General features: G+C 40.9%; 6 protein-coding genes across 9 annotated transcripts in view; 3 read left to right on the top strand and 3 right to left on the bottom strand.

Moving 5' to 3' along the window:
- Nucleotides 1-21,133, top strand: part of LOC142159859 (uncharacterized) — a 40,898-nt gene extending 19,765 nt beyond the window's left edge. Inside the window, exons 7-10 of one of the 2 annotated variants that reach the window (XM_075214684.1) lie at nt 1-193; nt 6,142-6,776; nt 7,054-7,057; nt 19,576-21,133. The exon at nt 1-193 is cut by the window's left edge and continues 365 nt beyond it. In XM_075214684.1, coding sequence (XP_075070785.1) covers nt 1-193; nt 6,142-6,776; nt 7,054-7,057; nt 19,576-20,498 — 1,755 coding nt within the window. In that variant the 3' untranslated portion in view covers nt 20,499-21,133. Of the gene's footprint in view, nt 194-6,141; nt 6,777-7,053; nt 7,058-11,196; nt 11,324-14,278; nt 14,397-18,828 lie in introns of those variants that run through there. The other variant, XM_075214683.1, reaches the window with a different exon arrangement.
- Nucleotides 21,134-27,460: 6,327 nt separating this feature from the next.
- LOC142159851 (uncharacterized) lies at nt 27,461-35,285 on the bottom strand. Its single transcript, XM_075214656.1, has 5 exons — nt 35,198-35,285; nt 29,802-29,954; nt 29,397-29,579; nt 29,199-29,274; nt 27,461-28,909 (listed from the first exon to the last, which is right to left on the bottom strand). The coding sequence occupies exons 2-5, from the start codon at nt 29,874-29,876 to the stop codon at nt 27,489-27,491; spliced, it is 1,755 nt and encodes a 584-aa protein (XP_075070757.1). The 5' UTR covers nt 29,877-29,954; nt 35,198-35,285; the 3' UTR covers nt 27,461-27,488.
- A 71-nt stretch (nt 35,286-35,356) lies between these two features.
- Nucleotides 35,357-43,037, top strand: LOC142159886 (uncharacterized). 2 transcript variants are annotated; one of them, XM_075214738.1, is made up of 5 exons: nt 35,357-35,449; nt 35,917-36,059; nt 36,378-36,572; nt 36,687-36,765; nt 41,684-43,037. In XM_075214738.1, exons 2-5 carry the CDS (start codon nt 35,979-35,981, stop codon nt 42,904-42,906), a joined length of 1,578 nt encoding a protein of 525 aa, XP_075070839.1. In that variant the 5' UTR covers nt 35,357-35,449; nt 35,917-35,978; the 3' UTR covers nt 42,907-43,037. The 2 variants fall into 2 exon arrangements, with proteins under 2 accessions (XP_075070839.1, XP_075070838.1); XM_075214737.1 differs by having other exon boundaries at nt 35,375-36,059.
- Nucleotides 43,038-53,772: 10,735 nt separating this feature from the next.
- On the top strand, nt 53,773-64,265 carry LOC142159893 (uncharacterized). Its single transcript, XM_075214748.1, has 4 exons — nt 53,773-53,888; nt 58,370-58,510; nt 58,638-58,884; nt 61,245-64,265. The coding sequence occupies exons 2-4, from the start codon at nt 58,433-58,435 to the stop codon at nt 62,462-62,464; spliced, it is 1,545 nt and encodes a 514-aa protein (XP_075070849.1). The 5' UTR covers nt 53,773-53,888; nt 58,370-58,432; the 3' UTR covers nt 62,465-64,265.
- Nucleotides 64,266-77,537: 13,272 nt separating this feature from the next.
- On the bottom strand, nt 77,538-124,299 carry LOC142095455 (uncharacterized). The gene is made up of 9 exons (XM_075178401.1): nt 124,226-124,299; nt 123,235-123,383; nt 117,979-118,373; nt 100,017-101,623; nt 90,494-90,646; nt 90,171-90,362; nt 89,968-90,091; nt 85,665-85,784; nt 77,538-82,499 (listed from the first exon to the last, which is right to left on the bottom strand). The coding sequence occupies exons 3-9, from the start codon at nt 118,061-118,063 to the stop codon at nt 80,557-80,559; spliced, it is 4,224 nt and encodes a 1,407-aa protein (XP_075034502.1). The 5' UTR covers nt 118,064-118,373; nt 123,235-123,383; nt 124,226-124,299; the 3' UTR covers nt 77,538-80,556.
- Nucleotides 124,300-136,788: 12,489 nt separating this feature from the next.
- Nucleotides 136,789-144,179, bottom strand: part of LOC142159803 (uncharacterized) — a 17,686-nt gene continuing 10,295 nt past the window's right edge. The window contains exons 4-5 of one of the 2 annotated variants that reach the window (XM_075214550.1): nt 140,929-141,102; nt 136,789-139,360 (exon numbers count right to left, since the gene is read on the bottom strand). In XM_075214550.1, coding sequence (XP_075070651.1) covers nt 137,508-139,360; nt 140,929-141,102 — 2,027 coding nt within the window. In that variant the 3' untranslated portion in view covers nt 136,789-137,507. Of the gene's footprint in view, nt 139,361-140,148; nt 140,899-140,928; nt 141,103-144,179 lie in introns of those variants that run through there. The other variant, XM_075214549.1, reaches the window with a different exon arrangement.

Raw genomic sequence — 144,179 nt, 5'->3', positions numbered from 1 at the left:
GTTCAACATCAAAAAGGTCATACAGATGACAAGCCATTTTCCTGTTCTGATTGTGGGAAACGTTTCGCATATAACTCATTTCTTACTAAACATCTAAGAACTCATACAGGTGAGAAGCCATTTCCATGTTCTGATTGTGGGAAATGTTTTGCACGGAAATCATATCTCCTTCAACATCAAAGAATGCACACAGGTGAGAAGCCATTTCCATGTTCAGATTGTGGGAAATGTTTTACACAGAAATCAAATCTTCTTGTACATCAGAGAAGTCACAAAGCTTTACATATGTGAATAGATGATGGTATATTTGTAAAGTGTTCTAAGTAAATATCTCATTAAACCTAGAGTATTTCCCCAAATCTGTCAGTCACTGCACTGATCTGTCTTCTGAACTAATTTCCTTGAGATGAGCTGTAAGCTGGGATGTTAACATGTAATCTCTAAGTATTACACACAATAACCACAGTTCCACTAGAGGCATAAGGTAATCGTTATTAAAAGGACACAATTCTCCATTTCCATATGTAAAATGCTCCCTAAGTACTTAGAAATAGAAAAAAAGGAAATGCATAATTACGCTTTGGTTAATCATACATGATTAGACCTTTTTTTTGTTTTTTAATTAATTAATTTTCTCAAGAAAACTTTTAACTGTGTAAGGATATAGAGCTATCCCAAGAACTTAATTGAAATGTATTTGAGGTTCAATGGAGTATAGCGATACCTAGATTGTGTATATTACCAGGGCCGGATTAAGGGAATAGAGGCCCCTGGGCTAAGGGGCCCTCCATTCCCCACGAGGCCCCCAATGTGAACCGTCCGCCCCCGCGAGGACCCCCCCAAGCACTTACCTGTCAGTGCAGTCCTCCGTCCCGACGCGCTGTAAGCTCCTTACTGAGGAGATCTCGCGAGAGTTCATGAACTCTAGCGAGATCTCCTCAGTAAGCAGACTACAGAGCGCCGGGACGGAGGACTGTACTGACCGTGCTCAGCAGCATTGATCGGGCCGGGAGCGCCCCCGCCCCCGACCGATCAATAATGCTGCTGAGGAGTTTGAAGGGCCCCCTGGATGCCCGAGGCCCCTGGGCTATAGCCCAGTTAGACCTCGGGTTAATCCGGCCCTGTATATTACTGAAGGTCTGATGGTAGATAGTGGTAGAAGTACATACAGGAGCTCACTGTAAGCACTAAGAACATACTACGTATAATAGGAAATGTTATATTACATCTAATAGCACCGCTGCTATGTAATATAATTCTTCCCTCTCTGTGGCATTAGCATACATGCTGCAGATCATGCTAGTAGGACCCTGGTTTATATGCTGCACTAGTTTAAATACCTCTGGAGAGAAGGATGGGTGCTGGGCCAATCTGATAAGGGTTACAACCCTCAGAGGGATCTGGTCTGTACAACCTTATTTCATCAAGTGTATGGAAAAGTGCTCCTCTGCTGTAAATGGCTTTATCAAACCCTAGATATTATTAAATAGGGATGTTGCTTGTTTTCTTTATACATCTATTTCCTGTTGTGATCAGTATGTTTTTAGTACTTAGAGTGCTGTGGCATCTTGGTTTACTATATAATAAACCATGTCACAGCATATGTGTAATGCAGCTAGGGTAATATGGACTAAACCCCTATTGCTGGACGCTAAAGAGGTAGAAACATCCATGAATTTTATTTCATTTTTTAAAAATTTTATTTAATTTCCATATATTCATCCGAAGGCAGCCGCTACTATAGGATGATACTTTCTGAAGGCTAGACGGGAAAGAAGTTTGCATCGGAAACATAAGGCCACCTCCTCTTTCTCTCCAATGACTTCTTTCCTGCTTAGCTGGAGGCATGCAGCTCCTGGCTCAGCTTTGTTTCCGACTTAGGACTTATGCAGAGGTGGGAGTCCCTGCCTGGTAAGGATGGCGGCTGGTCCCAGTACAAGACAGAGGTGAAATGGCTCTGCATCCACGTACAGTCCCATGGAGGGTCCAGAAGGCTGGGTCTGCTGGAATTAAAATTGGCATCTCTTTGCTGGGCTACAGGGACATCGGCATGCTCTATGGAGGGGCTTGATTTTCTGAATTTTCTGATTTTCCTTTTTAGCTTATCTTCCCTTTTTTTTTTTTTTTTTTTGGTCCTGGGTCCGATCTTTGGAAATCGGATAAAAAAAAATTGCCAAAGTTAAAAAGTGGTAATACAATTCTGCACTGCCTGTGGACTATTCACAAAAACCAGGCCCAACCGTGTGAACAGTGTACAGAAGTCTGAAAACAAATGAAAAAGTAATGGAGAGGACATTTAATACTAAGGAGGATTTAAAAACCCTCCAATTGTTAAAACGTTCTAAATATCAGCTAAATCTTGATCTTGAGGACCGTGGGGAAGGAGCTTCTTCCAGTTCTTCTGGTTCACCTGAGTATATCTACCTCTAATACTGTTGTTATTTACACCCTGATCAAGGATATGAGGAATACTATGAATATTGTGGAAAAGTCTGACACTCCTGCTATCACAGGACAATTTTTGGAGGCTAAAATTAAAAACACTTCATGTTCACCAGGTAAGTGAAGACCGGATTAGTAAACCGTGGGAACTAACAGACTTCAGGCAAGGTAGCTTTAAGTGCCTTCATAAGATGTATTCTTCTCGAGCAAGTAGCAGATACCTGGAACACAGTTCCAAAAATTGACTCTTCAATAGAACTATATTCCACAAGAGAAGAGGGGTCCTCTCGTACCCTATCATTAGGAAAATGGAGAATGGTCTAATGTGCATATTATTTAAGGAGCGGCATTTTCAGTGGCTTGAACACTCAGAGTATGGAGGGGTAGCCTGTAGAATGAAATTTGGAAAGGTGATAAGCTCTACTGTTAAGAACAAAAGAAAAGACGCAGAGGGCTGTAGACTTCTCTGAGGTCTGTTTAGATTTTGTTCTTCAGCCACAACCTTATCTCAGGCAGTAGTTTTAAGAGTTTATTGGCTAAAGTATATTCCCAATCTAAGAATTGCATAACTATCCTTCCTTTTCACAGGGATTTTCTTTTACTGAAAAGAAGGAGCAGTTTTCATGAGGTGGAGTTCTTGTCTAATACAAAAACGTCTAACAAAAATCAAGCAGGAAAAATACGGATGTGGTTGCAATGTTAACGTTTTGTCCAAGAAAAGGAAGGTTCTCCCAGGCGCTAAATAAAGCATTTGAAGAGCCTGTCCGTTGCCTGTTGGGTCAAATGTCCTATCACAAGGGACAATCAGTCATCCCCACCTCCCAGAATATGGGACTCAGCATGTGCAGGTTAAACGGCTAAATGTGCAAAGCAATCTTCTCAGAGGGGATTATTCATACTGCCCTGAATAAACCAATAGTCTGTAAGAAGTTTTCCTTTTGGCGCCTTGAGAAAAGCAAATTTCCAATATTAGCACAGAAAGCAAGGATTCTGGATTTCTTACAAGACAATTAGTTGTCTCTCTATTCTCTTCAAGTCTCAGCACTGAGATCCTTCTTACAGAACAGGTTTATAGCACGGTGTCTGCAGGCAGCTAAGCATTTTGGACCCGGGTAACCACCTGGTAGCTTCCTAGGGTATGAATCTTGTCTTAGAGGATTCGTTTGAACCCCGACAGGAGGTTTACCTTAGGTGGGTAACCCATAAAGTAGTGGCAGTCACTAGCTAGGAAAATTGGGGAGTTTCATGCTGTATAGAGCCTTATTTAAACATATCCTAGGATAGCATGATTTTAGAACTTATTCTCATTTATTTCCAAAAATGGTTTCTAAGTTTGATATTAATCGGGAATTGGCTGTTGCCTTGTCCCCAATCCTATAAGGAAAGGGTTTTGCACACCTTAGTGAGAGCACTAACTACTAATGGTATTGTCAAAGCATACGTGGTCAAGGGGAAACAGTATTCCGCTATTCTGAAAACCTACTCTACTATGGCCATAGCTTCTTTGTGGGCAGAGAAAGCTCAGGCCACAACAGAGGAGCTATGTATTGCAGCAGGATGGAGCTCCTGCCATACCTTTTGTAAAACAATATGGACTTTAATGTAGAGGCTTCAGCAGAGGCCGAATTTGGCAAACAAGCATTGCAAGCTGTAGTTACCCAACCGAGGAGTGAATTTAACTGCTTGGGTACAGACTCCATGGTAGTGTCTGCCATGGAGGGATAAAATGGAAATCTGAAAATGATTAGCTGTTAATTGTGTTTCCTAATGTCCCCTCCATGGTAGCCTGCTTCCTGATCTTTGTTTTTTATCATTATTCTTTGGTGTCATTATACTCTGTTTGGTATTTTCTTATTATATGTGGTGTGTAATGCTGCGGAAAAGACTCCAAAGTTATTTTCAATCTAGCCTTCAGCAAGTAGTATGATTATACCTATAGTAGCAGCTGCCCTGGAAAGACTGAAGGAAACACGATTAACAGGTTAATAATTTAATGCATTTTTCACTGTTTGTTGTTTTTTATATTTTTTTTTACTACAGGTGTCCCCTATATTAGATTCAGCATGAAACTATTAGTAACACCTTGCATGGCATATCTGATTCAGTTATCCCAAGCAAGGACCTAGGCCTAAACCAGGAGGTAGTCCCCTGTGAAGTCATTGTACTGACAATACGGCCAACGAGATAGGAATGTGGGTCTCACACGTGGCTGTCTTTGAATATTATGGCTGTTCTTCACACTACGAGTTTTACCAGAACTTAATGTTTGGCTGATACATTCACTATAAGTATTTATTTTACTTAAACCGCTCCCACCACAAGATTTGTACTTTCATGGAGTTCTCTCCTTTGAGACCCCCACCATTCGCTGTTTGCAGAAGGTTCCTAACATTCATATATAGCCAGGACATTTGTCTATCACCATTGATGCTGTGCAGCTCTCTACATAGCAGGGGGGGATTAAACATATTGGCTCTAAGGCTTTTGGTTCGAGGCTCTATGATGAATTCTCCCTGCTACGGGCAGTGCTGAAGTGCCAGGACCCTACTAAATATTGTGAATGAATGGTTGGGTGCCTCTTCTGCAACCACCATCAAAGTACTAATATTGGGATGGGAGAGGGTTTAGTAAAATTTATATTGAAAGCCCCTTTCAATTTTTTTTTTCCAATTATTATCTTTTATATGCCTACTCAATTGCTTCACTAGCATGATTTCAATTGTTGAGGCAAGAAAAAAGAAAGCTACATTGTGCTAACAATTGATGTTGTTACTAAATGTCATTGTGTAGCTTTCAACAGTTTTAAGGTTGGTTCTGGTCACAATCTAAGTTGCATAATTTAATAATATCATAATAGCAGCTCCCTGTTTATAAGGAGGGGTCACAGGACTGCTAAAGAAATTCTAAATGTAGCCCAATCCCATGATTGCAGTTTCACTCCTGATCATGTGATGCTCTCTTGACCTAAACTTTGTGGTGTTAATACTTTTTTGTTTATTGTACTTATTGCCCTTGAGAATGTGGTGGTATGAATCCAGGAAACGCTGCGCTTTAATAAATAATGTGCTATACTCTTGGTTAGGAGTCGCTTTACAAAGTTTAGCACATACACCTTGAGTCTCACTAACTGTCTGTGTGGGATCAGTTGTGTACAATTATTGGACCCACCTTAAAGCAGAGTAAAGGTGCGCAGTGATGCCATTCAATGACAACAGCTGGGAAAGCATTTGCTATGTTATCCCTTGGTTCTTCTAACAGATGCTGTCCTATGTATGTAAGTTTGAACTGTTTAATGGTAACTAGTTTTTTTTTTTTGCTTACTGAGCATTAAAATATAATAAGTTATTTGGATCATCAGAGTTCTGTGTTTGACATTCTAATCAAGGGACCCCCCCCCCCCACCTGCTTCTGTGATACCACCCCCTTGTAGACGTCCTGCTAATTGTCACAGCTTCTATATGGTTGACAAGGGTATATGTGCAGTGTGGCAGCCTGTTGGGTCTGGTAATTTCCACAGTGACACGGACAATGAGATCTGTGCAATGTGACCGCAAATCTTGTCTGTGGGGACCAACTAAGTTGTGGCAGTAAGGTCTGCATTGTAGCTGCCAAGGGGGACTGTCAATGGTTTTTATTGTGTTTTTTTTTCCTTTCTATTTGCAACATTTAAATCGCCTAAAATTATTTTATACTTAACAGATAAACAGAACAGAAGTAATATCTCGGAAGGGCAGCCAGTTTTATCTCCAGAATTAGAAGACAACAATCAAGATTCTCAAGGAGAAAACATCATTTCCAAAAATATTCATATTGTACATCACAATGCAGACAAATCAACTGATCACACTACGCATGGAGATGGTTTTCTGAATAACTCGGATATTGTTATACATAATAGAGTTATACTGGCTAAAGATTATAAAAGGCTTCCATGTCCTGAATGTGGGAAAGGATTTGCATGTAAGACAGATCTTATGCGACATCAGAGAACCCACACAGGTGAGAAGCCATTTTCCTGTTCTGAATGTGGGAAATGTTTTGCAGTGAAATCAAATCTTTTTCAACATCAAAAACATCACACAGGTGACAAGCCATTTTCCTGTTCTTATTGTGAAAAAAGTTTTGCATATAAATCGTTTCTTGTTAAACATCTAAGAACTCACACAGGTGAGAAGCCGTTTGCATGTTCTAATTGTGGGAAATGTTTTGCACGGAAATCGCATCTCCTTCAACATCAAAGAATGCATACAGGTGAGAAGCCGTTTCAATGTTCCAACTGTGGGAAATGTTTTACACAAAAATCAAATCTTCGTGTACATCAGAGAATTCACAAAGCTTTACATATGTGAAAAGCTAGTTGTATCTTGGTCAAATGTTTTATCTTGGGTAAATTGTAATAAACAGTATTTCTCCAAACCTGTCATCGGCACTGCATTGATCTGTCTTCTCTGCTATTTTCCATGTTATATGAAGAGCTGTGAACTCGGATGTTAAGATTAAATCTTTTGGCCTGATTGCTGAGTGACTGGATCTGTGTACAATTTGGCCATATACATGATAGCCACAGTTCCAGTAGGGGCACACTACTATATGATAGGAGTTATTAGGAAGAGAAGTCTCAATTTCCACATGTAAAGCTAGTCAAAGAAAGATTTGTCATGGCTTCCCTTTAAGGTACACTATTAAATTCCTTATACACTGCAAAGTATATAGGAAGAAATAAGGAAACATCTTATTGTAAATCCTACATGAACAGATCTTTTTTCATTTCTACATATTCATAAGTAAATTGCTACTAGAGACATCCCAGAAAAAGTCCCTGAAAAGTATTTATCTGGGTCATCTGTGTATAGTGATACTTTAATAACAGAACATATAAAGTACAATAGGATTTTTGAATAAAGATGATGTGCAAAGTTTGATGAATTTATGAATTCCCATCTTTCACAACAAAGTGACCTCAAAGATGGGTAACTACACTAACAGTCTATTGCTGGAACAGTGAACTTACCTATCTCTGGGCATTTGCATACATGATGATCACAACCCTGGGACTACATTGAATACACAGAAACAGAGGGAGCAGCTCTGTGTAACCTTATTTCATCAGATGTATGGAAAGGTGCTCCATTGTTACGGCTCGCTATATCAAATCCTAGATTTTCTTGCATAGGGATTTTGCATAGTTTGTAATACATGTATTTCCTATTGTGTTTAGCATGTTATTGGTGCTTAAGGTGTGCTACTACACCTTGGTTTGCATTTTAAAAAAACATATCACCACAGAGTAACACTGTTCCATATATTTGATGCAATTATGGTAAGGTGGACTAAACCCCTTTTTTCTGGGAGATCTAGGGGCAGAAACATTTGCGTTTTTTATTTAGTTTAGATTTATCTTTTTTTTTTTTTTTAATTTATCATTATATTTTTTTTGTTTTTTTTTTAAATTTAACTAAGGAGGGAGAACTAAGGGAGAACATCATACACTCAAATACAAGTAGCGGGGAACTAAAATCCCTGTATATTTCTTAATAGGGCACTGGGCCACCACATGTGGCCTGAACAATCTGTATGACCCCATGGCAATAAGTCTAAGAAAGTCACTTAACAGATTGATTGGTGGTGGTGGTGAAAAATGTGCAGTACCACCAATTAGCATTGGTCTTGCCTTCTAAGGGACAGACTACACCCAAACCAGGGCAAAAAAATGCACCCCACAACATTACGGACTCACCAGAATTCCTCACTGTTGGAAACATGCACTTATGGCTGTAGAGTTCTTTTGGTTGGCGCCATATGTGCACTTGTACATTTGTCGAGAAGATGGGGAAGGATGATTCATCAGACCATGTCACCTTCCTCCACAGCTCCATTGCCTTATGCACTAGCTTGGGATACCTGTTGCCTCAGTCAGTACAGAATCATTAGGCGAATGCAACTGGAAACATACCTTCATTTTATATTGAAAATACAGTTAATGGCCACTAAGCCACACTGTTTGCCAAAAAGGCAAGAGCCAAGCCCAGAGGAGCAATGTCCTCCTGCTTTTGACCGATCCACAGAAGTCTGCGGAGGCTTGGCAAATCCTATCTTTGGCACGATCCTGGACTAGTCCAACAGGAGCTGTAACTCCTACTCAGCCTGTCTGAATTTTAAGGTAGAACAGGCAAGCTCCCTCTTTTAAGACTGGTCCGGATCCCATGATGGTGTGGCCTTTGTGGGGCTGGTAGCCAATCCAGCGGGGTATCTTTATGATACAGGTACCCCGCTGAATTGGGTACCTGTATCATAGAGGATGGACCCTAAGTCTCCTCCAAGTCTTTGGATTGCAGCAGACACCTTGAGGAGAGGAGCCCTGGGAAGTCTGGCTAAAACTGAATAATGAAGAACAGTGGACATCCCATTATTGAGCCATAAAAATAGCTGACTTAAGCCCAGGTCCCATCCCTAAAGTAACCCATGCGTGTCTTTTTGGGCAAAAGTGACTCTACTGCTTACCAGCACTTACAGCTCACCATGGGATCAGCTAGCTGAGGAAGTCCTGCAAAGTTGTTAGCCAGCGACTGTCATACTTTCTCCAGGTGCCTCATAGGGACTTAGTGCCCTGCTAACCTCAGGTGAGGATAGCTGTTTTAGGGGATGTTAGAGGATACTTACAGAATCCACCGGACTACATTTAAACCAACCATATTTTTATTAACAATTATACTGTTTAGAGTTGTTCATTTATTTTATATATTCATTTTTTTGTATGCGTTCTGATGTGACCTTATATTGCACATTAACATCCGGCATGTCAAGTTTAGGCAGAACGTATTTACATCCGGATTCAGATGGAAACGTATCTTGAGATCCGCTTGGATTTTAATTGGGGTGGAACTAAGCTCAAGTTCTGTGCTTCCATTTTCTGGCGTAGTTTCCAGCATGCATTGCAAGTTCACATTTTTGCTGACACTTTATATCTCAGCTGAGTTGGTAAATTGTGGATGAAGGGAAGCCACATAGATAAGGTGGTGATAGAAATAGGTCGATTTTATAGAGAGAAGCACGTTGTATAATGTTTATTTTATTGTGGATTACAGTTATGTTTGTGTTACATTGTATAGCTACTTTTGCAATAATGTTTGTTGAATCGTACCATTTTTACATCAGTAGTTGTATCACCTGAGCTCTTCGCCCTTTGTACTGGCTAGGTCACTCAGCATTGGCATGATCATACTAATGGACAGACCTTTATATGGGGCAAAGGGCAATTTTTCACTTGCACATTACCTTGATTTAAGATGTAATTTTCACTTTCATGTGGGTACAGGGCTTGAAGTTTTTGCTTTTCAGAATACCCAAAACATGGTGCCATTTGTGCACAGATAAAATAATCATCAAAGCCAAGCAGCCATCTCCTCTGGTCATTCTGCTCTTACAATATTGGAGTGTTGGAGACACCAGAGTTTATAAAGCCTGTACATTGGCAGAGGAAAGTATGTTACAATGTGGCCAATCTTGTTTGAAAAGCAGTGTATAACATTGTTGAGAACACCTTATTACATATTTACTGGCAAGTCCATAAAAAAACAAAAAAGACAGGTGTAGTCACCATACCGAAATCACAGTATGTACTCAACAGAATCCCACTTCTCCATAGGCAACAAATGTTAAACACAATAGAAGAGAACTATTGGAGGAAAATACTTCTAGATAAGGGTTTAGACCTCCATGGGAAAATACTGATCTAAAAACAAAGTGCTTTCACTAGCTGCAGGCTGATTGTTTATAGCAAAGTCCGACAAATCAGAAATCATAATGAAAAGCAGTTGTAACCAATGACAGCTGCTGTATACCAGCAATGCCTCACAACATGATATACAGGAGGTGGGTAAGTGCATTGTGTTGAGGTGAGTACTCTGGCGTTATATGGTTGCAAATGGGAGTATATGAGACATTCTGAGACAATATAGGGCATAAGTAGTAAAAGAGCTGGTCCCCAATACCAGCAACCTTGCAGCAGTTCCTCTGGAGACCTGTCCGTTTCTCTGCTAGTGAAAAAATCAATGAGATAAAAAAAAATACATATTAAAATTTCTATAACAATAAATATATAGCAAGAGTTTGTTCATTGAGCCATAAAGAATGGAACTAAACAATGGCAGCCCTGGTTAATATAGTAACGCAATCTTCTACATTTCCTGATGTGCCCTGGTTGATGCATGTGCCAGCAGTTTTGGTAAATGCCAGCTCTTATAGAAAGGGTGTTGTCAAGACTTCAGAAATCTGTATTGCTGACTGTGACATAATCAGCAGACAGAGCATTACCTTATCACTAATAATAATATTTCTGGTAGTTGTAGTCCTGTAGACATTGTAAGGGCTGCTGGGAATTGTAGTTTTCTAAATATAAAGCAGATGTTTCTGGGATTTGCAGTGATTTATCACTTAGATTCTGATTGTAGGACTATAACGTTTATATTGCTCTGGAGGACCACAGGAAAATGTCCGCCGCTCACCTGGACTGTTCACTGGTTTTACTGCACTATTACATGTAATATGACTAACCAGCACTAGTGATTAGGACTAGGTGGCCGGGGAGATATTTCTATACACGATGTTCCCTTTCCTATTTACCAGCTGACATAAAATATAAGTGGAGCATTCAGACAGATTCTAGGTGTCAGTTTATGTCCCATCTGCCGGAAACCTGAACTACAAGAAAATGGTGCCTCATGTGTTTATACTGGAGTGTCCGTACCGCAGTGGAGTCATAGATTGGTCGTCACGTGACATTCAGTAGAAGGGGCGTGTCCTGGGCAGTTCTGTCCTTACAACATTCATTGATAAGGAACATAGGAGACAATGCAGCTGCTCTAATTGGGACTAACATCAGGTAATTGGGTTTATTATAGTTGTAATGTCACATACACATGTCATGCACAACGCTTATTGCTGGATCTAAGTTACACATACATTTATAAGGGTTTTTCCATCATACAAGGCAATAATTTAGAGTGGATAGTAATTGGAAAATTGGAGCAGGGAAAGGCTCTCCAGCTCTACTTGTGGAACTAGAAGTCACAGGCTGGTAGTGACAAAAGCTGGAGTGACATTGGTTAGAGCTTCAAGTAAGAGCTGAACACTTATTAGCCAAACTATACATGTGAGTTTATTTTTGTAATAACATTGCATACAAGATAGTAAAAATAAAACTCGTTCCTAATGGATGTGGTATGCTCCAAATTTAGTATTAGAACCGGTACTAGATCAACGCTATTAAAAATATTGCATGAGAAAATATTGTTCTTAATAGTAGAAGTAGTAGTAACAATCCGTTATATAATCTGCATTCGCTTTTGGTCCCTGGAAGTTCCCTGCAAAGGATTCTTTATGGTTTCAGACCAGCTTCATCCACATTTACATTCACACAATTATTGCAGGCCCATTAATTGGCTCCAACATGTAATGGGCTATATTTCTTTATCTAGGGAAGACCTCATTTTGGTTACAGCACTAGGGCAGAAATATGAGAGGAGTCAAGGCATTTAGGTGTCTTTGGGCTCAGGAGGTGAGATAAGGTAGAAGGAAAGGAGGTTGTGGTCAGGTAGAGTTTGAAAAGCTGGAGGAAGTGCAGAGATCGGGGAACCCGGGAGTGTCCATCGCAATGGGTGGGACATGTCAAGGTCCCTTGGAATAAGAGTGGGTAGGTCAGGGGAAATGTAGTGAGAAAGCCAGGTGGTGAAATTGTCAAGGAAAAGAGACTTCTACTATGGACTATAAAGAAGAGAGGGAGGACTCAGGGGGATGACACTGAAGATACAAAAAAGGGATAGTAGGAAGCCTTCTCCACCACCACCTTGTTCACCTGGTCAAGTAATGTGGGAGAAGGAGAGAGCAGCAAGGGAGGTGAGATAGTGGAGCGATGAAAATTAGGTTGGAGGCAAGTGCTGTGGTGAAAGGAGGAACGTGAGCAGATAGTGGGGGCTGGGAGAGATGTGGCCAGGATGAGGAGGTGGGTGAGACAGAGGACCAGGGAGAGAGAGATCTGGGTAGCAGGGTAGCTCCAGTTGGCGTAGACTGGGCAGTGAGGGTGCAGGGAGAAGAGCATTTGAAGCTACATACAGGGGAAGTAATAAAGGAAGGGAAGAGCTGATATGTTGGCGATACAGGGGGGTGGAGAAATGTGTGCATGGAGGTGGTGTGAGAGAGAAGACGGGAGAGATGAGAGTAGAGGTATTGGATAAGAATAGCTGAATCAGTGCGTACAGGGAAGAGGAGGGGCTGTTATAGATCACTAAGCAGGAGTGACATATAGTGTAAGGGAAAGCATGCATGAGAAAGTGTAAAGGTTATTAGTAAATTGTGATGAATAATATAAAACGAGAATGAATGTGAGGTAAGGTCACAAACAGCAAGAAAAATAATGGTAAGAACATTGTCATACAGCGGTTTAGGAAGCCTGGTCTAGAAACTGTTTAAAAAGGAGTGTGCAGACAGGTGCATGAAATGGAAGTAACTGGAATACACAGGAGAGTGTAGGATGCTGTCTTCTTCTAGAGTTGTCTCCTCCTCTCCAGCTCATGTGTAACTCTAACTATGCTATATATAATTCTGAATACAAACTTGTCGTTAAGACACACTTACCAAACACTAGCTACACAGAATATGTAAGAGTAACCGAGACGTAATCAATAATAGTTCCAGTATAAAATGAATCAATTAGCAGTATATCGAGCTGTTTCATATAGATTTTGTCATATTGGCAGAGGAAACCTGTGTCAGGAGACAATCACTAGATGATATTATTTAGCTGTTGCTACGACAGGTATACACATATGGCAGATGGTATTTAAAAGTCCATTTATTAAAGACACACTCCAGAGAATAATTTACCCATCACGGTTTCACCTTAATGGGGTTATGAAGGTCTTATTGATTTCTGCTTTGCCTCCTTGTTTTAGGCTGTGCAATAAAGATTTATAATTATTATTATACATGTTATTTATTTTTGTCTTATACCTTACTACTTATAATACAGGAGAAACCTCTGTTTCCCTGGAAAGCGTCATTATGTTATTTTTCACCAGATGTATTCTACTCTGGTTAGCAAGATGGGATTATTGTTTTCCAATCTTATATATTTATTAAATTAGGAGACTTTTGCACCTTTAAATGAAAGCGGTAAAAATGGGGATACACCATTGACTCTGGGTAAATTTGTTGATGTAGGTTCATCTCATCGCCTTGTGCAACCAAATACATATGCCAATTTGTGCCTCTTCCTTAAGGAAGATTTGCTTTTTTCTCTGGACTCAACAGCCACAATGTAGATGGATAATTATATACATACAAGTTAACCCGTGCATGATACTTATGCATTCTAGTCAAATCAAGCTACTTAAGGTGTTAAAATGGTTCTTGTCATGCATTTGGGCCATAGCCCAGGCCTCAACCACCAACCACTCCCCACTGTCACCCCCGGCAACCACCAACCACTCCCCACTGTCACTTCTGCTTCAAGAAATATATATATTTTTTAAATCTTTATAAACACTTTTAACAATTAACAAATTAAATTAACAAATTAAAAACATCTTAGTATACCAAATTTCAGCCCTTTCTGAATTTTTTTTTCCACACACACTAAGAATTTAGTAGGTCAGTGTATAACTCCGCCCAGCAGGTGGCGCTGCAGCTTGGTTTTTTTTTTTACACACACACTAACACACGCCACTAGACATTTATATATTAGATTAGGTTTTATTTATAACATCTTTAATATGAGAATTATCCCATTGGCTTCTATTTTTGTAACAATGTGCTTTAGAAAAAATGTCTCTGTTTTTAGATTGAGCCGTCAGATCAGGTGACTGTGAGAGTCTTGTATACGTTGTCATTCACCTGCTGAGTGAGAGGTTTATCCAAGGACATGATGATGGAGAATCACTGGCCCCTTTCATCACTGGGTAAGCGGAGGGTTAATCACAGTCCTGTATGTGTATATAGGAGATATCAGTTTGTGCATAAATACACTTACATGTGTACAGTGGGAGCATGATGGATCGGGGAGTCTCATACAGCAACAGAGAAAGGACATTGCTGGGTTCTATGTCCATAGAGTAAAGTCTGACCATTAATCATCACTAGCACATGAGTCTAACCACACATTTGAAACATGGTGCACTTGAGTCTGGTGCAATGAAGAAGACCAGTATTTCTTTATTACAGACTGTTATACACCTCTTAGTTTCCCTTTGTCCCAAGAGGGCAGTCCCTACTGCTGGGAATGCTCGCGTCTCTTGTATACCCAAGGGGTCATTTGGCAAATCTGGCTAGGTATACCAACTCCTGCTAAACTGTTACGACACAGAATTGGAGATGAGAGAACCAGATCAACATACTCCAGGCTCTTTACCAAAGGAATTCCTTGCATTGGTCTGTGTCCACCAAAAGCGGGGTGACGCCTCTACTGGAAGGCTGCTTTGCTGCCAGCATACAGATTGAAGACCGATAATGTCCAAGATGTTGTCTCCAATCTTTGTACCCCAGTGTTGGCTCTCTTTTAGTTGTGGCATGTATATGTTTCTTCCCCATTTTGGTATGTTCGTTTCTTAGTACATAGTCAATTAGTTTTTAAAAGTGCTATAGCTCTTTCTGATGACTTATTTTAAATAAAAAAAAAATACTTCTTTATTAAGCTATTTACCAAAGTAAACAGCACTAAGTGGCCAAGGAAATTTGGCTGAAGTGCAGACCTGTAACATGGAGGAGAAATCATCAGTAATTTCTGGAAACACTCTCCGCTGATCTACAAGTAAATAGCCACTGTTTGCGCTCCAGGGTTGCGACATTTGGTGGAGGCAAAGGTTAAGTCGCCGGGATATCTCTGCATAGGTAAAAAGTCGAGGGTCATGGCACACTGTTACTGTTACATAGCTTTTGACGCACTTTGGAAGGTAACCAAATGTAACTATAACAGTATTTTATTTAATAATAATAGTTACAGTATAAACAGCACATTGAAACACTATGTAAACCATAACATTACTACTGTGCAAAGAGGCAGTGGTTTACCGCTGATTGGAAGCTTTGGAGTCGCTTCTCCCCAGGTTTTTCATCGTCCTAATACCTGCTGTGATAATGGTCCAACCCAGGTGTCACCTTGCTTTTGGCAGACACACTGGTGCAAAGACTTGCGTACCAGTACTGATTGTATTATTTTACCATGTTCTGGTCCCCTGGAGGAGGATGTGAGGATGCAATGGCTCTTGGTTCCTTTGCAGGGTGTTATCTCTAAGAGACTGGTTTAGCGAAACGCATACTGTCTGTCACCTTCTACGACCCCCGGCCAGGATCGACTCCTCCAGGTCTGTACACACAGGGAACAATACACTGACAACCTTGATAGCTGGGGAGAGGTGAGCTACATCCCCATACTGTTAACACCTTGTTGCAAACTTTGCTCCAATTCTCCTGGGTCACCAGTAGCCCCTCTCCTCCACTATGTCCTTTTACAGATTTTGTAAACAAAGGAATGCGCTGTCCTTGCTGCAGGAGGTAATCGGGGTATGGAGAATTGTGCACAATTTCTATGTTTGAGGGGAAGATGTTGAATAGGAAATCACACAGAATTGACAATTTTAATCACACACACAGATATAAGCATCATTACATTATATAACGTTATATGTGGGCAAGGTGTGTTTTACAATAATACATATAATTTAACAATGAACGTTAAACACCATGGAGAGGAGCTGTTTTTATGCGAATAGGTCCTGTGTGGACTTTTATTATAAGTGTCTGGTACCTACCTCCTACAACATTCGGGGACATCTGGGGAACATAGGAGTAAAAGTAACTGGACAGTCCTTGTGCCTTGTGAGAAGTACGGTACCTCATGGTTGGGCGGTCTGAACACCTTGCTTCATCGCAACAGCCATGCAAAATGATTTATTTTCACTTAGAGTGTGTGTCTTATTGACCTTATCTGCAGCTTAGCATTGTAGGATCCCTTGTGATAGTGTTGTAATTAGCTAGCATTATATCACTATAAAAAGTATGGGGGAAGGGATGACCTAGATCATGTCACCCCTTTATGGAGGAAGCCTGGTTCCAAGCTAGTGGCTGAGGTCGAAAGCACCGACCTATGACACTTAGATCTTGAAGGACAGGATCTAAGAGAAATGGGCTGATGAATCCAGAAGTGAGGTTGCAGATGTGCTCACGCATGTAGCTCTGGGCAGTGCTATTATTGCCATCAGATTTGTGCACGTAAAAGTGATTATCTTTTTTTGCTCTGTTGCGGGCTTCCGGCCATACCGCATAAGTCTTTTGTCCACATGTGTTTTTGAAACCTATCACCTAACCACTGGTAATTCATTCCATTTTCTCATATACTTCAACCCAGATATGCCACAGAATACTCATTATCTTTCCATTGGGAACCCACCTGACAATTCACATCTCCCAAATACTATTTTTACTTTTGATAATGAAATACAGATAACAAACAACAATTATAACTGCAGCAATTCTGGGCAATACAATATCAACATGTCTCTCTTACATATATATCCACAACCAATATTAAGCTTATGGTCTGTAAGGTAGCATGAATCACCCCCCCCCCCCCCTTCTCCACCCTATGTTCCATGTAACCCCTGCAAGCTGACAGTTCTGACTTACAGTCTATAAGGTCACAGTATTACCCCCCTGACCTATGAACCCGCAACAATGGTAAACTAATCTACCTCAAATCAACTCAGTCTGTAAGAAACACAAATCTACCTGACTTATGATTCTGCAACTATGGTGAGTTTAGCAACAAAAACACAGAGGCCATTTGAATATTCAAAGATACAGATGGAGACCAGGGGGTAAATGTATCATACCCCGGTTTTGTCAACTCCCGCGAGTTTGGCATCTTCGCAGCTTAAATTTAAAGCGGCGCTGCCTTGTAAAGGGAAGTTTGACAAAACCGGGGTATGATACATTTACCCCCAGGGGGTATATTTGCTAAACTGCGGGTTTCAACAAGTGGAGATGTTGCCTATAGCAACCAATCAGATTCTAGCTTCCATTTATTTAGTACATTCTACAAAATGACAGTTAGAATCAGATTGGTTGCTATAGGCAATATCTCCACTTTTTCAAACCTGCCGTTTAGTAAATACACCCCCAGAAGTCGAAATCACAGTTACTATGTACTTTGCAATCTACTTGTGATGAGGAAAAATTCATTACAGTATGGTGCCTTTTAGTAGAATATGAAAAACAGTTCACCACTTTTTTGGTCCTGAGTCTCACTCCACATCCCACCCTAAGCTACCACCAAGACGCTGTTAAAGAATTATCTCATCAGATGCCTCAATATCATTAACTGTAAGAAACTTTATTGCAATAAAGGCTATAATCAAACAGAAATTACAGAGAGTTCTACAATGACTTTTGTAAAGTGTCATACATGAATATTCAAAGACTTTACTAAAGTTATATTATATAATGACAAATTAGTATATAATAATATACTGACTAAACCCAGCAGATGGAATTCATCTTATGCCTTCTGTATTAAATAAAGGTATTTGGTGCTTTTTTTTTATTAATACAAAGTATTGTAGGAAAGCATTCTTAGGAAGGGGAAGAACATGTATGGCTTTGTTTCTGGTTTGCTCAGATTCCGATGTACAAGCCTTGAGGATAATTGAACATATAGATACGGAGGAAATAGTGTAATTCATATCTGTGTGAGAATTTCTGAGAATAATTCAGAAATATGCCTTTATCTAAAAAACAAAATTATAGATTCATTCAAGCTGTGGGTTACCAATTGAATGCCTACACTTTCCTTATCAACGCTTAACAAGATCAATACACAGGACTGATATCTCTTATACCATGTGATCCTGCGCAAAACCATGCACTGACTGGCGTGTTTAAAGGGGACATGGAATTCTGTTTAGTAATGCTTTTTTTATTATTCTGCTGTGTACAGATATTTTAGCATTTAGAATGTATGTCTTATTTTTATGCATTTCTTTTATAAGTATACATATGTCTATTTAGGTATGTCTCCTTTTAAAAGCAGATGCATATCTTTTACCTTTCCCCGTATGGCTCTGTGTCCACCCCCATAACTTTTCCCCCTTAGTTTGTGTGTCTTCCTCATTGACTTGAGGCTTCTTCTAAAATGAAGGCTTTGTTCTCTAGTGAGTCCCTCCGTACAAATTAAGAATTACTGGTAAAGTCTGTACTTCTTACCCCTTTACAGCCGTGGTATCCAATGTAATCATAGTATATAAAATGTTTTGTGCAAGAATGCCATTCCTAGTAGTCCTTTTCATCTTTATTATCCCAGCTTTTGTCGTATAACTGCAGTGATTTTCTCTTCAACAGATTTCACTAAGGATACAACTATAGCTGGAGTATCCAATGCCCCTTTTTCTTCACTGGATTGTATGAGCAAGGATAACAGCATTATTGTAAATATCCAGACTGCAAAATATTCATCAACAAAAGAAAAAAACATCAACTGTCTGGAGAATGTTAGGGACAAACCAACTTCATGTGACGAAGGAAACCTCACCAATATCCACATTTATACACCCACAGGTCATACACAGTATATGTCTACTCGTATGAAGGAGGAATCATTCTCATTTGAAAAAAGAAATCTCACACTCACTGACATTTATACAACTGCAGATCATACACAATACACATCCTTTCATATTAAGCAGGAATCAGTCTTATGTGAAGAAGGAAATCTCAATGACACTAACATATATACACCCGCAGATCATACACCATATACATCCTTTCTTATTAAGGAGGAATCAGTCTTATGTGAAGAGGGAAATCTCAATACTGACATTTATACACCCACAGATCGTAAACATCATGCATCTACTCATATTAAAGAGGAATCGCTCTCATTTGAAGAAGACCATCTCCTACACACTGATATTTGTACACTGAACAATCACACGCAATACACATTTACTCATATTAACGAGGAATCAGTCTCAAGTGAAGAAGGAAATCTACCACACACTGACATTTATCCACCCACAGATCATATACAGGCTATATTGAATTGTAGTGTGGAACAAAGTAAAAATCATCATAAAGATCAGTCATTAGAGAAACCATATTCTTGCTTTGAATGTGGGAAATGCTTTACCAGTAATGCAAATCTTGTCATACATCGGAGGACTCACACAGGAGAGAAACCATATTCTTGTTCTGAATGTGGGAAGTGTTTTACCAGTAACTCAGATCTTCTTGTGCATAAAAAGATTCACACAGGAGAGAAACCTTTTTCTTGCTCTGAATGTGGAAAAAGTTTTATCAGGAATTCTGATCTGGTTAAGCACCAAAGAGTTCACACAGGTGAGAAACCATATGTTTGCTCCGAATGTGGAAAATGTTTTAATTGTAACTCAAATTTTGTTGTACACCAGAGGAGCCACACAGGAGAGAAACCATATTCTTGTCCTGATTGTGGTAAATGCTTTATTAGTAACTCACATCTTGTTATACATCAGAGGATTCACACAGGGGAGAAACCATATTCTTGCTCTGAATGCGCAAAACGTTTTAACAGTAACTCAGATCTTGTTAAACATCAGAGAGTTCACACAGGAGAGAAGCTATATTCTTGTCCAGAATGCAGGAAATTTTTTAAGAGTAGCACAAATCTTTCTATACATCAAAGAATTCACACAGGAGAGAAACCATATTCCTGTTCTGAATGTGGAAAATCTTTTAACATTAACTCAGATCTTGTTAGACATCAGAGAATTCACACAGGAGAGAAGCCATATTTTTGCTCTGAATGTGGGAAATGTTTTAACAGAAAAGCTCATCTTGTTGTACATCAAAGGATTCACACAGGGGAGAAACCATTTTCTTGCTGTGAATGTGGAAAGTGTTTTATCATTAGCTCAGAGCTTGCTAGGCACCAGCGAATCCACACAGGAGAGAAACCATATTCTTGTTCTGAATGTGGGAAATGTTTTACTAGTAGTTCAAATCTTGTTAATCATCTGAAAGTTCACAGTTGAGAAACATCTTTTTTTCTGTTGAATGAAAATATGTCCTTAAGTTAAATCCTTTTTTTATTTTCAGATTATTCACAAATGAGAAAAAATACTTTGCAGTGAAGAACATTATTCAGTAACTCAGATTAATAATTACACACTTACATACAGTAGGAAATACCATATATTTGCAGCGCAGTAAATATTTTACACTCTCCAATGTTTGTACATAAGTGAACAAAATATTTGCTTTTTTATCCAGAAAACTATGGGGATGATTCAATTCGAAAAAAAAATACCTGCGATGTGTCTCCAGAACGGCCGTGAAGACACCTCGCGTGTATTTTTTTTAGTGAAATATCCGCTCGTTTTTGCTTGCGCCTCATAGAGCTGTGAGCCAAAAATGAGCGGATATATTTACCGTACGAATAGTACAAATGTGCAGCCGCAATGTTCTCTGGAACATTGCAGCTAATTGAATCTGCCCCAATAGAGCTAATTGTGGTGTTTGTTTTAACACAAAACGTGTTATCATTGGCCTGCATTCACAAAATCGTGAGTCATTAATTTAAAACCTGAACATTTGATATTCTCATTTCCATGTTATAATGAAGAGGACCTGTATGAGTGAAACAATAAAAAAAAAATTTTTCAGTAAATTCTAAGATGTTTCTTCTTTTTACGCTGAAGCTTTTATTATTTCACCATTATTTATTCATAGAAGCCAGCAATGTCAAATGATTCTCCTTTTTGAGCAATAGCAGCACATTGGAAGCCATCTTATCGTATGACATCTATACTTACAGTGTACACGCACAGTATTTAATTAAATTGGAGGTCCCTTTTAACGTCTACAGGGCTTTGACTATTATCAGAAGTTTGCTGTGTTAAAGATTTCCTATATCCTCATGTTGATGTATACGACCTGCTGCTGGGCATAGAACACACTGATTGCAATAAACAGCAAACTGACGACACTAAAGTGCAAATATCTCACCAATTGCATTTATACCATGGATTTATTAAAAGACTGGAGGTGACATATTTCATTCAGGTGAACACAGCTAAATATCCACTATTTATTAATGTTGATGGATTAATTCATAAATAAAACAAAATTTTACCCACATACAAATTCTAATTCTCTTTCATGGGAGGTTTGGAGTATATAAATTATATTGCTCAATTGCATAAGAAGTATAGATACCCTCTTACAGTGCAAAAGAGGGGAGTATTATAAATTCATATAGTTTCGATACTACTCTTTTGTATTTCCTGTGAACATTAGATATGTACAGTTGTGGATACAAATATTGGCAGTCTTGCACTGTTTTTAAATAACACAATTTCCTCTAAACATAAGGTGAAATTAACAGTATTTAGTCTCCACAGTGTTAGGAAATCACAAAAGTTTCCAGGTATGTTGTAGTTACAAGCAATATGGAGTTTATTGAGTTAAAATATAGAGAGGAATTAAACACAATTTCCGCAGTAATGCTTTAATAATGAATTAGGCACAAGGTAGACAGGAATTATGCAGCATATTACAGTCTGAAGCAATGTAAAATATGAACTAGACCTCTTACCTCTCTGTCTGTATTACTCAGTATTGTTTTATTACTGTGTTTGTTCTCAATTGTAAAGCACTGCGGAATTTGCTGGTGCTATATAAATATATGATGATGAAGATCACGATGAAGATATGTCTGGTGCAAGGTTATACAGTCTTTAGGCAAAGTTAGGTAGTATCTAATGTTTTTGGTAGCGAAGCTGAAGCAAATGTTCAATGAATGAGTCCAACGATAACTGTGAAGCCCTGCTGGAGAGGAAGGAATAATGACCACAGTCCATGTCTGGGGATTCTGGGTAGATACAGTCCAGAAGCCAGGGGACAACTGAAGCAATACCAGGAACAAACAAACTGAATGAAGGAACCGGTTTTCAAGTGTCCAGATTGAGCACGGCCAGAACCATCAAATCTGTATGGTGCAGTACAGAAATCAGGTAAATATTGAAACAGGATCTGGTGCAGGGACAGGAGTCAAAAACGTGTGCCAAATGCTATCACTGGCCTTGAATGCATGGCCCGTGAGGGTTTTTATATTAAAGTGTTCCAAGCAGACGACAGGGGAAGGCAAACCTGCACTGCAGATTATAGAGATAGACGCCTGTGTAGCTTAAGTGCATGGCAGATTTTGAGTGTTCACAAGATGCAGGGTAGATTTAACCCTATCAGTTAATATATAGAGCCTTTGTTTTTAAATTTTGAATTTAATACCATATATCCATTTAAGTTAGAAACTGAAAAGAAATGGCACTGAAAAAATTATTGACACCTTAGAGTTAATATTTGGCAGCACAGCCTTTGGTCAAAATAACTGCAATCAACCACTTATTCTAGACATGGATCAGCTTCCTGCACTCCTCTATTGGCGGTTTTTCCACCCTTCTTGTGCAAACTGCAGTTCTCCCAGATTTAAAGTGTGCCTGCACCCAACTGCTGTTTTCAAAAGTGTTCAACGGGACTTTGTTCTGAAGTGGCCTTAAATCAGTACAGATCTGTCTAGCACCCTGTCTCTTATCACGTGTCGGACTTACCGGTTTGGTTGCTGGCATCCAGCAGACTGGTCTGCCGGATTCTTGCTTGTGCCATGGTGTACTGCCCTTTCTGGTAGCAACCGCTGCTACTGGTGTTGCCCACCATAATTAGGTCATGTGCATGCACATCATGACCTTATAAATGCAGTCACATAACCTGTCTTCTCTCCTTTCTGTGCACGTCTAGGATGCCAGAGCGTTTCTCTTTCTAGCATAATGTTGCCGGCTAAGTTATTTAGCCTTTTGCTGGCTCTAGTCCTGCTGTACCTGCATTACGTTGTATTGAAATCTGCCTCACTGTGCTCACTGATACCCCAGTCTGACCCTGCCTTCCTTACCTGTTCCTGTGGTACATTTCTGCCTCCTTTATCCTCCGCATTTCTGATATATTATGTCTCTGAAGAATCCGTCCAAGAATCCTTCTCCAGTCTTCCAGTTGCCCTGGCATCTCTACTCCTAATGTCTACTCAGTCACCGTGTTCTCTGCAGACTATGGTTAGAACCCATCCCAGGGGTCCCCACCTGTGTGGTGCTTTCACCGAACCTCACACTACCTTGCAGGGATTCCTGGTTGACACCGGCATCACGTTACACTCTGTGCCCTGGATGTGGGTAGAACCAATCTAAGTTAGTCTTGGCATCCTAACTTCCAGTGTATTGATGATAGTATGATCTGGCCCTATATTGATCCAGTGGGGAACCCTTCTCCATGAAACCTCCTCCAGCATTTAGTTGGCAGTGTAGAGAAACAACAAGCCACCCAGATACAGCTCATGCAGTGTATTCAGGGCCTGTCTTCCCAAATTGACACGCTTCAGAATACATTAGCCACAGTCACTCCTTCTTCTCTTACTCTGCGGTGATCTCGGTATGGCCTTCCTAACTCCAGCTTCTTCTATGATGGCGAACCGAAAACCTGCCACAGATTTTTAAACCAGTGTGCAATTCGAGTTATTTACAGCTAATTTCCCAGAAGAATGGTCTAAGGCTAAAATCTAGTCAAGCCCAGGTGTGCCAGTTGTGTGTGTATATGTATATATGTGTGTATATATATATATATATATATATATATATTATGTATATAACACACACATACACATACATACATACATACATACATACAGAGCTGCCTAGAGAAATTCATGGCCCCAGTACAGCAACCCCATGGGTCCTCCCTTATAGTTAAGCATGGTTAAAAAAATGTTGTTCCGCCGCAACATTTTTTTTACCATGCAAGTGGTCGTACAATTGGGGGTGTGGCAGTACATCATTGGGGGCGTGTCTAGCAGGTGAAAAGCACCAGGCCACCCTCTTACAGAAAAATGCATTAATCACACATGTCCCCTTGCTCAGCAGCTTTGCTCACATATGTCCCCTCTGCCCACATGATTTAATCACACGTGCCTCCCTCTGCCCACATGCTTTAATCACACTTGCCCCCCCTCTGCCCAGCACCTTTAGTGACACATGCCCCTCTCCATCACCTTTCGTCACAAATGCCCCCTCTCCAGCACACCTTCTTCTTACCTTATTCTCCACTGCACAGCATGGGAAGATATCCAGCAGCCCGCCGAGTACCATGTGACCACTGCAGTCAATACATTTTTTTTTAAAAAAAGTACTTTTATTTTTTTTTCAAAATTAGGTCTCCAGTGGGGACTCGGGCCACCAAGCAGGCCCAGGCAATTTGTAGCCGCCCCCTCCCCTCTCTGCGGCTATATATATAAAATTATTTCTCATTTTATGAGGCTAATATCATATTAACAGTAAGGAACCAACAAAAAAAAAAAGTTATGCCGCACAGTAGTGCCCCAGTTCACATCATACCTCATAAGTGTGCCCCCAATTCATCTTATACCACATAGTTGTGCCCCCAATTCATACCTTGCCACAGTTGCCCGCAGAAACACATAATATGCCACAGTTGCCCCCAGAAACACATAGTATGCCACAGTTGCCCCCAATACATTTTATGCCACAGTAATGTCCCCAATATCTTTTATGCCACAGTAATGCCCCCAAAGACTCTTATGGCCTCAAATGACAGCCAGAGAAGTACTGAACTGTTGCGCTTGCGCAGCAGTTCAGTGTCGGGGAAGGAATGACAGCCGGAGAAGAGCTGAACTGCTGCGCAGGAGACGGCATGCCAGGACTCAGGGGGCTGCGTCTAATATCTGGCTTCACCAGCTTCGTCTTACCGCCAATTGCTGCTATATTGCAAGCTGCTGTGCTACTCTAGTGAGGTCAATTTCTTGGGCAGCAGGAAAATGTCAGAAACTAGCCTCACTGGAGGTCTGGCTAGCGATACTCCTGGAGCACAGATTTGCAGCAACCAAGAGACCCTTTTGGCAAGGGTAGCTGGAATATGCTTGTCTCAAGGTGGAAAGAGCAGGATACAGCATGAGACATAAGCTTGGTTGTAGGAATGGAGACTGAAGACTAGTTAAAGAAAGGAAGCGGTCAAAAAAGTCAGTACATTACTAGTCCCTATACAAGGTAATTCTGTAATACTAGGCCAAGATTTAAAGGTGTATATGGACTGAAATCAGGTTTTGCGCCACAATCCTAGTTGCTATTTAAGCAACAGTGCAGACATGCTTTGCAATCAGGTGTTGCGCCTCAGCCCTGATTGCTGTTGCCAGCGGGTTTTACGTATAATGTAGCCACCTGTAGCCACGAAAAAACCTTTTAACCCTCTCAACTTACTTACTTGGCTGAAGACTGGAATTGGGGCTAAAGTGGGAGATAGCCGTCACTTGGTACTTCCTGCAGGGTGCTGTGAGGGCGGCTCTGGCTGGTCTGGGGCTGATAGGTCAGTCCTGAATCAATGTGACTAATTAGATTTACACAATTGAATTCATCCAGTAACAGTATAAGGTTACATGTGTAGTGGATTAGCGAGTTAACCCTTCCCAGTTTGTGTGTTAAACATGGACTTGGAGGGGGGTACACTTAAATAACTAGGCTTGACCTTTATTAAATTGCCTGGTGCTACTATTTCACAACAGCTCTCTTCTGGCCATGGCACTCACTCAATCCTAAAACTCCATTTAATAATGTCCAAATCTCAGTAAAGGCAAGTTTAGCAGATGTTCTGCAACTCAACAAAAGGTATTCCCCACAAGTAGTACCTTCACAACACAGTAGATGTGACACAGAATAAGAACAAAGAACAGAAATAGCAGGCATTTAGACAGGTGTTGCAGACATATAAAACAAACTGTTAGAAAATAAGGATCTCTCCCGTTTGTTTGATCTGTCATCCGTGCAATTACTGCTATTACGATGTGTAGGATTAATACTGCAATACACTGATTCAGCTGGTTGCTAGTTAAATAGTTACAAGCTTCATTTAGCTCTCAATCTGGCAGCCTCGGGTGTGCAATCACTTATCACACTCATGCAGGTAATCATCCTGCAGTTTCTGATTGATGCCGCTGCCTTTACAAACCTCTTTCAGTCTTCAAACCAATACTAGTGATAGTTCCTGCTTGACCTAGTGTGCCTTGTAGCCTGTGACCTGTTCTGCTCTCATTGTTTGACCTGCATTGTTTAAAGAATTTTGCAGTCTTCTCCACTCCTGACTCTTGGCTTGTTAAACAGATCCGCATATATATCTCTACCTGCCCTGACCGCTGGCTTTATAGGAACTGCTGTCTTCTCTACTCTTGACCGTGGCCTGTTATTTGCATTAACCCCTGCCTGCCAGTTTGTAACACTACACCACCTGGTTGCTCACATCCTACAACCATGTGTTGACCACTTCATCAGGCAAGTGCCAGTCTAATTCTCAGTTTCCTTTACGGAACCATCAAGATTGCTCACTACCTCCTACTGAGTTTTGTCCACTCCACTGGGCAATTGTAAATCAACAACTACTACTACCCAAGCTAAAGTCCTGGGGGCAACTGAGTGCTGTGGAAAGTGTCTAGTGCATCGGAAAGGGGGCTGCTAGAGGCGAACATCTTGAATAGCTGTTCTAATAGTTGAGGATTACATATACCTTACCCTTAATACAAACCAGAATATTTTATTTTTTATATTCCTTTTCCCCGGAAGCAATAAAAGTCAGTATAATATGTATGGATTTGTACATTCAGTAAGAGAGGTTTTTAGCTAAGAAATTTGTCATCTTGGTGTTGCTGTATGGTAACATTTGCAAAGAAACCCCAAATCAGCTACAAAAATAAAATGTGACTGATTTTGTTTAATTTATTGCTGCAATACTAAAATTGTTTTATGTTTATATTATATATATTAATGAAAAGACATTAACGTTTTACTGTGGCTTTAAATAAGCTTAGACATTTTTAACATAATACATTTTCCAAGCTGTGTATAATGGTTCTACCACATGATTCTGAATATAAAAATGAAGCAAATTATCATTTGAAAAACTATGAAAGGACATAAAATTTATTTTCTGTGAGTTTTCTGATGCTCCCGAAGATGTGACTTTTGGGAGAAACATTTTCCACATTCAGAACATTTAAACGGTCTCTCTCCAGTGTGAATTCTCCTATGTCTAAGAAGATCTGAGTTACTGATAAAACCTTTCCCACATTCAGAGCAAGAATATGGCTTCTCTCCTGTGTGAGTCCTCTGATGTATAACTAATTGTGAATTACATGGAAAACATCTTTGACACTCAGTGCAGGAATAAGGCTTCTCGCGTGTGTGAATTCTCTGATGTATAACAAGAGTTGATTTTGTAGCAAAGCGTTTTCCACATGCCAAACATCCAAAGGGTTTCTCTCCAGTGTGAATTCTTTGATGTATAATGAGATGAGAGTTGTTACAAAAACACTTCCCACATTCAGAACAGGAATATTGCGTTCCTTCTGTATGAATGCTCTGTTGTGAAATAGGCCGTGGTTTAAAAGTGAGGACTTCTCCACATTCCACACAAACTGCCTTATTTATTTCCCGATTATCTACATCATCTGAGTTAGTAACAAAAGAATTCTGATGCGGACAGCCATGATAAATTCCATCTGTGGTGTTTGTTCTTAGTTTACAGACATCGCTAGTCGGTACAGGACTTGTGCCATTACGCTGCACAACAGCAGAAGCAGCAATTGTATGATCCAGAGCAATGTCTGTCGCCTTCTCAAGTTTTCTTTCCTGGCCTAGGTGAATGATTTGATGTCTAAAAAGTCCTAATCTAGTGCTAAAATGCCTATGACATCTAGTACATGTAAAAAGCTTCTTCCATGGATGATGTTTTTGTCGTTTTGCAAAATTTGATTGATCAGAAAAACAACTTCCATGATCAGAATGTGAATAGTGTTCTTTTCCTTTGTGAGGTCTCTGATTTATGATCAGCAGTGATTTACATGCTACCTTATTTTCTGTCTGTTGTTCTACATGATCAGAAATACTGCTGATACAATTATCTTCAAATTTATGGGTATTACAGTCTTCTCCATTGTTTCCCTGTATATGGGTAAGTGTATAATACATATCTCTGTGTTCTGTGGATGAATAACTGTCAGTGTCTGGGAGATTTCCTTGTTCACGCAAGACCGATTCCTCCTTAATATGAGTGGACAGATTTTGTGCATCATCTGTGGGTGTATAAATGTCAGTGTGTGAGAGATTTCCTTCTTCACACGAGACTGATTCCTCCTTAATAGGCGTAGATGTATATTGTGTATGATCTCTGGGTGTATAACTGTCAGTGTCTGTGAGATTTCCTTCTTCACATAAGGCAGATTCCTCCTTAATATGAGTAGATGTACATTGTGTAAGATTTGTAGGTGTATCAATGTCTGTATCTGTGAGATTTTCTTCTTCCCAAGAGATTGGTTCCTTCTCATTTCTGGTCTCTGATAAATCTGTTAAGAAACAAGCAAAACTAATGATATTTATTGACATATACTTACATTTACATTGCAATGCATCTACATTTATATCACACTATTAAATACTTTATTAGCATTAGTATATTCTATAGGCCAATACCTACTTTATGCCCAAGTCTAAGAAAGTATTATATTTTGTTTTCCTTAATTTTGCTATTTGATGTGTGTTTAAGATCCCCCTTTGCACAAATAACAAGATGTTATCACCTGCTAAAGACATATGCTAGCTACACAACCAGAACAGTGATATAACTCTTCTTACCCATTGATGTGAGGAGTTGATTATCCATCATGACATACTTGTACAGATTCTTCTGTCCTTCTAAATATTGCCACACCTGCAAGTATAAACAGACAGTGACATCCTGACACCTTATAGGAACCTGACACACACAATAATAGTCATCACCCAGACACATCCCCTGGTGTTACTGTATAATGTCCCATTCCCAGCAGTCACCTCTCCAGTCAGCAGATGAATGATCTTGTTGGTGAGTTCTAGAATCCTCTGGTCATTGTTTCTCTCATGTATCAGTGAGTGAGGTGGAGGTTCCATGATGGGGCTCTGGGCCCTGCTCAGTCCTTCTGGACTATTACTGTGGGTGTCATTTCTCCCAGATGTCTTCTTTACAACTGTGTAATCCTAAGCAATAGAGAGGACATTGATAAATGTTGTAGCCACACACAATACTTTTTTTTTTTTTAGTTCTCTTCTCTGGCTAAATACTTGCCCACAACTCAAACGGATACTGAGAATATCTACCTACCTGACTGATACAGATTGATTCTGTGGGAATATGTCTATTAGTGGCCACACTAAGACTACACCATCATTAGGGCAACACATATTCTCAGAATCCCATACCTCACCAGTCAGCATATAGATGATCTCAACAGTGAGATTTAATACTCCAGTCATATGACTCCTGTTAGGGTCCATTCTCACGGAGTTACTACACCTCACTTCACGTGATCTCTGTTACGGACCACTCACAATCCTGTTCCTCCAAGATACAACCTATCAAAAAAAAGATAATATAATCATAAGCAGGACAATGAATTCATCCGGATATGTATTTTATGTAACGGATTGGCATAAACCAGCTCTAACAAGTATAATGTGTATATGTGACTGACAGAAATATAACCAGCTCCATGGTGTATAATGTGTATTATATATGAGTGATAGGAATATAACCAGCTCCAATGTGTATAATGTGTATTATATATGACTGACAGGAATATAACCAGCTCCAATGTGTATAATGTGTATTATATATGACTGACAGGAATATAACCAGCTCCAATGTGTATAATGTGTATTATATATGACTGACAGGAATATAACCAGCTCCAATGTGTATAATGTGTATTATATATGACTGACAGGAATATAACCAGCTCCAATGTGTATAATGTGTATTATATATGACTGATAGGAATATAACCAGCTTCAATGTGTATTATATATGACTGACAGGAATATAACCAGCTCCAATGTGTACAATATGTATGATATGTGACTGACAGGAATATAACCAGCTCCAATGTGTATAATATGTATGATATGTGACTGACAGGAATATAACCAGCTCCAATGTGTATAATATGTATGATATGTGACTGACAGGAATATAACCAGCTCCAATGTGTATAATATGTATGATATGTGACTGACAGGAATATAACCAGCTCCAATGTGTATAATATGTATGATATGTGACTGACAGGAATATAACCAGCTCTAATGTAATATGTATGATATGTGACTGACAGGAATATAACCAGCTCCAATGTGTATAATATGTATTATATATGACTGACAGGAATATAACCAGCTCCAATGTGTATAATATGTATGATATGTGACTGACAGGAATATAACCAGCTCCAATGTGTATAATATGTATGATATGTGACTGACAAGAATATAACCAGCTCCAATGTGTATAATATGTATGATATGTGACTGACAGGAATATAACCAGCTCCAATGTGTATAATATGTATGATATGTGACTGACAGGAATATAACCAGCTCCAATGTAATATGTATGATATGTGACTGACAGGAATATAACCAGCTCCAATGTGTATAATATGTATGATATGTGACTGACAGGAATATAACCAGCTCCAATATGTATTATATATGACTGACAGGAATATAACCAGCTCCAATGTGTATAATATGTATGATATGTGACTGACAGGAATATAACCAGCTCCAATGTGTGTAATATGTATGATATGTGACTGACAGGAATATAACCAGCTCCAATGTGTATAATGTATATTATATGTGACTATAGTCAATTCCAAAAGTAGAAAGGGAGTGCTCTCATATTATCAGACTTAAAGATTTAAAAAGTAATGCTACCATTAGGCAAACCTAGGGTGCCAATATTTAGGGTGGGGGCGCATAAAATACTGAATGAATGTCACTCATCCAATGATTTAAATGTCCCTGTGGCACCCCCACATGGAGCACCTGCCACTGACATGAAGGAAAAGGAGTCAGCAGCTTCCTACACGTGAATCTGCTGCCTAGGGCGCCCCAGGACTTTCACTGATCCTGGTTCATAGTTTGTTAAAATCTTAAAAGATACAAACTGCACTTACAATCCAAATGTAAAATCAAGCATGTAGTGGATTAACCCTCAATGTTCCCACCTGCAACACATTTCGGAGAAAAACCTCCTTCAGCAGGTAAAATGGAGAACACAATCTCTAGCCAGTAGTGCAAAAATAGATTATATATAGAAACATATTTCATTCCAGTCTGCCCATTTTTAACCTATGTTAACCTCAAACCGTATTTGATCCTTAGTTCTTTATAAGGATATCCTTATGTCTATCCCAAGCATGTTTAAATTGCTCTACTGTATTATCTACCACCTCTGATGGAAGCTATTCCATTTATCCACTACCCTTTCTGTGAAGTAGTTTTCCTCAAATTTCCTCTGAACCTACTTCCCTCCAGTGTCAGTGTATGTCCTCGTGTTCTAATACTTCTCTTCCTTTGAGGAATGTTTCCCTCCTGTATCTTGTTAAAACCCTTGATATATTTGAGCGTTTCGGTCATGACCCCCCCTTTCCATTCTACTAAGATCTTTTAGTCTTTCTGGGTAAGTTTTGTGATGTAGGCCATGCACCATCTTAGTTGTCCTTCTTTGTACAGTCTCTAATGTATTTATATCCTTCTGGAGATATGGCCTCCAGAACTGGACACAGTATTCTAGATGAGGCCGTACCAATGACCTATACAGTGGTATTATTACTTCTTTCTTTCTGCTCCTAATTTCTCTCCCTATACAGCCAAGCATCTGACTTGCCTTTCTCATTGCTTTGTTACATTGCTTACCTGCCTTTAAGTCACCTGAAATAGTGACTCCTAGATCTATTCCCACCTCAATAGTTTCCATTATAGTGTCATTGATACTGTATTTGGCCTTTAGCTTTTTGAGATCCCAGTGCGTGATTTTGCATTATTTGGCATTAAACTGTCGTTGCCACACTCTTTACCATTCCTCTACCTAGATCATCAATCATCTACCCTGTTGCATATCTTTGTGTCATCTGCCAAACGGCATACTTTCCCTTCAATACCATTTGCAATGTCTCCAATAAAGATATTAAAAAGCACTAAGTTTATGTACAGATCCCTGGGGTACTCCACTGGTAACCGTTCCCTCCTGTGAATGCACTCCATTTACTATAACTCTCTGCTTTCTATCCTGCAACCAAGATCTTATCCATTCAACCATTTAGAATCCAATTATAGGAACCACACAGGTGATGCAATCAACATTATGAGGTCTAAGTATATATCGCAAGCTGACCCTACTTAGTTACATATAGGCTAATGTTCACTATTCCTAAATGAACATGCTGATTCTTTATAAACAGCAACTATCTAATGTTATATAATACAAAAAAACACAAAATTCTCAAATGATCTAAAACAATAATACAATTACAAATACTTTTGAACCTTCCACAAAAACATAATGAAATTTATTGAAGGTTTTGTTTATGCGTATAGTGGTCCGCCCTCTCTTTACATATATTTTACTGACAGAAATATATCCAGCTCCAATGTGTATAATCCGCTATGTCGTCTATAATGAGTATTATATTGGACTGGCAGCAATATATCCAGCCACATTGTTTATAATGTATATTGTATGTGGCTGACAAATATAATACCATTGCCAATCTTTATAATATATATCACATTTGCCGGACAGGAATATAATCAGCTACATTGTTTATAATATGTATACTGCATGCGACAGTGGCTAAGTCCCCCTTTAAATCCCCCACTTGTCGGACAGAAAGCGGCGGATGCGACAAAGGAAGGGTTAATACCCAGTGCTGCAGCACCAGTCAGATTAATTTGCGGCGTAGTGCGCAGAGGTTGTGACGCCTGGTGGTGGCAGGATTATCCTCCCACAGCTAGTGTGCAGTTGGCATTTGCAGTCGGTGGCAGGTGGCATCAGTAAAGCTGGTCAGTAATGGCCGGTTACTGACGGGTGGAGAGAAACCCAAATAAACTGTAGTAGGGAATTTAGACTGTAAGCTCCAATGGGGCAGGGACTGAGTGAGTTCTATGTACAGCGCTGCGGAATTAGTAGCGCTATATAAATAGTTGATGATGATGACTACCCAAAAAGGAGGACCAGGTGGCAGAGTAAGTCCATCCAGTCACAGTGACTGACAGAAACATCAGCTCCAGTGTGTACTACATGTGCCTGACAGATACACTATTTATAATGTGTATAGAAGACAACTGACAGAAATACCAGCGCCACTGTGTATAATGTATATTGTATGTGACTGACAAACAAACATAACCAGTTTCAAATGTGCATGTGAGTGAGAGGAATAATACCAGCTCCATTGAGTATAATGTGTACTATACACTCAGTTGCCACCTTATTAGGCACTGGGTAGGACTCCCTCTGTGGTATGGGTTTGATAACGTGCTGGAAATATTCCTTAGAGTAGTCCATGTTGACATGATCGTATCATACAGTTGCTGCAGATTTGTTGGCTGCACGTTCATACTGAAAATCTCCTGTTCCACCATATCCCAAAGGTGCTTTATTGGATTGAGATCTGGTAATTGTGGAGGCCATTGCAATACACTGAGCTCATTGTCAGGTGGAATCATCTTGAGATTATGTGTGCTTTGTGACATGGAACAATATTCTTAAGGAAGTAGGGTAGATTGTGGCTATAGAGAGATGCATATGGTCAGCAACAATACTCTGGCTGTGATATTAAATGACACTCAATTGATATTAAGGGACCTAATGTGTGCCAGGAAAACATTCTCCACACCATTACACCTCCTCATTGGATTCATGTTTACACTAAATTCTGACCCTACCATCTGCACATTGCTGCAGAAATCAAGATTCATCAGATCATGCAAAGTTTTTCCACTTTTCAACTGTCCAGTTTTGGTTAGTCTGCGGCCACTGTAGCCTCAGCTTCCTATTCTTTCTGACAGAAATGAAACCCTGTGTGGTCCCTGTGTAATCAGAGATGCTGCATACCACTGTTGTAAAGCTATTTGAGTTACTGTTATTTGAGTTACTGTCCCCTTCCTGTCAGCCTGAACAAATCTGGCCATTCTCCTCTGACCTCCCTCATTAACAAGGTGTTGTCGTCCACAGAACTGCCGCTCATTGGATGTTTTTTGCTTTGTGCGCCATTCTCTATAAACTCTATATACTGATGTGCATGAAAATACCATGAGATCAACAGTTTCTGAGACACTCAAACCACCCCGTCTGGGAAAAACAATTATTCCATGGTCAAAGACACTTGGATCACATATCTTCCCCATATCGGTGTTTGGTGTGAACAACAACTGAACCTCTTGACCATGTCTGCATCCTTTTATGCACTAAGTTGCTGCCACATGATTGGCTGATTAGATAGTTGCATTATGAGCAGGTGTACCTAATAAAGTGGCTATTGAGTGTATGTGGAATAGTACCAGGACAGGAATAACACCAACCCCAATGTGAATTATATATATATTAAATCCAGCTCCAAAGTCTATACTGCATACAATGTATGTCTGATAGAACTAGTTCCCATGTGTATAATATATATTATTAAATTCGGCTTTTACATATGTATTTATTCAATGCTGCCATTACAGTGCCAGTTTTACACTTTACATGAGGGTTTATATGGGGTGTTATGCCTCAGATAGGTAATAAGAAGTATATATTATACTGTCACCTGGATAGGAGTCAGTGTTGCCGACGCTGCTCTCATCTACTGATCAAGTGACTTTAATAGGTGGTCAACTGCCACATCACTTCCGGGTTCCGCCGTCAACATTACTTCCGGGTTCTGCGTTTCAAGCCTCTCTAACATCTTCCGTACGTCATACGATAGGCGGACGACTTGCTAAGCCACGCCCCTGTACGCCGATTGGCCAGTGGTGGGTTCTGAGGCTGCCTGTTGTCTGCCTAGGAGGATGAGCAGGAGGTAAGGCGGCAGCTGCGGCACTGGCGCTTATAAAGGAAGTTACAGTGGTTCTGTGGGGAGATGGTTTCATGTTACGGGGAATCGTGTGGTCAGAGGTTATTGGCCTACTATTGTGCCCCACTGGTTATCATTGTAAGGTCCCCGCCCCCTGGTGTCACATGACTCACACAAGGCACTGAAGGACAAACACCTCTTAACAATTAATTATGTTTTCAATTAACTCTGTGTATGGTTTAGACCAGGGGTAGGCAACCTGCGGCTCTCCAGGTGTTGTGAAACTACTACAAGTCCCAGCATGCTTTGCCAGTAGATAACCAACAGATAGGTGGCAAGGCATGCTGGGATTTGTAGTTTCACAAACACCTGAGCTGCAGGTTGCTTACCCCTGGTTTAGACATAGGTAATACCAGGGGATGTGTCTGGGTGACCTGTTTATTTTTTTTACTTTTATGTTTGACCAATTTAAGTGTTATATGAACTGACACCAATCATCTTTTGAGAGCTACCTGTAGAGGTAATCTGAAGAACAATGATGAATGAGGAAATTGGTCCAATGGCTGAAAAGATCCTTAATCTCACTGTGGACATCATCTACCTGCTGACTAAAGAGGTGAGGGATTCTGGGAATGTTACAGTGACCGTATTCATATCTCTTAATAAACCAGGGACCTGACTGGAGAGGTGAGGGATTCTGGGAATGTCATGTTGACCTCATACTTAGCATAAAATGCAACATACATGGAATACATTAGTATGCATATTTTTAGGGTGCAGAATTAAAAAGATTTGTTTAGCATTAATCAAGATTATCTTTTTGAATGTCATAATGTTCTCGTACCTGGGATTGAGGTTCAGGTGTAATCGGGTCTGCGCAAAAGTAACTTGTTATAAAGGTAACAGAATTATTATTGTCTTTTTTAACTTGCAGGATTATACAGTAGTGAATAAGAAGACATCAGCGGAGCCTGTTGCACCAACTACTAGTTCCCATATATCAGGTGGATTGAGCGGAACTCGGAGCCCCATCATGGAACCTCCACCTCACTCACTGATACATGAGAGAAACAATGACCAGAAGATTCTAGAACTCACCAACAAGATTGTACACCTGCTGACTGGAGAGGTGACTGCTGGGAATGGGACATTATACAGTAACACCAGGTGATGTGTCTGGGTGATGACTGTATCATTGTATCGGGTTCCTGTAAGATGTGAAGATGTCACTGTTTATTTTCAGGTGTGGAAGTATTTAGAGGGGCACAAAGATCTGTACAAGGACGTGATGATGGAGAATCACCAGCCTCCCACATTACTGGGTAAGCGAAGACTTAATAACACTTTCTTTTCTAAATAAATCAATTTTTTTCTAAATAATAGATGTAATCACAACATGTGTTAGCATTTTAATTTATTTAATAAGAAGCTTCATAAATGTACTGCAAGGGGAGAGACAAGTACTCCGTCTCATTTATGTTGAAGTGGAATTGAATCCCTTGCATGGAGGGGTCAGCTAATAGGAGCCTTACTTGACTTACCAGAACAGAAGATCCAAACCTGCTCTACAGAAAGCACATTATGAAGGCAGGGACTAGCCTCTGTTGCCCAGAGAAGGTGCAGGTTGATGCTATACAAAGTTCAATTAAAGCAGCAATCCCACATAGATTTTTTTTTCTCAAAATAGCAATATACCATTCTATACGGGCAGTTAGATATTATGAGGAAACAGTTCATGTCCAGTGCCACCGGTATAAATGATTCACAAGGCAATTAAGACAACTCGCACACAAATGGATTCTTTGAGTACTAGAATTTAAGATTTAAAGGGTGTTCTTCTGACACCATTAGAATTAGAAAGATACCTGTCACATCTCATCTATGACTATTAGAAGGTGCCAATGGAGTTTTCCACACTTGCTGTTTGGGAGATGGGATAAGGATCTGTTAGGCACGTCTAGTTGCTATCCAATAACGATTGTCGATTTCCGTAATGTGGTTCCAAAGCACAATGTGATTTAATAGCCAAAAGTTGCAGAATAACAAGCAGAATACAATAAGTACAGCCGTTACTTATCGCAGGTGCCCTGGATCCAGTGTACAGTCATTCAGGTCTGAAGGCTGTGGTCAAAGTAGACTGTCCACAGTCAGTGAATACAGTAAAACAATGCAGATGATGTGGCTTGCTTCTATTGGTCCAGGCTTCAGGAAGGTCCAGTGTACTGCAGGTCATAGGCCAGTTCAAACGAAAATATCCAAAGGTGGGGGGTCAGCTCTCCAGGGGATGCACTCCGATTTTCCCGCCAAGAATCCAGTTTAAACTAGTCTATTTACATTACACAGTCAGTATCATTTTAAACATTTATTCTCTTTCATCGCTAACTAGAGAATGCAATGTGCGATCCCTTCGGCGAATGAACCGGACAACTGCGGATAAATAGGGGATTAAATCGATACTAAACATGACATATTTCATGTAACCTGAACTTTTGATTTCACTAACATGTATATAACTTATAATATTAACCTTGAACATTGCTACATTTTGATATAAATAACTATGTGTTGCAACTACAATTAGTGTGTACTATTTAAAAATATGTATGTTCGTGTGAATGCGTGTATATGTGTAAATCCTGTTGGTGCCACGTATTGCAGCCGTATACGCTTCTCCACGCCGTAGCGCGCTCTACGCATAATTTTCAGACAAAGACGATCAAGTTGGCTAGATATTAATTGAAATTACTTTATCCAATTATCTGACTTCGACTGATCCTGTAGAATTGTTATGGAAACAATGGGCAGAGTAGACACACTGGAATCCTTTGTTGTGCCCCATGTGATAGTGTTCAGATTGCAGTTAGAAAATCTCACTGGCATGGTTCACTTCAAGCTTTGGGTTGCCCAACAATAACATGGTGGATAGTTCATGATTGTTGCAGAGTTTCATGATCACGTCTCTATGTGTAGTATGGGTGAAACCACTACAATTATGTTAATTGCCACTTAAAATTCACAGGTCCAGGGCCATTTTGAATCAATATAGAAGTTCTTACCAGGAACTTGTGTGTATAAAATTAGTTAGAAAATTCTATACATGTTACATCATTTCAAGGCAAAGTTCACACAGGTCAAAGATAAGGATCTTTTAAAGGTAATATCCACCCAAAATGTTTGTTTTACAGAAAACCCTTGAACTCCCCCACTCTAAAAGATCCTTTGGGATCACATGAGCTTCTTCCTTTCTATACATCACCATCAATATTTAACCCGTCTTTATTAATTGCCCATTAAGAATTGGGCTTTTTCACTCAGCTGCCAGTTGCAGCAGTAAAGTTAATTTATTTGCTTTTATTTTAATTTTCATTTATTTTATACATTGTATTGCTGTCAGCTGTGCTGTTGGGAGGACTGTATTTAAGACCAGGGCAGGCCACGGGACAGGTGCCTTAGATCCAGCTTTGTGGATGGCTCCCTCTGAGCAGCTTAGGGCCTGCATTACTATGATTAAGGTTAGGTCTGCCTCCTCTGAGCGGAGCCAGAGCTTGCGCTAGTCAGCCTCTATCACCAGGTCCCAATTAGATAAGTGCAGCAACAAGGTCTTCAATGAACCAAGCAGTTTAGGTGGGGGCTCCTACTGCAGCAGCTCTCGCTAGAGCCTGACTTGGCAAGGGGAGCTGTCTTCTGGGCCATGGGGGGAGGTGGATAACCCCTTCTTCAGGCAGCTCACTTCCTCGATGGGCTTTTCCTCACATAGGAAACCGCTCTAAAATTCAACAGACTCCTGGGGGTAAATGTATCAAGCTGGGAGTTTCCAGCATGTTTGGAGAAAGATGTTGCCTATAGCAACCAATCATATTCTAGCTGTCAATTTGCAGAATGTACTAAATAAATAATAACTAGAATCTGATTGGTTGCTATAGGCAACATCTCTGCTTTTCAAACCCGCCGGAAACTCTCAGCTTGATACATTTGTCCCCTGCTCTCTTCAGGTTCATCTGCTCCAGTCCTGGTGGAAAAGCATGGTTTTTCTACTGTGCCGCTGCGTGTGTATTGTAGGATTTCTGGCACCTTGTGAAACTGAGACCGTCCAGCCATCCGACACAAGCAGCTTCTTGCTTCTAATCAAACAGTGCTTTATTCTGTGCATCACAATAACAGCAATACTTCTTGTCAGGACGACACCAGTAAGCAATATCATGTTGCCTACAACTCCTGGCTCTCTACCGACTGGCCAACTTCCTGAGCATCAGTCAAAAAACATAAGTGAACAATACAGTCTTTTATCCCCCACCAGTCAATAACACTCATGATGCACCTGTGTGTTTGTGTGCATTGGAAAAGTCTGTGTGGAATTGAACCCTGGCTGCAGTTTATAAAATAAAATGTTTAATGGTCGCATTCCTCGTACATAAGACAAGTAGAAAATTTATTCATATGAACTATTATAAGAAACAAACAAAACTGATGACCACAATATACAACATATTATAACCAATATGAGAAAGAGCCTGTAAAAAAAATGTTGTATAAAAAAGAAACCATAGACTCTAAGGAGAGGTCCTCCTTGGGTGATGAATGCAGCAATGTCCACACATAAAAACTCCAATTTGTCAGTATTATAAGCAGCGTGAATGATTCACAGGTGTTGGTAACTATGTATATCGTTACTCATGAATATTGTAGTGTTCAATAGAAGAACCAACTTCCGATAGATCCTCAGTGCGAATAAGTATTGAATACGTCCCGAGCAGATGTATTGGACAATTCCAATCCGAGTGAAAATACAGCTGGTAGATCCTTAGCAAGTGGCAGATAGATTAAGCCTCAGAGGTGCATGAGAAACTTGTCTCTTCATAAGTTACTGCCTGTAGTGCACGTTGCCTTCACACTGGCAAAAACCACTTGATACCGCTGGACAGTACTAAATGTTCAGGAGCTCCAAAGTGTTCAATATCGCATTTTGTCATATGTGACTGTATGGCAACAGGACTATAAGCACTGATTAGCTTACTGGCAGGGGATCCTCTCTAATCAAAAATAATATTTCTATTCGAATGAATAAACAGGCCTATGGCCCTTGACCGGTTTCAGTGCTATATGCACTTTCATCAGAAGGATATGAAGTAAAGGGCTGCAACCCACGTTCTATTTAAACAGATATCAAGCCAATCACCTACTTAATATGTAATTCAATGCAGAAGTGTTCACAGACACAGCAGTTGATTAATTAAATCAAGTAAGAAAGGAATACGACATTAAAATATATTAAAGCAAAATAACTTGTTATGGTATCGAGAGATTTCTATTATAAGTCAGATGTTTTACAAATACATTCAGAAAATATTGAAAGGCTCAAATCCGAGCCCTATAAATATCATCTTAATACATCTTTACAACAATATTTAAATAAGGGATTGATCCCTCGAGGTCTTAGAATATATATAAAAAAAAATCTTCATTTGTGAATGATGAATCTTTTACACATAAATGGAATTCTTGCTCAATGCTTGCTCAGAATCACTTATGAAAATTCTAATAAAATATAGGAACTCAAAAATAGAGGAATTGGAAATTGATATAGAAGCAGCAAAACTGAATTTGGATAAATGCAAAAAACATGCATCATATAAAGAGCGAGAGTCCATGCTAAATAGGAAATTGATGAATTTTGAAAGATAATTGATTGGAATTAAGCAGAAGAAATTAAAAAGGGATCAATTTGACTATGCCAAAGGTGACCTTTATTAATATTCCAGGAATCTGAATATTTCCCACTATAAACAGAGATCAGTGAATCAACAATATCTAAAGGAAAATTAGTAGAAATTTCTCCCACTGTGCGCTCCTACAACACTTGTAAACCATTTTACAGGAATAAAGATTTAGGGGAAATCATAGAACTTTCTCCCAAGCAAGCACTTTCAGTACAAATGGGCATTAATAATAATAATAAATCGGAGATAGAAACATCTAAATAACGAAAACTAGACCCAAGTTGGGTAATGAGATAATTATTGAAGCATTTAATTGCACTGCACCACAAAGGTACATCACCTGGGTCCCATCAACTACAAAGAGACTTTGTAATAAAATACCTAGATGTGCAAGGACCCCAGGGCTAGAGAAGGAGGAGCACTGCCTAACCTGTGCAGTTCACGATACACACCGGGAGAGAGGGTCAATAAAGCTATAAATACATCTTTAAAACCCAATAATGTTTTTATTCCCTCCTTTCAGATTCACTGGATAATCCCAAAACTACTCGTATGAAGGAGGAATCTGTCTCATGTGAAAAAGGAAATATCATAGACACTGACATTTATACACCCACAGATCATACACAATATACATCTAGTTCTAGTAAGGATGAATTGGTCTCATGTGAAGAAGGAAATCTCCCAATCACTGATATTTATACTCCCGCAGATCATACACAATATACACCTACTCATAATATGGAGGAATCTGTGTCATGTGTAGAAGGTAATCACACAGACATCGACATTTATACACCCACCGATCATGCACAATATACATCTACTCATATTAAGGAGGAATCAGTCATGTGTGAAAAAGGAAATCTATCTGACAATGACATATATACACCCACATATCCTACACAATCTACATCTACTCATATTAAGAAAGAATCAATCTCGTGTGAAGAAGGAAATTTCCCAGACAATGACATATATACACCCACAGATCATACACAATGTATTTCTACTCGTAATATAGAGGAATCGGTGTCCTGTGAAGAAGGAAATCTCACAGACACTGACATTTATACACCCACAGATCATACACAATATACATCTACTCGCATAAAAACATACACCGAAGGGAATTCAATTGTATGTTTTAAATATGGGACTTTTTTTGCAACAAATTCCCTGCTTCCTACACAACAGGAATTTCACCAAGGAAAAAAACTGTATTCTTGTACTGAATGTGGAAAATGTTTTAACTGTAACTCACAACTTGCAATACACTTTAGAATGCATACAGGGGAAAAACCATATTCTTGTCCTCAATGCAGCAAGTGTTTTAGACATAAACCACATCTTATTAGGCATCAGAAAGTTCACACAGGAGAGAAACCATATTCCTGCTCTGAATGTGGGAAATGTTTCGCTAGTAATTCAGACTGTGTTAGACATCAGAAAGTTCACACAGGACCAAAACCTTTTTACTGTCCTAACTGCAGCAGGTGTTTCACATGTAGTTCAGCTCTTGTTAATCACCAGTGTAATCAGAAAGGAAAGAAGCAGTTTTCTTGCTCTGAATGTGGGAAAAGTTTTACTAATAAAGCCTACCTCCATATACATCGCAGAGTTCACACTGGAGAAAAGCCGTATTCATGTTCTCTTTGTGGGAGATGTTTTACCCAGAAGTCATCGCTCACAACGCACTACAAGACTCACAGAGTTGTTAATCATATTCATGTTCAAAATGAATAAAGTGTTCTAGATACTTAGGAAATGCAAAGAAAAGCACTAATGGAAATAAGTTTCAATTTATGTATTGGTCTTTCTTTGGTAATCACAGGTTGCTCTATGAGTAAATTAAAGTTCTGCTTATTTTAGACTCATCCGCGTCTGTTTTTCAGTCTTTTTCAAACTGGCTCTGAATATAGGAGTGCTTCTGCTCATATGGCACTAGTGGATTTACAGGTTGGATCCAGCTTTTATTGCACTGCTGCATTTACAGGTACACCTAGCTCCTAGTGCATTAACAGCTGAGCTCTAGCTCTCATGATACTTGTGCATTCACAGGTGCTATTTTGTATGGCAATGGTGCCTTTACCGGCGGCTCCTGCCTTATAACACCATTGGTGTGTTTAAAGGAGATCCTAGCTAATATGGTGCAGGTGCATTTTCAGTTGACCCCTAGGTCCTATAATGCTGGTACATTTTTTCATTTCAGTGTTTTCATTAAGTTTTGTCATTTAGTTTTAAACAAATAATTAACAACAATTGGGCACAAAAGGAGAAAGGGGAGACATCAATAGGTTATCAAATAATTGTACAAGCACTCTCAATATTAGATCTGTTTATATTGCAATTATTTATCTATTTTTGTACAGTCAAGCTTTAGATATAATAAAAAGATTACATCCTCTTGTGAGGCGATTTATTTTACTTAGTCTCTAATACACAAAGCTGGAAGATGTGGGGTTTAAATCTATTGCCTTGTTTTTATTCAGTTCTAGACTAAATAACAATCTCACCTTTCCCACAATTCAGTACCTTCTTAATTAACCATTAATATACTCAAATAACACTTTTCGACTTTTCCACACGTCCAATATTTTATGGAATTATCCTAGCCCACCCGGATTAATGCCTCATTCGAGAAGGTGGAATTATGAGCTCCCAGATCTGGGGGTAAATGTATCAAGCCGAGAGTTTTCCAGAAGGTTTTGGGATATAGCAGATTAGTGTAAATGTTGTTAACTTTGCATTGCATTTAAATCCATGTTTTGGGAAACATATTGCATCCTTATACTAAAAACAAATCGGACTTCTTGGGGCCAGCAAAATGTTCAGGGGGCTGGCGTACCCCCTGCTAGGCTGTGTCCAAAACTGTATAAAACAGCACTGGTTTGTACTGAAATGTATCATTGTTCCATCTGAACTTCTGATCACTGGTACCTTAAACCTGTGTGAACTGTCCATATCAGGACACTTGAACAAATAAACATCACTTGCTTCAAGATCCTTCTTTGACAATTTCTTCCCTGCTGTATTTTCTGTGACCTACAGATTATACCTAAATCTAATCCGTTTCCGGCTGTTCTGAAGTTTGGACTCAGCTTTTCAGTACCAACGCTTTGCTGCTATCTGCAGCTCTGGCCAGTGTGATAGGTCAAGGGTACCATCCACAGCAACCCTGATCTGAAGGCAAGAGGTCAGGTGTACCAGTCCAGGTGAAACAGCAAGGGGGTACACTAGCAGCAAGAGTTACCAAGAAAAACGCTATTCTAGATGCCGCTAAAGAGTCCAGTACTGGCAGCAGCTTAGGCCCCTCCTACTGTGGTTAGAGGACGCATTTGGGATAAAGATAGAAAACGGTGGCAAAGTAAGCCCAGCCAGTTCCCAGCAACAACAGACAGGGTGGCATAGGCGGCCTATCCTGTCACATACTCTCTGCTTCCTCTATCAGTTTGAGTACAAGAATGCTCAGTCTTAGGCTCTATGCTTTTTATAACCCTTCTATTGGAAAGCTAATATGCTCCTTTGGGTTTCAGTACCACATCTATGACCAGGAAACCTAATGTGAGAACTTGGGATTTTACATCTATGGGGGAACACACCGGACAATGTATGAATGCGATACAAGGAGAAGTTGTCCCATAGGAATACACTGAGGTGTTTGATACTGCAGGCAAAATGCTAAGGGTACAGCTGAGTACACCTAGTGCGGGGGTTTGGTAATGTGCAATGGAGTACCCAGAGTTTGTAGGCACTGTCTGGGCAGCGTGTGGTATGTACTAAGGTACTTGAAGGAGTTGGCACTGGTTGAACAGCGCGTAGCATGCGAATAGGGTATACAGAGGTTTTGGCACTGTTAATGCAGAAAACAAATGGCTACAACGAAGTATATTGCAGTGACCCTGTAAAACAGAGATAGGCCACAAGAGTAGCGGAGTGCACACACACAGATGACAATAGCAAGCAGGCGTGATTGGCACAACCAAATACACTTGTTAGACATGGAACTCAGGGCTTCTGTCTCTGGACACTAGAGCTATTCTGGCTGCTGGACTGCTCCCTGCCTTTACTTTAGTTGTAACCCAGTTTTACTGTTCTCCTGATGTTCTAGCTCCACCTCCTGACTTCCTATATAAGCGTTGCCTGTTCCTCTCTTACCAAATTATTGTGCTCCTGTCAGTAATTATTTCCTGTTGCTGCATCCTACATTCCATTACCCATGTATCGACCTTGGATTGTCCTCAACTACACCTCTACCTGATCCCTTTGCCTTATTTGCTTCACTGTGTACCGAACTCGGCAGCCGTTGACCATTCTTTATTATACTAGCCCCTAGTGTCCTGCCTTCCTTCCAGCTACTGGATTCCAATTCAGTCTCCGGACCTAGTATAGCCCTGGAGTGGGAGTTTCAATGTTGGACACAATTGATAATCAGGCACTGAGTAGTGCACCAAGTAGGTTCTTATAGTGACTGGTTGATTTGTGATTCCCTGCAGGTGTCATCAGTACTGGAGTTTAGTGGTAACACTTGAGAGAGATGTTATGTCACCTCTAGCCTGTCCAGCTGGGTCCTGATTCTAATTGGGAAGCCCAGCAATCAGTGGACTGCTGAGTGTTGGAGTTAGGCCAGTGATATCTAAAACTGCTGCTACTGCCACCAAACTTTGGAAAAATGGAAGTTGCTTAATATCCTTAAACTACACCAGCATTAAATTGAAGGTCCCATCACCTCACCTTAAATAAATAGGCCCTGTTGCTGAGAAATTAAGTAACACTCTACTCCCCCCAACCAGCTCCAAAATTAAACCAATAGCATTCACATTTAACAAATAGGACTATTTCTCCTAATGACCACCAACATTACATTGTTAGCACCTCCATTACAACAATAAATACCATGTCAATACATTATTAGTACCCAAATTACAGCAATAAATACCCCCCCGACACACACTTATACTACATCAATGCCCACCCACATTACAGCAATCAGCATTAACCCCACATTACAGCAATACCCTCTCCTACTTATTAACAATACTAAACCCCAAAAACACTACAACATTATCACCATGCCACCCCCACACTGCAGCAATACCACCAATTATACGATCACCACTGTAGGGAACCAATGTTCTGCTTTTTTCAAATCTCCTACAAAATATCAACAACAGAGTAGTTAGACACACACAATTAACAAGTACCCTTTTCTCTCAAATAAGAGAACTGGATATATATAGCTCAAAGGGAAAATTATTTTAAAAAGCTAATAAACAATTTATTCCTAAAATAATAATCTAATAAAACCATACATCAGTTTTCCAAATTCCATATCATTCTGACTGTATGTACAATATTAAACCAAAATCAAAATGAGAAAGTCCCTTAGTCCATTTATATTGTATTAACAGACGTCCAAAAAATGCCCAAAAATAATTCAAGTGCTGGGTACCAGATACTTGCTATTTTGTGGTCCACATGAGTCCTTGTAGCTGTATAGAAAAAACGTCTGAAAGGACACACTTCTGCGCTACTATACAAGGCTATAAAACACAATATAACAAAAATAAAAAAAAAATATATTAAAATTATAAATAAGAGCCAACATGGATGTGATAAATACCCCAGGGAAATATTAACACTGCTGCTATTCTAGGGCCCATTGCATGGCCCTATATATGAAAACCAAACACAAACAAACAACAGAAGAAAGCACTATAAATAAAATTCTCCCTTAAGGATAACATCCAAATAGCGGAATGATGTAACCATAGAAATAATAATGACATAAAAATGTATTAAACACAATAAAAATATTAAAACACAAAATGAAGCTAATATAAGTATAAATAAAAACATAAACACCACCTCACTGAAGTACAAAATCTTTATATCATAAATAGAAGGCTTCAAAATGATGCAGCAACATTAAAGTTAATATATACAGGATAAAAACTCTGAATCCATTTGGGTGGAACAAATCCTGGTGAAAAATAAAGCCACAAGTACCTAGGTAGTCTGAATGTCCCATAGCAGTCCCAGGAGTAATGGAATACATTTCTTCTTACTGGTAAAATATTACCACCCTCTGGAAGGGATAAAATCACATATAGGGCTAGATTTACTAAGCTGCGGGTTTGAAAAAGTGGGGATGTTGCCTATAGCAACCAATCAGATTCTTGCTTTCATTTATTTAGTACATTCTACAAAATGACAGCTAGAATCTGATTGGTTGCTATAGGCAACGTCCCCACTTTTTCAAACCCGCAGCTTAGTAAATCTAGCCCATAGACTCTCTCCTGTAGTAACAGAGATTGCTGCCAGCAAACAGCTCCAGCAGTTTCCCTCATGCTTCGGCTGTGTATGACAGGTGTATCCTTAATTGCGGTCTGGAGGGAGACAGTAGAAGGAAATTTTGGTTCCATCTGAACAAGGTACCGTTGTTGCCCAGTGTAGAAGCCTGCCGTTATACAGCAATCCTTAAGGGGGAATTTTATTTACACAGCACTTTCTTCTGAGGTTTTTTATTTTTTTATTTTATTGTAGCTGTATAGAGCCAACTCTTGCAAAGAGCTTATGTGAAAACGATCAGAGCTCTGGCATGTGCTCCACAGTGGAACGCACAAACAGTTTCCTGTTCCTGTTTGACGTCTGTTGTGAGGAGGCGTGCCCTAACTTGGAAGCTGTGGGATCTGGAAGAAAGTAGTGGGCAATCTACCCCTGTTTCAGCTGGTCCCTCCACCGGCCCATTTAGCCATCGCCCCTTCTGGCATTTGCCAGAAGTGCCAGATGGCCAGTCCGGCCCTGGTTTTATGCAACATTTTCATCTTGTATGTCATCAGAAAATTCACACAAACTAAAAAAACATTGCATTGAATAATGAAAATGCACCAATATCATTAAGTCACCAAGAATATCACACAGAAGTTGGGAAATGCTTATACTCTAATAATAATGTTATTGACTCATTGTTTTTTACAATATGCAGCCGTGACCCATTCCATGATACTATACCTAAAGGTTTTCCACCTTCAGGTGGTTTTCCTTTTTTGCCTAGTGCATTCCCTCTTACAAATTTCACTAACTATGCATTATATTTGGGGCTTCCTACTGTGCTTTTGTGCCGTGTGTTTATGTCATCAGGCAGACTTGTTTATTTTTGTTGCCTTCAGATACAACATAAAACTGGTCTCAGGATGCAGTTGTATCCAATTCAGAGAGCACAGCAAGACTGAGTCATATACCAGGGCAATAAAGAATGCTACCTGCTGATAAAAGTCGTGAATTCAAATCACAGAATTGGAGTGCAGGTGGGAAAGAAAATAGATATGGTGTGAAATGGGTAATACCGCATAAACTTTGGAATAAAGTTTACTGAGTTTACATTACTGAGCAGAATGTAATAAGTATACTAAACCTGGTGACACAGAATAGGGTATACAAACAATGTGAATAAATAGTTTAATGGTGACCCACAATTGTCCTTGGTCCTACTGCCAGGTAAGACAACAGTTTAGCCCAAGTGTCACCCGCTGTGGAACATCAGTCTCAGCAGATATACAGAGTATACACTGATCGGCCACAACATTAAAACCACCTGCATAATATTGTGCCGCCAAAACAACCTCTGAAGGTGTCCTGCGGTATCTATCACGAAGACGTTAGCAACAGATCCTCTAAGTTGCAAGGTGGGGCCTCCATTGCTCGGACTTGTTTTTCCAGCACATCCCACAGATGCTTAATCGGCTTGAGATCTGGGGAATTTGGATCCCAAGTCAACACCTTGAACTCTGTCATGTTCCTTAAACCATTCCTGAACAATTTTTGCAGTGTGGTGCATTATCCTGCTGAAAGAGGTCACAGATTACCATTGCAATGAAGGGGTGTACTTGGTCTGCAACAATCCACATGAATGCCAGAACCCAAGGTTTCCCAGCAGAACATTGTCGGCTTGCCTTCTTCCTATAGTGCAGCATGGTGCCATCTCTTCTTCGGGTCAAAGGCGCACGGGGACCCGGCCGTCGATATGACGTAAAAGAGCCTTGGATCATAATAAGTGGACAATACTTTTTCGCCCTTTACAGGGGCACACATTCCTACACGCCTACATTTGTTTAGTTATACAGTTCCCTGTATTATTCTGGTCTCTTCAATATTTCTGGTGCCAGCATATATCTCAGAATAAGCCTTAACTACCATGTGCTCAAGACCTGCGGTCACCTGAGAACCAGTGTGCATTTGACACTCTAAGGGAAAGGGTCTGCTATAGGTGAAGACCACAACAAGTCTGGTCCTAGAAGTGTATTCTGAAAATTCAGCATCTCGCGTCACAATGCACTGAATTGTTTATTTGCCATGACCCAGACATCCAAAGATCATAAACCTTCTTTTAAGAAGCATGTAAGAGGTCAGCACAGGTTGGTTACGATATGGTGACGGTGAGTATTCTATCGACACCAAAATGGTGACTGGGGGAATGTCGACTTTTTTCATTCTGTCAGCATTTATAAAATGGTGATATTGTGACTGTCGACAGTAGTAATGTCGACATTCAAAGGGCAATGCCAGCAGCAACCGGCTAACCCACTGACATTTACACTGTCACCATTTTGGTGTCAACAGTCCTTAAGTGTTGACATATTCACCATTGCCAGAATGACTACATCCCGGTCAGCACTCTTCCACTGTTATACACAATCGTGTCCCTACTAAGTGCTGCCTGGGACGGCAACTAAAATTATTCCCTTCTTTTTCCTTACAAAAATGACTATAACAATGTTTAAATGAGTAGTTTACCTGATAAAAAAAAACATATACTCACACTAGAACTATTATTACATCTATCAGCAATGCAGGAACCACTTATTTAGACTTAAACTTTTATTTTTTAAACTAAATCCCTACAGTTTGCTGCACCAAAATATGTGTTTGGCTGAAAAGGCGGGCTGAGTAAGGCTTAGCGATTACGACCATTCCTACAAGTGTCATACCTACAAAAAAAAGGCGATGGCAGAAAAAGACTAAATAGAAGCGGACTTACCGGAAAAACGAAAAGGCAGATGTCCGATGGCACCGCAGGCTGACAGGCAGTGATTCCGACTGGACAGCTCTCCGGCACTTCAGCGTGACGTGTGTGCAGGCTAAGGGCTAGATTTACTAAGCTGCAGGTTTGAAAAAGTGGGGATGTTGCCTATAGCAACCAATCAGATTCTAGTTCTCATTTATTTAGTACCTTCTACAAAATGCCAGCTAGAATCTGATTGGTTGCTATAGGCAACATCTCCACTTTTTCAAACCCGCAGCTTAGTAAATCTAGCCCTAAGTGTTTCAACATTCATGTCAGTAGCACACGCTTCACACTGAAGTGCCGGAGAGCTGTCCAGTCGGAATCACTGCCTGTCAGCCTGCGGTGCCATAGGACATCTGCCTCTTCGTCTTTCAGGTAAGTCTGCTTCTATTTAGTTCGTCTTTTTCTGCTATCGGCCTTTTTTCTGTAGGTATGACACTTGTCGGAATAGTTGTAATCGGTAATAAGATTACCACCAGAAAAGGTTGCTTCAGTTTATGTTGTTATAAGTGCTTAGAGACAGCCAAACTTTGTACTGGTAGTATTGTGCTCTTTACATTAGTTTATAACATTTTCTATTTGTTATCAATTATTTATAAGGTGCCAACATATTACTCACAACTTTAAAATCTGAGAATGTTTATTCATTCACATCAGTCCCTACCCCAGTGGAGCCTACAATCTCATTCCTTATTGCAGTCTCACAAACACACAAATAGTGGAACAAACGTAATGAGAATACTAATAACCTATTGGTATATTCTTGGAGTATGGATGGGAATTGAGCCACCCAGAGGAAATTAAAGTAAACCAAATAAAACACAAGGCCCCAATACAGCAACAATGCTGACACATCTTCTGCATAAAAAGCATGCCAATAACACTTATACTGCTGTTAATGTGTGTGTGTGCAGACAATATATGTACACTTTTAAAGCCCCATATTGTGTAACGGCAACTGCTTATACCGTCACAGTTTGCTGTAACTTTTTGTTTTTGCCATAAGTGATATATATGGCTTAATTCCTCCCCTTATAGTCTGTCTCTTATTTTGGAGATGGAATGGGGCTCAATTAAGGTGTGCACAATATGTGCACCGCAAAACACTACAGTTTTGCACCAATCCAAGCATAGCAGTAACTAGATATTTTAGAACCCTGGGCAAGAGAATACTGGAGCCCCCCCCAGCACTGTGGATCTTGGTGGGAGTAGATGTGTCAGGAAGGCGTAGCCATCCTACGGTGGGAAGTACCTAATCATCCTATCTGCGCTTGTATTTTGACTACCTGGTCAGCTGCTGGTGTTTTAAGCTCACTTGCTGCTTGGCTGGATCCTGGAATATTGGAGTCCTGTTTGTAAAAGAGAAAGTTATTATTCACCTACTGGAAATCTGAGCAGTGAGTGAACAATCTAGTCCTCACTCTCCCTAAATCAGCCGGATATTAAATCAGTAGCTTTTTTTGTTTAATAAACAGGCCTCTTCTCACACAATCAGCCCCAGAATTTAATTAATAGTATTCATGTTTAATAAATATGTCTATGTCTATTTCCCCAGACAGCCCCGGCATTAAATTAATAGCACCCACTTTAAATAATTAGGCATCCTCCCCCCTAACCAGCCTCACATTAATAACATTCCCAGAGAATGAAAATAATTAGAAAAACACCAAGCGCTGGCTAGGAATATACCAATTCAATAATTATATAAATCAGGCCTGTCCAACCTGTGGCCCTCCAGATGTTGTGAAACTACAAGTCCCAGTATGCCCTTCAGGCTATCAACAGGTTGTCTACTGGAAAAGCATGCTGGGGCTTGTAGTTTCACAACACCTGGAGGGCCGCAGGTAGGACAGGCCTGATATAAATTATTAAAGCAGGATATATTAATTGCTATTAAGTTTACCTGAAGCTAACCACATATAACAAGTACTGGGCTTGTCAAGATTAAAGAAAAAATAAAGAAGCTGGTGGTAGCACTGGTATAACTAAAAATAGCTGATTTATTAATACAATAAAAAAAGGAAATAAAAAATTGATATGTGTATCGAGTTGGATAAATTGTACCACCTATATCACATTAATATTCATAGGCACAAGTGTTAATAAACATAAATATTCATAAAAAGGAGAGCAGGTTTTCCCAACGTATGGACTCAAATATATATTATCCAAAGGTATAATCGTTATCTTAAGCCAATTGTGGAACTTTAGCACACCTGATGCAGGGGCAAACGCAGGATTTGTAGAGGGGGGTTTCCACACCATGTCGCCAGTGGGCGTGACCAGCATGCATGGGGGTGTGGCTATAATATTAGACAGTGCTTGGCTGCTCTCCAACTCTTCCTATCCCCATCATATACACGGGCAATGCTGCGTGCACTACTGTTAGGTGCACACAGCTCTCCCTTTTCAAGCAGAGTTGTGTGAAGCAGGAGCAGGGTCCAGCCACCTCAATTATACAGTGCCCCAGGCTTGGAGGGGGTTTCCAGGCACTAGGAAACAATATCTACTCTATGCCCTTGGGAGACACCTGTTAGAACAAAACATGCAGCTAGGTGTATGGTGTGGTAGAAAAGTCTAGATGTGTATAATGCAAAACTGTAAGGGGTCTATTTATTAAGCTGTGGTGAGCCAAAAATCCAGAGAAAACAGCTATTTCCTCAAGATGGCATCAGCTTTACCCTGGGGTTCATGGGTGTCCATCACCAAAAGAGAAGCCTCTCCAGATCCATTGCCGGGTCCCATTGCATTGTGCGATCTTAGCCACGCATGCGTGGTGGCCAATCAAGTGTCCTTTCGCCGGCAGCGGTAGCCCTGGCTTGGTAAATACCAGCAACAGTACATTTTGCCCAAAGCAATAGTTACTGCTGCCCACTGTCCACCAGTCTAACTTTTTTCGTTTTCTTAATTAATACAAACAGCAAGTAACGACCTCTAAAATTACTTTGTCCGCTCTTGTATATTAATGATCTTGCACTGCACAATTATATATAATTTTTGCACGGAATGTCTAGTGTATATATAATAAGCAATGCCTGACCTAACTCGGCTAAAGAACACATTCAATCACACCAATAGTATAATACATGTCACATCATGGACAATATTTAAACACATTAATCAGTTCAGGTATACCGCAGGAGTTTCTGGGAGTTGTAGTCATGTATCAGCTACGAAGAGAACACTTTCTATTATGGGACCACAGGAAAATGGCCGCCACTTTTCAACATTGTGCTTTGTACATTGTTGCTTTAATAGTACTTTGTGATGTCTTACCCAGTGTGAGCGCTGTATTCTCTGACGTATAAAATATATTCACATTTAGTTCAACAACTAAAATAAACGAGATAATGATGAGGACTGTATAATAAGAGGACAGTAGATATTTCACGTCTACAGAAAAATGGCAGCCGCTGTCCCGGATAATGAAGACAGTTGGGTATTTTTTTTGTCTAATAAATACTACAGTACTGATATAATCTTGTTGCCATGGTATCAAACGGGTGCACTGTCCAATAAGAGAAAAGAGGCGTGGTGCAGTCATAAGTAGTTGCTACTTCCATCTTTACTCAATCTACCAGAGCTGTCCCAGTGACACCGGAAGTAATAGAGCAGTCAGTGACTTCAGGTCAGTGTGTGAGTGAGGGGGAAAGTGTTACAGGTGAGTGCTGGTGTGTTCATCTTATTAATATTAATGAGTGGTAATGAGTATCCAGAGATATTATAAGGGGTTGTGGGAACTGGCTGAATCCCTATATCAATATATGTTTTATGTTGCAATTCTCTGTCAGTCCCCATCTGTTTCTTCTGCCTCCATTCCTCACATTATATTCCAGACACAGTTTATGTCATTCCCCCATTCACTGTCATACCCCTCCTATATTATCATCCCATTCATTCCCACTTCTCCTATATTATCATCCCATTCATTCCCAAACCTCCTATGTTATCATCCCATTCATTCCTACACCTCCTAAATTATCATCCCACACCTCCTATATTATCATCCCATTCATTCCTATACCTCCTATGTTATCATCCCATCCATTCCCACACCTCCTATATTATCATCCCATTCATTCCTATACCTCCTATGTTATCATCCCATCCATTCCCACACCTCCTATATTATCATCCCATTCATTCCTATACCTCCTAAATTATCATCCCACACCTCCTATATTATCATCCCATTCATTCCCACACCTCCTATGTTATCATCCCATCCATTCCCACACCTCCTATATTATCATTCCATTCATTCCTATACCTCCTAAATTATCATCCCACACCTCCTATGTTATCATCCCATCCATTCCCGCATCTTCTATATTATCATCCCATCCATTCCCGCACCTTCTATATTATCATCCCATCCATTCCCGCACCTCCTATATTATCATCCCATTCATTCCTACACCTCCTATATTATCATCCCATTCATTCCTACACCTCCTATATTATCATCCCAATCGTTCCAACGCCTCCATTATTGTCATCCCAATCATTCCCACACCTCGTATATTATCATCCCATTCATTCATACACCTCCTACAGTCATGGCCAAAAGTTTTGAGAATGACACAAATATTATATTCACAAAATCTTCTGCCTCAGTTTTTATGATGGCAATTTTCATATACTCCAGAATGTCATGAAGAGTGATCAGATGAATTGCAATTAATTTCAAAGTCCCTCTTTGCCATGACAATGAACTTTATCCCCAAAACAACATTTCCATTGCATTTCAGCCCTGCCACAAAAGGACCAGCTGTCATCAGGACAGTGATTCTCTCGTGAACACAGGTGACAGCGTTGACGAGGACAAGGCTGGAGATCACTCTGTCATGCTGATTGAGTTAGAATAACAGCCTGGAAGCTTTAAAAAGAGGGTGGTGCTTGAAATCATTGTTCTTCCTCTGTTAACTATGGTTATCCGCAAGGAAACACGTGCAGTCATCATTGCTTTGCACAAAAAGGGCTTCACAGGCAAGGATATTGCTGCTAGTAAGATTGCACCTAAATCAACCAATTATCGGATCATCAAGAACTTCAAGGAAAGAGGTTCAATAGTTGTGAAGAAGGCTTCAGGGCACCCAAGAACGTCCAGCAAGCACCAGGACCGTCTTCTAAAGTTGATTCAGCTGCGGGATTGGAGCACCACCAGTGCAGAGCTTGCTCAGGAAATATGCAGGTGACCCAGCCCCAGGTAGCCCACTATGGAATCGGTCTTGGGGGCATATGTCCCCCTGCCCCCCAGCCCATCTAGCCCCTGATTAATATATTATCATCTCATTCATTCATACACCTTCTATTTTATGAAATATTTAATTGTCTTACACCTTCTGTACTTCTATCCTATTCACCTCCTATATTATTTTCGTTCAGTTAAATATTTGTGTATTTTGGTATGTTGAGCATAGTGCAAGCTTGCATCACATGTGTATACAGCAGTATACACTTAATATCTAGTATAAATACATTTTTGTTAACATCCAACAAATAATTAGGGAGAACACAAAAAAGGGTGTATAAAATAAATGAAAAGCTTTAGTAATATATGCTACAAAAATGTACCAATATTATTAAATAAAAAAAATATAGACCTATATTGTCCATTTCCATTTGCTACTTAACAGATAAGGTTTGACAAACAAAATACATCTATATAACAATCACAAAAAAATATATCTTCTAATAGGCACAGTGTCAGTGCATTAAATCCAGACTTGCATATCTGGGCTTACAATGTCCCATGCTAAGTGTCTCCCAAATTCAGTATGCAGCCAAGGAGACCAGAGTTTATGGAAATGCTTATACTTATCCAATAATACATGTTAGTCTCTCATTAATATATATGTAATTGAGTTTTCTATATAATTAAGGAATCGTGTAGCTCAGATTATTTTATAAAATACATTAAAGCACATTTTTAAACATAAAAACAAAAAAGAACTGTGCACTAACCGAATAATGGTATCTATGAAGCGACTAGGTACAATGGCAAGGTGATCCTAACTTGCCCAAATAAAATAAATAAAGCGAATAACCAGCGCTAAACACAGATGGATTGTAAGCTTGTGAGCAGGGCCTTCTAACCTCTTTGTCTATTTTACCCAGTTTGTTTATTAGTTTACTGTGTTTGTCCCCAATTGTAAAGCGCTACGGAATATGTTGGCGCTATATAAACAAATGATGATAATCGATTGCTTATAGCGTGTTGGAAAAATAAGAGAAATATGATAGGTCCTAAATAGCTAAATTGGGCAGATTAGCACATTAGAAATGACAATATGCAAATATGTGATAAGGCAACGGTCGGACGCCCTGCACTGTAGCGCCGCGTCCCGGCAACAGGGGACAGCCGGGCGCGTGCGCAAAGTTAGTTAATAGCCTGGAGGCTATTAAGGTTAACTAACTAGTTGGGACCTGTGTGTAATATCAGAGCTAGGCTCTGATTGGCTGTCTGGAGTATTTAGGGCAGTGAGGTCTGCAGCCTCACTGCCGGTTATAGCTTCTCTGTTCCAGTCTTGCTGACCTGCTCCTGCTCCCTAGTCCTGTCCTCTGATATTCTGTTGATTCCCTGTGTATGACCCCCTGCTTGGATTATTGGACTCTGCCTGTTTTTGCTCGTGACCCTGACCTTTCTTGCCTGTACCTTGGACCTTGCTACCGTGACTGTGACCCCGACTTCTGGCGTGTTTATCGATTATCCTGCTTGCCTGTGACCCTTGACCTTGGCTATCGTTTTGACTACCCGCTGCTTTCTACCAGCCTCCTGGCCCGCCGCTGTGGTCCTGCATTACCAACCCACACTACACTTGGAGCTAAGTCCTGGAGGCATCCGAGTACCGGTGAGCGCGTCAAGCTCTAAGGGAAAGGCGGCTGCTATAGGCGAAGATCTCCGTCATCTAATTCTGTGGGTTGGGGGTCAGGGCCAGCAGCCTAACAATATGTATCCATTTTTATCCTGCATTTTAGAATAAATGTGTTATTTTTATTTTCTTCTAGTCTTTGTTTTAACAGGTGTATCACTAACCATCTGTTTATTGTCTTGTCTGCATGCATATTGACATTATTAATTTGCACATTTTTAAACATATTTGCACAGTCCTACACTTGGAGCACAGTGCTGGGACATTAAGCCTCTCATGACCTCAGTTATGCACATTAAATATATGTATCTTTTTCAATACATCATGCTGGGAGTTGACATATGGCTGCGGTGGCTAACTTTAACATGTGGGTATGAGGGGGACTTGGTTGCATTTGTTCAATTTATTGTTGGCTGGCATAGCCAAGTGATATCTGTACTTTGAGACCCCTTGTGACATATTGGGGTCAAGAATGAATTGTGTGTTGCCCAGCGAGTGAACATGCTCTGTCAATGCAAGTTTGCTTGCTCTTTAAATTAAGACTCCCTGATGAACACAGAGCTCACTTAAGTCTCCCACCTCACTTTTATACCAACTACACCTTCTGTATTACCACCCCATTCATTCCTACACCTACATTATCATCTCATTTGTCCATATACATTCTGTATAATTGTCCTATTCATTCCTACACCTTCATTATGATCATTCTGTTCATTCACTTCACCCTGTTCATTTATCTTTATGCACATTCTGGGCCTGATTCATTTTCGGACATAATTCCCGATATCCCATTTCTTGCGTGAAATTGCTCTCATCATCACCATCATCCGCTATGTTAGCGCCAATAATTCAGCACTCACATCAGTCCCTGCCCCACTGGTGCTTACAGTATAAATTCCCTAACATACACACACCAAGAGAGACTAAGGTCAATTTTAATACCAGCCAATTAAACTACTAGTATGCCTTTGGTGTGTGGGAGAAAACCGGAGCACCTGGATGATATCCGAAGAATATTTTTACCAGTTTCATGCACCATTTGGATTCTCTGAATCGCAACTCCTCTATGAATTGCGATCTAACATTATAGATCCCTAGTGTCCTTATCCGGCCTTGGGTCTCGGGTTTCTCATCTCAGAGAAGTGGTTCTTATTTCTTCTTGCATAATTGTTTTAAGTAAGTTTTAAGCTTGAATCCTTTTTCTTCCCCTTTTATTACATTCAAATTACATTTTTTAGTTATACATTTTTTTTCCTATTTCTAGATCAAGCTGGGATGTTATGTGAAAGTGAGGTCTTGTAAAGAGTATCTTCTGGACTCCCTGAGGATGTACAAATATAGGAGTCACATGACTGAGAAGATATTAAATCTTACGTTGGAGATCATCTACCTGCTGACTGGAGAGGTGAGGGACTCAGGGAGTGTCAGTGACATCGCTTGTATCTCATTAATATCAAGTGGGCTGCCTGGTGTTATTATTGGAGTTAAATTAAACTCTATAAAGTAATGTTTATTTTATTATCAATACACAGGATTACACACTAGTGAAGAAGACATCTGGTGAGCGCATGACACCCAGCAGCCGTTTCCCTGTGTCGAAAGGATGGAGCAGGATCCGGAACTCCATCACTGTGCAGCCTCCACTTCACTCACTGATACATGAGAGAAACAATGACCAGAGGATTCTAGAACTCACCAACAAGATCATTCAGCTGCTGACTGGAGAGGTTGGTTTGTACAAGGATAGGATGGTGGAGAACCATTCACTCATATCACTAGGTAAGAGGATCTTTAATCACGGTCCCATATGTGTATATGGGAGATGTCCTAATATTGTGGATAAATAACTTGTGACACATGTACAGTGTGAGGATAATGGGAGTTGCACTGACAAAGAGAGGACCTTGCTGGGCTGTATGTGTTGTTATATTTGTACATAGATAGGAATGGTTAGGAGACTTCCGGTCACACATTACCATAACCCTCACTCGGCACTTACCTGCCATTGAGGCTGGGGATTCGTCCACTAATAACTTCTAGCTGGCTATGTAGTGTTATCTGCCCTCACCAACTGTTCAGTGTTAACCAGTAATGACCCCTCTTACCAAGTCAGTGCTTATCGGGCTACCTTATGCTCGTCCCGATACCATGGATGTGGCAAATATTTTCACACCCAGGCAAATATGTTATGAATGTAAATGGGATTAAACACCAGTTCTATAGCACTTTTCTGAATCATTAATATTCTCCCAAACATATAAAAACAGCAACACAGGGCCCAGATTGATACATACACAATACAGCCAATCTCTGGGATAGAATCTGATGTACACCAGACATTGTCTGTTGTCCTGCCAAAAAGAACTGTGCTCCCCTTATATATGTGTTTTATAACACAGCTGGGCTGCCAAAGGGTACGTGGATATCCCTAATTCCACATTATTAATATCTATGTAAAAAAAGAACCTTGGTGAAAATCAAATTGTGCTGTGTAAATATACAGATGTTAATGCAAAATATGATATACCTAGATGCTCCTTCTAATCTCGTTCCTTTAATAACATAAACAGCCAAATAATGACAAGTAATATGTAAGGGAAAGAAATACTACCTGTCAGCCAGTGTAAAGAGAAAGCCAGCCTTGGCAACACATACACAATTAAGACAACACCACGGCAGTATGCATTAATTTCCTATAAAATACTTAAAAAGGTTAAGTGAGAATTAATTTTAATATTAGAATTAAAAAAAAAAATCAAGAAATGTGAAAGAAAGTGGTTCATTGATATATTTAATAAATGATATTATTTTAATATAGTGAAAAGCAACTCATGTATAAAGCTATTCATCCACTCAATAAGTGTAAATTTGTTTTATAAGACTGATTTAGGGGAAAAAAAGAGTCTGTAGTCAGAGTATTGGTGGATTTTCTGATCACAATTAGTGCCATAAATATAAACGCACATGGATTATACTTACGTTGGCAACTTTTCCTAGTTGGCTTCAGGGAGATCCCGGGGGAGGTGGGTGTGCGGGGGCAGGGCTTGATTAATTGCGTCGTTTTGGCCCCACCCCCTAAACGATTGTCACAATTTTGACCAATCACAGCGGGGGGCGGGGCTAATATGATGCAATATTTGTGTCATTAAGCCGACCCCCCCGCCACTTATCTATTGCAGGTTACCAAAACCAGGAGGTTGCCCTGCTCTCCCAGGAGCCCGGGAGATCTCCCAGAAATGCGGGAGTCTCCCGGACATTCCGGGAGAGAAGGCAACTATGCGTTATAGAAAAGCAGCTAATGAATCTCTAGACTGAAGGGACACAATTTCTGAACTGTGTCATGCCACAGATGGCGAAGCCAACCATGTCTTGTACTGGCTCAGCATCAGGGAGAATGCCAGACTCTTCAGGGAGTGAGGGAGATCACCCCTATTTCAGGGAGTCTCCCTGACATTCAGGGAGAGTTGGCAAGTATGATTAAACTGAGAGAACAAATGTATAGTGTCTGGTGCGAAATCGTTCCAAAAACACAGTTCTGTGGTTATCTGTCAGTGGTAATGCTTGTAACACTTGTGCAATAGATACTGATTAGTGTAATCACACATGGAAATCACATATGGTGCCACCTCCTTATACAGGATAATTAGGAGGGTACAGTGCACAAGAAATTGTCCATTTCTTTATTTTTTGTATTCTGATTTTAAATTGAAATTTTCACTTAACCTTTTTAAGTATTCTATGGGAAATTAGTGTGTACTGCATCGGTGCTGTCTTAATACCACTGTTAATGCCTACATATAATAGGAGTGTATGGTATGAAAGAAATATTAATGACTACATCTGGGTAAAATTCATATAACTTTTATACAATAAAGGCTTCAATAAACAGATAATATTAAGGCAAACATATAAGATATTTAAAAGCTTTAATTAACCTTTTTTATTAAGTGTCTATGTGTGCGATAGGTTAATAGTCCTTGACCTGTAATATCCTTCTCCCTCAGCTTGTAGCATTGGCAGCCAGTGCAACCACAGACTACAAGTTGTCCTGTTCAGGAATGACACACAGAAGCCTTTTCTCCTCCTCTTATTACCCTATTGTTTATGTCATCTAACCTCAATGTATTTCTCTCCAACAGATCTCACTGAGAATACAAAAATATCTCGTGGATCCCAAACACCTACTTCTTCAACAGATTGTATGAATGACGATCACAGTGTTGTAATAAATATACAGACTGAAAAATACTCATCCACAAAGGACAGAAAAATAATAAACTGTCTGGAGAATGTTACGGACAAATTAGCTTCACATAAAAAAGGGCTTCTCCCACACTTTACATCCTCATATCAGGTACCGTATATATGTACTCATATTAAGGAGGAATCATTTTCATGTGCGAAAGAAAAGCCCACCCACAGCGACATTTATACACCCCCAGATATAACACAATATACATCTACTCATATCAAAGAAGAATCAGTCTTGTGTGAAGAAGGAAATATCACAGACACTGATATTTATTCACCCACAGATCATACTCTTATTAAGGAAGAATCAGTTTCATGTAAAGAAAAAAATCTCTCTGGCACGAACATGTTTACACTAAAAGATCATACACATTATACATGTGCTCATGATAAGGAGGAATCAGTCTCATGTGAGGAGGGAAATCTCACAGACACTGACATTTTTGCACCTACAGAACATGCAGAATATGCACCTTCTTGTAATAAGCACAGAAAAACTGACCAGAAATATCAGACAAAAGATAAACCGTTTTTATGCTCTGAATGTGGGAAGTGTTTTAAATGGAACTGTGAACTTGTTAGACATCACAGGATTCACACAGGAGAAAAACCGTATTCTTGTGGTGAATGTGGGAAAAGTTTTATCAGTAACTCAGAGCTTGTTAGACATCAGAGAAGTCACACTGGAGAGAAAAAATATTTATGTTCAGAATGTGGGAAATATTTTATCAGTAGCACAAATCTTGCTATTCATAAGAGAATTCATACTGGAAAGAAACCATATTCTTGTTCAGAGTGTGGGAAATGTTGTAACAGTAAATCAGACCTTGTTAAGCATCGGAGAATTCACACAGGAGAGAAACCATATTCCTGCTCACAATGTGGGAAATGTTTTATCTGTAGTTCAAATCTTATTAAACATCAGCGGAGTCACACGGGAGAAAAACCATATTCCTGCTCTGTATGTGATAAACGTTTTGTAAGTACATCACATCTAATTGTACATCAGAGAATTCACACAGGAGAGAAACCATACTCTTGTTCTGTATGTGGAAAATGTTTTAATGATAGCTCAAAGCTTGTTATTCATCAAAGAATTCACAGCTGAGAAACGGTGCACTTGTCCTGAGGGTGGGAGATGATTTTTGCAAGAAAATTCACCAAGGAAAAATAAATTATAATATATGAAGACAGCAAGGGCCTGTGTATATGAAAGGTGCCTTTTAACAGCTAGTACTTTCTAGATGGGTGTATTGTACAGCTTCTAGCTAGAGATGCTCAGGCTCAGTTCCTCGAGAACCGAACACACCCGAACTTAGGGTGCTTGGTACTCTCGCGCGCCCTCGGAATCGAAAACGAGGCAAAACGTCATTGTGACATCGTCGGATCTGGCGAGTTTTTGATTCCTTTTTAATATCCAAAATAACAAGAGGGTGGGAGGGAGGGCAGACCCCCATTTATGTGATTTTAGCATATTTTAGGATTTTTCCTAAAAAATCCAAAACCAAAACACACAAGGGTGGTTTTACCAAAACCAAAACACGAAGCTAATCCAGATCCAAAACCAAAACCGCCTCAAGGGGGGCAGTGAGCATCTCTACTTCTAGTATGTGGTTGTATGATGGTGGGAGATAACCATAGGAAAGGGGACTGGACGTGGGTTCTGCAGATGTTGATTGGAAGATGAGACAGCTAATATTGAAAGCATGGACTGGAGGAGAGTCTGCAGAGCAAGTTATGTAACACTTGAGTTATTAAAACTAGATCTGTTTGGACATTCTACAATACTTCAGGCCTGTTGTCTATTTACGGTCTGCACATTTTTATTTTCATATGTTTAATGTAATGTAACTTGTTCATTTGGTATATATTAATAAATATATAAAAAATATCGAAGGGGTATTCTATTTAATCTTTAGCTGCTAAGATGACATTTAAGAAATGTAGATATGACAGTAATAGCAAGTTTACTATCATGCTAGGGAACCAATCAGATAATGAGACTTTGCAACAGCGCAGAGTGTGTCTGAGTAGTACTTGGACATTAAATCTCTTTATGGAATTAAATCTATATGTCCCAATATGTTTGTGTTAAATATGAAAAGTCCATAAACTGAAGTACAGGACAATTAGGAAAGACGTATTTGTTTTTCTCTTGATAAAAGTTTGGTCATGTAGAAGGGTTGAGTTCCAAAATGTGAAATTATTATGACAGATGTGGATTTTAGTGATGTCATTGCACAGGATCACTTATACTAAGGGATCAGTTTTTTGTGTGCACAGTATTGTGCACATTCTATTTATAGGTTTTGTTCCTATGTTTGTTCTATATAAAGTGCTATAAAACAAATGTCAGGAGATAAAAATGTGACAAGCTTAAAGCTTTGATAAATGTCTATTGAAGAGCTGGGTTTTCAGTCATTGCTTAAAGGTTTGATTATTAGGGGATAGTCTGACAGGTTAATGTCTTGTTTGCAAGGAGTGCTATATGTTGAGGAGAAAAGGACATGGCCGAATCAAATAACTTGACAATGTAACAGGTCTATCAATGTAACAGGTCAATCAAAATGGCCACTGAGCTCTATTTTTGTTGTATTCATACTTTTCTGTGTGTATTGTAAAATACTTCTCTGATCAAAGGCTGGGCCGAGACATCTTCACATATTATGCCAGGGCAGTGTCTCGGATGCTTCTGCACATGTGAGAATATAGTCTTTCTTATCAGTAATGTACCAATAGCGAGTCTGAAAATATGTTTATACCCTTATATGTAAGTTGATTCTAAGACCCTTTGTTCTCTGAGTATAAAACTGGCATGACTGGATCTTGATGAAGAAAGGTGCCTATTGTTTTTCCATCTTTCGTGTGAAAGAGGGGTCCTGGAAATTGACTGTTACTTGAACATATTGGAAGCTGAGTATTTGATTTACTTTTTCTTTTATGTTATGTTTATCGTAAAAATAAAGGTAGACGTCACAATAAATATTGCATTCATTAACTATTTAAAACGGAAAGAACCTCATTCAACCTGAAACAACCTGTGCTATGGGACTGATAAAAGGGAAGACCAGAAGGTCAGAGAAGTCGTTTTTTAAGAACATAAGTCATGGAATAAAAGCAGCCAGTGTCAACGTTTTAACCAAGGAAAGAGATTCCACTCTGATGCCTGACAGAAACAACAAATGGAAAAGAAACACTGAGCGATAATCCACAAAAGGGAAGGAATGCAATGTGATGTTAAAGGAGCATGAAAGGCATGAGAACCTGAAACCTCACAACAGTTTATAATCAAGACCTGTCCTAGGAAGGGGAGTGACACAAACCACACAACGTACATTAGTCTCCTATAAAGCCACCACAAAATCCTGACGAGTGGATGGAGCTAGCCAAATTATCCAATCTATATACAGAAGATCTGCTAATTCTACATTCTGTGCGTGTGCATATACTCTATATATAGAGCAGTACTAAGCAGTTATTGGGGACAGATCATGCCAATGCTGTCTGTTAACCTATGTAATCCCAAAAGCACAATTTGCATTAAGCCTGCTGGGAGAATTGAAGTGTACATTGTGGAGACGGACTGCAATGTGAATGGTGTGACTAAGTGATCTATTTATAAAGACCCTTCTGATAACTAGATTTTCTATTGCTGCATGTCCAATTTTCACAGGACTTAAGGATTATCTCCCTTTAATAAATAAATAGACCCACAGGCAGTGTCGGACTGGGGCATGAAGGGCCCACCGGGGAACTGCAACACTAGGGGCCCACCTGAGGAGGTGTGGTCAGCCATCATAGAGGCGGGACCTGACACTAGAGGGGGAGTGCCTGTCTGACAGGAAGTCATTGACTAAGACTCAGACTGTCACAAAAGCAAATCAGTGGATGTTAGCCTAATAATGTATGGATTTATTTTATTAATTCAATGGGGAAAAAGTTAATGAAGTCTTAAAATTAGAGACCTGCTTAGTCCTATAGCAATATGCAAAATCATATTCTCTGTAAATATATATATTTGCGAAATGTGCTAAACATACTTGCATGACAAAATGTTTCTTAGCTGACAACTGAAGAATTTGCATTCATTTCTAATAGTGTAACAGAGATTTTCTGTTTTGGAATAATAAATGCCCAAGCACGTTGCATAACATACCTCTAACAGAATTTAGGATCTCAAATAAATTACTACTGGTTTCTAATGATGGGTCAACTGAAACCCGTTAGCTGCATTTTACAAAATAAAAAGGAAAAGCAAAAAAGAAATAGGAGGAGTAGTCTCACTGCAATGAAATGGTATTATCGTGTCCGGAGAGGCAGGGTGCAGGATAGATGGGTAGTTCAGCGCTCCCTATGGTGAAGTGTAGATAGTAGCAGCCTCTTGGGATCGGGGAGATGGGGAAGGGAGAAGGCAGTAGGTGGGATAATGGGAAGGCGGTAGGGTGAAATGGTAGCTCAGCCCTTGGTTGAGTATACAAAAGTAATGGTAAATCCCCGGGCGCATGTAGGACAGCTTAAATAATAAACATTTATTGAAGTACATACAAGGTACATAGAGTTGCAACTCAGTTGGGTAATCTTACATTCAGTTACATTAATATGCAGATAACTCCCAAACCTCTGACATACAAAGCTACAGTTCATCAATTGATGTAATAGTGCTGAGGTGGTGTAAATAATGCCCAGGGTGGAAGTGTCCACAGTTGAACAGATATGTGAAAGAATAACATAAATCGCGATTCCTCAAATTGTCACTGTTTCCAGGGCTGTAAGGTATCAGTCCACTAACGTGCTGGTAAACAGTGGTAAAGTCTCGTAGCGGGTCCTTGATCAAGAAATAAGGCAGATATAACCATCGGATACAGCCAGAAGTGGAGTCTAGTATTCGGACTTATCCTTTAGTAGAACAGGGCTACAGCTATGCTGCCAACATCATCCGTTTACCTGGCCGCTCCCGTCTGTAAAGGCTAGTTGCCATGGGGACGCTTCAGCGTCCTGCTGCCGGGCGGAAGTCTCGGTCTTCCAGTAGTGAAATTGCGCATGCATGCAATCACCAGCTCCCGGGTGTTCTCTTCCTCTGTCTACCTCACAAGGGGACTGTTCACTTGCATATTGCTGACTAGGGAGGGGCGATCGCAGGCAGCGGGGACGCCGGAGAGGACCCTGGTGAGGACCTCCAGGTAAGCTCCGCCCACTGGGGAAAGGGGGTGTGGCCGTAAGGTAGCCGGGCCTACCGGTGATTTAACCCGTAGCCCGCTGGGCCAGTCCGACGCTGCCCACAGGTCAGAAAAGGGAAGTTAATTTTCGATCAGTGGCAACACAGTGTTCGTTGGGATAGCCTCTTATGGGATGTGTCATGGTACGACTTAAATATTAAATAGGTCCAAAAATGCTTGCATTATTGAGCCAAAAAATGTGATATTTTGCTCATATGAATAAATAGGGGCCTATTTATGAAGCTTTAAATCATATGATAATAGCCATCTCCAGATGGTCTGGACAAATCTTAGTATTTGGGTTATTTAACAACAGGCTGGACCCTCCTCCCCTTAGTCCTCTAACTAATCTGACTCTGCGCATGCATAGTCCTATGGCTACGCATGCACAGTAAAGATAATTGGTCACAACCCAGAATTTCTTTCCTTCACCACTGCTATCAGCAAGCAGAAAAATAACTCTCTGGGCATACAGTCATTGTGGAGACAGCCTCTTTTCAGAAATGGTGTCCTTGCATGACTTTTATGGTATATAGGTCTGAAATTGCATCCCTTATGGCTGTGAAAAGTGGTGATAAAGGATGTTAAATAATGAGGCAAAAATGCATATAATAAGAGGCATGTAAATAAGGCCAATCCCTGGGATTATCACCGGCTGGTTGCACTCCTGTGGTCCTCGACTCCTTGTCTCTAACTGCTGTCAAGACGGTGTTATGTTCATCTATCCGCTATAAATATTGTCTGCTGTGATCAGTGTGGTTCCAACGCACACAGAGATTTAATAGCAAGATGTAACAAATAACAATAAAATAAAGTACAGCCGATACATACGCAGCGCACTGGATCCAGCATATAGTCATTCAGTAACCTGTGGTCAAAGTAGACTGAATGATGGTCTCAGTGCCTGGTTTATATACAGTTTGTGGTACATAAAAAACAGTCATGTCAAAATGTAATGCAGGTCATAGGTCGGTTCAAATGATGCCCTCCAAGGGTGGGGGTCAACTCTCCAATAGCTGCCTACGTGTCTTCCCTCAGGAGCCCGCTGAAGTACTGGTTCAAACCGGTCTATTAGCATTGCAAACACAATATAATTTTGAGCATTAAACCTTTATCATCCATCCGCATACGCAAGGTGCGATCGGTTAGCCGATTATAGCGGATGTCTAATTGTAGAAAGTGGATTAGTATGACACTAAACATAATAAATTTCCTATATCCTGAACCTTAGATATCAATAAAGTGGTTTTAACATTATTATATTAAACTATTAAATCTATTACATTTGATTATAAAAGACTGTGTGCTGGAACTTTATTAAGGTGAACTATTTACAAATGAATGTGTAAATGTATGTAGAAGTGTTCGCTAGTGTTATTGTGTAATACGCCCTTCCACGACCTAGCGGGCTATTCGCATATTTTCAGATAAAGCCAATTAAATCGATGGTTATTAATTTGAAACAACTTCATCCAATTATTTGACTTTCATAACGGCAACACAACGGTGTAGATGGTTCTTGCAAAACACATCTTTGCAGCATCCAGTCCTTAACAGTACAACAGGAACCATAGGCTCCAGTCAGTTCTGGCTCCAAGTCTGTTGGTGATTGCTGGGTGCAGCTAATAATGCCTAGGCTCTGTTCTCACAATGTTGGGTATCAGGGGGAGCCAGTCTTGATTACAGGGGAAAATCAGGAGTCAGAAGCAAAATAATAAAAATAGGTATAAAATACACCAGGTTCTATAATTTAAAAAACTGCTGATGAGAGGTGTTGCCACTTGAGTCTAGTGAAATGGAGCAACAAAATATATCCAAAGAGAATGCTAAATAAAAAACTGCTTGGAGCCTCATGTATAATTATAAAACACTTGATAAATGACAGAAAAAACAATTCATAGTCTTAATTCACATAGATAGGCTTAATTTATACACCTAAAAAAATCCCCCAAAAAACAACTATAAATACATAAAATAGTATTCTAATACAATACTCCACTTCTCTATATACTATAGCCATAGTATATAGAGAAGTTTCCCTTGTATAAGATACACAGAAACATTCAGGGTCAGATTGGCCCGCCGGGGAGCCGGGGTATCCCCTGATAGACTCTAACCATGATTGCTCCCCTCTTGGTTGGTGGGGGGGGGGGGGGGGGGAATACGTGATTGCGGCGCTGGTGCCCTTCCTCTCTGCTGTGTTCGCACTGAATATTGGGAGTGACGTCATCACACCTGATGTTCAGTGAGGAGCGGCACAGAGAGGAGTCGTCTAGAAGACAGAAGAAGAGAAGAAAAGAAAGAAGCCGATAGAAAAGGTAAGTGAGGGAACGGAAGCAAGGGGGAGCAATGGCAGTATGGCAGAGTGTGAAGAGGGGCCAAAGCAGCATGGCAGAGTATGAAGGGGGGGCAAAAGCAGCATGGCAGAGTGTGAAGGGGGAGCAAAGGCAGCATGGCAGAGTGTGAAGGAGTGCCAAAGCAGCATAGCAGAGTGTGAGGAGGGGCCAAAGCAGCATGGCACAGTGTGAAGAGGGGCAAAAGCAGCATGGCACAGGGTGACGAAGGGGTTCCAGGAGAAGGGGGAGCAAAAGCTGCATGGAGGGTGCAGTGTGATCATAAGGAGACACAGCATGGGGATGAAGGGGCACAGTAATGTGTGTGTGATTGCACAGCAGGCTTGTGGAAATGTAATGTGTGTGTGTGGTAGGTGATGGCTAACTAATGGGTGCTATTTTATTTGTGGGGTGATGGTGGGGCAATTTAATTTTATAGTGGGGACTATTAATTTAAGATGGGGTGGTTTGGGGGCAATTAATTGAAGTGGGGATGAGTTAAATGTGAATATGAGTTATTTAATGGCAGTGACGTTTGCAGGAAATAGGTATATTTATTATACGTAAATGCTATTAATTTATTGCTGGGGCTGTTTGGAGGGAGGGAAATAGGTTTATTAATTAAATAGGAATACTATTACTTTAATGTTGGGGCTGCAGGAAGGCCTAAGTATGAATCGTGAGTCCTATTGATTTAATTGATTTAATGTCTGGTGGTCCCTTAGCATTGCAGTTCCCCGATGGGCCCTTCAGGCCCTAGTCCGACACTGGATACATTCATAGCATATCTACCAAAGACCTGCCGCCAATTAACTCACAGTCCTGATTACGTACTATAAGTCCCATTATTCCAGTAGACTCAAATAGAAAAAAAAATAATTGTAATATGCTCACTATTAGTCCACTTAGTCTCCCACGAATGTAAAGTTCCACAGCAAATCAATTAAATCAAGGTCACAAACATAATGATAGCAGCAATTATTAACTCAAATATTAATTCATTATTATTGTTATTAACTCGTCAAATAAAGGAGCAATACATTTTTCAACACAAATTTATATCTGATTAGTGTCAGAATAATGGGGTCCATACCAATTAGTTACCGTTGACTGACCAGCAGAAAGTTAATTGGTAACGACTCCTGAACCAAATCGACAACAGCTATACTTCAGCCTATTTCCCACTTCCCAGTAATTTTAACATGGGCAATAATTGCTCATGCCTAGGCAAATCTCTTGAACAAAAAAATGTATTTATTTTCTAAATCACTGAACACTTTTTTTAAAATATTACAACTAAACTGTATTTACTGTGTTCAAATATAAAAAGATACACATAACAAAACATATGTCATTTGTTAAAAGCCAATCCCTGATTGGGATACACACATCAGTGCCAGATCAGCAAAGATTTCCAATACAGTCTTATACAGTTTCTCGACCCTCTGATGCTTGGTACACCTCTACAGTCCTGTCTGACAAGTCTCCCCAGTTCTCAGAGCATTGGTCTTTTATTCCTATTCCTCTTCCCACAGTAGTGGGATCTGGGTATCAGTGGAAACCTGAATTCTCTCCTGCCAATTGGTGGGCATTATGTTCGGTGTTGGTTTGGGGACTTGTCTTTCACACTTAATCTCTGGGACCTCCTGTGGATGACAGCTCCCCAAGGTCTGGAGATAATGGGCACGCACAATTGACATTAACCTTGTATAATAAAGAAGCATAACTACTGTAGGTCAGGTAGATTGGTGGTCTTCTGCTGAAGTTAAACCTGCCATTTATGGTTCATAGTGCCCAATTTTATTGCCATTAAGTCCTGGTAGCTAGAACAGCGGGAGTCTGGGACTGAGACATCATTGGTGCGCTGTAGCTGTTTCATGTTGTTTGCCTGAAAAATGTGGGGAAGGATACACAGGATTCTCAGTAGTTTTCATTTACTCAGCCACAAACTTCGGCCACCTTGCCTTTTGTCAAAGACTCTCAAAATGCATATAGGACAAGTTGGCATCTTCCAGCCACTTATGATTATATGATCAATTTGTGCAATATGAGGGATCTCTGTTTCAAAAAACATAATCAAGACAAGGTCATTTGGCTCATAATTCCTAGGAACTCCTACTTCCATCCTCCAAGAGTCTCTTACAACGATCTTCCATAGAGCTTTCTGCCTCACTCAACGAGATGTTACATTTGTGTGAATGAGTTCTCTGTACAGCGCTGCAGAATTAGTGGCACTATATAAATAAATAAATGATGATGAGATGACCTGGGGAAAGCTACCAACCTAAACTGGATCACAGATGCAAGATCTCTTCACCTGCAAGAAGAAACACGGATAAAAATCTGTAATGGGTTGGACTGGGTGTGTTCAGAATATATAACTGGTGTAAAGCACTTTTGTTCCACCCCGTTCCTACTATCATGGTTACACTAGCCTAGAAAAGGTACTAAAGGTGTTCACCACGGAAACATATTCTGCATTAACACTTTACTCACACTGGTCCATGCAAGCCTGTAGTGTCGCAACATGGATCCTACTCACCATGGATCGCACCTTGATTGTAGTTCAATATTCTACACAGCAGCACTTGCAAAAGACACAAGCAACAACCCCACCCACAGCCTGCCAAACTATAAACACCAGTAGTGTGTGCCACCCACACTAGTCAAACACTATGCTGCGCAACTAACAACTAGACTAGGTGTGGTGTACTACCCTGACTAAATATAACGCCCCACAAGGGACAATAGACAATACGGTACAGAACATCGCAAAGCAATACACTGCAGATAAAACAATATCACAAAATGAAGGTAGACAGTACCAATAAAACACAATCTAGGATTACTCAACTCAACCTACTTTTATTGGGGGCCTGACTGCAGGGAACAAAGCTACAGGACACAAGAAGTAAAATGGAACTTCACAGAAATGCAAGACACAGGGAAAATGTTTGAAAAAATCTGCAACCTCTAAATAAATTAGCTGCTCAAGATTTTGGTGAAAAAGGGGGTAAAATGGCGGTGATAGTTTGGCCGCGATCTCAAAAATAAATTATGCTCAACTCCTAACTGCTCACAGGCCTAGTACCTGAAATGTCCCCGCAGGCATAGTGCCTGATGAAAATGTGTGGGCACAGGCTAAGCCTGACAAATACTTGTTGACAGGTGAATGCCTAAACTAAGTTCCCCCTTCTAGGCTCTAAGCCTGTAGGCTAACTGGGACACAGACTGTGGTTCCAGGCTACTGGCCTAAAAGATGCCCAACTAGGATCTAAACCTAGATATGGAGATGGCAGCAGGCTTAAAGCCTGATGTGGAAAAACAGTGAAAAGAAATCTAAAATATGCTGAAGGGCCATGGGCCTAGGGCCTGAAAATGTGCCCACAGACTTTATGCCTGAATGTAATGAAAAATGAGTGCAGGCTAAGACCTATGAGAATGGTGCCGAAGGCCTTAACTGTTTCTGGCAGCTTTCGGCATCAGCAGGAACCATGATTACCAGCTTTTTCCCTTCCTCCTGCTGTCTTCCTAGATCCAACGCTGTCATCCTTGTTGATCTCGATGTCTTCTGCCCTGCTACGCTGACCGCCACCATCTTCAAGGTCCAGCCACTGTCTTTTTGCTTGATCCCAGAGTCGCTAACTCCCTGCTGCCGGCTGCTGTTTTCTTCCTTTATCCCCTAGTCCTGTCTCTGGAGCTGCTCTCGGTTCAATCTCCTCCATTGGACTAGACTTGCCGATCGCAACTGGTAAATACAAGCTGTTGCAAGGGGCATGGCCTGGTACCCAAATTCAAACTAGCCATGGGGAACTCCGATTAGCTCATCACGGCGGACGCAGATTGGACCAAAGCGAAACCTCAGAGATTTGCTTGGTCCAAGGCCGGGAGAAGATGAGGGATCCCTACCTGTGACCCGATGTCCACGTACGTTCCTCCGCTGTACTGGGCACCTCTGCACATCACCACGGCAGGTGTTCCTGTCTTTTGGAAGATGAGTGTCTTTGTAGAAAAACACTAGGCCCTTTTTCCAACCAATGTGTTAAGAAGTCACAAAATTTAAATGCGTAGCTGGAGTCAAAGAGGTCACACTAATATGAAGAAAAGAAAATATTGACTCCTCTTCACAGATTAAAAAAAAAACGCATTTTATTTTTCTGTAATGGTGAATGCACCTTTTCTGGATTGTGGTATAACTGGAAACTTTATTGAATATGGTATCATTCAAAAATGTTGAATCCTCATAGTACTTGTTAAAAAACTCTTAAGAACTTGACAGGAGTCTGATCCCTGGAGGTCCTATTTGGTTTGAAACCATTCCTATCACCCTTCAAATGAATGTGTTATATTAGGAGCACATTTATTTTTTCCGTAACTTCTACAGATGTTAACCCACTACTTGGCCCTTGTCATGCTTCAGTAGCACACCCATGTACTTGACTTGCACTAACAATAAATTCTTCTTATTTTACCTCTTGCCTAGAGAAAATTTCTCTCTACTCCATTCAGCCTATAGAATCTATGGAAATTCTCTTGGCTCAACCCACACATTATTCCCAATACTATTATGGATTTTCAAAATGCAATACTGAGACCACGTGTTCGGTACCTCTCCACATAAGGGTTGATTAAACCATTCATCCATTTCTAAAATCAAGTTATTATACTGACTTTGGAAACGACAGCGAGGTCATCGGAAAATCCCCTCCTGGTTGTTCAGGCTTGCACTTAGAGAAGTATCAGATCAACTAAATCAGTGACAAAAGGCATTATCCTCTTTCTTTATAACGGGGCTGTTGGAAAGTATCAGTGGAACATTAGTAATGTACTTACAGTATTCTAAAGTTTGGTTAACAATACTTTGCATGATTAAGAACTATCTTCATTGTAAAGAAGAACAAGGAGTCCTGGAAGTGATGATATGGTCCCCACAGAGCCCTGATCTCAACACCATTGAGTCTGTCTGGGATTACATGAAGAGACAGAAGGATTTGAGCAAGCCTACATCCACAGATCTGTGGTTAGTTCTCCGAGATGTTTGGACCAACCTTCCTGCCGAGTTCCTTCAAAAACTGTGTGCAAGTGTACCTAGAAGAATTCATGCTGTTTTGAAGGCAAAGGGTGGTCACACCAAATATTGATTTTATTTAGATTTCTCGTCTGTTCATTCGCTTTACATTTTGTTAATTGATGAAAAAAAAACCAATTAACACTTTTAGTTTTGAAAGCATTCTTACTTTGCAGCATTTTTTTCCACACCTGCCTAAAACATTTGCACATACACATTAGGATGTTGTTGAAATCTATTAGGTCAATAAGAATATATATGTTTTTTCACCAATAAAGGGTTATCATTGATCCACACCTTTGTTTCTGATTAATGAAAGGAAAACACAACAATATTTTGGTACTTTATTGAAGTACATTCATTGCAAGCTATCTCACATGTTATGTTTTAACAAGATTGCCAACTCCTAAACTGTTATGTGAAGGGCACAGCAACATTATTCATTCATCTTCTATGTTTTAGAGTATATATATATATGTATAAAAAAAATTATTTTAAACACCTACATTTAACCTACATAAATCATGCACATCAATCTTAAAAAGCAACCCTCTAGCAGATTGCAGGTCTAACCGAATAATTTTACATGAGCCTTCAGTATGGATTATGGTAAAGCCCCCTGATGCATTTTATATTGTAGCACCTTTTTTAATGCTCTCAGTGACTGGTAAGCAAGCATGTTTGTGATTGGATTCCCTAACCACGGGTGAACATTTCTGAACCTGTTCTACCTGCCTGACCTCAATGTATCTAATTTCCATTAGACAGTCTGCTTCTGACTAGTGATGCCAACTCTGCAAAGCCCATTATTCCATTCTGGAGGTTTCTAGTGAAAATCGGAGTTCCAATCTGACTCCAGGTCATTACCAAGCAATTTTTAAATAACTTTTTGCTCCAGTATTTATGCCACTTTCAATAACTTCCACCATGTAAATTCTTAGTGGCAGTAGGTCTGCTTTAACAGCCCGGACTATAAAACATATCAAATTAGAATGCAGAGAATGTTTCCATATCGTATTCACTAGTTCAGTGAAGATGTAAGACTATACTATAAACTGCACAAGTTATTTCTGCTACAGCACTTTATTAAAGCAGCAAAACAGAGGAACATTTGAATATTAAATATGAAAATATGTGGCGGTGGACCCAAAATGATATTTACATACAGTATATGTGCAAGATGAAATCGGAATGCTTGGGTAGCATGGTGGCTCAGTGGTTAGCACTTCTGCCTTACATCACTGGGTTCATGAGTTCAATTCCCAACCATGGTCTTATTTGTGAGGAGTTTGTATGTTCTACCCGTGTTTGCATGGGTTTTGGTTTTCTCCCACATTCCAAAAACATATTGGTAGGTTAATTGGCTGCTATCAAAATTGACCCTGGTGTGTGTGTGTCTGTTAGGGAATTTAGACTGTAAGCCCCAATGGGACAGGGACTGATGCGAGTTCTCTGTACAGCGCTGCGGAAAGGACTGCATGAGTTCAATCAAAGCTACACGAACACTCTGTTTCAGATTGGATAGTTCCTGTCACGTGACCGAACGATACAGGTATTTGACAACCCTCCTGCTTGTGGCTGCTTCATTATTGCCTCTGAGGAAACGGCAAGCTAGTGCCGAGAAACGCGTCAGGCGGAGTTCATCATATCTATTGGAGACTTGGAGACGTGGCATCTCTTCACTCATACCCCGGGGTTGGATAAAGTTTTTTTCTTTTTTTTGTGATTAATCTGAAAACGGATGCCGATACGGCATCATTTGCAGGCGGAGGACACTGAACCTCACTTATACATACCATTCTCTGTGATCCATTCCAATGGACGTTGATACAACCTAAACCGCGGCTGGAGGACACTGAGCCCGACGTGCAGGTTTGATGTTTATACCTTCACCCACATTATTCATTTTTGCTGACTACAACTTTACTCTTAGGAGCATCTAGAGCCGGGAACAGCTGCTGAATTTGCTCACTAATCAATTTCATATGCCTCCTTTTTAGTATGTTACACTTTTTCTATTTACTTGGATTTATCTATGTTATATGACACTCTAAGGAGATTGACTAAATTGAAGTGCACATCTAAATCAGTCTGGAAATTATTCTAACGAGACTGATATTCAAGTGGAAGCCCTTTGCGGTTTCCTTGAACTTACACTTCAACTGATGTTCTAACTGGAGGCTATCTAAGTGTGCTTTATCACTCGGAATTACCTGCATATCTTCATTGTCTATTGCATGCGGTCAATTGGATAATAGTTGCTTTTTTGTGAGGTCTAAAACCATCTGTATAACGCTAATTACAATATTAACCTCATAATAGCCTATTCTATGATGCTGATGACATTCAGCAGTTTTTGAAGGTTCTTTGAACCTGGTTATATGTCTATGTGGGATATTATGTATAAGTCTCAAGTGATACTGTTTTAATAATATATATATATATTTCTACTATGACATTTATAATGAGATTATGCCAATGATCTAGTCTCTTGATTGTTAAGTCTCCTTTGATATTTTATCTATTTAACCAGAATTTACTGAAACAATTGCCTATCATATCTATTGTTGATACACATGTATTTGTAATAAATTTTATATCGATTTGAGTTTTGCGCTATCTTATCATATTACAGTAGTTTTTATATTATTGACGGGTCCAGATCCCGTCTAGACAGCTGCATCTCGATCGATTGATATAGGATAACTAGCGCCCCATATATGCGTGTTTGTTTTGATATCTCCACATAAGGGTTGATTAAACCATTCATCCATTTCTAAAATCAAGTTATTATACTGACTTTGGAAACGACAGCGAGGTCATCGGAAAATCCCCTCCTGGTTGTTCAGGCTTGCACTTAGAGAAGTATCAGATCAACTAAATCAGTGACAAAAGGCATTATCCTCTTTCTTTATAACGGGGCTGTTGGAAAGTATCAGTGGAACATTAGTAATGTACTTACAGTATTCTAAAGTTTGGTTAACAATACTTTGCATGATTAAGAACTATCTTCATTGTAAAGAAGAACAAGGAGTCCTGGAAGTGATGATATGGTCCCCACAGAGCCCTGATCTCAACACCATTGAGTCTGTCTGGGATTACATGAAGAGACAGAAGGATTTGAGCAAGCCTACATCCACATCTGTGGTTAGTTCTCCGAGATGTTTGGACCAACCTTCCTGCCGAGTTCCTTCAAAAACTGTGTGCAAGTGTACCTAGAAGAATTCATGCTGTTTTGAAGGCAAAGGGTGGTCACACCAAATATTGATTTTATTTAGATTTCTCGTCTGTTCATTCGCTTTACATTTTGTTAATTGATGAAAAAAAAAACAATTAGCACTTTTAGTTTTGAAAGCATTCTTACTTTGCAGCATTTTTTTCCACACCTGCCTAAAACATTTGCACATACACATTAGGATGTTGTTGAAATCTATTAGGTCAATAAGAATATATATGTTTTTTCACCAATAAAGGGTTATCATTGATCCACACCTTTGTTTCTGATTAATGAAAGGAAAACACAACAATATTTTGGTATTTTATTGAAGTACATTCATTGCAAGCTATCTCACATGTTATGTTTTAACAAGATTGCCAACTCCTAAACTGTTATGTGAAGGGCACAGCAACATTATTCATTCATCTTCTATGTTTTAGAGTATATATATATATATATATATATATATATATATATATATATAAAAAAATATTTTAAACACCTACATTTAACCTACATAAATCATGCACATCAATCTTAAAAAGCAACCCTCTAGCAGATTGCAGGTCTAACCGAATAATTTTACATGAGCCTTCAGTATGGATAATGGTAAAGCCCACTGATGCATTTTATATTGTAGCACCTTTTTTAATGCTCTCAGTGACTGGTAAGAGAGCATGTTTGTGATTGGATTCCCTAACCAGGGGGTGAACATTTCTGAACCTGTTCTACCGGCCTGACCTCAATTTATCTAATTTCCATTAGACAGTCTGCTTCTGACTAGTGATGCCAACTCTGCAAAGCCCATTATTCCATTCTGGAGGTTTCTAGTGAAAATCGGAGTTCCAATCTGACTCCAGGTCTTTACCAAGCAATTTTTAAATAACTTTTTGCTCCAGTATTTATGCCACTTTCAATAACTTCCACCATGTAAATTCTTAGTGGCAGTAGGTCTGCTTTAACAGCCCGGACTATAAAACATATCAAATTAGAATGCAGAGAATGTTTCCATATCGTATTCACTAGTTCAGTGAAGATGTAAGACTATACTATAAACTGCACAAGTTATTTCTGCTACAGCACTTTATTAAAGCAGCAAAACAGAGGAACATTTGAATATTAAATATGAAAATATGTGGCGGTGGACCCAAAACGATATTTACATACAGTATATGTGCAAGTAAAAATCTGAATGCTTGGGTAGCATGGTGGCTCAGTGGTTAGCACTTCTGCCTTACATCACTGGGTTCATGAGTTCAATTCCCAACCATGGTCTTATTTGTGAGGAGTTTGTATGTTCTACCCGTGTTTGCATGGGTTTCGGTTATCTCCCACATTCCAAAAACATATTGGTAGGTTAATTGGCTGCTATCAAAATTGACCCTGGTGTGTGTGTGTATGTTAGGGAATTTAGACTGTAAGCCCCAATGGGACAGGGACTGATGTGCGTTCTCTGTACAGCGCTGCGGAATTAGTGGCGCTATATAAATAAATGGTAATAATAATAATGCTTTGATATTCTTCTCCCCCAGATACCAATCATCCTGGGTTTTATCTACCTATCTCCAATCCTTCTCCCTTTTGCTCCTCAATGTAACATAGCATCCTCCCTATGGACTGTAAGCTCTCACGAGCAGTGAACTCCCTACCCAATGTTACTCATCTCCTTACATCCACCTTAAATACCCTTGCATCTCTGTATGTTGCCTGCTATGCACTGTCTGGCGTGTAGACGAGTCATCCTTTAAATAAACATTAATATTTAACAAGACCTGATTAACCAATAACACATATTTACGTTCAGTACAGGGCTAAAATGTCTCTGACCTTTAATAAATATGGTTTATCTTCTGTGTGAATCCTTCTATACTCATCTAGACAGAGGTGACCGGATCCCAAATGTGCTGAAAATGGCCTTACTTGCAGTGCAGTGTACCAAGTGTAAAACTGTAGAACTGTTTAATGGTATAGTTTAGTATAAATGTTTAAAGGTAATGTGGAGCACTGAAAGGGAAGAAATAACTTATTGTATTATTAGTGGTGCAATAAGTCTGATGTATATCATTATAAATGGATTGATTTTTGTATTGTAAATGTATAATGTATTGTTTATCAGGTAGTATGCCATTTTGGAGGCAACTTGTTTCTGTAACATTTATGAAGAAAGGTAATCCAAGGTTAATGCATTTGATCTGAGAGTGAACAACACATACTTTTAGATTGAATGCACAGCATGGGGTAAGCATCTGTTTTATCCTGTGTGTTAAAGATACAGGAAACTATCTGAATAATGAAACAGCAAGTAATTTGGGAAATCACAGATTGATGTATATTGTGTTAAATTTTAATTGTGTTCAATCCAATTTTAAGGAATGCATTATGCCCCAATGCTAAACATTAATTGTGATATTTCAGACTTGGTGATGCCAGGTATGTACAGACAGCTGAATTACCCACTGCCAATATGTGTGTCAGAATCTGTATAAAAGAGCTGTATATTATATTCCAACTTACAGTCTGTACTTCTTGTTGATCACCAGTATCGTTGTCCTATGAGGACCCTTTAAGAGCAATAGACCATCACTGCTTTCAAGATTCTTCCTGATGCCTATTACCTATCGAGATAAGAGCAAACACTCTAATCCATTACCCAGCTGTACTGTGTTGAACCAGCATCTCTTGGTCAATGCTCTGCCTGCCACTGAGCAGTCTTTATCTAAAGTAAGTGGTCGTAAGGAACCAGCAAACAGAAAGTGGTTCCAGATACTGCTGAAGAAGCCTGGTGATGGCAGCGACTATCCTCCTACAACTAGTGTGCATTTGGCATTTGCAGTCAACGGGTGTCTGGACACAGGTGACACCAATAGGAGTGGTCAGTAATGACAAGTTACAGATGAACGGAAAAAAATCCAAAGAAACTGTAGTAAGAGTCTCCAAAAGAGACAGAGTGGCAGAGTAAGCCTATCTGGTCACAGTTTATAACTGGTGGCATCAGAGGGAAAAATAGACAAGGTTGCAGAATAAGCCCATCCTGTCGCAACACATTTCTGGAATAAAGTCTTACATTTAGCACAAATCTATGGTTTCTCTACTCTGTGACTTCTCCTACGTTTAACAAAGTCTAAACTAGAAAACCTTCCCCATGCTCTGTGTAATGTTAGGCCTTGATATCATTGCTATTTCTCTAATGTATTGTAAGCTTGCGAGCAGGGCCTTCTCACCTCTTTGTCTGTTTTACCCAGTTTGTTTATTAGTTTATTATGTTTGTCCCCAATTGTAAAGCGCTACGGAATATGTTGGCGCTATATAAATAAATGATGATGATGATGTATAACAAAGATGTGATTTGGAACAAAATTCCCAAAATCAGGTCAAGAAACTTTCGCCCTTGTGTGTAGTCTCAAGTGTAGTGCAAGAATGTGGGTTATTCGCTGAATGGATCAGATTATGATGAGAAAGATTTAAGCTATTAGGAAAACATTTTTCAAATTCAGAGCAGGAATATGGCTTTTCCACTAGGTGACTTCTTTTATGTCTAATGAGATGTGAATTTCTGGAAAAACATTTGCCACATTCAACGCAAGAATATGGTCTCTCTCCAGTGTGAATTTTTTCATGTCTATGAAGATAAGATTTGCAGGTAAAACATTTGTCACACTGAGAGCAAGAATATGGTTTTTCTTCTGTGTGTGTTCTCTTGTGTTGAACAAGATTAGGTTGAGTTGTAAATCGTTTTCCACATTCAGAACAATAAAATAGTTTACTGCCTGTGTGAGTTCTCTGATGCAGAGTAAGACTTGAGTTAGTTTTAAAACATTTCCCACATTCAGAGCAACCATACGGTTTTTCTCCTGTATGAACCCGGAGATGTATAGCAAGATTTGAGTTAGTTGTAAAACATTTGCCACATTCAGGGCAATAATATAGTTTTTCACCTGTGTGAATCCTCTTATGTATGGCAAGATTTGAATTGGTGGTAAACTTTTTTCCACATTCAGAGCAAGAGTATGGCTTCTCTCCTGGGTGACTTCTTATATGTCTAATGAGATGTGAATTTCTGGAAAAACGTTTGCCACATTCAACGCAAGAATATGGTTTCTCTCCAGTGTGAATTTTTTCATGTCTATGAAGATAGGATTTGCAGGTAAAACGTTTGTCACACTGAGAGCAAGAATATGGTTTTTCTTCTGTGTGTGTTCTCTTGTGTTGAACAAGATTAGGCCGAGTTGTAAATCGTTTTCCACATTCAGAACAATAAAATAGTTTACTGCCTGTGTGAGTTCTCTGATGCAGAGCAAGACTTGAGTTAGTTGTAAAACATTTCCCACATTCAGAGCAAAAATATGGTTTTTCTCCTGTGTGAACCCTAAGATGTATAGCAAGATTGGAGTTAGTTGTAAAACACTTGCCACATTCCGAGCAATAACACAGTTTTTCTCCTGTGTGAACCCTCTGGTGTATGGCAAGATTTGAATTGGTGGTAAACTTTTTCCCACATTCAGAGCAAGAATATGGTTTCTCTCCTGTGTGAATTCTCTGATGTATAAGAAGGTGTGACTTCCTGAAGAAACATTTCCCACATTCCAAGCAAGAATATGGTTTTTCTCCCGTGTGACTTCTCTGGTGTCGATGAAGCTGTGATTTACGTGTAAAACACCTACCACATTCATAACACAAGAATGGCTTATCACCTAATTGATGTTTCTGACTATTTTTCTGTGCCTGCTCTATGGCTGCATAAATGTCAGAGTATGGGAGATTTTCTTCTTCAAATGATACAGGTTCCCCCTTAATATGAAAGGATGTATATTGTGTATGAACTATTGGAGTATAAATGTCAGTATGTAGGAGATTTCCTTCTTCAAGTGAGGCCGATATTTCCTTAATAGTAGATGGATACTGTGTATTATCTGCGGGTGTATAAATGTCAGTGTCTGTGACATTGCCTTCCTCAAACAAGATTGATTCCTCCTTAATATGAGGAAATGGATATAGAGTATGATCTGTGAGTGAACAAATAGCAGTGCGTTGGATATTTACTTCTTCCCAGGACAGCGATTCCTCCTTAATACGAGTAGATGTATACTGTGTATGATCCGTGGCTGTATAAATGTTGGTGAGGTTTCCGTCTTCGGACAAAGTTGGGTTCTCAGTAACATTGTCCAAAGAGTTGAGCAGCTTTTGTTCATCTGTTGATGAGTATTTTACAATCTGGGTATTTTTAACAATACAGTGATCTTCATTCATACAATCTGGTGAAGAAATTTGGGTGTGGGATACTCCAGAAATTTTTGTATCCATACTTAAATCTGTTGGAGAGAAATACATTATGGTTAGAGGATATAAACACTGGAATATTAAAGAGGAGAAAAAGCTCCTGGAAGTGACATTTCTGCACAGGACAGTTTGTAGTCTGAGGTTCCACTGGCTGCTGATGCTAAAGACTGATTCAAGAGGCGGTGTAGTCCCTGGCAGAATTAGGACAACCATCAGCTCTCCAAATGTGACCATCTTCAAAAGGTGATCTCCTGTTTTACTCTCCCATCTCACCATCCGACCACAAGTCTCCTCACTCCCATCGCTCAATAATACTCAAACACATATACAGATCTGTAAACCCTAGCACTGTGTAACATGATAAAGTTTGATGTACACACTTCTAAGCTCGCCATAGTGCTCGTCACAACTGATAAGTAACTGACTGATGCATGTCAGTCAACTACATTATCTAAGTGACCTCTCAATTTTAGGGTAAAGAGTGGATCAAGTATTGCTGGGAACTATAACACTTTAGGGTCATATGGACGTGGAATCGGGGACCCAGAGATAAGTTTTCCATTATCAAAATTCAACTACACAGACATTTCACCAACCCACACATCTTACACATCCTCTCTTTCTTCAAAACTTATTTTTTTTATTCATTTTACTTACACTCTCACTGTTTATTGAATAGCGAAAGACCTATCTCTTACATCGAGCAAAAGCCAATTACACACCGCTGCATCTACCGTGCCAACAAATCAGAGGCCCTTTGCTACTCAGCAACTCCACATTACTTACACAAACCATGGATAAACTAACACTGTATTACAGAAACATACAAATACTGTGTTTTTTACATATCTAGCGTAATGGTGTATAGTATTTGTGGACCTGGTCCCCAGTTTTCTAGACAATTGTACAGTACCACGTCTCTTGTTCTGAATGCTAGCTGCAGTTGTCAACATATCCAAGTTTGTTGTACAGGTTGCTGAAGTACTCAGTGTATGTCTATAAGTCTTCACCTCATTCTGTACTTAGCAATTCACACGAGCCTAGGGGTTTATTGTTGGAGACAGGAAGTGCTCTCAGTAAAGGGATTCTAGTAGTAAATGCCCTGTAGGTTAGTAACAAGCCAGTCATGTTACATGGCACCTATTCATATTGGCAATAGGGATCTCTATAATGAGGGGTCTCATATAACTACTTTAGCATCTACCCTGGTTAAGAAATAAAATAAGAAAAAATGTGGAGAAGAAATACAATAAAAATTGTGGCCCCCGTAACAGTAATACACATAAGGCCTAAGTCATTAAGGCACGTAAATGCAGGTAGTAGTAAATCCCCATACAAATCGGCTCTGCATACTCCTGTAGTCAACTAGGAGCTGATCTCAAGATACGCTCCTTATTGATTACATGTGTTTTTTTTACTCTGTTCTAGTACTCAAGAAACTGCAGGATACATTCAATTCCCTGCAGCATCAGATGGCAAATCCAGCGGCATTACAGATGACGGACCCGCCGGCACACAATACAGTATTAAAATGAATAATTTTTTTTTTAAAAGTGTGCTACCTCCTTCCCCCCCACCCATCCCTTCCGAAACAGATTAACTCTAGCGCTGCCAGCTTAGGCTGGTAGTAGCAAAATCTGGGTGACAAAAAGGGAAGGGTCCTCCTGATTTTACTACAACCAGGACTAGACTGTGCCTGTCGGGTCTCCGTGATGAAAGCGTAAGGGCTCTTACCTCTGGGTGTGGGGTAATAAAAGCACCAACATACCCACGGATGCCAGGGCATGTCTACATGAATCCTCTCATTCCCCTAAATCGCAGGCTGTAGTAACTGTTTTTTTCATTCCTAAGTCATTGGTTCTGAGCATGTGCAGACTGATTTTTCATTGGATACGCAAAAACCCTGCATTTACGTTCCTTAATGACTCAGGCCCATATAGGCAGTATCCATAAACTAGGGAAATTAATGGAGTGGAAACTACATGGGTGTATAACCTTCCAAATGTGTTAGTTCTTTGCCTTTACACGTGGTGTGCAGGTATTATCCACGGCTATAAAATGAGGATTTACTTTACTGTACTCAGCCATTGAATACCAAAATATTCAGCTACTAGCCGTGGTCTTTGCCGCTTACCCACTGTCTTCTTTTTAATATCTTATATTTACAAAATCACTTCTCTGATTTTATATTTAATTAATGTACTTTTCTCTGACTGTGAAAGAACCTTTTTAAATCAGTCCCAACATTCAACGTATTTAAAAGAACAGTTCCCAACACGGGCATTGACCTATAATACATAGGTCACCTCAATTATTCTCTATCTGATCTACTGCTTACAATGTATTTTCCCTTTACAGGTAAATTCTTCCTCACAGGGGCTTTTACTTATGTATTGCTCCCCAGTGTGTGTAATAGGCAGCCAAAATATTTCACTAACGGCTGCTGCTCTCTGTGCCCTCTTTACATTCTACAATGACCAATCAGAATAGAATGTACTTTTTTAGCCTTAGACAAAGCCAATCAGAACAACGTATGTCGCCACAACTGCAATGTGATGTCAGACTGGGCGGTGTTCTCTTGAAGTAGGAGGCGGCCCACAACTGAATGCATCTTTAAAGTTTTATTAGTATATTCATCAGACTCCAACAGCACCTCTTATAAAATATATTGATAAAGGAAATGTTGAGGATATTACGATATTGGTTTACCAATGACAACTATTCAGCTTTTATCTAACATCAGTGGCGCAAAATAAAAAAAACACTCTGTGGGGTGTATTTACTAAACTGCAGGTGTGAAAAGTGGAAATGTTGCCTATAGCAACCAATCAGATTCTAGCTGTCATTAATAGAATGCAATAAATAAATGACAGCTAGAATCTGATTGGTTGCTATAGGCAACATCTCCACCTTTTCAAACCCACAGTTTAGTAAGTATACCACTGTGAGTGATTTAATTCTCTAGGTGCTAACAGCATATTGCCTTCACTTAAATAATGAGTTTAAGTAAATCCTGTACATATATGAAACATACTGACATGTATAATGGTAGAAGCGGCTTCAGACGGGTAGCATTTTTAAGAGATACAAGCTTTGTTCCTGCTTACATAGTGGGCTAGATGAAAGTGAATGCAGGCTCATTATGATAACCTCAAGGTTTGGAAGTAGGTGGCGGAAACACTTTCTAGGGAGTTTACCTTGGACGTCTGCGCTTGATATGTGTGTCTTGAGGGTTGTTGCTGCCGTTACGGATGATCCGGGTATTCCAGTTCCCGAGCTCGTTGTTGGTTGTTCCGTTGTTTCTACTGTGGCGCAACCTGGGGTGCAAATAGAGAGGGGTGTGGGAGAGGGAGAAGAGTAGGGGAGTGGGAAAAAAACAGTATAATCGGTACAGACAATATACTTAGATGCTATTGAATTTAGCAGTTGATTATAGCTTATTTTGCAGTTTTTGACGTTATAGCTCTTTTGCTTCGATTATAGCTCTAATGCAGTGTATATTGTTTGTGGTGGTGGTACCGCTATTTGCTGCTGTTAGTGGTTTATAGCCCTGGGGGTTGTTGCGGGCAGGATTGTTTATAGCTCTATGTTTATAGCTCAGTGGATATAGCTCATAGTTGTGGAAGCAATGTCTATGGCTCTGTGTTTATAGCTCAATTAATGTAGCTCGTGGCTTGTTAGCAGTAGGTGGTAAAAGTGATAGGATTATAATGTGTTTATGATTCGTGAGCAGTGCTTGCACAGATGGGGATGTCTTATTGAATCTGGGGGTGGGGTAGAGGCTTAATTATGTGGCTATGCGTGATATAATATGGTAATAGTATTCTATGTGTATTGGCGAGTGCATAATTAGATGGGTGCTGGGCCTCAAATGTGGTGTGTAGTTTTGGAGGTGCGCCAATGTCTAATTTGCTCTGTTGCTCTTATAAGAGCAGTTTGTTTAAATTGGTTGCCTTCCTTAATGGAGGGTCTGGGTGGTGAGAGGTTGATGGCCGGGTGGTTCTCGTAGCTTGGGTCGAGCGACCAGTGTAGCTGTGTCCAAGCGGCTTCCTTCAACGGCATTTGGAACGCATATGCGCCCCAAATGCGAAACACCCCCCCCCCAACCTGTGGCTCTCCAAGTGTTGTGAAACTACAAGTCCCAGCATGCCCTGTCAGCTATCAGCTGACTATCTACTGGCAAAGCATGCTGGGGCATGTAGTTTCACAACAGCTAGAGAGCATAGGTTGGCCAGGCCTATAGTAGGGGGCTTAAATGTTTTGATCAAAATGTGAACTAATACCTCATGTTTTCCTTTTGCTAGACACACACAGATATGCAGTGTAAAGGATAAGCGCTGACAACTGTCTTTTTGTTTTGTATACATATATGGGCATGTATATTGCCACGCAGCTGGTACCATATACAATATGGGATATACTGAGCGCAGGCTTGTTTTTTCTCTGGTTTTGTTTCAAAATATTGCCTTATTGTCATAGCAGTTGTCCATCAAGTCTATTTAAGGCATATTTGGGTGTGGCTCACAAGCCAGCCCTTGCTAGATGTAAACCCCTATACCTGGGAGGTGAGTGCATCTGATTTTAACTGCATTTTGATGGTGTTTAAAGCATATAGGTCAGTGTAGGACCTGCATATAATGAGGTTCCCTTGACGTTGGGATGCAGGCTTAAATGTTGTGATCAAAATATGAACTAATACCTCATATATTAATTTTGCTAGATACACACAGATATGGAATGTAAAGGATAAGCGCTGACAACTGTCTTTTTGTTTTGTATACATATATGGGCATTTATATTGCCACGCAGCTGGTACCACATACAATATGGGATATACCGAGCGCGGGCGTGTTTTTTCTCCGCTATAGTAGGGGGACCTGTGATAGTGGAAACCCGCCCATCCTGTCTCACTCTAGCGCTGGCCAAGGATTTGGGGAGGGGTCCATTGCTCCTTATCTTTTTATTACACAGTGTAACGTGTGTCACGCTTTGGAACACATTTACAACGACAGCCATAGGAGTGACAGGGACAAAACACTTACCACACACAGCGCCCTCTCTAAAACAATAAATAAGAATAATAAAATAAAACCCGAGACAGCCTGGGTTACACTATATATCAAGACAACTCATGGCTCTCACAATACAATAGATTGGGTGTGTGGCCTAATAGCAAGGTATGTGTATGTCATTATTGGAGGTGTGATGTGTTGTTATTAGAGACATGGCCAGGTCCACAATAGTTCAGGAAAATAACAGAAAGCAGACAAATCTGTGCGGTGAAACCAGATCACCTGGAGGGAACCAACGTAAACACGGGGAGAACATACAAACTCCACACAGACAGGGCCCTGGTCGGAATAAAACTCATTAAATCAGTGCTGACCACTCTGCCACCATGCTGCCCTGGTATGTGGCTATACATAGTAACAAAGCAATCACCGGTCTATGATAAGAGCTATCTGGCCCATAATATTAAACAGATTTGTCACATTACTGATTACAATTAGAACACACTGCTCTGTATCCACAGGTCCAAAGAGTTACATTGGTAAGTTTACACCATATGTTAGTATTTTCAAATCTATGATGGGACTTGTACTGTCTATGGTGTTTCTTATATTAGTGTGTTACTTTAGATATATTCCACTATCCATCAACTTTAAAGTTAAATAAGAAAGCAATGGAGGTAATAAAATAAAAAGCCAGAGCATTTAAAGTGTTAAACATAGAAGTAACCAAAAATGTACTAAGGAAATATAGAGGATGTAGCAAGACATGGAAATCAGGTTAGCACAGACTGAAGCTGAAAGATCGACTAGGAAAATAAATGATAGAAGATAAAGTGTTTTTGTTTTTTTTAATATGTTTTTGGCTATATTCAGAAAGGAGGAAAAAGTACAAATTTGGTTGTTTAGCAATAGCCTATGCACACCATTAATTGTTACTTGTCTAATGCAGGGTGCAGTGTATTAGGCCTAAACAAGTAGGCACACACTTAGGGGGGTTTCCAGTTGCCCAGAAAATCCCCCTCTGTCAATGACTCACTGACAACCTGGACCAGCCATACCTGCTGCGAATCTAGAGTTCCATTCTGATCCTCCTTTCTACAGCATACGTCCCGCCCCCTCTATCATGGGGTTTGCAGCATGACATAGTGAAGGAAAGAAGAGAGGCAGGACTCTGACATCTACAGAGCCAGATGGTAGAAGGTAAGTATGCGGGAGGAGGGCTCTTACTGTAATAGGGTTGGAGGTTGGGTATTAATTTAATGAGGGTGGGTGATAATCATTTAATGAATGGGAAATATTAAATTATTGGTGGAAGGGGGCAATTTATTTGATGTTGGGGACTTTAATGACTATTAAATTAAGGTGGTGTGATAGCATTATTCAATATATGCTTGGGTGGTTTGGGGATTATTAATTTAATGAGGAATTTAGAGAGAAGGAGCGCTAATTACTAATTGTCAATATGCTATTAATTTAATGTTGGGTCTAATTTGGAGGAAATAAATCAATTTATTAAATGTGAATGTCAACAGTTTCTTGTCAGGGCTGGATTCAGGCAGAGAAGCCTAATTAATTAACATAGGCGCAATTGATTGAACGTCAGGGGTGGTTGGAGGGAGGGAGATCTAAATGGTTCACTCACTGCTAAGCTTTTCATATTTTATGTACCTATCCCTTTTTTCCAACCAGGGCCCCAACATTTCAGGATCCAGACGAGCACCAAATGAGCTTAAAACAACAACTGCCGCAGGTAATAAAAGCTGCAAGAGCAGGTAGAAAAGAGAGGGGAGTCTGCCAACTGTCCTGATTCTGGTGGGGCAGTCCTGATTTTGTGTGACTATCCGCTCAGTCAGAACTTTGCCCCAACTGCAACGATAGTTGGGAAGTATGTCCCACTTCACACTGTAATGCTCGTTAAGGGCAAGTGGCATGCACTACAGTAAGATGCAAACAGTACAGTGCGAAGCAGGATATTCACTCAACTGTCCTTGCAGTTGGAACAAAGTTCTGACTAAGTAGTACAGTCACACAAAATTGGGATTGCCTCACCAGAATTAGGATAATTGGCTACAATTGCTCGTTACTTGAAGGTGATAGGAAGAGTGGAAGAACAGCCTAGCACTGTCTCAAATAAGATCCACACAACTTTCATACACTCTGGCGTGCTAGAGGAACTAAGTTCGGTAATCGATAGATCACTATTTCTTATATTTATGGGTCCCCTTAGAACTGGCTCCATGCCATAACACTGGGGAGAAACAGATGTGATACCAATCTGGAAAATGGAGCAATATCGCAACAAGGTTTGGCCATCCATATATATTCATGTGATCATTCAGTAATCGGGCTGAGAGACCTCAATGCACCATGTGTGGCCAACATACACCTCAACAATTACTGCTGACACCATAGTGTTGAGAAAATTTCTGATCCCATTGTTGTGAGAACATATGCTAAACATGCAGACTATGATTAAACCTCCTCTTACCCAGTGATGTGAGGGGCTGGTGATTCTCCATCATCACGTCCTTGTACAGATCCTTGTGTCCTTCTAAATACTCCCACTCCTCCATGGAGAAATAGACAGTGACATCCTCACACCTTATAGGAACCTGACACACACAATGATACAGTCATCACCCAGACACATCCCCTGGTGTTACTGTATAATGTCCCATTCCCAGCAGTCACCTCTCCAGTCAGCAGCTGAATGATCTTGTTGGTGAGTTCTAGAATCCTCTGGTCATTGTTTCTCTCATGTATCAGTGAGTGAGGTGGAGGTTCCATGATGGGGCTCTGGGTCCTGCTCAATCCTCCTGACGCACAGGGATGCTTGCTGGGTGTCACACGTTCACCAGATGTCTTATTCACATCTGTATAATACTGAGTTTTGAAAGACAAATACACATTACTTTACTGAGAATTGAATTTATATCCCATAATAACAACATGTCGCCCACTTGAAGCTTCGATGAAATAATATTTAGGTCACTGACATTCCCAGAATCCCTCACCTCTCCAGTCAGCAGGTAGATAATCTCCAGGGTGAAATTTAATATCTTCTCAGATATGAGATTCCTGTCCTTGCCCATTTTTAGCGACTCAGTCATATCATCGATACAGGCCTCTTTCAGTATTAGATATTCATGTGACCTCTGGTAAAATTCCTGTTCCACAAATTTGTGAATAAATAATAAACATCACTACATGTGGATATAATGTAACTTTTGTGCAGTGTATGAAGGAAAAGAGCTACTGTAAATTACTTTGAGTTTAATATATACATACATACATACATACATACAAATACACACACATTTGCTTGTAGCGTCCCCCAGTATCTCTTCAGACCTAAAGACTATTAGTTTAAGAGCACCAACAGATCACATAGCAAGATGGCCAATATGTAACTGGTCACATAGCTGCAAAGTACCTCAGGTCAATAAAGGGCTAAACAACTAAAAAAAAATGAAGCAAATAAACAAACAACACAGTCATATAAATTTTCTATGTCTGTAAGTAATTTAATATAAACTGTGTTAGGGATGTCTAGTCTTTGTATAGCATATCATCTACCAGCTCCTATTATACCAATACTTAAATTTCTCAGACTAAAACACAACTAACTGCATAATCCAATATCCTCCTATACTCTAATCACATGACACAAAACTAATTTATTCAATGCACCCCCCCCCCCCCCTTCCCAATTACATGACCCCAGAGCCCTTTAGCTTTGAATATACTCTTCTCACATGATGCAGAGTATATCCAACATCCCCATCCCCATTATATTATTCCAGAGACCCATATATCTGATTATACTCTGATCACATGACACACAACTAATGTATCCAATACTCCCATTGTAAGATCCCAGAGCCTCATGCCTCTGATTATACATCATCATCTTCATTTATTTATACTGATCCCATGACCCCAGAGACTACTACCTCTCTGTATGTATATTCTGTATCCGCTCCTGCTGTATAATGAATGGACCCTGTGCAAAAATGATTTACCCGCAGTCACTCTCAATGAGGACAATGGACATATATCAGCTCCTTCTTCTTGTTACTAAATGAGCAGAGCAGGAAGTTGCATTTCACTTCCGGGTTGTGCGGTCCACCAGACTTCCGGGCTGTGCGTTCCACTGGTCAGATTGTGCTCTTTTTCTTTCTCATCCTTGATTGTAGTTATTCAGTCCCGGTCACGGTGAGCTCCACTCTTGATGATCTAATCCTGCTAGTTGTGATTAGTACAGGAAGAGTATTCGTCTAGTCGCATCACTATGGGCCACAATGATAGGCTCCAAAATACAACTCCCATAATGCATTGCTCCAGTGACACAACCACACTAGTTCTTTAAATTTGTAAAGTAACCATATATTGTACAGAATTTGTATCTCTACAATATATGTATTGCACTATGAATGTGGATGTGTCACTATGCATTACATTATATCATCATATTTGCCACTGCTGGGAGGTCGGGAGGTATGTCATTGTCTTCTCTCACCACCGCAGGCAGGTGACTGGTGTTCCAGCCACTGGTGTGTGCGCTAATTCAAAGCTTTTTTAGTAGAGGGAGGGGGTGCACCACTGACCCCCCCAACATGAAGCGATACTCCTTCTTACAGAGCACTGGTGTGGAATGGCAGACAAAACTCCTTAAGTTTTCTTATAGCCAGCAGTGAAAAAGAAAGTATAACTACTTCTAGCATATGCATTACACTATGCAAGGCAAGAAATCTTTTGAGGTTAGTTTCCATTTATTATAAAAGGTTTAATATTTTGTTTCAGTGGTTTTCGGTAAAAAAGTTGAAGAGCCACAAATAGGTACTAACACGTACAAGTAGAGCACAACCCAACTGAATTACAAGTGTACTAATATATACTATGCTGTGCTATCTCTATCATTGCCCCCTCACCTCTCTCATTGTCACCTCATCTCTCTCACTGCACCCTCATCTCTCTCTCTCATTGTCACCTCATCTCTCTCTCATTGTCACCTCATCTCTCTCATTGCCCCCTCATCTCTCTCACTGCACCCTCATATCTCTCACTGCCACCCTCATCTCTCTCTCTCTCATTGTCACCTCATCTCTCTCACTGCCACCCTCATCTCTCTCATTGTCACCTCATCTCTCTCACTGCACCCTCATATCTCTCACTGCCCCCTCATATCTCTCACTGCCACCCTCATCTCTCTCACTGCCCCCTCATCTCTCTCACTGCCCCCTCATATCTCTCACTGCACCCTCATATCTCTCACTGCCCCCTCATATCTCTCACTGCCACCCTCATCTCTCTCACTGCCCCCTCATCTCTCTCACTGCACCCTCATCTCTCTCACTGCCCCCTCATATCTCTCACTGCACCCTCATATCTCTCACTGCCACCCTCATCTCTCTCACTGCCCCCTCATCTCTCTCACTGCACCCTCATATCTCACTGCACCCTCATATCTCTCTCACTGCCACCCTCATCTCTCTCACTGCCCCCTCATATCTCTCACTGCACCCTCATATCTCTCTCACTGCACCCTCATCTCTCTCACTGCCACCCTCATCTCTCTCACTGCCACCCTCATCTCTCTCACTGCCACCCTCATCTCTCTCATTGCCCCATCTCTCTCACTGCCACCCTCATCTCTCTCATTGCCCCCTCATCTCTCTCACTGCCACCCTCATATCTCTCACTGCACCCTCATATCTCTCTCACTGCCCCCTCATCTCTCTCACTGCCCCCTCATCTCTCTCACTGCACCCTCATATCTCTCACTGCCACCCTCATCTCTCTCACTGCCCCCTCATATCTCTCACTGCCCCCTCATATCTCTTTTGCCACCCTCATATCTCTCTCATTGGCCCTTCATATCTCCCTCATATTTATCTCTTTGTCCTCTCATATCTCTCTTATTGTCCCCTCATACCTCTCATTGCCACCCTCAGGGCTGGTGCAAATACACGCTGATAATGATGACAAGCGTCACCATCACCTCTGATTAGGTGAGAACCTGCACAGCTGAGACCACTGTGTTTATTGAGCACAGCTATGCTAAGACACAACAGAATTTTTCACCAACTTTTTATGCCGATTAATTTTACATGCGATCGATGGTCCCATCGCTCGGTCCATGGACTGCATACACACTAGCCTTGTTTAAGACGATAAAGGGAAGAGCGGACGTCTCTTTAGCGACATTTTACAGCCATGTTGTCGTGAGCAATGATTGCAATTTCGTACTCACTGAAGCAACATCGGAAGTTTATACACACTACACAGCGGAAAAGAGATTGGAACGAAAATATTTAACGGTACGACCAAGCAAATGAGGCGACAATTGTCCATTTGGGCAGACTTTCGACCATCGTGTCACTACACACACTCACCCGACTTTTGAACGAGCGGTCGTATGTCGGCTGGTTGAGCCGATTATTGGACGAAAACCGCGTAGTGTGTACCCAGCTTTAGATTATTGAGCGCACACTTGTTTGTGTCAGGTTTTCCTACAGACTGGAGCGCTTCTGTATAGGTATGTAAACATTTATTTTGTTTACAAAGATTTGCGTATGAGTGTATCTCATTAGTTAAGGGAATGTCTACAATTGTGTATGCTTTGTAAATTACTTTGCAACTGTGTTGCACTATGCTTATGCATTGTGTATGTGTGAGGATACTGGGGTAATGTGTAGCCCTGTTCGGCCTGCTAGCCAACTGATCTGCCTGTAGGTCGGCACAGTACATCAACACGGGTTAAATAAAACAATCTAGGAAAATAGATGAAAGATGCAGCCTTTTATTATATGTATAAAACACAGTACATAAAATAATAGCAAATATGCTATGTGCAACAATAGCGGGTTCACTACACTGTGAGCTACACATTCCTATACCTCACTAGGGTCTTTGTGTCAGTCCTTTCAATGCGCAATCCCGGCTGCTGAGCCATGCGTTTCACTACTCTACAAATATGGTAGGGACTGTGCTCAGTATCCTCCTGCTTTTATTTGGTCCACAAATAAAGCACAGTCTACAGAGGCTTCGATGTCCACACAAGCACAATCCTGTCACCTTTGTCTTTTTAAACTCCATTCACTTACCATGGGCTGTCCATGGACCTCCACCAGTCCTCAGCTCAGTTGCAGGCAGCCAGTGGTGTGTGGTACCAGCATGTCTGCTAAGCAGGAGGCTACTCAGTGGGACACGTTTAATCAGTAGTAGCAGTGCAACATTTAAGAACATACAATAGACATAAAATACATATCCAGTCATAGCAACATAAATTAATAATATGACATTATAATATATAAAGGGGGAAATGGGTGAGCAGGACTCTCCTTTACAATCATTAATCATTATTAAAATATTATACAGCAATATCTTGAGGAACCTGACATTTTTAGGATGGTAAGTAAAATGCTTTGAAAACCTATAGCATTTATGAGGATTATTCATTTGGCATAAATCATACTAGGAACCACCATCTCCCTATTGTCCAGTGAAGACGGCTGACAAGTACAGACTGGAGAAGCTGGTGGTTGGGTTGGTGGTCGGTCCAGGTTGAGGAACACCGTGGCATGAGCGTTTCTCATCAGGAAGGAATTCTAAAGGTAGGAGCGTCCTGTGCTGCACTGAGCAGGCACTTCTTAAGACCTCCTTAAATGCGAGAGGGCTGGGCCATTCGACAAGCTGGAACGCCTCTGTAACATGGTGCCCCACGCCATGCTTACCACGCCTACCTCCGGCCCTGAGAGCAGAAGAGGGTGCGCACCAAGCTTCAGACCCCTCTGCGTCAAGCTCCGGTATCTTCGGTGGAGGTATCCATGTGCCCTTGGCCTATTGGTTGATGAGGCATCTCGTTACAGTATGCTCACTCTGCAGTCATTGACACTTGACAAATTAATTTTAAAAACAAAGTGCTCTGCTGGTGAAAGTCATTTTTTACTCCCTTAGATTTTTCTAAAAAAAAACACATGGATACACAATCTGTAGTAAGGATTTTTTTATGTTTTAGATTTTTGTACTAATAATTATTATGGGTTGAAATTTTGAAAATATTTTTTATACATAATGGCAGTATATAAAACCCATGTAGCCCCGATACCATCAGGAAGAAATTAATCAATTTTTCGGAATCAGAAACATTTCCATTCCATCAATCTTCAGGCTATCTCTGCAAATTAGGAGCCTGGTTACTAAATTCCCAGGGAGAGCCCATGCTATCTTTGTGATGATCATCATCACCATTTATTTATATAGCGCCACTAATTCCGCAGCGCTGTACAGAGAACTCACTCACATCAGTCCCTGCCCCATTGGGGCTTACAGTCTAAATTGCCTAACACAGACACACAGACTAGGGTCAATTTGTTAGCAGACAATTAACCTACCAATATGTTTTTTTTTGGAGTGTGGAGGAAACCGGAGCACCCGGAGGAAACCCACGGTCCACTAGGACCGAAGTACTAGTGGACCGTGAAGTCCACTAGGTTGATCACTTGTAGAATCTCATATGGACCAATATATGTGTAGTTTTCAGTTGGCAGCCAGACTCTATTGATTTCAGAGACTGCACTGTAAGCTGCGTTTTGTCAGCAGAAAAATTTTAGTGAATGAACGACCTTTGGAGGTTTTTTTGATCCAAGCCCAAATCTTTGTAAAATCCCAAATTAGAGAGAACACCATTGGAACTTCAGTTGAGGGAACATATGAGAATTTAGGTAAAGGGCAAACGCCATAGACAATGAAGAAATGTGTAGAAGATAAGGTCTTGTGAAAATTATTATTTTTTGTGAATTCGGCTCTAGCTTGGGGATCCACCCTAGATATCCTGCATAAATTAGAATGTCATCAGGATACGCAAGTATACATAATAGATCCTGGAAGGTTTCACTGCCGACGTTTTGGAATAATATGGAAGCATTATGCAACCCAATTGCATCACCAGATGCTTATAGTGGCCGTCTCAAGTATTAAAGGCAGTATTCCAATTGTCCCCGTTGCATATGGGGATTAGGTTGTAAGCTCCGTGGAGATTTAACTTGGTGAAAATCATTTTAAGGTAACTATAGTGACCAATTTAAGGTAACTATAATGAATGCAAGGCCGGAGACCACCATCTTTTTTTCCTTGACGAAAGAGGAAAATGACGCATCACTGAAGATTTTCCTTGATATATTCTGACACTGCTTTGGTTTGTAGAAGCGAGAGTAGATAGACTCGACCATGGGGAGGAGTCTTCCTGGGAACAAGGTAAATGGGCTAATGCCATACATGAGGCAGCAGAGCGTCTATGTGTACGTTGGTTTTGGGTGGTTGTTAAGTATGAAATGAGTCCAATACGTTCTGGACACACTGAATCTTTACCCTTTCAACAAATATAGCGTGTGTGTCTGGTAGTTTTTGTTTGGCATTGCGGAGGATTTTTAAGATTCATTTTTTTGGATAATGTTGAAGTCCATCCAATCTTATTTCAGGTACAACCTTCTGCCAACTTTTTGCTTTTATTGGTGGTGTTTCCACATTAGATGTAGAAGCCCTTCCCCTTGTTTTGGTGTTTTCGACCATTAGAATTACTGTTGCTGCAATTCCCACTTTGAATTTTAGTAAACTCATGTTTGATTACTCGCTATTTTTGAAAAGGATCCATGCGTTTACTATGGAAACATTAAGAAGATGGAAGACAATCCTATAGTAAAATTTTCTATATTTGATTGAATGAGGGTAGTGAGCAATTATCCTATCACACATATCTACTCCCCGCATAAACTTGTATTATTTGACAGCAAACGGCCTACTTACTTGGGCAAACTATTTTCGTATTCTGTCCCATCTGGAGACGACTCTTTGCAGTTCTGTTCCTGCATATGCAGGCCCGGATTAAGGGAATGGAGGCCCATAGGCTAAGGGGCACCCATTCCACCGTGAGGCTCCCCCGTTGGCCACCTTTTTTGCCAGTGTTCTGCCTCTTCACCACTTGTTATATAGACCCCTTAACGTACCTATATCTTGCACTTTGGTGGAGAAGAATATTTCCAGATCCATTCTATGCAATGTAATAAAAAGCTTCACACATGCAAAACGGTCTACTGCAATAGAAGCAGTCCCCATATCCCTGGGTTAATTAAAGCTGTAAAAAAGGATAGACAGAGCAGTCATTTAGGAGAATGACAAGTTTATTTCAATGAAAGAGCTTGTACTAATATGCTAGTAAGTTTGACTTTGATGTGAGTGTACTTTTGCACAGAATGCCTCTGGAGATGATATTTACCTCTCTGCACATTGAGGTGTTTCTTAGTGTGGAAAGTAGTCGTGCACCTTCATTCACATTTCTACCTTCTGGAACTGCACGCAGCAGACTGTATAGTATTGTACTTGCTCAATAATGTAATGGGACACTACCAAGTCTATTCTGGGAGCATACCTGGCTTATAACACATACCAAATGTTTGGCTTGGTCAAAATCCTACAAAAAAAAAAAAAAGTACATATGCATAACAAAAAGAAGTACACTACACCCATTTATACTACAAACACGTGACAAAACAAAGTCGTTCTGATATTAATATTTTTTTGTATTTAATAAACGGGTTCTGTGCTAGTAAAATCAATCTTTTCATGCTTGTGTGTGTCTCTCTCTCTGGATGTAAGCACGTGTTGGCTTCAGCAGTTAATATGGATCTGACAAGTCAGCAAACTGTGCTACTAATGGAATATATTTTCTTCAATATAGTCCAAATACAAAACCAAGGTCAGGGCAGGCAGGTAATAGGCAACAGTCAGACAGGCTCAATGGACCAGAAGTAACAGCACACCCAGGGATCTAGAATGAGCTATCAAAGGCACTGCTTAGTAATTCAGGGTACCTGAATGTATAGGTGCATAACAAGTTGTTGGCTTAAACAGTAGGCTTCTTCCTTTGGAAGGATGGCTAGTGAAAATATTTGGATAGTAGTGAAATTTGACTATATAAAAAGTTATTTGCACATCAGAAATGCTTAAGCCTTTGCCTAAGATCCCATCTATATGCACTCAGCTATTCCTTGGTGCCAGTCACAAGTATGTGATATCACTGTGTTGGGAGCTTTCATGCGTACAGGGTAAAAGGTCTATCACCTCGCCACAAGAAAACATGGACTGCATTGGCCCAGTCAATTCCAGCTCTGATTTACTGGCTCAATACAGTCTACCTCAATTCTCAGAATGGCCATTCTGCTAACATAACCCCTAGGATTGGTCCAGTCTATATCATCACCAGCAGCTATTTATATAGCGCCACTAATTCTGCAGTGCTGTACAAAGAACTCACATCGGTCCCTGCCCTATTGGAGCTTACAATCTAAATTCCGTAACACACACACACACCGAGAGAGACTAAGGTCAATTTAATAGCAGACAATTAACCTACTGGTATGTTTTTAAAGCGTGGAAGGAAACCAGAGCACCCGGAGGAAACCCACGCAAACATGGGAAGAACTTACAAATTCTACACCGATAAGGCCATGGTCAAGAATCGAACTCATGAGCCCAGTGCAGTGAGGGAGAAGTGTTAACTACTAAGCCTGTCATCCAAGTCCCCATTTAAATTTAGGGCACGGTTGTAAACCTTGTTTGGCTTTATATAAAGAGTATGGGCAGCCCATAGTGGGTGTGTGTGTACTGCCCAAGGAGATCTGGGAAGAGACCTTACAGGAAGCTCAGCTTAGATTGTGGCACTCCTAAGGTAACGCAGTCTACATGAAAAGAAGCTGGTACCTACCCTGATGTCAATCATTTGGGGTGTTGTATGCTAAAAGTGATTGTGTGCAAAGCCAATTATCATTAACAATATGTATATTATTCTGTGAAATAAAATGTACCTGAAAATATTGTGAGTAGATTAAGACAGAGCGGAAGGTCCCCTAGTGATCTCCATCCTTAACAGAGAGTGTGCCTTAGCTGACATCATATCCCTTGCTTACTCAGAAGTCAAGAAATGGACTATGGGGGCTCCCCCTAATGATAGAAGATGGGTCTACACTTTGCCTACCTATTATAAAAAACAGAGTTGTTTTTTCAACATCCTGAATTCTCTGACTCGTGAACTTCTGTGTTAGTATATGTGTGTAAGAGAGTCCCTCAGTGACATTGCCATAATCTCTTGCGTAAAATAATTGCTTTACATTCTGCAGAATAGGTGATTATGGTCGCCACCAATGGATAACCTACAGTTGCTGCCAGAACTACTATAAGATTAGTTTTATCCGTAAACCCCTTTAAGGATATACATATGTAAGAAAATTGAGTCTGATGTCTGAATTACTTGGTAATATAATAAAAAATACCTTTATTTGTTCTTTCCCTCATCCAGAGCAAGAATATAATTTTTGATTGACTGACTGATGTAACGTTTCTCATATTCACAATGAGAATATTTCTGCTGTCTACAAAGACATTACAGTCTATATTCTGTATGACTAATCTTACATTTGTTAATAAGCTATTTCCCAAATTGTGTCACATGATTTCTGTCTTGTGTGAATTATTTTAAACAGAGTTATTGAGAAAACTTTCCCCAAAGCCAATATCAGCATTGGTTTTCTTTACAAAGTGAATTCTGTTATGTCTTTTAAGATCGGAGTTGTTAATGAAGCATTTCCCACATTCAGAGCAACAATATGGTTTTTCACCTGTGTGAATTCTTCGATGTCTAATCAAATGTGAGTTACTGACAAAACGTTTCCCACAATCAGAGCAAGAATATGGTTTCTCTCCTGTGTGAATCCTTTTGTGCAAAGAAAGGTTTGAGTTACTAGTAAAATATTTCCCACATTCAGAGCAGGAATATGGCCTCTCACCTCTGGGAATTCTCGTATCGCTATTCAGAGGTGAATTAGTGGTAAAACAATTAACAAAGTCAGACCAAGAATTTGTTTCTTCTATTATGGGAATTCTCTGCAGTTCATCAAGACCTGAATTACTAATAAAATATTCACTATGATCAATGCTAGCATATGGTTTCTCTGCAAGGTGAATTTTGCCATGTCTTTTAAGATCAGAGTTGCTGATAAAACATTTTCCACAAACAGAGCAAGAATGTGGTTTATCCCCTGTGTGAATTTTCCAATGTCTGATAAGATGTGAGTTACTGATGAAACATTTCCCACATTCAGAGCAAGAATATGGTTTCTCACCTGTGTGAACCCTCTGATGGAGAGCAAGATTTGAATTAGTGATAAAACATTTCCCACATTCAGAACAAGAATATGGTCTCTCTCCCGTATGAATCCTCTGATGTGGAGCAAGATTTGAGTATGTTGTAAAACATTTCCCACATTCTGAGCAAGAATATGGCTTCTCTCCAGTATGAATCCTCTGATGTATAACAAGTTCAGAGTTCCGTCTAAAACACTTTCCACATTCATAACATAAAAATGTTTTTTCTCCTGATTGATGCACATGATTATTTTTACTGTGCTCTTTGGAATAAACAGATATATACTGTGCCTGTTCTGTGGGTATATAGATGTCTGTGAGATTTCCTTCTGCACCTGAGTCTAATTCCTCATTATTATTAGATTGATATTGTGTATGATATGTGGGTTTATACATGTTTTCTTCTTCACAGGAGACAGATTCCTTCTTAATACAAGTAGATGTATATTGTATATAATCTGTGGGTGTATAAATCTTGTTCAGTTTTTCTTCTGCACCTGAAACTGCTTCCTCCTTAATATAGGTAGATGTATATTGTCTATGATTAGTAGGAGAATAAATATCAATAGCAGCGAGTTTCTCTTCTTCACACGAGACTGATTCCTCCTTAATATGAGTAACTGTATATTCTGCATGATCTATGGGTGTATATATGTTGGTAACGATTCCTTGTGCACATGACAATGGGTCTTCCTTAATAGGAGTAGATGTATATTGTGTATGATCTATGGGTGTAGAAATGTCGGCATCAGTGAGGTTTCCTTCTTCATACGAAGTTGATTTCTTAGTAAAATTCTCCAGACAGTTGATTGTGTTTTGTTCATCCATCGACGAGTATTTTGCAGTCTTTAAATTTATAACAATACTGTGATCCGCATTCATACAACCTGGTGAAGAAATAGGACTCTGGGTTTCTCCGGCTATTTTTGAAGCCTTTGTAAAATCTGTTGGGAGGAAATACATTGTGATTAGATGATATAACCATTGGGATAACAAAAAAAAAAAAAAAAAAAGGTTCCTGGCAGTGATATTTCTGTATAGGGTATCTTGTAGTCTTATGGCTCCACTAGCTGCCAATGCTACAGGCTGCGGTGTTACCAGGCCGAGGTAGTAGAACCACCTTGCTGCCTCTTGGCTTCCTGCTGGATTGGCTCCCTTGTGTCTGCTGATTAGCTTCAGGGGACAATGCAGGTTAAACATGACGGACAGAAAAATGTACTTAATAATTGTTAAGGATAGAATTTGGATAAATCAAAAACAATTTAACGATATGTGCAAATAAATTAAAATAAAGATACTTATTTCCTTTTTCCTTTTAACAAAGTCTTCTTTTTATGCAACATAGTGGTCAATAAAAGGAAAAACCTTTGACTGCAAAATAATCTTTATTACCGCTCATGATCTGTATAAATTTCTTAGATGAAATATGAAAAATGCTCTAAATAAAGGCTTTTTAAACTAGTTCATTGGTTCTCCGCAGTTATAAATATATAATTTCCAACTATGAGATTAAAAAGTCTTTAATTTTAGCACTATGAAGCAAATACTATGTAATAAAGATCATGTCAGTTTTAGCTTGTTGAGATCCTCATGATTAAAAGTCTGAATTAACTGTCTGAATGATGAGCACTGGCTTATACAAAACATATTTCACTTCAGTCATGCATATAAATGAAATGTCTTCTATGTTGCTGTACTGCAAGTACATGGTTCAGTTCATATCATTTTCTAAAAAGTAGCAGCTTTGATATACTCTCTTCTCAGCAAGATTGTAAGAATGCTCCCTTCTACCTGACTATTATTCCATGGTTAAGCTCTACATGACTGGGGATAGTTCATACTTTCATGACCAGACTACATTTTACAGTTTCACTGTGTATTGGTTATACTGAGAATACATTTTAAACGTTTTTGTGTATCCTAATAAGTGTCACAGTTTTCGTTTGACACAGATAGGGCTCTCTTTTTGAAGTATAATCAATTCATTTTTATTTTAAGTGCACTATAGAGAAAAAAAGGCAAAATTAGAAAAAACACACCAACTTTTCCATAGGTACTGTTATATCGTTAGTACAATTCTGGAAATGTATCTCAAATCAATAGTCTAGTACACCACACATGTACGATACGCAATGACAGAATTTAAGTGCCTTTATTTTTTTTGCATTTTCATAGATGTGAAAATAAGAGGGAGCACTGGCACTCGCCTATACAGAGGGGGCCCAAGAAGCTGGTGAGAGGCAAAGCCAATTGTGGCACGTTGCTCCAGGCACCCTTAATCTGGATTTGTGATACTGAATATGACATTTCTAGGCTTTGACACAAGATTTCTCTTCTGGACCGTAGCATTTCTAATCTACTATGTAAAACAATTTCCCACAAAGCATCTTAGAATCTAGGATTTATTGAGTTTTGTTTTTTATCAGGGAGCTTAAGCTAATCTCCTGTTCTGAATGACTACAAAGATAATAGTTTCAAGCAGCGCACTAGCAGCTACAGTCCAGACATTTTGGGGATTTCAGATATTTGTGTCAACAGCAGAAGCTCCTGAAGATGTGGAAACAGGAGTTGGGAGATTAGGAAAAGAACTACAGACATTAAAGAGGGAAAAAAAGTTGTATGAATAAATTACTGGAGATGACTGTTAGTTGTGAACTTTGACCAAATGAAAGTCAGGAGGAACTGTTCTGATTAACCTTTTCCATTTGCACGTGGTAGGTCGAAGTGAAGTTCAGTTTTATGACAGGTTCTTTACAGAAAGCACTCTAAACCCAAGGAACAGGTACCCCTTCATCTGAAATAATACGAAGGCAGCCTTTAAAATCGAAAAGGGCAAATTAGTTACTGTCCATTTCCTTTCCTCCTGGCAGCCCTCACAAATACATTAACACCTTGCTCAGCTGAACAGACAGGAAGATGGAGCACCTCACCAGGCATTTAATGTGACTCTTACTTCCTTCATGTGTCTTTGAGCAACTTCCCAAGTTGTTCCTGAAAAAATATAACATTATTAGCAGCAATATATTAGAGCTGCCACAAAGTCCTCTGAGGGAAGGAAATTTAATGTACCTAATTTGCTAATTTACACCTCGAACTCCCTGGCAGCCCTCATGACAGGGATGTACCCAAGCAATGATACAAATTATACCACTAAAGATGCAAATAAAAGATTATTGATCTAATGTTTCCAAAAATCTTTTATCTGAATTGACTATTCTTAGATGAGATCGCCTTGTTGGATGGTAGATGTCTTCAGCAGTGTCGGTAGGCAGTTGAATGGATTGTTCAGCAGTGTCGGTAGGCAGTTGAATGGATTGTTCAGCAGTGTCGGTATGCAGTTGGATGGATTGTTCAGCAGTGTCGGTAGGCAGTTGGGTGGATTGTTCAGCAGTGTCGGTAGGCAGTTGGATGGATTGTTCAGCAGTGTCGGTAGGCAGTTGGATGGATTGTTCAGCAGTGTCGGTAGGCAGTTGAATGGATTGTTCAGCAGTGTCGGTAGGCAGTTGGGTGGATTGTTCAGCAGTGTCGGTAGGCAGTTGGATGGATTGTTCAGCAGTGTCGGTATGCAGTTGAATGGATTGTTCAGCAGTGTCGGTAGGCAGTTGGGTGGATTGTTCAGCAGTGTCGGTAGGCAGTTGGATGGATTGTTCAGCAGTGTCGGTAGGCAGTTGGATGGATTGTTCAGCAGTGTCGGTAGGCAGTTGGATGGATTGTTCAGCAGTGTCGGTAGGCAGTTGGATGGTGTCACGGGCACTAGGAGTCTTTACCCAGGGATCACCAGGTGATAGGCTTACCAGAGCAGTATAGGTGGTAATATGGTACTCTGGTAGCAGGGTGATCACGGAACAGGAAATAGCAGATGATGAGATGCTCAGGAAAGTCTATGACTAGCAGCACTGGCAATATGGAAGTAGTAATACACGAGGAACGTGGTTCAGGAGAAGGCAGTCAGACAGGAGTGCAGAGATACCTGAAGGGCAGGAGGCCGGCAGGATCCAAAGTCCCTGGATGGGTGAAGCGGTGGTCTAGCAGGTGCAGCGCACAGGTAGGTAGACCAGCAGGGAACACAGGAAGGCGTGGAGAGCGGATCAGTAGTAGATGGATGAGTAGCGCTGAGAAGTAACAGCAGCGGGTCTCTGCGGGAACACGGAGGTAGCCAATAGCAACCAGTAGGTGCAGTAACGATGGGACACCGGAGCAGAGTTGAACTGGAACAGTTGGTCACGGAGAGTAGCGGGTAGCAATAGTGGCAGCAGACTCAAGGAAACACGGGAGAGTTGACAAGGACTGAAGACTGAAGCGCACAGGGGCAGCGGATAGGAATCAGCCAAACAGTCACGATGAAATACAGACGGGTTGCAGGTTGAAGACTGTAGTGCACGGAGGCAGCGGATAGGAATCAGCTAGCAGTCACGATGATGAAACACAGACGAGTTGCAGGTTGAAGACTGTAGTGCACGGAGGCAGCGGATAGGAATCAGCTAGCAGTCACGATGATGAAACACAGACGAGTTGCAGGTTGAAGACTGTAGTGCACGGAGGCAGCGGATAGGAATCAGCTAGCAGTCACAATCATGAACAGGTGAGTGGATGTGAATGAAAGACTGTAGTGCACGGAGGCAGCGGATAGGCATCAGCTAACAGTCCCAATAATACATGGTAGAGTTGAAGTGGTTAGAAGACTGTAGTGCACGGAGGCAGCGGATAGGAATCAGCTCACAGTCACGATGACACAGTAGATGGTAGAAGTGGTATGGGAACCACAGTAGTAGAAGTGGTTTGGAAACCACAGAGGTAGAAGTGGTTTGGAAACCACAGGAATCAGCTGGGCTGAATAAACGAGGAAACACAGGAACACCTTCAGAGACTCATGGGGAATGAGACTCCAAGATCAGGCAACGTGGTGTTGACCACAGGTGCTTAATATAGGGAGGTTGCCTGATCTGCCAATTTAGTTAAAGGAACATACACTGGAGGTATGGAAAGGGCTGCGCATGCGCAGTCCCTCAGGATGGAGGACGGCCACGGTTCCTAAATGTCCGGGAAGAAGCACTCGCAGTCCGGTGAGTGACAGTACCCCCCCTTTTAAAGGTGGGCACAGAACGCCTGGAACCGGGCTTGTCCGGATTTTTGGAATAAAACTTCTTCAGAAGGGCAGGAGCATTAAGATCTTCAGCTTTGATCCATGAACGCTCTTCAGGACCAAAGCCCTTCCAATGAACGAGGAAACGGAGGACTCCTCGCGAAATTTTTGCATCCAATACCTCAGTAATCTCGAAATCCTCCTCCTGATGAACTTGAACTGGCTGCGGTGCTGAGGGAGGAGTCGAGAAACGGTTGATGATGAGAGGTTTGAGCAAGGACACATGGAAGGCATTGGAGATCCGAAGATTCTTAGGAAGAAGAAGTTTAACACATACTGGATTGATAACTTGAATGATCCTATATGGACCAATAAAACGAGGGGCGAATTTCATAGATGGAACCTTCAAACGAATATTTTTGGTAGATAACCAGACACGATCTCCAATTTTTAGTGGTGGAATAGCCCGCCTCTTCTTATCTGCGAAAGACTTATATTTGTTAGATGTCTTCTTTAAACAGGTTTTGACCTGAGACCAGATATTTTTGAAGGTCTGACAAGCAGTCTCCACAGCAGGAACTTGGGTGGGCGGGAGGGCAGGAAATTCCGGAAAAGACGGATGGTGACCGTAGACCACAAAGAATGGAGTTTTGGATGATGACTCATGGTACATGTTGTTATGGGCGAATTCAGCCCAAGGGAGCAATTCTACCCAGTTGTCTTGGTTGGCTGAAGAGAACATCCTAATAAAGGTCTCAAGATCTTGATTGACTCGTTCCGTTTGTCCGTTAGATTGTGGATGGTAAGAAGATGAGAGTGCTAATCGTATGCCCAAGGTTTTACAAAGGGCCCGCCAGAATCTGGAAACGAATTGTACTCCTCTATCCGACACAATCTCAGACGGACATCCATGGATGCGGAAGATTTCTTTAATGAAATGTTCAGCCAGAGTAGACGAGGAAGGTAAACCGGACAGAGGGACGAAATGGGCCATCTTCGAAAATCTGTCTACCACTACCCAAATAGTATTGTGATTCTTACTTGGTGGCAAATCAGTAACGAAATCCATACTAATATGGGTCCAAGGCTTGGACGGAATGGGTAGTGGTCGCAGCAACCCTGCTGGAGTTCTGCGGGAGGATTTGAACTGAGAACATAAATCACAGGAAGCAACAAACTCTTTGACGTCTCTCCTCATTGAAGGCCACCAGTAACTACGAGAGAGAATCTCAAAGGTCTTGTGTTCACCGGCGTGTCCAGAAAAACGAGAGGCATGGAACCACGAAAGGATTTTCCTCCTCAGAGTAGGAGGCACAAGGGTCTTCCCAAATGGTAGCATTTTGGTGGATGAAGCAGCCAGAGAAATACATTTGGGGTCTAGAATAGCATGGTTGGGAACCTCTTCTACATCAGAGGACGTCACAAAAGCTCGAGATAGAGCGTCAGCTTTCTTGTTCTTAGCGGCTGGTTTGAAGGTTATAATTAATTCAAAACGGGAAAAGAAAAGAGACCATCTTGCTTGACGAGGGTTCAAGCATTGAGCAGATTGCAAATATGACAAGTTCTTATGATCCGTGAAGATCGTCACCGGATGGCGAGCTCCTTCCAACAAGTATCTCCATTCCTCTAATGCAGCTTTGATGGCCAGCAACTCCTTGTCCCCGATAGTATAATTTTTCTCTGCGGGCAGAAGGCCCCGAGAGTAGAAGGCACAAGGATGTAATTTTTGTTGCTCCGAGCGTTGGGAGAGAATAGCTCCTAAGCCCACATTAGAGGCATCTACTTCAAGGAAGAAGGGGAGTGTCACATTAGGCTGTCGCAGAATGGGAGCAGACGAGAAGGACTCTTTGAGGATTTGAAAGGCTTGGAGAGCCTCAGATGACCATTGCTTAGTATTAGCCCCTTTCCGAGTTAGGGCCACAATGGGAGATGCAATGGATGAAAAGTCTTGAATGAAGCGTCTATAGTAATTGGCAAAACCTAAAAAACGCTGGATGGCACGAAGAGTAGTTGGCTGAGGCCAATGTAGTACAGCATTTACTTTGTCTGGATCCATCTTCAGGCCAACTCCGGAAACTATATACCCCAAGAATGGAATCTGGGGTAACTCGAATGAACATTTTTCCAATTTACAGAACAACGAGTTTTTCCGTAGTCTGGAGAGGACCTCTGCCACATGTTGGTGATGAGAAGCCAGGTCCTGTGAGAAGATCAATATGTCGTCCAGGTAGACAACGACACATACATATAATAAGTCCCGAAAGATCTCATTGATGAAACCCTGGAAAACAGCGGGGGCATTACACAGCCCGAAGGGCATTACTAAATATTCGTAATGCCCATCTCTGGTGTTAAACGCGGTCTTCCATTCGTCACCGGAACGGATTCTAATTAAATTGTAGGCACCACGAAGATCCAACTTAGTAAATATCCGAGCTCCCTTGATGCGATCAAATAGCTCAGTGATCAGCGGAATGGGATACCGATTCTTGATAGTAATGGCGTTGAGTCCACGAAAATCTATACAAGGGCGTAATGATCCATCCTTCTTTTTGACGAAGAAGAACCCAGCTCCAGCGGGAGAGGTGGAAGGTCGAATGAACCCACGCTGGAGATTCTCCTGTATGTACTCAGATGTGGCTTGAGTTTCAGGTAACGAGAGAGGATAGACCCGACCCCTGGGAGGAGTCTTGCCAGGTAGAAGGTCGATCGGACAATCCCAAGAACGATGAGGAGGAAGACGTTCAGACTGAGCTTTATCGAACACATCGGCAAATGAAGCATACTGAGGAGGGAGTCCCGGGGAGGAAGATGAGATGGAAGATTGCTGTACTTTAAGAGGAATAACTTGAGAGAGACAACGATGGTGACATTCAGACCCCCAAGACGTAACTTGAGGGGTGCGCCAGTCAATCTGGGGAGAGTGACACTGAAGCCATGGAAGGCCTAAGACAATCGGACTTGTCGTAACTGGAAGAATTAAAAACGAAATTTCTTCATGGTGTAGTACACCAATCTGAAGGGTTACTGGAGACGTACTCTGGGTGATGAGACCATTGATGAGGCGTGATCCATCTATAGCCGTCACAGTAATGGGTGTTTTTAAAGTGATCACTGGTAGGGACCATTGATTCACTAATGATTTAGAAATGAAATTTCCTGCTGCTCCGGAATCAATCAATGCCTGTGACTCAAAGGATTTGGTAGCAAAGGAAATCGTAACATCGAAAGCGCAGACTTTAGATTTCATAGACAATGGAGAGGACTCCAGGGACCCTAACTTCACCTCTCCAGAACTAGTTAGGGCCTGGCATTTCCCGATCTCTTAGGGCAAGAGCTGAGCATATGCGTGGAATCAGCACAATAGATACAGAGTCTATTCTTTACTCTTCGTTTCCTCTCCTCTGAAGATAATTTGGAACGTCCTATCTCCATGGGAATCGCAGAGGATGGAGCTGGACGAAATTGAGGGTTAGAACGAAGAGGTGCTTTGACAGCCGTTGTTTTCTCAGACTCTCTTTCACGAAATCTCATATCTACACGATGGCAAAGAGAGATCAAATCTTCTAGTGACGAAGGAAGTTCTTGGGTAGTCAGTACATCCTTAATTTTATCGGAAAGCCCCTGCCAGAAGGCGGCAACTAATGCTTCAGAGTTCCACTGAAGTTCAGAGGCTAAGATCCTAAATTGAATGACATACTGTCCTACTGTATGGGAGCCTTGTCGCAAACGAAGAATGCTGGAAGCAGCGGAGGTCACACGACCTGGTTCATCGAACACACTTCGGAACGTGGAAATGAATTTGGCACTATCTTGTAGAATTGGATCGTTTCTCTCCCACAGAGGGGAGGCCCAAGCCAGGGCTTGTCCAGAAAACAATGAGATAAGATAGGCCACTCTGGAACGATGGGTAGAAAAATTTTGAGGTTGAAGTTCAAAATGGACTGAACATTGGTTAAGGAAACCTCTACAAGTTTTGGGGTCCCCGTCATATTTTGACGGAGTAGGCAGGTGAAGCGTAGGAACTGTAGACACCTGGGATGGCACTGGGGAAACGGAGGAAAGCACAGGAGCTTCAACATTAGCTGTAACAGTCTGTCCAGATGTTCCTTGGGAGGTTAAAGATTGGTAACATTGAAGTAACAGCTGTTGGCGAGCATCCTGTTGCTCCACACGGCTGACCAGATGCTGCAGCATCTCTTTAGCGGTAGGTTCCGTATCTGGGTCTGTCATGGCCTGATCTTACTGTCACGGGCACTAGGAGTCTTTACCCAGGGATCACCAGGTGATAGGCTTACCAGAGCAGTATAGGTGGTAATATGGTACTCTGGTAGCAGGGTGATCACGGAACAGGAAATAGCAGATGATGAGATGCTCAGGAAAGTCTATGACTAGCAGCACTGGCAATATGGAAGTAGTAATACACGAGGAACGTGGTTCAGGAGAAGGCAGTCAGACAGGAGTGCAGAGATACCTGAAGGGCAGGAGGCCGGCAGGATCCAAAGTCCCTGGATGGGTGAAGCGGTGGTCTAGCAGGTGCAGCGCACAGGTAGGTAGACCAGCAGGGAACACAGGAAGGCGTGGAGAGCGGATCAGTAGTAGATGGATGAGTAGCGCTGAGAAGTAACAGCAGCGGGTCTCTGCGGGAACACGGAGGTAGCCAATAGCAACCAGTAGGTGCAGTAACGATGGGACACCGGAGCAGAGTTGAACTGGAACAGTTGGTCACGGAGAGTAGCGGGTAGCAATAGTGGCAGCAGACTCAAGGAAACACGGGAGAGTTGACAAGGACTGAAGACTGAAGCGCACAGGGGCAGCGGATAGGAATCAGCCAAACAGTCACGATGAAATACAGACGGGTTGCAGGTTGAAGACTGTAGTGCACGGAGGCAGCGGATAGGAATCAGCTAGCAGTCACGATGATGAAACACAGACGAGTTGCAGGTTGAAGACTGTAGTGCACGGAGGCAGCGGATAGGAATCAGCTAGCAGTCACGATGATGAAACACAGACGAGTTGCAGGTTGAAGACTGTAGTGCACAGAGGCAGCGGATAGGAATCAGCTAGCAGTCACAATCATGAACAGGTGAGTGGATGTGAATGAAAGACTGTAGTGCACGGAGGCAGCGGATAGGCATCAGCTAACAGTCCCAATAATACATGGTAGAGTTGAAGTGGTTAGAAGACTGTAGTGCACGGAGGCAGCGGATAGGAATCAGCTCACAGTCACGATGACACAGTAGATGGTAGAAGTGGTATGGGAACCACAGTAGTAGAAGTGGTTTGGAAACCACAGAGGTAGAAGTGGTTTGGAAACCACAGGAATCAGCTGGGCTGAATAAACGAGGAAACACAGGAACACCTTCAGAGACTCATGGGGAATGAGACTCCAAGATCAGGCAACGTGGTGTTGACCACAGGTGCTTAATATAGGGAGGTTGCCTGATCTGCCAATTTAGTTAAAGGAACATACACTGGAGGTATGGAAAGGGCTGCGCATGCGCAGTCCCTCAGGATGGAGGACGGCCACGGTTCCTAAATGTCCGGGAAGAAGCACTCACAGTCCGGTGAGTGACAGATGGATTGTTCAGCAGTGTCGGTAGGCGGATGGATTGTTAAGCAGTGTCGGTATGCAGTTGGATGGATTGTTCAGCAGTGTCGGTAGGCAGTTGGATGGATTGTTCAGCAGTGTCGGTATGCAGTTGGATGGATTGTTCAGCAGTGTCGGTAGGCAGTTGGATGGATTGTTCAGCAGTGTCGGTAGGCAGTTGGATGGATTGTTCAGCAGTGTCGGTATGCAGTTGGATTTATTGTTCAGCAGTGTCGGTAGGCAGTTGGATGGATTGTTTAGCAGTGTCGGTATGCAGTTGGATGGATTGTTCAGCAGTGTCGGTATGCAGTTGGATTTTGATTGTTCAGCAGTGTCGGTAGGCAGTTGGATGGATTATTTAGCAGTGTCGATAGGCAGTTGGATGGATTGTTCAGCAGTGTCGGTATGCAGTTGGATGGATTGTTCATCTGTGTCAGTAGACTGTTGCGCAAGCCTTCCAGATGAGCTGGGGGGGGGGGGGGAGTTGGGTACTTGGATTCCACAAAGGTGTTCCCCCTGGGAACTTCTTGAAACTCTAATCTGTAAAATCTTGTCAGATCTTAAGTTGTGAGTGTCCAACTTTTCAGATACCTTGACATCTTGCAACCTACTATAACTTCTGGAATTTCTATTGTTTCCGAGTCATTGTGTATTTTGTAAGATTTCCTTCTTTGCCCCTAGAGGGACAAAAAGTCTACCTGCATAAGTTTCCCTTAAACTGTCTTGTATATTGTTTGCTAGGATGGTAGTTTCTTGTTTCCCTAATTCGGTGATGGGAGGAAGAAGAGGAAACAGATCTTTTGAATCATTAGATCAAATTTGAGTAATACAGTATAGTTAAACTGTTCTTAGATTGTGGATCTGTCACACAAGACCATAATCAAAAAGACTCCTCTGTCTTCTACTTCTCTAATTAAATCCATATTTTTAAGTAGATAGTCTCTATGCAAATATATCCAGGAGAAAATTAGTAAACTATTCATCCAGATTCTTAGTGCTCTAGAAGCCATAGCTACTCCGGCTATAATTGCTGTTACAACAGAAATATTAGTTTGTATAGAAATTGATTTGCAATAGAAAACTGAATGACCAGCTCTGCAACTCCACACTGCAGTGTGTATGCCGGGTGACCGGGAAGTATGCACGGCTGACCCGCGCTCCTCAATAATGTGCTAATACGCATCTTCTGCTCCTTCCACAGTGTTGGAGAAGCAGCATGTCCACATGCGTGCGCGCTTCCATTGTGTGCACATCCGCCGGCAGTCTTCCACAACACAAGTGAGGAAAGGACTCGTCCCGGCACTTGCCCCAGTGAACTGACACACAGAACAGCAACAGAGGAAAGCCACAAAACCTCCTTCAGGTAAGCCCCCTCGAATAAAATAAAAAACAAAAATAAAAAACACTACACTACACTCTCCTGTTCTAACACTGCTGAGACAGGAAGAAAAGACACTGAGGAAGAGGAGAAGCTGCCTTATATAGGGAACAGGTGGGGCAAAATTCTTCCTGTCTACACTAGCTGATCAGGGGATTAACCCATTGTAAGGGCTGCCATGGAGTAGGGAAAAGAAAGATCTATTTATTAAGCAAGGAAAGGAGCAAATGGCATAACCTTAATAAGAATTTTCATCAAAATGTCTACTACAACCCAAATGACTAAGAAATTGTTAGAGGGCGGAAGATCAGTAACAAAGTTCGAGATGCAAGTCCAAGCTTATTGGGAACTAAAGAATGAGAGGAGTCAACAAATAATGCTGAAGATTCTTGTTCTGACACACGCTTAGCAAGAGTGTGTCACAACAAGCGCAAGACATAATCACTAACATCTTTCTTAATCAGGTCCACCGGTATGTTATGGTGTTCATTCCAGAAAACTATAAACTTGGAATTATGAGCCCAGGATATGAGATTGCGGCATAGGAGAAAATCTACTAAGGTTTTACCAAGAGGAATTTTAGAGGTGTGGACAGAGATTGCGGTCATAATGCAAGAAGGATCTAGAACATACAAGTGTTCTAATGAGTTCTCTAGGTCCATGGATCAAAGGAAAGAGAAAGCACATCAGCTTTTATATTTATAGATCCAGGTTGATAAGTAAAGATGAAGCAGAAGTTGGAAAAGAATAATGCTCATCAAACTTGACAAGGATTTAATCTCTTTATGAACTGTAGGCTTATGTTAAATTTTATATGTATTGCATGAAGGAGCTATAAGCCACTACGGGGACCACTTCACCAAGAACTTTATGCAGAGATTCATTTGTTTCAAGAAGGCAGTCACGACTGCTACTAATGCAGGTAACAGGACTTTATGGTCTAGTAGTCTGTTCCTGCAGACCAGAAGTGTGCGTGGCCAGGACATCCAACTAACCTGAAAAGACTGGAGGTCATCTTTGGCAAGGGGCCCAGGAGGACGAGAGTCTTGGCCCTCAGGAGATAAGGGTCAACACTCAGGGCAGCCAAGGAGGCTGGCTCCCCTCCGATACCCAAAACTGGAGGAGTGTCAAAAAGCTGTGCCCATTGAGAGACTTGGATTTGGAAGAATGCCTGTGGATAATGCAGGACTGGGTGTAACAATACTTACCCACAACACAATACCACGCTTTAAGCGAGCTTGAATGGATTCTCTGATAAGCACCAATCAGGTATAGGAGTCGTTACTGGTTACGTGCTGCGCGCAAGTTAGTGCGGGTAAGAGGTGGTCAGAGCCCTGGGGTTGTGAAAGTCTAAATAAATAACAAATTGGTGCAGATTGTTGTTTTTTTTAAAAAAAAAATCTATTTATTAAATGTTAATATACTGCTGGTATAACAAGATAGTCATAGTGACCACAAGTGGTAAAAGCGGTGTTGCAGGATGGACCTCCTTTACCACCCTGTCCGTGCTGCTGGGGAACAGCTGGGCTTGCCTTGTCAACATCCTGTTTCTTTATTCCAAATTGTGCCCCTCTAAACGCAGTAGGAGGAGCTTCTGCTGCTGCCACCACTAGGCTCCTTCATTGGCACCTAGGACGCTTCCTCCTGGGTAACTCTTGTTGCTATGGTAACCCCTTGCTGGGCACCTGGGCTGGTACACCTGACCTCTTGCCTTCAGATCAGAGTTGCTGTGGATAGTTTCCCCTGAGCTATCACACTGGCCATAGCTGCGGGTAGCAGGCAAAGCGTTGGTACTGGATGCTGGGTCCCAACCTCAGGACAGCCAGATAATGGTTTAGATTTGTCTAATCTGTTGGTCACAGGAATCACTCTTGAAAGCATTCCTTAAAACAAAAATTTCTATCCCACTGCAGAAAGTGATGAGCTCATCAAGGCAACATGGGAAGATGGCAGCCTGCTAATTATTTCTTGATATTGTCTGAGTCAATGCCAGAAGGTTAAGGCTTTATTTAGTACAGAATTTGATAGTGTATTTGCCTATGACAATAGTATTCTAACAAAGATGTAGCGAACTAGCTCAACTACAGGAAATCCAGACAGGTTGCTCAAACACCTTCCACCAAGCAGCAAGGTGGAAGCATTGTACAGAATAGGATTATTCTTTTAGATAATGGTAATACTCAGGCTAGAGCTTTTCCAGAAACAAGAGGCTACCTTGGCTTGTTCAGAGACAAAGTTCCTAAACTATAGAGTAAATTGGATTAAACACTGGGTTAGGAAACCTCTGTATACCTGAAGACCGCCATAAAAAACATTGCAGAGAAGGTATGTGCAGATTAGAGACAAGCTGTACTAACGTGGGCACGACTGGAGCATAAACTGAATTACCTTGTCATACTTTTTAGTAGAAGCAATAGATGCTGGTGTTGAATTCAAGCAGAGGCTGAATCCCTGGATGAACTGAATAACGTAGTCTTGCATGGCCTACTGCAGGACATGGGATGTCAGCAGGAACCAGGACCCTGCTAGATAGCTGATGGCATTGGGCAGATTGAAAGACTAAGGACAAGGCAGACAGGATTGGTCAAATATGACCACATCACCTATGCATGGTAGTTTAATAAAGCAAGCTATAGAAGAAAAACCTCTATGTTTTAGATCAGAGTAATTTATACTCCTTTTGTTCTCCCAGTTTGCAGTTAAGGTGGTGTGACGAAATGTAGTATATCTAATGACTGATTGTTATTTTCTGTTGAATTTATGTATAACACTGTGAATATTTCATGTAACCTTTCAAAGTGTATTTGAATAAATGACCTGAGTCTGACCCAGGCAAGTGTCAATGGTCTTTTGAAAGTAGCCAGACCCAGAGACAGATATCGGAGTAGTTTGTGTATGCAGAGGAGTTAGGCTTAGCCAGGCAGAAAGATCAGAGGTGAGAGATTCTCTGAGGTGCCCAAACATATATCTTAGTGATAGATAATTTACTTCGGGGGAAAACTCTGTGTCATTTTGGGAATCAATCTAACTTAATTCAAAGTGTAAATTCCTAAGGTAGGGGTTGAATAGCCAACAAGAAATGGTTTAAAACTGCCTTGTTTCAGACATCAGATTGTCCATTTCTTTGAGGAGGGTCTATCACGACTGAAATGTGCCGTTCTTCTGAATGTGTACTCCTCACACACCAATTCCTGAACTTGTAAGTAGGGATTCTGGTTTTATTTCCTATTTTATTTTTTGAAACTTATATGCAACCTATCATATGTCTGTTTATAATCTTTTTGTAAATAAGCCTTGGAAATATTTTTCAGATTAAACATATTTAATCTAGCGTATTTCTCTGTGATTCTTTGTGAAATTACAAAGCCCAGGGAGGCGCATTCTACACATGTATGTGATTTAAGTGTGAAACATTAATAAGTGCTTCTGGTGAACGTAAGGACACCATAATAAATCCTTTGTGGTGGCATAAAAGGTGTATTCATTGTTAATTAACTAAGGTAACACCAGTCACGGCCAGCTGTTCAGATTGCTGTATCTGGGACAGGCTGGGCGTTCGTGACAGGTGGGTATTAGCATGTTCAAATAAAGGTACACTACCTGTCAGTTGGCCAGGACAAATAGCAGGTGGGTGCTCCTGTATTGTGACAGTCTGGCAATGTGCACTCTGTGCACATGTGCCCAATCCGGCCATATGTGCACAGAAGAACGAGGAAGCGCAGGCTTTTGCCTATACAGACAGGATTGATCAGCTGGTGAGAGGCCCGCACAGAGTGGCACTGTAGAGTATCACAGCATTTCTCCTATTCCTTCTGTACTACAAAGTTGATGTACCATACTGCTTTTAATTTTAAGTATTTTAAACATAAATTTATTCCACAAACTATTGGTAACCAATGCCCAACACTAAACACTAACACTAAACAGCCTATCACGATAAGATCGTTAGGTCAAATTGGATTATGTTAGATGCACAGTTAACCAACATTATACTGGTTAATGAGGAAGTCTACTTTTGGACATCTCCCTATTAAGCTGCCTGTTACTCCTACTTTACCTAATATTGTGTCATAATGTGGATGGGGATGTTGCACTGCAGCACGGCTACTGATTCTGGAGCTCGAGTGAATGAGCTGCCCCCTCCCACCATTAGCATTGTTCGCTGAATGTGGAAACACTACCACTTTTCAAGCAGAGGTGCTTGTGGGGTCACAAAATGATCAGGTCTCTAGACAAGGCGTCATTAATGGATACAGGCTGATATTGATGGAATTGAAACCACGGCATAAGATTAAAATGTCCCCTGGTAAAAAATAAAAATGCATACCTTGATTATACTGGTGTTGGATAAAAGGAACATACAGTATTTGGTATCCATATACTCATAAGAACTAGTTGATATGATTTTTGCCTAATTTTCTGGGGTTGCATTGGTAGATATGAAAATTAAGGACAAAGTTTGTGATTTTGTGACTCTTTTCCTCATTTAATTTCCAACAAGTAAAAGAGCAAAGGTAATGAAGACTGATATTCTGATTGAGTGCCTGTCTCTAGGTGACTGGGATTGGGCAGGAGTAGCGAAGCGTGATCTTGCACTCCCACCTCTTTTTGGGAAGCACTAGATTGCGCTGTAAGTCTCAGCTAAATGTGCTCCATCTTCATTTATTCCAATGTGCTACCAAAACAGACCTCCATGTGCAAAATAAAAAAAATTATAAAAATGCGTTTTTTTCTCATCACCTTCTCTCGCTCACCCCAATCCCCCTTCTCTCTTTACTTCTCCTTTTAGTCGCCCTCTTTTTCTCTCTCATCCCCTCCTGCTTCTTTTTTTCTCCACCCTCCCCTCTATCTCTTGATTCCGACTCCCTTATTTCCCCTCCCCTTACTCTCACCTTTCCACCTATTTCCTTTTATCTCCCCTCTCCCCTCCCCTGTCCTGAAAGAAGATCACATCTAGCTAATTCCTGATATTAGAGTGGCTGCCCCAGGTAAGGTAAGTACTCCTTGACAGTTACTGTATGACAGGAAGTGTATTCACCATTCCTATCTATGTACATTGATAACAGCACATACATTATGGATGAAAAGCTTAACAAATTCCTTTCTCTGTTACTGTATGTAACAGATCAATAATCCCCACACTGTACACATGCAACCATGTATTTATACACATAGTGATGGCATCTCCTATATATGCAGTATATATACACATATACACAAACAGGACTGCTATTAAAACTCATCTTACCCAGTGATGTGAGGGGCCGGTGATTCTCCATCATAACGTCCTTGTATAGATCTTTGTGTCCCTCTAAATACTCCCACTCCTCCATGGAGAAATAGACAGTGACATCCTGACACCTTATAGGAACCTGACACACACAATGATACAGTCATCACCCAGACACATCCCCTGGTGTTACTGTATAATGTCCCATTCCCAGCAGTCACCTCTCCAGTCAGCAGCTGAATGATCTTGTTGGTGAGTCCTAGAATCCTCTGGTCATTGTTTCTCTCATGTATCAGTGAGTGAGGTGGAGGCACCGTGATGGGGCTCTGGGTCCTGCTCAATCCTTCTGACACACAGGAGCGGATACTGGGAACCATAGGGTCAACAGATGTCTTCTTCAGTACTGTGTAATCCTGTTTAATGGGGGACATCATTCAAAATAAAGTTGAACCATCACATGGAATGAAAGCTAAAACGTATTTCAGAATGCTCTACATCAGAGGTGCCCAAACTCAGTCCTCAAGAGCTAATATTATTATTATTATCGTTTATTTGTTAGGCGCCACAAGGTATCCGCAGCGCCGTACATGGTACAAACAGTAGACTAAACAGGGTAAAACAATACAGAACAGTAAACACAAAGTACCAGAACTTCAGAAACTCCAGGCAGGCAAATACTGTAAAGACGGAGCGGAAGAACAGGTCTGGAGACAGGAGGGGAGAGGGGCCCTGCTCATACGAGCTTACATCCTAAGGGAGGGTAGACAAAATCAGGCACAAGAGGGAGCCAGTGAAGCAAGGGGGAGAGAAAAAGGAGCCAGTGAGAAACAGAAGAGGTGAAAGGTTAGGTGGATGGTAGGTAGGCCTTAAGGAACAGGTGAGTTTTAAGTGCCCGCTTGAAGGAGCACAGATTGGGTGATAGACGGATGGAGCGAGGGAGGTCGTTCCAGTGAAGGGGGGCAGCTCGGGAGAAGTCTTGTATTCTAGAGTGGGAAGAGGTGATCAGAGGGGAGGAGAGGCGGCGATCATTGCCTGAGCGCAGGGAACGGGCGGGAGTGTGGATGGAGAGGAGGTTAGAGATATAAGGGGCAGTAGACTGGGAGAGAGCCTTGTAGGTGGTGGTGAGGAGTTTGAAAAGGATTCTGTAGGGGAAGGGGAGCCAGTGTAAGGCAAGACAGAGAGGGGAGGCAGAGGAGGAGCGGCGTGTGAGGAAGATGAGTCTCGCAGCTGCATTAAGTATAGAGCGGAAGGGGGCGAGGTGGGAGCAGGGGAGGCCAATAAGGAGGAGATTGCAGTAGTCGAGGCGGGAGATGAAGAGAGCATGGATGACAGTTTTGGTGGCATCTTGAGAGAGGAAAGGACGGATGCGGGCAATGTTACGGAGTTGGAAGCGACAGGCTTGGGCAAGGGATTGAATGTGGGGGGCAAAAGAGAGAGAGGAGTCAAGAGTGACTCCTAGGCAGCGGAGTTGGGTGACAGAGGAGATAGTGGAGTTGTTAACAGTTATAGAGAGGTCATGGTGGGAAGGGCGTCTGGGTGGGGGAAAGACAATGAGTTCAGTTTTGGAGATGTTAATTTTAAGAAAGCGTGAAGACATCCAGGAGGAGATGGCTGAGAGGCAGTCAGTTACACGAGAGAGGAGGGAGGAGGAAAGATCAGGAGAAGAGAAGTAGAGTTGAATATCGTCAGCATATAGGTGATACTGAAGACCGAACGAAGAGATGAGAGCTCCAAGGGAGGAAGTATAGAGCGAAAAGAGTAAAGGGCCAAGAACAGAGCCCTGAGGGACTCCAACAGGGAGAGGGGAGGGGGTGGAGGAAGAACCAGACGTGGATACAGAGAAGGAGCGGTTAGCAAGGTATGAGGTGAACCAGGCATGAACAGAGCCAGAGAGGCCGAGAGAGAGAAGAGTATGCAGCAGGAGGGGGTGGTCCACGGTGTCGAAGGCTGCAGAGAGGTCGAGGAGGATGAGTATGGAGTAGTGACCCTTGGATTTGGCTGATAGGAGATCATTAGTAACTTTAGCCAGGGCTGTTTCGGTGGAGTGGAGGGGGCGGTAGCCGGATTGGAGAGGGTCAAGGAGGGAGTTGTCTGAGAGGTGTCTGGTGAGGCGGCTGCAGACAATCCGCTCAAGTAATTTGGAGGCATAAGGGAGAAGAGAGATAGGGCGGTAGTTAGGAAGAGAGGTGGGGTCAAGATTGGGTTTCTTGAGGATAAGAGCGTGTTTGAATGAGGATGGGACAACGCCAGAGGAGAGTGATAGGTTGAAGAGGTGAGCGAGGTAAGAGCAGGCAGTCGGAGAGAGAGAGCGAAGGAGGTGGGAGGGGATGGGATCCAGAGGACAGGTAGAGGGTGGAGAGGAAAGAATAAGGGATCGAACTTCTTCACCTGAAGTGGGGATGAAGGATGACCACAGCTGGTTAATGGCGGGAGGTGACGTGGTGAGGGGGGCGGGAGGGCAGTGGGAGGAGGAGATGTTCCGTCTGATGGCTTCAATTTTGGAAGAGAAAAATGAGGCAAAGTCATAGGCAGAGAGGGAGGGTGGGACAGTGGGAGGGGGGGGGGAGAGGAGTGAGTTGAATGTGGCAAAGAGGCGGCGGGGATTTGAGGACTGAGAAGAGATAAGGGACTTAAAGAAGGATTGTTTAGCGAGGGACAGGGCAGAGCAGAAAGAGGAGAGGATGAATTTGAAGTGAAGGAAGTCAGCCAGGGAGCGAGATTTCCTCCAGAGGCGTTCAGCTGTGCGGGAGCACTTTTGGAGGGAGCGGGTGAGTTTGGAGTGCCATGGTTGGGGAATAAGGCGACGACGGCGGATAGAAGAGGCCGGGGCAACGGTGTCCAGGGCGGTAGCGAGAGAGGTTGTAGAGAGAGGACGCCTGATCAGGGCAGGCCAGAGAGAGAAGGGGTGATAGGAGAGTATCCAGAGAGGAGGAGAAGGAGTTGGGGTCGATGGCGTCGAGGTTGCGCCTGGTGAGGGTGGCTATAGGCGGGGTGGGAGCAGGGGCGGAGGATAGAGTGAAGGAGAGGAGATGGTGGTCAGAGAGTGGGAAGGGAGAGTTGGAGAAGTCAGAGAGATCACAGAGGTGAGAGAAGACGAGGTCGAGGGAGTGACCAAGACAGTGGGTGGGGGAGGAGGTCCACTGTGTGAGGCCAAGGGAGGAGGAAAGAGTGAGAAGTTTGATGGTGGCGGGGTCAGAACGGTTGTCAATAGGGATGTTAAAGTCACCCAGTATGATGGAGGGCAGGTCAGAGGAAAGATAGTGGGGGAGCCAGGCGGCGAAGTTGTCAAAAAAAAGAGAGGAAGGGCCAGGGGGACGGTAGATGACGGAGATGCGGAGGTGGATGGGGGAGAAGAGCCGAATGGAGTGGACTTCAAAGGATGAGAAGGAGAGGGAAGGTAAATTGGGTATGACCCGAAAGGTGCAGTTAGGAGATAGGAGGAGGCCCACTCCCCCACCTGGCCGCTCGTCTGGCCTGGTGGAGTGGGTGAAAGAGAGGCCGCCATAGGAGAGAGCAGCAGGGGAGGCAGTGTCAGAAGAAGTGAGCCAGGTTTCGGTTAAGGCAAGAAGATTAAGAGAGTTAGAGATGAAGAGGTCATGAATGGAGGACAGTTTGTTACGGACAGAACTGGAGTTCCAGAGGGCACACGAAAAAGGGAGAGATGGAGAAGGGGAGATATGGATCAGATTGTCAGGGTTGGCGGAGCGAGGGGGGGGGGGTTGAGAGATGGTACTGAGAGATTTGGGCCCATGGTGGGGGCGGGGGAGAGGATGGGTATAGGAAAGGAGCGAGGCGGCATAATGAGAGGTAGGAGAGTAAGAGAACGGCCGGGGAGGTGGGAGGGAGGAGCACAGTCGGGAGGGCGGTGGTAGGGAGCCGAGGTGGAACAAAGCAAATTAGAGGCAGGGACAAAGCAGTGTAACCAGTGTAGACAATGTAAATGGAGAGCAGTTGCAAAGCAATAAAACAATGTAAAGTGGAGGATAATGAAATCACAATCTAAGCAATGTAGACAATGTACAGTGGGGAACAATACAATAAAGGTGGAGTAAATAAAATAAATAGATTAAATTAAACAGTTTGGTGGTATGGTGAAATGAATGAAGTCACGATCTAAGCAATGAAGACCGTGTGCAGTGGGGAGCAATAAAATAAAATAAGAGGTGGAATAAATAAGATAAATAGATTATAAATAAAATAAATAAATAAAATAAATAGATAGATAAATTAAATAAATGGATAGATGGTATGGTGGAATTGAGCACAAGAAAAGGCAGTGAGGGCTGCAGGTACCGGGAGAGTTCAGGAGAGGTCCATGTATTCACAGGAGCAGTTCGAAGGGACCAGCGTTCAGGAGCAGGAGGGTCCAGGAGTAGTTCGTGAAAGACCAGCGTTCAGGAGCAGGAGAAATGCTTACAGAGAAATACTTCTTTATAAGGGACCACTGTGTCCTATTGTTACAACAGTGAATAAATTAAGTTGTACCATTGCAAGGCAATGCAGTCATAAAATGTTAATTTAATTACCTCATTCCAGTGAACAGGTGAAGTAATCTCACTCTTTTTCAACACCCTGGCAGTAGTTTTTACAAGCTGGCACTACAGAATATGATATTTCTAGGACCCAGGGAAGGAGAGGGCTGGAGCAGCAGGCAAGAAGCAGACTCCTCCTTATCTCCAGTGTCAAATTTGACATCAGCCTGCAAGGCGAGCATGGTAACTTGTCCAGCGATCAGAGCTGCAGTCAAATCAGTAGCACGCTTGCTGGAGATATGCGCCTTTCAGTACCCTGTACTCGCACAGAATGGATTGTCAGTTGTGCTCCATCCTCTGCCTCCTGTCTTGTCTCTCTCTCAGCTGCTCAGGAGAAGTGACCCCTCACCCGTCTAACGAAGGTAAGAGCAATCCAGGCACAAAATCGCATTTTTCCACTGGCATATGAAGAGAGGCACTTTTTCTGCCTCTTCTCTGCTCCTTAAGGTGATCCAGGATGTCCATCGTTCCCCAGATCATCATCTCGGTCACGTTGGACCTTGCACATCTACAGTTTGTGTTTTCAAAAGTTCTTTAATTATGCACAGCTGAGTTAACCTATTTTGATAGATCAATAATTATTTCACCTATTTCTACAGACAGAAATCCTGAAAACATGACCTGTTGGTAGCTCTTGAGAATAGGGTTTGAGCACCTATGCTCAACATCATTCCCAAAATCCCCATTATTTTATTGATAGAGATACAAGACATGTCACTGCTACTTTCCCAGAATCCCTCACCTCTCCAGTCAGCAGGTAGATGATCTCCAGAGTGAGATTTAATATCCTCTCAGTCATGTAACTCCTGTTCTTGTCCATCCTCAGCAACTTGCTTGTCAGACCATGGGTTTGATCTTCACAGGACCTCATAAAAAGCCACTGTCATCTTTCTTAAATTTAGGAAAAGGCAACATATATATTCAATGTCACTACATATACAATATGCTTCTTAATTTAGCAGATCTTGACCTCTCGCAAGACATAGTTCTGTACTTTTATAACCATAACAACTATAATTTGAAGATTTTAGCTAATTAGTTAGGTTTTTGTATCACTTCTCATCTGCTTCCACTTCCCTAAATTCAGCATTTTGTGGAATTTCATGGTCTGTTTTCATGTCATTCCAATAAACATAAATGCTAAGGTCCAATTACTAAATACTTTGCGGCCAATGAAATCTCTGCATATTCTATTCAGCATAGTGTGGTGAAGAATTTGGAGTCTGTGATGCACTTTCTCAGAGCAGATAGGCTTTGTCAGTATGTTAAAATATGTGTGATTGGCTACAAATTTGATTGTCAATGACATCTTAGCTCTGTTTAGGTTAATTGTAGATTTGGTCAAATAATTACGTGTCAGTTCAGTATCATGGCTGTATAGTCTGTATATAACAGATCATAACCAGCACATTTTATACCAATACTGCAATGTTGCAGACTAGCACCAAAGTAATATATCCAAGCGCCCCAGTCCCCTTCCTCTAAATATACTCTGATCCCATTACACAAAACTAATGTATCCAATGCACCCCATTATAAGAGCAGTCACCAATCACCTACTACTGTATTATGACATGACACAATACCAATATAGCTGATGCCCCTATTAAATGATCTCAGAGCCCCCTACCTCTAAATATACTACTTTATACAGATTACTCAAGAGTCTACTACCCCTCTGTATTATGTGTATTCAGTATGCTCTAACTGTACAATGTATCATCATTGTTTACCTGGAATGACTATGAATGGGGAAATACATCAGCCTGTTCTTCTTTCCACTGAGTGATTAGAGCAGGAAGCTGTATCCGACTTCCGGCCCGTGCGTTCCATCGTACTTCCTGGTTGTGCGTTCCACTGCCTGATTATGCCTCATTCTTCCTCTGTGATTGGCGTTCTGAAGTTCTGCTCACACTGTGTCCATGGGTACTGGTTGTTCTGTCTATTGCAAGAAGGGTTATATCCCATTTCTACTGAGGGCCGGAATAACAGCCAGGACAGCAAGATTTAACTTCGAGAATGCATCCTGCATTATTAAGTACCACTAATCAGTGATCTGTCACAGCAGTTGTGAGAGGAGACTGTATTTTATCCAAATAGTAATTTGTGCGTGAATTAATATCACTATAAGTAAAATTATATATATATATATATATATATATATATATATATATATATATATATATATACACACACACACACACACACACACATCTGTTACATATTACAAATAGTAGTTTGTGATTTCAGTGCAGTAGATACATAGTAGTTGTATGGTTATCACTGCATGTGTTCAGTGGAGTACAGTAATTCATGTTTAGTAATACACAAGATACAAAATAGTGTATGCATACAGTATATAGAACTGAATGTGTTTGAGCAGATATGTACATGACTTCCACCCCTCAAATTAACAGTATTTTACAGTTAAGAGGTGTAGCTCTTACAGGCTGGAGCAAACTGTTTAACAGCCACCCTTCATATGATTTAGACGACACTTAAAAAGAGATAATCACCAGAGAGGTCATAGGTTACATGAAGGATGGCACGCCTGTGTGTCAGTCACGTCATCAGCACAAGGTTGTTCATCAAGACTGTAACATTTCCACTGAATAAGATATTGCAAGTTTCTGTGGAAAATTGGTGAATCCAAGATCTTTTAGTGCCCAGACTCTACCTAATTCACATAATTACCTAGCAGTGGGATCTGGAGATTGTGTCAAACACAAGTCACTGGAACTTCTTTCATCTAAACCTTACTTTTTTTTTTTTGCCCCTAGAAGCATGACAAAGCCATTTAGATGCAGTATTCCCATCAAACAGTAAAGAACCCTCAAAAGGTGTGTCACTAGACAAAGCGTAACTAAACAATTCTTAGACTATGCCACCCAAGCTCTTCTTGCCAATACTGGTCAAGCTACACCCCTTGCAGAGAGGGTAATTATATCCAGGTTTGCCTCGTAGATTAAGTCAATCCTTTCCCTTTCTCCATACTTATCAGTAAATATTCTCTATTCATTTTCACTTGTATGATGTATCTGTCCGAATGCTAAATGCAATGGACCCCAAAGCTATAGCTATTCTAGACTTGATTGCAATCCCTACCAAAGCATGCGGCCTTTTAAAACACGTGTCCATTTTTCGGTCTATTACATCTTTTAATTGACCACCATCTTCCAAAGAACTGGTAATCTTAGCCAATATTGGTTACCATGGCATCCACTCCTATGATCACAAAACTTACACCAGGCCAAGCTTGGGTGACAGGACCAGGACAGGGTAACTGGATACATAGACAAGATTGACAAAGTATACAGGAATACAAACTAGGAGAGGACAGTACTGTGAAGAGCAACGGAGTGACGGGTGTAAAGAAAAGAGTGGTCAACAGTGTCAAAAGCAGCAAAGAGGCCAAGGAGTATGAGCAGAGAGAAGTGACCCTTTGACTTAGCAAAGGGTAGATCATTGGTCACTTGAGGGTCATCTCAGTGGAGTGAAGGGGTATTAAGTCCAACTGCAGAGGATCGAGAAGAGAGTGAACGGAGAGAAGGTAGTTCAAGCAGTTGTATACAAGATTTTTGATAGGTTTGGAAGTAAAAGGGAGCTGAGAAATGGGTGTTACTTGGAGAGAGAGAGGTTTAGCAATAGATGATTTCTTGAGAAAAGGAGAGATGAACGCATGTTTGAAGCCAGAGGTGAAGATACTGGTGGAGAGGTAACGGTTAAAAAGGCGAGCAGTGCAAGCATTGGAAGAAAGGAAGTTCAAGAGTTGAGAAGGAACAGGATCAAGGGGGCAGGTTGAGGGAGAAGATGAAAAGAGTGTGAGACCTTGGACATAGTATGAATGAAAAAGTGTCAATATTCATTGTAAACCAAGGTGAAAAAAGAAAATGAGTACATGTGAGAGGGACTGAGATCCAAGTAGCAAGTGTGGTTTGAAGGTGAGAACACAAACAGCAGCCAAAGTAATAGGCACAAAATCATTGTGAAACAACAGTTATAGGAAGCATGGTTTGCAAACAGTTCAGTAAGGAGTGCACAGGCCTTAAAAAGCAGGTGCAGAAAGTATCCAGTTGTTTTTTTTGACCTCTAGAATTCAGGTTACTGTAAATTCCACTTCAAGACCACCTCATCCCCTTCCCTATAACACCTCTCTGGGACAACCCCGCTTTTCTCCCGGGGCAGTGTCTCTCTTGATGAAGAACCTGGTGGCAGACGGGTATGAAGTTGATGGGGGATGTTTTGACCGCAGAACCAATTGTCAGAGATGACCTAAACGGGTCCTTTCTCCTGAACTCCAGCTGCTATACCTTGTGGGTATCGATCGATAGAGAAACAGACAACTTCAGATGTTTAGGCTGAAAATGATTCTGATTCTGACCAGCCCTAAGTCAGAGTAGCTTTATTTATGCATAGTTTCACAGACAAAAGAAGATAAGGAATCCAAGGTTTCTGAAGGCATCCTGTTCAGGTCAGCAGTTTGTAGACAGGATGTACAGCAGGTGTCTTATCTCAGTCACGTAGGCCTCAAATGGGGGTCGTGGGCTCCCTGTACTGAAACTGCTGGATGTGCACATTCTTGAGAAGAGACATATTGAAGAAAAGATAAGAATGTGAGGCAAAGTTCATTAGGGAATAGTAATTATACAAAATGCATTACTTTAAGAAGTTCATAAAATGTATATCTCTCACATAAACCCCTCTTTTTATCATTTTTATAATTGCCCTGCCTATCCTTTTGGTGTGCATGAAGCACTCCTGCACCCGACCTACTTCATTCAATTCAATGGAACCTCTGATAGGCCCTTAGAGGATGGTAAAGATACATTCAATCAGGTCTATGGTTCATGTACACCTAATTCTTAAAAATAATAAAAAAAGAAAATGGGAAAGACTGAGGGGGGGAGAGTACAAAAGAGCCTTAAAGCTCAGAGAGGGCAAGATAAACATCTGATACCGGTTTGGGCTTTACATGTCTTTTAAGAGACTTTTTATTCAGAATGAGATCATTTTTGCACCTTTTCAAACAGTATTGGAAAAAACATAAGCTTAGTTTAAAAATGACATATAGCAACAACAATAAAGCGAATATCTTAGCTATCCATATTAAAATGCCTGAAATCCATGCGAAAATACCTTTGCCCCAATTACTAGGATTTAACCATGAGAAGGCTGATGTCCACCAGCCATCATTAACCGTATCGGGGTCAAAATTCTCTTTCCTGAATTTCTCCTTCATTTCCTTGGCTTCTGTCATGTACCTGTCTATTACTTCTTCTGGATTATCAGTGTCATTTGTTACAAAGTTACAACAATGTGTTCCGTATTCTGTTTCTAGGGTCAAACAGTACCCTCCTGACTGAGCAGTGATGTAGTCTAATACAAGTTGATGTTGTATTAACTGGGTTTTCATCGCCTGCAGTTCTTTTCCAACATACCTAAAGGATTTGTCATAAATTTCTGTTATGTTATCTAAAAGTCCTGCAACCTTTAATATCATATTATAGTTTGCCATGTACCCCCATGTCCCTATTGAAATGATGTTACCAAATCCAATACCCACATTGTGCCCTTTGGACTTTGCTATGAGAGGGATATGTTCAGTATCTATTGTCTTAATTTCCCTTTTTTCAAGCCTATGGTCCTTTTTATTCCTGAATACTCCTCTGAGGTCATCATGGGTCATGACATAGAATTCAGGAACCAATCTGGCCAAGTAGCATACCCCTATTGAATTTGGGGGGAGCCACCTGTAGGCATTGCGTCCACATACATAATAAACATCATCTGGTAAAAGGTAGGGGATATCATAAAACAGGCAATATGTAGATACCTGTTGTCCTAAGTGACATGAAGTGTCATTTTCTGCTCTGTCATTGTCAAAGGCAGGCAGTGTGCCGTTCCAGGTGAGATTATATCTGTCATATTGACATTTTATACACTCCTGACTCTTTAAAAAAATAGTACCTTTTCCGGATTCCATCTTCACTGTTTGGTTGCATTCAGAATTACAGTGTGATAAATAAGGTTGGGTGAAATTCACTATAACTTGACAGCGTGATTTAGGGACAGACCCTAAAGGGAAACTCTTATTCTGGTAACTAATGCGTATTTGGCCATATGGGGTCCATATTGACTCATTTATAGCCCTATTGGATTCTATTCCCTTATTGAAACAATATTTTAAAGGACCTTACTCCCCTTCATGGTTTTTCCTGGGTCACCGTAGCCTTTTTGCAGTGGCTGGCGTGGATCCAAGGATCCTTTCCTTCAAGTCTCACAGAAGTGGGTGTAGTCAACAGAACTTGATATGGCCCCTCAAACCGTGGTTCCAGAGACCTCCTCACGTGTCTTTTTACGAAGACGTAATCTCCTGGCACCAGGGCATGTGTTCCAGTGCAATCCTCTGGATCTGGGATTGAAGAGAAAACTCAAGAATGTATGTTAGTGAGGGACTTCTGTAGTTCTTTCACATAACTAGTCAGTTCACCTTGGTGTTTCACTAGAGATTGTGGAAAATAACACCCTGTCTTTGGCGGCCCCCCAAACAGTATTTCATAGGGGCTCAGCTTGTGTTTCTTATTAGGTGTTGTCCTGACTGAGTATAGGGCGAGGGGAAGGCATTGCAGCCAGGGCATCCCTGTGCTTTTCATGGCTTTCTGTATTTTGAGCTTGAGAGTGCCATTTAGCCTTTCTACCTTGCCACTACTCTGTGGGTGGTAGGGGGTATGGAATGCTTGAGCAATTCCCAAGTCTGACATGATAGATGTCATCACTTCTCCTGTAAAAGTAGTACCTCTGTCTGATTCAATCACCTCTGGAACCCCGTATCTACATACTACCTCAGATAGCAGCTTCTTGGCTGTGTTTTTTGCTGTGGCTTCGGATATCCCCCACGCTTCCGAAGAGACTGGAGAATAGATCAGTAGCTACTAGGACATATTCATATATTCCACATTTGGGTAGCTGAATGTAATCTATCTGTATGCGCTGAAAGGGGTAGAGGGGTTTAGGTGTCACCCTGGGAGGTACTGTTACTGTATGACCAGGGTTGTGTGTGTTACAGATGGCGCAGGCCTTTACCAGATTACTGGCAGCTGTGCTGAAGCCTGGCGCGATCCAGTGTCTGAATACAGTGTTAATTATTGCGGTTTTTTTTTTGAGACATGGGAAGGCCCATGCACTATAGCAGCCAGTGTAGGAAAAAGGACTCTAGGGAGACAGTGTCTGTCTGTTGTGGCCCATATGCCCTCTATGTGTTCCGCCCCCCTCTTTTTCCACTCCTCTCTTTCAGATACTGCTGCTTGCTTTTGGAGGATTTTCAGCATTTCCAGATCTATAGGGAGGGTGGGGGGTGTTGTGGACACTAAATAGTGTTGTACTAGCGGTAAGTCTGCTGCAGCTCTTGCAGCCTGGTCTGCTAGTCTGTTTCCTCTTACTTCCATAGTCTGCTCTCTGGTGTGTGCTTTTACCTTTATGACTGCCACTTCCTTGGGCAGTTCTAATGCAGCAAACAACCTCAAAATGATTTCTGCATTTTTAATGGGTTTACCATTAGAGGCCATAAAGTGTCTGTTCTTCCAAATACTTTGATAGTCATGTGCAACCCCAAAGGCATATCTGGAGTCAGTGTAAATGTTAGCTGTTCTCCCTTCTGCATACTGACATGCACTTATAAGTGCTTCTAATTCAGCTTGCTGTGCAGATTGACTTGGTGGGAGGGGTTGCTGGAGTACAATATCTGTTTCTGTTGTAACTGCATAACCTGTTTTGGGAGAGCCCTCCTCATAGTACCTAGACCCATCTACAAACAGGAGTAAATCAGGGTTGCTAAGAGATGTCTCTTTAACATCCCCGGGAGGTTTAGTTTCCAGATCCATTAAGGCTAGGCAGTCATGATCACAGAAAAAAGTTTTTAGTTGTGTTTCCTGTTTTGTCACAGTCTCAACACTCTCTGTATTGTCTGTGTCTTCAGCGTCTATACTGTTACTCCCCTCTTTTATATCCATGCAACTTGGGAACAATGTTGCTGGATTTAAAACTGTGCATCTTTTTAGTGTAACGTTTGAGGGTGTCAGTAGTGCTACTTCATATTTAGTTAATCTAGCCGCTGAGATGTGTTTTGTTCTGGCTTGATTCAGTATTTCCATGACTGAGTGTGGTACCTGAATGGTGAGAGGGTGATCCAGCACTATGTCTGCAACTTTTTGTAGCAATAAAGCGGCTGCTGCTACTGCTTTTATACATGTTGGGGCTCCCACTATGACGGGGTCTAATTTTTGTGAGTAGTACCCCAATGGTCTTTGTCTACTCCCATGTTCTTGTGTTAGTACGCCATGAGCGTGCCCTTCTTGTTCATGGCAGAACAAGTTAAACGGTAGTTCATAGTTAGGGAGCCCAAGGGCTGGGGCGCTTGTGATTAAATCTTTGATCAGCTCAAAAGCTGCTTTTTGTTCAGCTGTTGACCAAAACATATTGCAACTTCTATTCATTGGAAGTTGGATCAATGCAATCTGGATTGCCTAAATGGTCTTTTTTTGCTGGAGATCTGTGAAGAAAAAAACTTTTGCATAAAGATTAACATTTATTCACTAGGAATTACAGTAACTGTTATTAATTCACGTTGAACAGCTGCTAATACGACACTTGCTTAAAAGTTTCTCTTTGTAGCTTAACTGTGACGCTATGCGTTCCATGCAATGAAAAACTGATTTCCTCAAAGAGGCAGTCCCCAATATCACAAACAGGGAATGTCAAAGTGACGAGACCTGGTCGAGTGTTCAAAGCCACTCCTTTCTCATCATCTCTTTGTAAACCAAATATTCACACATATTTCCAGATTCTGTGATTTCCATGTTTAAAGTACAAATATATATTCACAATTCTCGCTCACAGACGACATTTTATCTCGTAACAATTCTTTATGGGCATAACAAACCCTCCTGATTTCTGAGAACATTTATCAGCGCCATTTTACACAGATAAAAACAGCTTGTAATATATCTCCATGTAAAGCTCACTCCCACAATTCTCAACTTCATTAAAGAGAAAGCTATTTTTCTCAAAAAAAAAAAAAAAATTACTTTGTTCAAATATAGAAACGGCTTGTTGGACCCCAGCCAACTTTGTTCTGAAACCAGTAATAGTGATAATGTGCATTATTTACAGTCTTGTGACGGACCAAAAACTTTAAAACTTCTTTTGCATCTCTTCAAAAACATTACATTTACAACTGTACAGCTTTTTCAACCTTGAAACATGTCTCTTGTAAAACGGTCAAGACAGACAAACACGGATCTCTCTCACACACAGTAAGAAGGAGATAAAACTCACATACAGAGAAAGAAAAATTAACTGCTATCTTCCAGCCTACTGCTGTGGAACTACAAGTCCCAGCATTAGATTAAATACACATTAGCTTCAACATGCTAATATCAATCAGCACTCAGGACATATTTTTCCTATTGAAAAATAGAAACATACTTGGAAGAACCATTTTATCAATGTTACATTGTCAGATAACAAAAAAAACACAGAGTGCTTCTTATCTCAACACACTGAAATCTTTTACACAGAATAAGGGAGGGGCACATCTCACTCTTCAGCTGCGCAGCATTTAAACATACATTTTTAGTACACAACCTACTTGATTCATTGTTTTAGTCATTATATCATTTAGCTTGTGATACATTTTCTATTTAATCATTGTCACTTAAATTTGTTAACTGTAACATATCACAGCAATCATTGTCATTCTCTAATTCTTCTGACATTTTACACCATGCAACACATCTGTCAAAATAACCTTTTTCTTTCAGTGTTTTCTCATTGTCTTTAATTAGTTGTTTAAAAAATGGAACCTTTAATATACCGGTTTTCAGACACCCCTGCAGCTTTGAACAGTTTTCTCATCCCTTTTGTGAAATCCTTGCCTTTATGCTTTCGCATATACTTTATGGGGTCTAGATCCCCGTACTTTTCGGATTTCTTTCCTGTCTTGGACCCTTTATTTCCCATAATGGGATTACCTTATGGTCCAATATATTTTGAATGAGAAAACTTTTATTTGTTCCTGTCTTGCTTTACAACAAGTTTGCAGCTGGTCTGCCTTTCTGAATGTTCCTAACTACTTTCATTAAAATCCATCAAAAAACACAATCACGTATACAATCAAGATTATTTGCAGGGTCAACTGTGTGATCTGACTGAGTTCTGTGGTGTTATTCATGTGTACAGATGTATCAGGTGTATGGCATAGAGAAGACAATATATCAATACATGTAACAATACAAGACAGATTACACACAAGTACCTTGATACTCTTAATAGTATCTGTTGCCAGAGTTCAGGGATCTCCGTCAATCAGACTGCAGTACCCTCGAGCTGGGATAATTCCCCCTCCACAGAGACAGCTCTAAGAGCAAAAATAAAGCTTTTTGCTCACCAGCGCTGGATTAACGTCTGTCTGACTGGAAAGGGAGAACCCCGTTGTCGGGAGGTCTGATGTATTGGAGATCCCGGCGACGAGTCCCCACTGAAACTGTCAGAGATGACCTAAACGGGTCCTTTCTCCTGAACTCCAGCTGCTATACCTTGTGGGTATCGATCGATAGAGAAACAGACAACTTCAGATGTTTAGGCTGAAAATGATTCTGATTCTGACCAGCCCTAAGTCAGAGTAGCTTTATTTATGCATAGTTTCACAGACAAAAGAAGATAAGGAATCCAAGGTTTCTGAAGGCATCCTGTTCAGGTCAGCAGTTTGTAGACAGGATGTACAGCAGGTGTCTTATCTCAGTCACGTAGGCCTCAAATGGGGGTCGTGGGCTCCCTGTACTGAAACTGCTGGATGTGCACATTCTTGAGAAGAGACATATTGAAGAAAAGATAAGAATGTGAGGCAAAGTTCATTAGGGAATAGTAATTATACAAAATGCATTACTTTAAGAAGTTCATAAAATGTATATCTCTCACACAATGTATTTTGCTGCCTCTGTTGTGGGAGAAATTTGACCTCCCTGATGTCAGCCCGATTGCTTACCTACAAGTGAGACACTAAGTCGACTCCCTTACAAAGCCTGAGATACCGAGAACTTTAACACCCTTGGAGTCTTTACATGTGCACACACTCATGCAGAGGGGTACTATCTCTATCTTATATAACCTTCTTGTCTCCTCCAAGCAATCCAGCACCACCATACACAAACTCTCATCCCTGTTAAGGAAAATGCCTACAAAATATACTACTGATGGTACCTGGTTCCTGCACATCTGAAAATAATCTATGGGTCAACCTCTGACCGGTGTTGGAGGGGCTGTGGGGAACAGGGGTCCTTTTTCCACATCTGTTGGTCTTGCCCAAAGATCGCTACTTTCTGGGATGATGTTGCCACTCTGATCAGCGATGTCACTACATACAGTCCCAAGTTTCCATATGCCCATGGTCCTTCCTCTTGGGCTCCCCTATAGCAGTCCTTGATAAATATTCAGAGAAATTTTCCGTTCAGATCCTCAACGTGGACAGATGCCTGGTTGCAAAACATTGGAAAAATCCAGACCGTCCCTCTACACAGCAACTTCTCAATAAAATCTGGTATTTGGCATCCTTTGAAAATATAACTGCATATTTGAACAAGAAATCCAATACATTTTCCCAAATCTGGTGTGATTGCTTCATTTACAATAACCCACACTGGCCCCGTTCCACTAACCAACCAAATCCAGAATGTGTCGGCCCCCTTCCTTTGAATGGTAATAGATGGACTAAGTACAGTCTATTGCCTCGTGTCACTCACCGGACTGTGAGTGCCTCTTCTCCCGTTGTTAGGAACCGTGGCTGCCCGCCATCCTGACGGTCTGCGCATGTGCAGCCTCTATGAACTCTTCAGACCTGTTGCTTTTAGTTAATTGGCTGATCAGGCAACACTCCCTATTTAAAGCACCTGTGGTCAATACCTCGTTGCCTGATCTTGGAGTCTCATTCCCTGTGAGTCTCTGAAGGTGTTCCTGTGTTTCCTCGTGTCTTCAGTTCCAGCTGATTCCTCGCTACGGCATTACTCTTTTCCAGACCGCTTCAACTCTCCTGTGTTTCATCGTGTCTTCAGTTCCAGCTGATTCCTCGCTACGGCATTACTGGTTTTGCAGACCGCTTCAACTCTCCTGTGTTTCATCGTGTCTTCAGTTCCAGCTGATTCCTCGCTACGGCATTACTGGTTTCCAGACCGCTTCAACTCTCCTGTGTTTCATCGTGTCTTCAGTCCCAGCTGATTCCTCGCTACTGAACTACCGGCTTCCAGACCGCTTCAACTCTCCTGTGTTTATCGTGTCTTCAGTCCTAGCTGATTCCTGACTACTGCATTGCCGGTTGCCAGACCGCTTTAACTCTCCTGTGTTTCATCGTGTCTACTATTCCTGCTGACCTCCGCAAGAATCATCATTGCTCCTCTCGTGTGATGTTCTCTGTCTGTGTGCTTCACAGACACGGATTACCGCTACCACTCTCCTGTGGTCTCTACTCGTGTCGGCGTTCAGCCGCTCAGCTATCCCTGTGTTTCTCTCGTGACAGCCTGCTCAACTGAACCGCGGTATGCTTATCTTTTATTGACTTTACCAGCTTATTGCATATCCGCTTGGACTGTGTTCTGCTCATCTACGGAGTCCTCTATCTCACGAAGTTATAGATGCTATTGACTTTGTCTCATATGTCCTGGATCTCAGTAGTGACTTTGTATCTCCAAGTAGCGCTAGTCATTTGCTATTGTATTATATATACCATTGGAATCAAGTTCCTTGTGCTCTCCGTGTTACCTTTGATGCTCAATTTATCTACCCTAGTGCCTATCCTCACCTATATATGCAGTGGTACAACTTGCTGAACGCAGACCACTGACTCCCTGTTTCCTATTGGCACCAGTTACAAGTTTCCTCACTATAAGCAGTGGTACAACTTGCTATACGCAGACCACTGACTTCCCCGTTACCTACTTGCACCTGGAACCTGTCCCATCACTACAAGCAGTGGTACAACTTGCTGTACGCAGACCACTGACTTCACTACCTCCTATCTATCCCTGGACATTCCTCTCACTATAGCAGTGGTACAACTTGCTGTACGCAGACTTTCCTCACGTCTTCACTACCATCAAGATCCTCGTGTTCATATTGTTTAACTCATAACCTGTTGCTGCTAGTCATAGACTTTCCTCTAGCATCCTCTCACCATCTGCTGATTCTCCTGTTCCGCTAGTCACCCTGCTATCAGAAGACCACTGTGTGAATACACTACTCTGGTAAGACTACATCTGGTGATATCCTGGGCAAAGACTCTTAGTGCCCGTGACACCTCGTTTTGATTATCTATCGGTCACCAGGGTCCTAGGCTAGGTCTCCACCCTGCCGCCCTCTTTTTCTCTCTTATCCTCTCCTTATCTACTACACACACTGTCACTCCTTTGCATACCACAACAGGGTTCTTTACCAGTTCACTACTGCCAAAACGTGTCTATTTATCTTCAACATATGGTTGTCCCAAATGGGGCTGGTTAAATCTTCCTGTTTGATAACTGCTTATGTCTTCCCCTGACCAGTTTGTATATTTGTACAATGTGTGATGAAAAATATAAATAAAGTTGTAAATAATAAAAAAAAAAGCAGGTGTAGGGTAACAAACTCACAGGAGAGTGTTGGATGTTGTCCTACTGTAGCAGTGGTTTCAAGTGGAGTGTTCCACTCCTCTTCACCTACTGTTGAACTCCTGTATAACTCTTACTATGAGATATAGACTATATATATATATATATATATATATATATATATATATATATATATAAAATCTCTGCATACTCACTAGTATCATACTCACACAAATATACTAACTTGCAGCCTATGCAGGCTGAATAAGTAGGGTAACAGAACCATGAGAACAGCGGCTGTTGTTAATCCTCACTAGCCCCACATTACAAAGGCAGCATTATAATGCTTAAACAAATAGTGTATGGGGATAAGCATACCATTAACTTAATAAAACAGTACTGAGCACATTAGTGATAACTGGTGCGAATACATAGACATGTTGTAGAATATTTACAATTAAATGTGACCTTATTAGTCAAAGGACCACAGAGAAGATACAAAACCAACAAGAAACAGAGCCTAGATACCGGCATTAGGTAGGAGCCAATGTTATAAGAGAGGACAAAGAAAGATAAGATGTGACATATGGGTACTGTGACGCACAGTCCATGATAATAGGTTAACAGCGCTGACAATACAATAAAATAAATGCTCTTAGGCTGGATAAGGTAATAGACTTTATTTACTAATTTCCATCCCAACAATTGATAGAACAGAGAAGACAGAGGGCCTCATTTAGAGTCAGGAGCAAAGGAAACAAAGGAGAAAATTTGCACCTTGGCAAAACCATGTTGCATTGCAAAGGGGCAAATTTGAAATATGCAGACAGATTTAGAGTCAGGAGGCGCATGTCCTAGCTCAACTCTAACTTAAAATGTAAAAATAGAGCTGTCCAGTATATGTGTTATATGCAAAAGCAGACAGTATTTTTCTTGCATGCGAAAAAAAATAAATGCATTTGCACCCCTTGCATTGAAACTTTTCTTTGTTTGTATCTCCAAATGAGGCTCACAATTGTTTCTAGAATCTCTTTTAGCACCTCTGACTGCAATTATAGACACTAGAGAACAAGTGTCGGGCAATGAACATTGTCTTACAGAGGTTTATGGGTGAATAGTGATTTAACCTTCATTGTGGTAGGATAGTTAAACCTGTAAGCTAATACTGTTCATCCATTGGTTTTAATTTAGCAGCCTTACAGCCCCGTAGGTTTTATGGTCTACACATCATTTCTACACATGGATTATGTAAAAAATTAGGTTTGTATGGTAGGAGTTAGAAAGCTCTAGGAAGAGACATCAGTTGTGCTATCTGTCCCTTTATTATAATTATTAGGCTGCCGATAAACATTTCTCAAATTAACTGCAAGATTATACTGTCATGTCAGCGTTCCCCATGTCCACAGTGAGAAATAGCTTTTTCTCCAGTGTGGATTTTCTCATGTTTACAAAGGCCTGATTTACTGATAAAATATTTTCCATATCCAGTGCCAAACAATGTCTCTCTCTCAGGGTGACATTTCTGATGTCTTTTAAGATCTGAGATGCTGACGAAACATTTCCCACATTCAGAGCAGCAATGAGGTTTCTCACCTGTGTGACATTTCATATGTCTAATAAGATGAGAGTTTCTGATGAAACATTTTCCACATTGAGAGCAAGAATAAGGTTTTTCTCCTGTGTGACTTTTCCAATGTCTATTAAGATGTGAGTTTCTGAGGAAACATTTTCCACACTCAGAGCAAGAATATGGTTTCTCACCTGTGTGAATCCTTTGATGTACAACAAATTCTGACTTCCGCCTAAAACATTTTCCACATTCATAACACAAAAATGGTTTATCTCCTTGCTCCGGTTTATGTTTTCTGTACTCTTCAGAATAAATAGATGTATATTGTGCCTGTTCTGTGGGCGCATGTATATCTGTAAGATTTACTTCATCACATGAGACTGATTCCTCCTTAATAGGAGTAGACATATATTGTGTGTGATCTGTGGGTGTGTATATGTCAGTGTGTGGGAGATTTCCTTCTTCTTCACATGAGACCAGTCTCTCCTTTGTAGGAGTAGCAGTAAATTGTGTATGATCTGTGGGTGTATAAATGTCAATTTGCCCTTTACATGATACTGATTTCTCCTTAATATGACTAACTGTATATTGTGTATGATCTTTGGGTGTATAAAAGTCAGTATCTGTGAGATTTCCTCCTTCACATGACACTGTTTCCTCCTTTATACGAGTAGATATACATTGTGTATGATATGAAGGTGTATAAATTCTGTCTTCACATGAGACTGATTTCTCCTTAATATGAGTAGACATATATTGTGTGTGATCTGTGGGTGTATATATGTCAGTGTGTGGGAGATTTCCTTCTTCTTCACATGAGACCAGTCTCTCCTTTGTAGGAGTAGCAGTAAATTGTGTATGATCTGTGGGTGTATAAATGTCAATTTGCCCTTTACATGATACTGATTTCTCCTTAATATGACTAACTGTATATTGTGTATGATCTTTGGGTGTATAAAAGTCAGTATCTGTGAGATTTCCTCCTTCACATGACACTGTTTCCTCCTTTATACGAGTAGATATACATTGTGTATGATATGAAGGTGTATAAATTCTGTCTTCACATGAGACTGATTTCTCCTTAATATGAGTAGACATATATTGTGTGTGATCTGTGGGTGTATATATGTCAGTGTGTGGGAGATTTCCTTCTTCTTCACATGAGACCAGTCTCTCCTTTGTAGGAGTAGCAGTAAATTGTGTATGATCTGTGGGTGTATAAATGTCAATTTGCCCTTTACATGATACTGATTTCTCCTTAATATGACTAACTGTATATTGTGTATGATCTTTGTGTGTATAAAAGTCCGTATCTGTGAGATTTCCTTCTTCACATGACACTGTTTCCTCCTTTATACGAGTAGATATACATTGTGTATGATATGAAGGTGTATAAATTCTGTCTTCACATAAGACCGATTTCTCCTTAATATGAGATGTATATTGTGTGTGTTCAATGGTTGTATACATGTTGGTGAGGTTTCTTTCCTCACATGAAGTTGGTTTCTCAGTAACATTCTCCAGACAGTTGCTTGTGTTTTGATCATCTGTTGCCAAGTATTTTGCCATCTGGATATTTCTAATAATGTTGCGATCCTCAGTCACACAACCTAGTGAAGAAATAGGAGTGTTGGATCCACCAGATATTTTTGTATCCTCAACGAAATCTGCTGGAAAGAAAAACTGGTTAAACACATGTTCCCTTTCTTTCAAATCTTTCCACATGCAAATGCACTATCTAGATGGTGACCTAGCAATGATCCAGTTTACTTTGTAAAGGGTTAGGGATGGTCAGAGGAGCCTACAGCAATATAGAGAAGCCTTTAAATATCACGTCCACTATAAGATTATAGCCGTCATGTACTCTGTACTTTGACAAACATGATAGTGAGTCCTCTGATTGCAATTATAGACACTAGAGAACAAGTGTCGGGCAATGAACACTGTCTTACAGAGGTTTATGGGTGAATTGTGATTTAACCTTCACTCTGATTGTGGTAGGATAGTTAAACCTGTAAGCTAATACTGTTCATCCATTGGTTTTAATTTACCAGCCTTACAGCCCCATAGGTTTTATGGTTCACACATCATTTGTACACATGGATTATGTAAAAAATTAGGTTTGTATGGTAGGAGTTAGAAAGCTCTAGGGAGAGGCATCCGTTGTGCTATCTGTCCATTTATTATATTTCTTAGGCTGCCGATAAACATTTCTCAAATTAACTGCAAGATTATACTGTCATGTCAGCGTTCCCCATGTCCACAGTGAGAAATAGCTTTTTCTCCAGTGTGGATTTTCTCATGTTTACAAAGGCCTGATTTACTGATAAAATATTTTCCATATCCAGTGCCAAACAATGTCTCTCTCTCTCAGGGTGACATTTCTGATGTCTTTTAAGATCTGAGATGCTGATAAAACATTTCCCACATTCAGAGCAGCAATGAGGTTTCTCACCTGTGTGACATTTCATATGTCTAATAAGATGAGAGTTTCTGATGAAACATTTTCCACATTGAGAGCAAGAATAAGGTTTTTCTCCTGTGTGACTTTTCCAATGTCTATTAAGATGTGAGTTTCTGAGGAAACATTTTCCACACTCAGAGCAAGAATATGGTTTCTCACCTGTGTGAATCCTTTGATGTACAACAAATTCTGACTTCCGCCTAAAACATTTTCCACATTCATAACACAAAAATGGTTTATCTCCTTGCTCCGGTTTATGTTTTCTGTACTCTTCAGAATAAATAGATGTATATTGTGCCTGTTCTGTGGGCGCATGTATATCTGTAAGATTTACTTCATCACATGAGAATGATTCCTCCTTAATAGGAGTAGACATATATTGTGTGTGATCTGTGGGTGTGTATATGTCAGTGTGTGGGAGATTTCCTTCTTTTTCACATGAGACCAGTCTCTCCTTTGTAGGAGTAGCAGTAAATTGTGTATGATCTGTGGGTGTATAAATGTCAATTTGCCCTTTACATGATACTGATTTCTCCTTAATATGACTAACTGTATATTGTGTATGATCTTTGGGTGTATAAAAGTCAGTATCTGTGAGATTTCCTCCTTCACATGACACTGTTTCCTCCTTTATACGAGTAGATATACATTGTGTATGATATGAAGGTATATAAATTCTGTCTTCACATGAGACCGATTTCTCCTTAATATGAGATGTATATTGTGCATGTTCAATGGTTGTATTCTTGTTGGTGAGCTTTCTTTCCTCACATGAAGTTGGTTTCTCAGTAACATTCTCCAGACAGTTGCTTGTGTTTTGATCATCTGTTGCCAAGTATTTTGCCATCTGGATATTTCTAATAATTTTGCGATCCTCAGTCATACAACCTAGTGAAGAAATAGGAGTGTTGGATCCACCAGATATTTTTGTATCCTCAACGAAATCTGCTGGAAAGAAAAACTGGTTAAACACATGTTCCCTTTCTTTCAAATCTTTCCACATGCAAATGCACTATCTAGATGGTGACCTAGCAATGATCCAGTTTACTGTGTAAAGGGTTAGGGATGGTCAGAGGAGCCTACAGCAATATAGAGAAGCCTTTAAATATCACGTCCACTATAAGATTATAGCCGTCATGTACTCTGTACTTTGACAAACATGATAGTGAGTCCTCAGCCTCACTCATTCTGTTACGCATTTCACATGGCAGTAGACTGTTCATACAACAGACTGCACAATACGCACAAGCATCTGTTCAATAAAAGGTCACATTAGAACACATATTTGTTAATTTATTTTATCATTTACATTTTTTTTTAACAGTATAATCATTAATACAATATGTATTATATATATATATATATATATATTTATTTATTTTGCATTAAATACATAAATTAATACAGTGCATTTATATAGTCAATCTCATTTGCATACACATGTTCTGTGCTAGTTTGTGGCACACATGCTTGTAGTTTATAATACAAAGACTATGTGATGTCAGTCATCACTATCAGTGGCCACTTACACCTGCCCTGTAGCTGGTGCAAGTGATACGGCTGAAACCAGGACTACTTACGAAAAACACAGGACTTGAATCCGCCCCATCTGTGTCGGCTCGCCCTTGCTGTACGTGGCCTACGTTCATCCGCCCATCCCCTCCCCTGTTCCACCTTTCAAGTTGTAAACAGTCACAAGCATTTAGACATTGTGTTCATTGGTCCATTTTCAGACCAAAGAACAGAGCTATTTCACGCAAGATTCAGCAAGTAAGCGGATTTACATCTGAACATGATTCAAGCCCAATATGTCTACATAAAATCCATTATAAACCGTTTCTACAACTACTAATTGGACATAAAATAAGTCCAACACATCTACTTTCACATTTTTAGAACCACTCCTAAAAGGCAATAGGTTTTATTTGGGAAGTAACCTACAATAAAACCCCTTTACCTGAATTACAGGCTCTCCTCCATTGCACTGTTGGAGTTCATGATCATGATTATACTGAGACACACAAAGCAGGGACTGATATGCGAGTAGGCCACAAGTAGAGTTCTCTGTTGTCCCACTACTCGCTCTTGACATTGCACTGTTTTAGGTTGCCAACAAAATGGTCTCAGTGTGATAACTATTGAAGCTGGGTTTTTGAACGTCATCAAACTGAAGCTTTGCAATGACTGGAACAGGAGGACTACAAAAGCCTCCTCACTGAGACTGCTTGATATAATCAAAGACCCCATCAGCACTGTGGGGGTGTGCCAAGAGAGGGTCCCCTGGTATACAGGAGGAAGGGTGAAGAGTTACTGTTACCAATTTTAAGTATAGAGAAGGAATTTTTATTCAAACAGAAAACCGAGCACCTGGCAAAGTGGATAGACTTTTTTTTAGATTTTCTGCCATGACCTGTGTCTTGGTCAAAAATAAGAAATAAACTGTGCCACAGCTCGGAGTAGGGAGGACTGTAGTAGAACGCACGTATAAACATTCTAAAGAAGGGCCCAGGGCCATGATCAAATAAGGGGTCTTGTTAGCGATACAAATTAGATGTATTGTCTGTCTCATTATCCATAGCCTGATTCCCACCTATAAAACAGACCTAGTCCAGGTGGATCAGTATTGAGATAATGGAGTTCAACCTAGTTGCCAAACTCTTTGCAAAAAGCTTAAGGTTTGCATTATGCAGGAGAGATAGCAGCAGTAAATGCAACAGAGGTTCATTACTTTCCTGTATTTTGTCACAAAAACCACTCTTGTAGCCATGTTAGTGATTTGGTGGCTTTTTGTGAGATAACTGCATTCAACTGGCCCTTAAGAGAATAGAGCTGCATGCCTACTCTAGTGTTCAGTAATGCAGGTGCGACTTTGGGACTCTAGGGATGCCACTCTCTCCCTGAAGTGCTTCTTCCAAAAATATAAAATTGGTGAACTGAAAATTGGTGATTGTGTGCAAACACTTTGAACAGGAAGATTCACATGCTAACCAGACATTGTTTGCCATGTTTAAATATGGGCAGACAGGATAAAAACTTTTTGGGGGCCTGGCTTGAAACCTGTAAAAATAAAAAAATAAAAAAAGCCATAATAATGATATATAAAATAGTAGTAGGTAACTATTGGAAGTGCAGGGGGATCGTACAGGATGGAGACTGAGAATCCATTGTGGCTTTCAAAAGAGGAAGGAGTAGAAGCAATGCCAATTAGGTTTTCCCCATATATGAATTCCAGCTTCCAGTCCAGACATGGAGAGATTTTGGGCTACGTGTAGTGTTTGTATCATATGAGGTACTGGTGTGCTTGGTGTCACAGATGCCTGGGTGAACCAGGAGCTCTTGGTCTGGAGTTTTGGCTGCAATCAGTGTGTTGTCCTTAGAGACTGGCAGATGGAAGGGGAAGCCCCAACAATATTTTATGTTGTGTTTCTGCAGGGCTTTGGTGATTGAGTTGCTAACAAACGGGTCCCCTGTTGGAGGAGGTCTGAAAAGTGAGGTAGCGGAGCTCTGATTCTTCATAGGCCTTAAAAACACCAAATACTATCTTGTTTGCAGGCCATAGGAGAGTGTAAGTAGAGTGCCCGCAGTTCTCTGAGAGAGACAGGTAACATTTATTAACCATTTGGATAATAGTGAAATCCCGACGAGTATGGACCCGGTCGGCAGAATGAAGGGGTAGCTCAATGGAGTTATAGGCCAGACGGCTCTGGAAGTCTGGATAAAAATAGGCCGCAACAGGGCCAGGTTCCTGGAGTGTCACGGTTTGGTATTCTGGACTCTGGATCCGTTCAGTGATGTTGTGAGAACGGATCCTCAGGGAGAATTAACAATACACGGGTAAGTGGAAATGGTGACCCAAGGTTCAAACAGATGACAGATGCAGGATAAAAGTACAATCAGCGGTTTAATGATGACTGAATGAATATACAGATAAGTCTTGGTAGATGCATAGATACTAGAAATGTAGTACAAGGTGGGCGGAGCCACCGGCAATTTCATAGACAATATGAATAATCAAATGGAGA

This window comes from Mixophyes fleayi, chromosome 6 (genome assembly GCF_038048845.1).
Source record: "Mixophyes fleayi isolate aMixFle1 chromosome 6, aMixFle1.hap1, whole genome shotgun sequence".
Lineage (NCBI taxonomy): Eukaryota > Metazoa > Chordata > Amphibia > Anura > Limnodynastidae > Mixophyes > Mixophyes fleayi.
This window is presented reverse-complemented; position numbering and strand designations above follow the sequence as displayed.

Excerpts from the sequence above, each read along its gene's own strand:
- LOC142159851 (XM_075214656.1), bottom strand. The coding sequence starts at position 29,876 with ATGGACCCTAACAGGAGTCATATGACTGGAGTATTAAATCTCACTGTT. Across the intron at positions 29,580-29,801 it reads TCTATATGCTGACTGGTGAG|GATTACACAGTTGTAAAGAA; the intron begins GTATGGGATTCT and ends TCTATTGCTTAG. Across the intron at positions 29,275-29,396 it reads TTCATCTGCTGACTGGAGAG|GTGTGGCAATATTTAGAAGG; the intron begins GTGACTGCTGGG and ends TTATACTTGCAG.
- LOC142159886 (XM_075214738.1), top strand. The coding sequence starts at position 35,979 with ATGATGAATGAGGAAATTGGTCCAATGGCTGAAAAGATCCTTAATCTC. Across the intron at positions 36,060-36,377 it reads TCTACCTGCTGACTAAAGAG|GATTATACAGTAGTGAATAA; the intron begins GTGAGGGATTCT and ends TTTAACTTGCAG. Across the intron at positions 36,573-36,686 it reads TACACCTGCTGACTGGAGAG|GTGTGGAAGTATTTAGAGGG; the intron begins GTGACTGCTGGG and ends GTTTATTTTCAG.
- LOC142159893 (XM_075214748.1), top strand. The coding sequence starts at position 58,433 with ATGTACAAATATAGGAGTCACATGACTGAGAAGATATTAAATCTTACG. Across the intron at positions 58,511-58,637 it reads TCTACCTGCTGACTGGAGAG|GATTACACACTAGTGAAGAA; the intron begins GTGAGGGACTCA and ends ATCAATACACAG. Across the intron at positions 58,885-61,244 it reads CCATTCACTCATATCACTAG|ATCTCACTGAGAATACAAAA; the intron begins GTAAGAGGATCT and ends TCTCTCCAACAG.
- LOC142095455 (XM_075178401.1), bottom strand. The coding sequence starts at position 118,063 with ATGGAGGAGTGGGAGTATTTAGAGGGACACAAAGATCTATACAAGGAC. Across the intron at positions 90,647-100,016 it reads AAAGTTTTCTCAATAACTCT|GAATTTTACCAGAGGTCACA; the intron begins GTTTAAAATAAT and ends TTTGTGGAACAG. Across the intron at positions 90,092-90,170 it reads TTCAGCTGCTGACTGGAGAG|GTTCCTATAAGGTGTGAGGA; the intron begins GTGACTGCTGGG and ends TGTGTGTGTCAG.